At 42.6% G+C, this 120950-nt stretch overlaps 2 protein-coding genes across 2 annotated transcripts in view; both read left to right on the top strand.

Moving 5' to 3' along the window:
- Window positions 1–47253: 47253 nt before the first annotated feature.
- Window positions 47254–92101, top strand: GUCY2F (guanylate cyclase 2F, retinal; the record flags this gene model as incomplete). The annotated part of the gene is made up of 19 exons (XM_079546476.1): window positions 47254–47320; window positions 48286–48873; window positions 50787–51088; window positions 52329–52683; window positions 55376–55460; window positions 58683–58779; window positions 59463–59594; window positions 60205–60285; window positions 61462–61638; window positions 62569–62725; window positions 64047–64196; window positions 66140–66288; window positions 68054–68217; window positions 68545–68737; window positions 68859–69033; window positions 74381–74479; window positions 77241–77335; window positions 79457–79542; window positions 91963–92101. 19 exons carry the CDS (start codon window positions 47254–47256, stop codon window positions 92099–92101), a joined length of 3291 nt encoding a protein of 1096 aa, XP_079402602.1.
- A 27459-nt stretch (window positions 92102–119560) lies between these two features.
- LRRC32 (leucine rich repeat containing 32) overlaps window positions 119561–120950 on the top strand; it is a gene marked incomplete at both ends in the record, with an annotated part of 4611 nt that continues 3221 nt past the window's right edge. The window contains one exon of the mRNA XM_079549846.1: window positions 119561–119647. Coding sequence (XP_079405972.1) covers window positions 119561–119647 — 87 coding nt within the window. The remainder of the gene's footprint in view (window positions 119648–120950) is intronic.

The raw sequence follows: 120950 nt of genomic DNA, 5'->3' as shown, positions 1-120950 counted from the left end.
ACTTTCCCTCCTCCCATCTGCTGTTCCTGCTTGCCTTGGCTTTTGGCATTCACAAGCGGAAGGGGACATGGGGGCTAACTTCCCCTTCCCTCTGAACCTCTCCTTTCCTGCAATTTTGTTATTTAATCAATGAGTCCATGGAGCCTGTGTGATTACTCTGGATTTTCTCTATCCCTCTGCTCAACCCCTCCACAGAGACAGTTTCCAGCTTTAAGTTACCAATAAGATTTTTCTTTGGGAAAAACTGTCCAAAAACCTGCAGTTCACAGATAGGGGCTGTTGGCAAGTTGGACAGCAAATTGGAGCAATTCCTGGGCTGGAAATAGCTTTTCCATCAGTTAGTGCATCACTTGGGCTTTGCAGAACTGGCTCTGAGAGTCAGCATCAGTAAGTGCAAAAAAAGCCATTGTGTTTTGGACCTTTTTATGTTGAACACAGAGCAGGAAGCAATTGGCCTGAATTTTGTACAGTCAGTTTCTCCATTTCCTTTTTTACCCCATACGGAAACCTTTGTCTCGCTTATGGGAAGGAGAAGGAGGAAGAGGGTAAATTGCACCTGTAAAGTTGAGCAGAGAATGCTTTGTCCCAGTGGGAACACCTTTCATTAGTCTTTTTCTTCTTTTTGCTTGACTAGTATGAAATGCCTTCACCTAGGAACATCCATTGATACTGACAACTACCGAGGATACCATTTAAGAGCCCTTGATGTTCCCTGGAACCCAAGAGAACCCTACCTGATCTCGATTGTTTTGGGTTTCAAGCACTTGGCAAAGGCTTTCTAGTAGGAAGAACACAATTTGATTGACTGCAGACTTCTCAGAAGATATAAACATTGCTCAATCCAGTGATTGTTCAGAAAGTTGTTGCTGGTGATGGAAATCCTTGGCCTACCTAGTTTTCCAGGATCTTTGGAGCAATGCAGGCAGCAGTACCTGCAGGTACCCAGTGCTGAAGCAACCTTTTTGCAGCTCATGCAATCCTTCCTGCTTGACTATTATTTTTTGCAGAAACACATTCAAGTCAATCAACAGGAGGGGAATTTTTGACTTACCCTGAGTCCTACCCATAACATTTAAAAGCCACACTCAATTAGGCCCTACATTCACAGTTTTAATTATGAAAACCATGTTGTAATGGCATTCAGATCTGCCCTCTAGAATTCAGTTCAGCCTTTATGAGTAAGTGCAAACGTGGAAACTGATATAAATGGTCTCCAGGGGATTTTGGGTTGATTTTGTCTTTAGATGCCTTGTGGATCTCATTCCTCTCAAAAGGACACAGAAAGCAGCCGTTGTGGATATCCCACATTTCCAGCATGCTGCAGTGCACTGCACAGTTGATGCAGTCAAATTGCTCTAATGGTCACTTTGCTGCTCCTGTGCCCATTTCTGTGACTTCTGGGCTCCACAGTAGAGATGAATCGCTTTCCAAGTGAAAAATTTAGCATGTTGCATACACTTGCAATAAGCATCTCCCAGAAATGGGAAAGCCATCAAGTTGTACTGGCAATAGAAATATTCCCTTGTAAATGGGCTTTCAGGGAAAGTGTAGCATTAGAGGAGCTCTTTCTTGCTTTCTCTCTCTCTCTCTCTCTTTTAATTAGGGCTGTGAGCTGGCTCTCAGCTCCCTATGAAAAAATAACACACACACGCACACATACACAAAGAAGAATCAGAATTACTGTTGCTGAGCTGCAGCCACTGCTTCTGAACGCATGCTACAATGTACACATTGATTGCCTGAATAAACTCCAGGGGAAATATAAATAAACAAATATATATATGCACATACACATATAGATTCAACACATGTATGTTGTGTTGTTTGGGGAGCAAAGAATCTGGGAAGTGTGGGACGAGCAACGCTTTTCCAGCAGTAATTCATTGCACTGTTGGCATATGGAACCAGACTGATGCATAATCCAAAGGACTGAGCAAGAGATTTGGGAACAAATGAAGTCCTGGCTTAGTCGTGTCCAATGGTAATGCCCTCAGGTGCTTTGCAGCCAGACCTGAAACACCTCAAATGTAGATTTATCCATTTTGTGTTCCCACTGCACTACTGGGCTGTAAAGCGAAAGGAGCCATAGGAGCCCACGCAGGGACTTTGGTTTTGTTAGGGATGCATCATTTATCTCTTTCAGCTATTTAATTTTATGCTTCTCTTGCTGGTATTGAGAGGGATCCGGAATGGAGGTGTCTTTGACAGTCTGCACGCATTTGCTTGAATTCTGTTTTCCCATTTCATTTGATTAATTCCATTTGTGTTTATTTTATTTGGTTGGTGATGGAGTGTAGACTGTGCGTGTCAGAAAGACTCCGTAATTGCATAGCCTGTCCTCTGATAGTACAATTAATCAGGCATATTAATCATCACTGCTTTCCAATTATTGCCTCACATACAGATATATAGCCATGAAAATTCAAGCATAGACTTAAATCTTTACAGACTTACTTCTATTAATAGCAGTTATAGACTCAGTGACTTCCTCCATAACCTTTAGGCAATCAGTGCCCTTTTGTGATGAGTTATTTCTGCTGGTTTGATTTGATTAGAGGACTTCGGTCATTTATGATTACTTAATTGATGGACTTATTTCCCTGAAGCTTGAAGTCTTTGATTTATTTGCTGAAAATAATAATCTGTTTGGAGATGCTCAGGATGTGCAGTGTGGGTGATAATTCTGTCAATGCTTGGCTTCTTAATAGTCTGCAAAATGCTATTAAGATCTTTTAGTCGCTTATTAAGAGCAGTCTTGAGTAATGCATGGCCTGACTACTATATGACCTACATGGATGGTAATACATAGGTGGATTATAAACCTGTCAGAGGGCACTTTGGCTTTTAGTTATGTTCTTTGACAGGAAATAAATGCCTTTCCTCTATGAACTCTATTATCTTAAGCACATCCATACCTCATTTGAAAGGAATTATGAAGATTTATTGCTCAACATCTGGCCACTATTATACTTGAAGTAATCTCCTGCTGCTGCATCTGAGTTAGGTGGGAGAAGGCATTCCTGAGATGAGCAATATCTATGGAGTAAGTAACTCACTGGGAAGTTAGCCCTAGGAGGCTGAGATTTTGCCAAATATTGTTTTTTTTTGAGAGAGATTCGGGTTTCTGTGGCACCCTGAGGTCCTCTGCAGTGTTATTTTGAAACACAACACAGTTGTAACTGTAACAACAGACCCAAAATTCATTCTTACAATGGTGCCAATATTTTATGATCCCGAAAAGATTTTTCTTAGTATATGGCTGGGGACCATCTGTGTGAGCCTTAGTGTGAAAGTCATTTTTCTGCCTCTGGATGAAGCATTAGAAGAGCAGGAGTGGACTTAGTGAATGCTGGACTTGGCCACTAAATTCCCTTGGTGTGATTTTGTAAGCAGGTGGTTTGGAACAGAAAACTTTTCAACCCAGGGAATTTCTGAAGTACTGAGCAACTGTCTCCTGCTAGATGCATGTGGAAGTGATTGCTAATAGCTCATTGCATGAATTAGGAAAATGATCCTATTTAAACTGATGGAACCCAGGGAGCCCACTCAGCTTCATCTGGATTCATGCAGGTGCAACTGGAGAGCAAAGCCTCGTCCATCAGAGATCTTGATTCAGGACTTCTTCAGATGCACAATAACCCATGGATAGCCACAAGTCATGCAGTAAAATCCTGCCCTCAAGTAGAGAAAATTTGGAATGTATAAGGGTACGGGGAGGCAGGGTCACAGAAAGCCCTATATTAAAGTTGTCACTAGAGTACAGAAGCTTTTTCCCTCCTTGCTATCCATTTTATTACTAACAGTTCTCATTTCCCTAATTTAATTAGCTATCAAAAGACCATTTACATCCATTAAATAAATCAGCATTCTGGTTCATTGTGAAGCTAATGATCCAGTCTCTAATTCATGCGGTTACAAGGAACTGGATAAACAAAATCCTTGCCAGCAAAATCCTGCCCTGGTAAAACCCAACTTTGCCAGCCCCTTGCAGGCAAAGATGACTACATGGAGAGCCTGGTGCTCCCTGCCCTTCATACCTGGATGCTGAAAAATTCTGGAGGATTCAATGGAAGATGTGTTTGACCCCCATTCTTCCCCTGGTGGACATGGTAAATCTTTACTCTGCCTGCTTATCCATAAATGTTGAGTGTTGAGCAGGGGTCTGGCTACAGAGACTTAATGTTTAGCTCAGGAGTAATCATTTGTTTTTTATTTTATTTATTTTATTTTACTTTTGCAGCTTTGGAGGCCACTAGGTTAATCTTGGATATGGTGTAAATGAAAGGCCTTAGACCATTTCCAGGAATTGAGAGATACGTACAGTTCTGAATCCCACAGATGGCTGAAATGAAGAGAAAAGGGATGCCTGAATTCCTATCATATGGGATTATAATATGGGATCCAGAGTGGAGGCCCAGGGGAGAGAAAAAGGGCACAACTGCCCCTGTGGTATATGCTGCATTCTGTGGACTTAAGCTCTACTTGAAGAGGAGAATTAAGTGACTGTGATCCCAGTGTTGAATTCATATTTAACTTAGAGGTCATGCTGGATGGAGACTCTCTTAAGCACATGGTTCTCATTTTCTCACGACCATGGTCATGAATCAGGACTTCCTCATTCAGAGGGTGGTGACACACCGGAACAAGCCCAGAGAGGTTGTGGATGCCCCATCCCTAGTGGCATTCAAGGCCAGGCTGGATGTGGCTCTGGGCAGTCTGGTCTGGAGGTTGGTGACACTGCAAATAGCAGGGGGGTTGAAACTAGATGATCATTGTGGTCCTTTTCAACCCGGGCCATTCTATGATTCTATGATTCTATGATTCAGTGGTATTGAAAATGATTCCTCGCAGCTCCTTGTGAGGATCTGACCTGAGTCTTGAGTCTTTTACGCTAGTAATGTTGGTATCACTGGTGTCACTCCAAATTCAGATGAGAATAATCCAGGAAAACAGAGGATTCTGCTTCCATCTTCTTCAGGCTAGATATCCAGAGATAGATCAGTCTAAATGAATCCTAAATGAATAACTTCATGCTCTTTTATTCTATTTTTCTTTTTATTCAAGCATTGGAGAGTCATGCTTTGAAGTCTGAACTCCCAGCTTCATTCATCTGAGATGAACTCCCTCCAGGAGTACCAACATAATAGGTCAGAATTTGGCTCTTCTGACACTGTGGGGATATTCTTCTGACAGCACTTTGACTGCACTGACCACTCCACAGATCTGTCAGTCATTTATTTCAGTTCTAGGGACTAAAGGCATCACTCTGTACACCAAACTCAGACACATTTCTTTGCAGCTTCTTCTCATAGACTTGTGTCAAACACTTTTCAGACAATCTAGCCATCTGGGTCTAAGTCTGTCCTCCTAGGAATGGATTTATAACTGATGTATCTGAGCTAGGACCTTTTTCATACTAAAAACTTCTTCAACCTTCAGAGAAAGTATAGCTCCCCATGTATATATATGGGGAACAGGCTCCCCAGGGAGGTGGTTGAGTCGCCATCCCTGAATGTGTTTAAAAACCGTTTGGATGTGGTGCTCAGGGACATGATTTAGCAGAGGGTTGTTAGAGTTAGGGTAGTGGTTAGGTTGTAGTTGGACTTGATGATCTTCAATGTCTTTTCCAACCTGAGCAATTCTATGATGCCGTGATTCTATGATGCCGTGATTCTATGAGAGCTTGAATGTACGTATAACTCAGGAACAACCTTGGACCTTACTGTAAATTGCTCTGATGTAGGTTGGCCACTCTCTCTCTAAAGGCAAATAATTTCTCAGTGAATTTCAAATGACAAAGTACACAATAAAAAGCTGAAAAAGTTGCAGCGTTGTTCCAAGCCAAGAAAATCTATTACCTTTTTCATATTTTTAAGACAATACCCCGCTGTTTCCTGAAAGACTTTCTCTTTTATTTGGTCCATCGTTTAAAACAAAGCCTATCCACATTTGTGAAGGGAATAATTGGAAAGGAGAATTAGACTGCAAGATAATGTAATAACTTGTTAAGCCCTGAAAGGAAACAAGTCTCTGGAAATGGAAAGTACTGGAATAGAAAATATATTTGTCTTTGGAAAGTAGTAGCTGAAATACCCAGGGCTGCTTGTCTAAAGTGTGGAAAGAGAAAGAAGTTTGTGCAGATTGACTGGAATCACTTTAATGTTCAGTGTCCCAAGCAGATCAGCTGAATTACCTATTGTTAGTCTCTGTCCTTTGCCTACAAAGAAAATACTCGGACTAAATGCTGATCTTTTTGAAATGTGTAGAATTAGGTGGTGCAAATTGTACTATGACATCTATTATAAAATCCACCAGAGATTGCAGGAAACAAAGACAAATCTCCAGGTTCGTTGTCCAAAGAACTACCTCTGAGTTTTTTGGGTGAAAAAAGTCAAGGCTATCCCTGGGAGCCTTTGTGCTGCCTGCTTCAGGACCTTACTTTGTAAGCTGAGGTCACAAGCAGAGTCACCTAAGCCAGTGGAGAGAAAAAGAGAGAGACAACTTAAGGGGACAATTCTGAGCAGGAACATGAGCTGGCACGATAATAGATGTGCTGAATAGGGTTGTCATGATAGGCATTAATCTTAGCTTGTTAGATGGGAGCAGTGTCTTCCTTCATGTCCGCCCACTATCAAGAGCATCAGAGCTGCTGCCAAAACCAGGAATCCAGCAACAGCGTTCCTCAAGTGAACGTTTAATCACCTTTCAGAATTAAAACCCACTTAGCAATTTTTAATTTTTAATTTTTTTTTTTTTTTTTTTGCAGCTTTGGCTTCAGAATCAAATAGGGTTGAAAACAGAAGGCAAAGGAATACTGTGGTGCCAAAACAGACTGAAAATTATGAAAGCATTTTTGAGTTCCAAGAAGTTAAAAAAAAAAGAACCCTGAAATGAAATTTGGTATGTTTTTGCCCAGTATGTCTTTGTTTTCTCTCCCCATGATACTGAGTCACAGCTAAGTACGCTCATTGGAACTTTAATGGGAACAATGTGTTTCTTCTTCTGAGGTGGTAAGGAGTAACATGATTCTTAGCTATTTGGATAAGTACTTGTGTTTTATGCAAGTCCTCCTGGTAAATGCATGGGTATTGCTGTTGCTTAGTATGCTGAACTGGATTTCAAAGAATCACTGAACTGTAGGGGTTGGAAGGAACCTCTGGGATTGTAAGCAACAATGCTTTGGGTTTGAAATAGAGGAGGTGTTGCATCTGAACAGAAGTGTCAGAAATAAATGACTGCTGTTGATGCAGTGTGGTAAAGGCTAGAGGAGCTTTTTCTCTTCCTGATAGAGGCCTTGCAAAAAGGTTGCATTTCTTCGCTGAAGTGTCTGTTGCATATTATCCCATCTCAGGCACGAATCCTGTACTGACATCCTTAGTGATGCTTGAATATGCAAGACAGATGAAGCAGCCAGTGCGTGACCAGCTTGTCTGGGTAATCTCCAAGGAAAAGTGGAAGGGCATTGTGTATTTTTCTCTATTCTGTAGTCCTGAGTATTGATTAGTGAACTTTTAACCTCAAAATTCTGATGGTTTCTGATGGTACTATCATAAGAAACACATCCCTGAGCAATCCGATCTATCTGCAGATGTCTCAGTTCATTACAAAGTAGCTGGATAGATAACCATCAAACACACCTTCCAACTCAAATGATTCCATGATTCTACGATTCTTGCCATATTAACTCAACCTCCCTTATAAGCCTGTTGCTATAATTTATATACAATAAAAATATAAAAATTCAAGCACATCTTGAGCTTGAATTTAAGAAACTTCGGAAGCTTCCTGCAGTGTGTGACTGTAAAATCTACATTGCTTGGCAGTCTTTGGGACAGTCATCCATCTCCCACTCACAAACTGGGAGACCTGTTCATGAGTGATGCACACTTATCTGCTGAGACCATACCTCAAGTACTGGGTATAACTTTGGGCTTCTCACTACAAGAAAGACATTGAGACTCTGGAGCATGACCAAGGAGGGGCAAATGAACCTGTGAAGGGTCTGGAGCACATATCTTAGGGAGCAGTTGAGGGAACTAAGATGGTTCAGTCTGGAGAAGAGGAGGATCAGGGGAGACCTGACTGCTTTCTACAACTACCTTTGAGTTTTAGCAAGGTGAGGGTTGGTCTCTTCTCCCAGGTAACAATGATAGAATGAGAGGGAATGGCTTTAAATTGCACCAGAGGAGGTTCAGATTGGATATTAGGAAAAATTTCTTCTCCAGTAGAGTGGTAGTGCATTGGTACTGGCTGCCCAGGGTTGTGGTGGAGTCACCATCCCTGGAGGTGTTCAAGTACCATGGAGATGTGGCTCTGAGGGACTTGGTCAGTGGGCATGGTAAGGGATGGTTTGGGATTGGACTTGGGGCTCTTGGAGGTCTTTTCCAATCTTAGAGTTAATATCATTAACTTTTATTCATCCTGGTGTAGGGAACCTGCTTTGGAACCTGCTTTGGAACCTGCTTTGGCAGGGGGGTTGGACTCGATGATCTCTGGAGGTCCCTTCCAACCCCTACAATTCTGTGATTCTGTGATCATTCCATGATCTCACCACCTTCTTTCAGAAGCTGCCCTTCACAAACTATGGCCACATGCATTCAAGCCCAGTCCTTGCTTCCAAAGTTAATTACCTTTCTTCTCTGAAAGAGAATTCCTGCACCACTGACATTCATCATCTGCATGGCTGTCTTGTGGTGGTAAGATGTATGGTGCTGTGTAGTCCTTGCAGAGCCTGGAGTGTCCCAGTGGTGCTTTCTGAAAGTCATTTTGAGTAATCATCCCTGGAGGGTCCCTTGAGCACATTCAGCTCTACACAAAGTGGCCTCCTAACCTCCTCATTTGCACTCTGCAAAGCCCTGCTCCCTTCCCCCTCCTGACCTCTGCTCTTTACAGAAAGGCAGACAGAAAGAATCATCAGGGAATTACAGAAAATACCAAGTTGGAAGGAACCCACAGGATCATCGAGGTCAACCCCTGACCCCGCACAGCACTGCCCAAACCCAATGTCTGAGAGGTGCCCCAATGCTCCCTGAGCTCCTGCCCTGGGCAGCCTATTCCATGCCCACCGCCCTCTGGGGCACAGCCTTTTCCTCACACTCTGGTCGTCCCCTGATACAGCTCCATGCCATACTCTCAGGTCGTGTCTCTGTCACCAGAGAGCAGAGATCTGTGTTGCCCATCCGCTCCCTGTGAGGAGCTGCAGGTCACCAAGCTGGAGCTGCAGGCCACCGTGAAGAGCTGCAGACTGCCACGAGTAGATGCAGGCTGCCATGCTGGAGCTGCAGGCTTTCATGGGTTTTCCTCTCAGCCTCCTTTTTTGTAGGCTGAACAAACCAATGGGTTTCAGAGTACACAGACACAGCTGAAGTGCTGTGAAGCTGAACCTTCCCAAACTTTTTTTTTACGTAGCTCTCAGAGCACTCCTGTCCTCACTACCTCCTGATTTTTCAAGTAACTGACAGGATGAGAGATCATGTGCAGGGGATGTTCAGATTGGACATTAGGAAAATCTTCTCAGAAGGAGCCATAATGCATTGGCACAGCTGCCCAGGAAGGTGGTGAAATCACCATCCCTGGAGGTGTTCCAGAACTGTGGGGATGTGGCACTGAGGGACATGGTCAGTGGGCATGGTGGGATGGGTTGGATGTGGAGATCTTAGATTCCAACCTTAATGATTCTATGGTTCCAACCTTAATGATTCTCTGTTGGGTCCCTGAGGTGAGAAGGGTTCTTCATGCTCCAGGCATAGCTATGTGCTTGCAGGATGCAGGACCTGTAACTCAAGATCTTTTTCTCATGGAACAGCTTCATACAAAAGCATCAATTAAATCTGTAGCATTGAGGTTGATGGCTTTTCTGCTCTCTCTCCTCCACTTCTCATTCATGCCATCACGCTGCTATTTGCTATCCTTTTTTTCCCTGCCAGCACAGGTGCTCTGATGAGAATTTTGAGGAATGGATCCAACTTAGAAACAACATAGCCAAAACAGATGATTGTTTTCTAATTATTTGCTTCCCTGATTCCATTTTTCCTACTGTACTCAGCCACAGCTTTGCAGTACTACACCCTGATGTGGCAGGAATGACATCTAGGGAAGAGCAGGAGACAAGGACTGGGAGGCTACTGTTTAATCTGATAGTGCTGCAAAGGAAAATGTATTAAGAAACCACAGCCTGAAGTGCAAGACCTCTAACTGAAATAACAGAGGGTTAATGTCACATTCCTTTAAATACCTTAAGGAATTGGATTTATTGGACGGGGGCCTTCTCCACAAGAAAAGCAAACCAAAACAACGACAACAAAACACAAACACATGCACTAAAACAAAAGCAACAGAAAAAACCCACTCCTTCATAAATCAGGAAATTATTATTATCTCATTCATCCTCTGCTCCTTTCTGTGCCTCTTCCTTTCAAAGGTAGAGCCTCGAGAATACGCAGAGATGTGCAATAAAGCAGTAAATAAATAAGTGCCCTGGAGCTGAATTATGATTGCAAGTATTTGGGGACTGCATAGATTTGTGAAGACACTGTAAGTTGCGTGATAGAATGAAAGCCTGGCTCCAGCCTCCTGCTGAGAGCTGTTCAAACACATCTTTAACGAAAATCATGACAAAAGCTGGAAACAGCAAGCCTTTCCACCCTCTCACTCCTCATTTCTCAGTTCAACAAGTCCCAGTGAAGTTTCCTCAGTCATTAGGACACCTGCAAGAATCACCTTGTTCCTTCTTGTTGTTTGGCTCCTTATCTGCATCACCTGAAAAGAGAAAGTAAATGAAAAAAAAAAGAAAAAGAAAAAGAAAGAAGAGAAAGAAAAAGAGAAGGAAAAAGAAAAATTAGAAAATAAAAATAAAAATGAAAATGAAAATGAAAATGAAAAAGAAAAAGAAAAAGAAAAAGAAAAAGAAAAAGAAAAAAGAAAAGGAAAAAGAAGGAAAAGAAATAGAAACAACAACAACAAAAAAGGAAAAAATAAAAGAAAAAAGAAAAATTAGAAAATAAAAATAAAAGAAAAAGGAAAAAGAAAAAGGAAAAAAAAGAAATAAGAAACAAAGATACTCTTTTAACCTACAAAATGACATACAAAACATACATATATACATACATACATTTAACATACAAAATGCAGCCTATGGCATGTTGGGAAGAAAGAGGCAAAGGTGGTTTTAGTAAATGGCAGTCTGCTCTTCACATTAGTTTCTGAGGCAGCAGAGATATTTAGCAATGAGGTTTTGTGGAAAACATCTTAACTTTTTCACTGGTGTGGTGCTTCCTGTGCTATTTATTCTGCCACTAAAAACAATTTGAATTCCTGAGGTATGTGGGTTGGGATGCTGTGCATGCTTGATTCTGTAGTTAGACAAAAAAATGCCTACATACAAAAACAGATTTGGGGCTACCCAAATCATATCACCTTCCAGAGATGCCTTTGAGATGCCCCAAGACCAGAGCAGTGCTTTGAGCCATTTGGTTCCTTATGCAAGAACTTGTGTATGGTGCCAATGGAAACATAGAATCATTCAGGTTGGAAAAGACCTCTAGGATCATCTAGTCCAGCCATCAACCTATCCCCACCATGCCCTCTGTACCATGTACCTCAATGCCACATCTACATGGTTATCAAACACCTCCAGGGATGGTGACTCCACCACCTTCCCAGGCAGCTTGTTCCAATGGGCTGTCCAGATCTATTGATACGACATTTTGGAGGCTGGGCTAAGAAAGCACAAGCATTTCAGGTGAGGATTAACAACTCATGAAGAACTCAGTGTGTGTGTGTGCCAATTCTACCTGCTTTCTTCATCCCCCACTGTCTGGGTGCCCCATGGTCCCTTGCACATCCAGTTCCTTACTAGCTCCTGTCCCAGATGCACTCCCACTGAGCACTGAAAAGGGAAGTTCCTGAGGAGCATCCAGGTGATGTGGCCACAGAGCTCCTGGTGTTTGAGCCACATAACCTAGTGCTAATTCAGGTGGTAACCACAGCTGCAACTTCTGACTATAGCACACACTCTTGGCTCCCAGGCAGGATATAGGATTCAATGTCACTTTATTAAAAAGCTTAATGTGGAAGAGCAACCAAGGAAAGGGACATTGGATATCAGGCTCTACACGACCTCAGAAAATCTCTGGAAATATAACACAAATGAAGCAGATGTATACTTCCTAAATGTGAGAAGGGCCAACATGACAGGAATGTGTTCAGATATCAAGCAAAGTGGTGACACTCCTACTGCCCTTGCAGCTAGGACACATGGTTTGATCACAAGCAGAAGGATCCTCAAGTGACAGAACACTGAAAGGCCAAATCTTCTTCCACCCCAGCTCACTAATTTGGGGCTGCAGAAACACAAACACAGCAACTGTCTGTGTCTATTTTGGTCTTTGGGTTTCAGGGCAAGCTTAATCCAGCATCAGTCTAATTGTGTAGAACCCTGTGGTTTAGTGAACCAGCCTGATCTTGTTCCCTGTGGTTAGTACTTCCTGCGAGGATGTTGTGCCTTTAATTCTTCTGTTGACATCTCTTCTTGGCATAGCTTAGGCTAGAAGACTTAGTTTCTGAAGCATGCCACCTGGGGACCTCTAAAACATTTTAGGACCTAAAAAAATGATATATAAGTACAATCATTTCAGTGCACTCATTTAGTCTTCTCATTGCCATTAGGGCTACTAGCAGGCTTTCTATTCTGTATCTCTATTCTATTCTGTATTCTGCATCTTACTCAGGGAGGTCTTAGCTCACAGTTGGGATTCCTGTGTATTGTTAAAGAGGTTCACAGCTTGCTAGTCCTTTCTTTTTTATGTTCCTTTAGCCAGCACTCCTCTGTTTTCCTGAGAAGACCCTTCATGGAATGGTCAGAAGCTCCCTTAACCATATTTACTTGGTGTCTCTAAACCAAGATATGGGCCGACTGCAGCAAATTACATTAGAAAACTGTCTTTAAGAAAAGGTAAATGCGTGTCACTGCTCTGCTGGGAGAACTAACAGTCTTCTCTTGTCAATCTTAGAACTTAGAACTAAGTCTTCTCACTGGGACTTCCATGGGAATGATAGCAACTGTGCCTCCCAGCATGTCTGGAGGTGAGTGGAGGGATTGTGAACTCTTGTGGCTTCTGATGCTATCTGCATGATGGCCAAAACCTTTCCTTGTGGCACCTCCTCAACATCTGCAGCACTTAGCACAAAACCTTCCCTGTGGGACAGAGCATGGGGGCAGGGAGCTCCCTTTCCCCTAAGCCCTTCCACTTAATTTGTGTCATTTTGTTCAGATGCAGCTGGAAAGAATTAAAATGTCAGCCAGGCACAATTGCCTCCTTTGAGATGAAAAGCTGCTGGAAGAAACAATGCTAACAAGCGTGGCAAAAAGAAAAAGGAAAAGCCTGGTGCTGTTTAGCTGGTAATAATTAGCCCCAGAAATGGAAAGAGGCAAGATCCAGCATGTCTCCCATTCAGTTCAGGGGAGGTCCAGTTAGGATCAGATTAATAAGCTCTGCTAAATCATAGAATCACAGAATGGCCTGTGTTGAAAAGGACCTCAAAGATCATCTAGTTTCAATCCCTCCCAGCCATGGGTAGGGTCACCAACCACTAGAACAGGCTGCTCAGAAACACATCCAGCCTGTTAATTACTTAATTGCTACTAATTAATTACTGGATGAAGGGCTTTGGTCTCCAGGATGAGCCCTTCATGCAAAAGCATGTGGCCAACTGCTCGCAGAGGAGGACAGGTAGAGATGCTCTTGGGATTTGGGTGGGAAGTGACCTTCCTGGATAGAGTTACTTGATGACCAGTGGTTGTGGTGTTTGCAGTGTTTGGAAGATCCTTCCCTGTTATTATCACAAGTAGGGTGATGGAAGTAGTTTTCTGTTTAAGCTAAACAATTTAGTGAAGTCTTTCTCCTCCAAAGCCCAAAGAACCATGGATGAAGAATAATAAACACAAAGAAATCACTGATGCTCCAAATACCTGTACTAGAAGAACAGACCTGACCTGGGAATTGTGGGTCCTGAGATGCAACAATTCTGCCAAAAATCTCAGTACTTTAGCCTACTGGCTAGTTTTGGAGAACCAGAAAATGAGACTGGAAGGGCCCTCCGGGGATTTGACTTCTAGAACACCTTACTAGGGCTGAATTTCTGTGAGCAATATGGTTCCAACAGTCCTTCTTTTTCCATTATCCTCTTTCTAAATCTTCTTTTCTTTCTGGACAGCGTGAGGATGATCCAGATAATCCTGTGCCCATTGTGCACCCAGTCTCAGTTTTCAGCTGTATTTGTACCCAACTGCAGTATCTCTGTCATACTTCATGTCTTCCCAGAGCACTTTCAGCACAACACACACTTTTATAAAGCAAACTCCTTGAATCAGTGCTTGGGGTCAGGGCTACTTCTGAGCTGTGTGAATGGCTTCATTTATACCAGGAGTGCATTGGGAAATAAAGGATTAGAGAGTACTTGGAAGGCCATGACATCTGAATCATAACAGAGGTATTTGCAAGCTAGAGATTGGCTGACTCCAGTCCACCAAGCTCTTAAAATCTGTGACAATTATATGTGACTTTCCAGGTTTTGTTTTTTTTTCTTCTGTTTTTTGTTTTTGCTTACATGCCCTGGAGTGAGTCAGCTTTTGCCTCTGTCACTGTAATGAGATGCTAGTGACTCAGTCTGCATCCACCATCATTTGGCTCAAATGTTTGATGTGCCCGGGAGCTCCTTTTTTTTTTCCCAGTTAAAGTAGTTGGCCTAATAAAAGATATGTTTCCTCTCTACAAATGTTGCTTAAGCTCAGCAATGAAATCCTTGAGGAAATATTTATCTCTGTTACAAAGAAAAAAAGAGCAAGATGAGAACTGGACAGGACATGTCCAATACAAGTTAATGGAGGTGACAGAACACCCTGGAAATGGCTATATATGAAACTGAGGGCAAAGAAAGGAAAGCATCTTAAAGAAAGATGCAAACCATACGTACGTGATTGAGATCAAGAATTCTTAGAACACAATTAAATGTTTCCCATGCCTGACATACAGGATCTGCTCCATGGAACAAGGTAAAAAACTGCTGCTGGGCAAAGGAATATGGCTATGCCAGATGCACTCTGAAATCTAAAACTTTTCTAAAAGCCTGGGCTTGTGCAAATGGGAGGCTGAGTTCATTTGCAGTATCAACATATGGGTACCTTTCTTTGTTTTTTTGAGATAAGGGCTGCTCTTCTATCTGCTTCAGTAGCTGTGCTAAGTGTTACAACATTTTTACAACATTGCAAACTTCCAGCTCAAGCAAAGTCCATCACTTCTGACTTCTGCTTGCACATGCCTACCTCTCAATGCAAACAGCAGAGCATTTCCCAATTTGGTGGGACAGAGAGCTGTGATCTGTTTTGATAAGTGTTTTCAAGGGGGAGGAAAGGGAAAAGAATTAGTACTCAGACAAAGCCAATTTTTACAGCCCAGTGGTCCTGCCAGACCTTTGTTCCTGTTAATCCCATCTTCTCAGATAGCAACTGCTCATTGGGAAGATGAGAACCTTCCCAGTATGCAGCTGGTGAGCTGTACAATACCCTCAACCGTGTGAAAAATGGCTTTCTCACCCTTTCATGTAAACTTCTTATGCTCTCCGAAGCATAATGACAGATTACCTGAATAATATTGTCTTTCACTAAGCCCTCCCTTTGGGATGAGATTTCTTCAGTGATGCAATGAAATGAAAATCTCTTCTTGCTGGCCTCATTCTAGTGACTTTCACAACATACACCCTTTGTCCTTCCCGTCTCTTGAGTTGTAAGGGATATTTAAGTCATCAAGTCCAACTCCCCAGCAACGAACAGAGCCCTGTCCAGCTTGACCTTGAATGTCTCCATATATCTACCACCTCTCTGGCCTTGGATGCAAGCATCGCGTCTACCACCAGCAGCATGAAGTTCCACTATGTTCCTCTTCTCTCCAGGAAGGGAGTGGAGTCCTCAAACACCAACAGAATGCTGCAGCTGTCAATACATAACTGATTAAAGGCAGCAATAACCTCCTGACCTGTGCTGCAGACTTGGTTAGGAAAGATTTGTTTTGGTATAGTGGCATCACTTTTATTAATGAAGCACCTGGAGAACCTCTGTGTCAGGTCTATGACTCCAGTTGAAGAAGTCAGGCTTGCTTACTGATAAGTTTAGCTTAAACACTGGTTTCTGAGGACCAGTGGTGTCATTGAAATTGGCTTAATGATAAACCAAGCTCTGAGAAACCTGATCTATTTGTAGATATCCATGTTCATTGCAGGGGAGTCGGAATAGATGACTTATAAGGGTCCCTTCCAACTCAAATGATTCTACGATAAACAGTACTTTATTCCAGTAGTTACAAACCCTTATATGGAGACACTTGGCCCTTAGATAGAATTTAGATGCTCAATTTCCAATTTAGTTCCATTTGCATATTAGAAAAACTCTCCTATTTTAAGTGGCAAAGTTCTGACACCCAGATTTGCTACATCCCAGTGAAGCTTTACTTGCCTCAATATTCTCAGCAGTAGCTGTGCCTTGACAACCTCACCAGTGATAAGTGTATTGACACCCCTGAATGCAGTTTTTTCCCAGTTGCAGGTGGACTTTAATACCATCAGCATGCACCATAATCCAAACACAGCAGGTTTTTGCACAGAGGATCAAAGAAGTTGCACCTATACCATGCCCAGCACAAGAAACAGAAGCAACTCCTGTTTCACACTTAGCACCCCCAAATGACCACTACATTTCATCCTCTGTCATCTCAAATCCTCTTGCATCCTCTTGTATCATGTAGTACTGAGAGAATGCTGCTGCGTAAAGTTTGCACCTCGCTGTACAGTTGTGATCTTTTAGAGGACCACTTTCTTCTCAGTGCTCCTTTCAACCCTTGAGAATCCCCATGGAGTCCCCTGGAAGCTGGAGGAGGAATTTCCCCTCCATTAGCAGCACTCTGTCTCATAGGGTCCCACCAGGAGGCCAGACAAGGAAGGCTTTGCCATCAAGGAGGTCTCTCTCCCGTTCTGCCAAATGGCCCCAGGGTGCCTCATTAGTCCCGCTGCTCCCTCACTGTGATGGAGCTCATTTCCTTTTTAATGCACAGGCTGACAGGCCTGGAAATATCAAACCCGGCAGCTCTGCATCCCGCTCAGATCTGAAGCACCGTGCGTCAGAGCTAATTAGCTGTATTTCAAATCAGAAGGGCAAGTGGCTGCCTCCTCTGACAGCCTTGTTTCTTCGGGACCTCCCAGGAAGACTGTTTTAAAGTTTTCCCTTCTCATGCTTGAAACAAAATCACAGGAAGCTTCTTTTTTGGGGGGAGTGTGAGGAGAAGGGGGAAGGCGTAACTTGAGTTGTGTTTGCTTTGTCTCACCCAACACACTCAGTACTGTCAACAGGACGAGTAAAGATCAATTCATATTCACCAGTCATCTTTGTTTCCTGATGCACCACGATGAGAGATGTAAATTTTCCTCCCTACACCACCATCAAATCCTGCCCCATCTGTAAAACTACTTTGGAAGAAGGTAGCTTTCTTCTGCATAATATGGGGTGATCACCTCCAATATCTTTCCTGGGACTTCTCTTCCTTCTCTGCCTGCTGCTCTCCCTCTGAGAAACCACCAACACACACAAACACTCACAGCGATTCAGATTTTAGGACTAGAAGAGGTGAGCATCCAACTGGATACCTCAAATTGCATTTGTTGTCTCCCACCCTGTTCCCCATCTTAAACTTCCATCAGAGCCAGGCCATAGCCGAAGTCAAGAGCAGCACTCAGGTTTTGGATTCTTATGTATTGGCCAATGTGAGATAAGTGGTGATTTTGTGCTGATCAACTTTACACCATCGGAACAGATGTTGGTTTTAGGGCAGGTGCTTTGTGCTTTCTGCAGATTAAGTGTTCATAAACATTTAATTGCTGATAACCCATCACCTCCTAGCCAGTGAGGGACTCAAAACTTCTACTGCTCTATAGGCCTCTGTGGTGTGCAACAGAATTCGCCTAAAAGCTTCTTGTATGAATTGAAGCCCACCTGGAGTTGCCATTCCCTCCCCAAACCATTCAACCACTTTTCTGCCTTTATCTCTGGACCTTTCATCACTTCTGCAGTGGATGCTGGGTTCCCACACAATATGTTGCTATGGGCAATTGGCAGGCTTGGGAACAACTACAATAAATTCCCACCTGAGCTCTCAGGCACCAATTCATCCAGGCAATTTCTTCTTCCTCCCCTCCTTCCGTATCCCCAATTAAAAGCAATATTTCATTAAATTGCCTTTATGTTTTTGTTATTGGGCACATCAAATGCCTTCACAATACCTGCTCTTACAAAACCTAAGACAAAGAGTCCCACACAACTGGCTGCCCTCCATCACTTCACTACAAAACCCTTCATTGTACATAAAGCCTTAATAAAGAAAACCTAATGAGATGTTGGAGGGCCCCCAGCATTGGAGACCTGGGGAGGGGGAAGGCAAGTGCTCAGATCTCTGCAGTTTTAGGTAGCAGGAGTTATTTAACACAGGGAAGGCTCAGCTGAGCTGAAGCAGTGTTGCTGGTGCTCTCCTCCAGGAAAAGCTTTCTGAGCCGTTAGAAGAAACACTTCTAGTGCTGGGGGCTTGATATTGTCATTTCTGCTGAGTGATGTTTTTCTCCACCATTTGTCTGCAGTAAATGGGATAGAGCTCCTCAGGAGCAAAGGAGTCAGAACGTAACTGTGGAAGAAGGCTTTCAGCTGAAGGCTTTGACGTGTCCTACATGTGATGTCTTATTAATTCCTTTCAGTCCTCCATTAGAAAAAGAAAAGATTTATTCCCCCTTGGACCAAAATGACACCAAAGCATGAAAAGGTTGTGGCAAGCTGGGTGCTTCTATAGCATTAGGACAGGATGTAATGGCCTCAAGTTGTGTCAGGGGAGGTTCAGATAGGATATTATGAAAAATTTCTTCTCCAGAAGAGAGGTCAGGCTCTGTAATGGGCTGCCCAGGAAGGTGGTTGAGTCACCGTCCCTGGAGGTGCTTAAAAACATTTAGATGTTGTATGAAGTGACATGGCATAGTGTGGTAGATGAACAGCTGGATTAGATGATCTTGGAGATCTTTTCCAACCTCTGCGATTCTGTGATTCTATTCCATGATTCTAAGAGATGAAAGGGTACCAAAAGAAAACTTCTATCCTCAGTTAGACCATAATTAGTGAGACTGGATTTATCTACAGTGTGTGTATAGAGAGAGATGAAGTCACTCCCTTCACAAGTTATCCAGACACAAGTAGGCATAGATCAGAGGCAAGGATCAGATGTCACACTTTTGTCATACCCCTGAGATTTAGAATCACAGAATCACAGAATCATTAGGATTGAAAAAGACTTCTAAGATCATCCAGTACAGTCATCAGCCCATCACCACCATGCCCACTAAACCACATCCCTAAATGCTGTGGCTTAAAAGTGGAGGCTACCCAAAGGTGTTTGATCACAGCAGAGCAGCTTTGTCCTACCTGTCCCCAGCTATGCCAACGTGCTCAGTGAGGCTCTGCACATCTGATGTTGAGTTAGGGAGCATCTGTGTCAACCCCATGACTGCAGTCTAGGTGGAGATGACAGGCTGAGCACATCTACTGTGGGATCAGGATTCAGGGACTCTTATTGGATTTGTGTTGACATCTGTCCCTGTAGAGCTCTCTAGTTTTGCAGAGTTTGGGGTAAGAGCTGATAGCGCTGAGAGTGAACTGTGGCTCCTTATGGGCCAATAATTGTGAAAAACTCTTGTGCTTTAGCCAGATTAGACTATATCCAGGATGAATCGAAACTCTTCTGTTAAACACACCCCTCTCTAACCCTGCTGTGCACATGTGTAACCTGATCAGTTCAGCCTTTGCCAGAGGCACTGCAGTCTCTGAAAGGACTGTAGTATGGGCTGCCTGATGCCACATATGTTGTCAGTGGCTGTGTCAGTCATTACACTTTTTTTTCACTATGGTGGCAGAACTCAGACAGCAAAACTCCCCTATCGGGGTATCAACAACAGCAATGCAGTTTGCTTGAGCAATAGCACAAAGCATAAAAACTTAAGTTATGCAGTAAAACTGTCCCGGCTTCAACCTGCAGGAACTGGCTATAGGAGCTTTAATCATCCCACTTGCACACAGCAGAGGAAAGAACGGCTTTGTATTGTGGGGTTTGATAGCTTTGTAACCCTCTTTTCTCCACATTGAGACCACCCTGAAAAGAAGGTGATGTGAATGCTTTCCTGTATCTGTTCACTTGAAGGAAATAAAGACTAAAACCTCTAAAGTCCCTAAACAGAAGTGAAGGGAAATCCTGGTCTTGTTACGTGGCATATGTGTGAGGAACAGGAAAATTCTGGATGAGACTGTGTGGACTTGCTTGGTTTTCATTGCTGGAATTTCTCACACAATCCTTAGAAGTGTCCCTACAGGGGAGATGGGCCAAGGTGCAGTTGGTTGTATAGAGTTACGTGGTATGATGCTATCAAGCATCTCTGCCAGAAGCCAAGAATTTCAGGACTTCTCGTACCATCCCTGTTTTATGAATTAATCGAGGACTGCATTGGCTTAGCTATCATGTTAAAAATACGTGCTTGCCCCACCCTAGTGTGGAGACTCGAGTTACTTCACCGGATTGATGAGCTCTTCCTTCTGAACCATGTCTGGAAGAACCAGACTGTTATATCAGCTCTGCAGGGCCACTGCCAAGACAAACCAAACAGCCAGCCCTGCGGTCTGTGGATATTGTTCCAGCCCAAATCCTACTTCTAGCAATGGTCAAGGCCAGTTGTGTCAAGGAAAGATGCGTCAGTGAGTGCCGCACCCTGCTCAGTGTACTCCAGACTTGAAGGAGTACAGGAGCTGAGCGAGCTGTAATTCTGGACAGCATCACACATCGTAATGCTTGCTATGAGGCCAGTCAGCATCAAGCTCTGCCCAGAAAAACCCGATCCTCCTTCCCTCAGCATGCAGAACTGCTGATGTTTTTAGCAGCTGAAGCATTTTGCAGGTTTTAAAACCAACACAGAATCATAGAATTGTCTGGGTTGAAAAGGACCATAATTATGATCTAGTTTCAACCCCCCTGCTATGTTCAGGGTTGCCAACCACTAGACCAGGCTGCCCAAAGCAACATCCAGCCTAGCCTTGAATGCTTCCAGGGATGGGGCATCCACAGCCTCCTTGGTTGTGGATCCACCATTTCTCTCATCTCCTGCATCAGTTGGTAATCCAGTTAGCAAAGATAACTCAGGAAAAAAGACCGAGTTATCTTTTTGTTTCAAATCCATCTTCACTGGCTGAGCAGGACACTGGAAAATGCTCACAGGATAAGGGAGGTATATCCCAGGACTCAGGAATGGAGCCTGGCAGAAAAGCTGTTTTGGTTTCAAGAAATTGTTGGTCCTTGTGTGATAGTTACAGAATCTGACTACTAGGAAAGAAACTCAGGCCTGGTCTGTTTAATAAGCTCAGTTTTGATACAGGTGTGATCTGATCTGGTATAAATTCTTGCTGGCAGAGGCATGGAAGTTTTGGTTCAGGGTAAGCTTTAGTTATAACTGGGTGGAAGCTGCTGGAGAACTGGATGTTCCTCATCTGAACTGTAAAACACCACAAACACTATAATCCAATGTATGTGTTTGAAGCAAGGAGGTGAGCTCTGCACAGCTTTACTTCCCATTTGTTGCTCATTGCCTCCAGCCAGATGCTGGCCTATCCCTCCTTCCATAGCTTCGTTGCCAAATGCTCCATACAAGGACACATTTCACTCAAATGATGCTCATTCCAGAATCATAGAATGGCTTGGTTTAGAAGAGATCCCAAGACCATCAAGCTCCAATCTCCTTGCTGCATGCAGGGCCACCAACCTCCATGTCTAACACTAGGCCAGGCTGCCCAGGTCCCCATCCTGGGGACCTTGAACACCTGGCCTTGAACACCTCCAGGGATGGGGCATCCACAACTTCTCTGGGCAGCTGTTCCAGCAAAAATTTGGAATTTCCAGAAATTTGGAAGAACTTTGTAATCCAGTTACTTAAAGAAGAACAAAGCCATGCACCAAATAATCCAGGTACAGTACATCCCGAGTGTCTTGGTTTTGATCCAGCCAGTTCCTAGGACTAAGGCTATAAAGAGAGACCAGGCTCTGCCCCAGGGAGCTCATTTTATGGCAGTCTAGACTTAGTCTGGAGCCCACAGTTCATCAGTTAGTTTTATTTGAAAACTAACATCTGAAGTCACGGCTATTTAAAAGCTGCATCTATTTAAAACACACACGCGTGAAAGGGAGATAGAAATAGCAGGGGCTGTGAGGAAGGGGGGGGCTGAGCTCAAATTCTTCCTTGTCTGAACACATGGAGACTTGGACGCCTTCCATGGACAGCTCACAGCCGCTGTTCCTGGACTGCCAGTGGCAGAGAAAGCAGCATCTCCTGCACATGATGACAGCTCTCTGCCATCACAGCTGGGTCCTTCTGTGTGTTTTCAGGTTGTGGTCACACTATTTATAGCTGACACCTAGCTCTAAGCCATCAGATGTACTTGCGCATGAGAGGGGTATTGCCACAGCCAGAGTCCAAGGCTCCAGGGATGCTTGCAGTGTGACATCTTTGAGGACAAGGGAACAGAGTGAAGAGAAAGCTGGACATATAAAATTGATGGGGAGGCAGGCAGGACACAAGGTATCTCAGGACCACAACTGGCCTAAACAACATCTCCTTCCATATGATACCTACAGTTGTTCCTGTCTACTTTACAGCCCCATGGTGATGGGAGAGGTACCAAGCAGTGCAGTATAGCCACCTTTTATTCTACAATATTCTTCCTTTTGTCTCCTGACTTCTTGCTTAAGGCTATTTTATTTTTATTCTTACCACTCTGCAGCTTCTGGAGACATTGGTATTGGCTGCTTTCCCCATGGGAAAAACCACTCTGCACCAAGTGGAGACCTGGCAGTCGGCATCCAGCATGCCATGAAAACTCTGGCTTCTGTCTGAGCTTTTCTCTGCCTGTTATAGCACAGCAGCTGTGAAATGCATTACTCACAGATGTCTATAATTAGGGTCCAGCGCTGCCTTCCCATGGCATCTGAACCAAAAAGGCCAATGAAAATTGAACATTCTCGTCTGAGCCAGTAAACCAAAGATTTATGCTCAGTGCAATTCTGTTTGAACTATTTAGCATCATCCCAACTGTGAGAACAAATGGCAGGAATCCTGACTCCAAAGGGATTGTATCTGAGCTGTTTCCAACAAGAAGTTCCCATGTGGCCAAGAGAGTTTACATCCCGGAATTGCATAGGATCCTAAATGACAGAAGTAGGTCTCTACTGCTACATTTTGAGATGATTATTTGTGCCTTCCTGTCTACCATGGAAAACTAATTTGCATCCTGACTCACACCAGCTGTTTGCTACTGTTGATGAGCTTCAGTCATCTGTAAGCTGTGTCAACAACACTACATTTTGCATATAGTGCATTTTCCAACAAGAGCCTACACCAAGAACCTTTCCAGCAGCCACAATATCATAAAATCTTCTATAGAAAGAGACAGCACCAAAAACAATAAACATATTCAGAGTTTCCCTACATAAAACCTACTTAAAATTTTGTTGTCTGTGCAGCTTGTTGAAGATGTCCACTGAAGTTTGATATCTTTCTGCTGTGGATCCACACATTTTCAGGAGACTGCGAGGAACAGGAGAGAGTGAAACATACATAAAGAATGAGCAATGAGGAAGAAGAGGTAGGAAAGTGCCAGTGCAAAATAGAGATGGTTAAAATGAGCTCTCTCCAAGATTGAAGATCAGCAACCAGCAGAACTGAAACCAGACTTTTTCTGTTTCCTGTTCTGATCATCTGGATGCTTCTTTCCCCTCCTTTACTGCCATTGTCCCTTTATTGCTGCAGTTCAGCAGAAGCAAAGAGTAACAGTGTTGGTTTATCATTATCATAATATTTATTAATTTACATATTCATCTTTCATTAGTGTGCTGTGTTAACTTCATACTTGTAGATACTCCCCATTCTTAGTTGTGCTCTTTCCAGAGATGGGAATATTCATCATTCCTTGATGATGGATGTCAGTGCTTGCTGACATTCTCTCTTTGAACAAAATATAATTAGATGTGCACACACCAAGCACAAGATTACCAAAAAGAAAACAAAAAACAACATTGCATGAACAGGGATATACATCTGGGAGACACATCGATCCATCTAGGGACCAGTAGATAGAAAATCTGAATACTAGATAGACTAACATTATGCTGTCAGGGCCAGTGTCCTGTCTGCTTAAATCTACTTCATCAAACATCATCAAGGACAAAATGTCCTTTGCCCATCGCTGGATGATTGATGATGAAGAAGAAAAACAAATTGTGACTTGTTGCACCTGGCTGAGTTAATCTAAGTCCTTGGTATTTTGATTTCAGTGGGCACAGTGCATCTTTGTGATCTGGACATCAAACTGGTTTGCAAGTACTCCAGTTTTAGAGCAACTGCTATGTCAGATAGCACCTCAAACTGGAAAAATTGTAGGCAAGCTCTCCTTTCTTTCCAGTCTGCTGCACTGCCTGCGAGTGAATTGAAGGTAGAATAAGTGCTGAGAGAGCGTAATCCCCACATGACATGCATCCTTGAAGCCATGCACTCACATTTACCTTTATGTTTTTATGTTTAGTGTTTGTACAGACACTAAATTTGGTGTCCATGAAAGCATGAATCTGTGACCACTGATATTGTACTGCACGGTCCCAGCCTCAGCTGAGAGATGTGTTGTTTTGAGGTCACCTCTGACCATAGGCAAAAAAAAAAAAGTCAAACTCATTCTGATACCAGAGAAAGGGAGTTATAAAATCCATTGGCAGCTGAAGGAAGACTTTGCCCGTTTATTTTAGCTGAACTGGCAGCAAAAGAGAGCACCTGTACTCTCTGCCTGCTACCTGGTGACTGTTGGAAACTCTGCCTGCATTTGGCACATCCTGGGCAAGACAAACTGGCAGGTAAATTGGAAGTAGTGGGTGAGACAATAATTTGATTTCTCTCATAAAATGACTTTCAGTTAGAAGGCTCGTGGATGGATAATTTTTCTCCATTAAGGTGCCACAGGTAGGCACAGACAGATGGTACACCAGTTTTCCCAAGGTGCTCCAGTAAAACCATGTAGTTGGAGACAAATCCCCTAGCTTGGATGTCGAAGGACATGTCAAGCACATGAAGAAAAGTCTGAGAAAGCCTCAGGAGGTGGCCCTGATGAATTCTGATCCTGGTGGGCTTGCAGGAGGCCTGCAGGGTGTACAGGCTGAAGGGTGGGCACATCCTGCAATATGGTACTGGACAGAAATTCAATCCAGAGTCTCTGCCCTTCCACTGCAGATGACTGTGCATGGCTGCAGGGAACAGGATAGCCCTCTTTGTGTGTTGGTACCATCTGCTCTCCTGCTGTGCCATGCGAGACAGTCAGGAGTCATTTAGTCCACCTGGGTGCCTAAGATAACCTCAGAAAATGAGAAGCTCTACTGATGACCGTCCCTGATGCCTCTTAAGCCAGCAGTGTCTCAATGGAGAAGGCAAAAAATCTGAGTTCCACACTCTTTCTACTACAAGGTGACCTTGAAGAAATCACTTCTGCTTTGCATGACGGATGGGAGAAGCAGCACGGGCAAATCTGCTCCTCTGCCTCAACATTTTGGAGAAGTCCTGAGGCTAGTTATCTTATGAGTCAGCTCGATACAGAAAAAGAGTAGCAGCTTCAGCTTCTGTGTCTGTTCCCTTGGCTCCTTCCTGCAGTTCTCTCCTGTAACCCAAGGCAGTACAGGTTGTGTCACGGAGGACTTAAGCACTATACATAAACATTTTGCTGGAAAAGACCTCTTTTGGATACCAGAAAAGCTTTATCCAAGCATTTCAAAACTGTCAGAAAAAGAAATTAAGTAAGGCACGTGTCATATTCTCATCGTCACTATGAGAAAGGCTTCTTGGATGTGAATGTTGTGTTCTCTTTAACTTTTTTTCTGCATTGTTTTGGCCCATCCTACTGGGTCAGTAAAACTGCATCAAGCACTTCTCAACAGCCTCTCTTTTTTCAGATGAAGTCCTGCTGTCTCCTGCATGCTACTTGTTGTTGCCAAGCTATCCTGGAGCACGGAAATGTCAAGGAGCTCCAGACAGCCTTGTAGGGGTGTGTCGGAGGGGGTTATATCAACAGACTAAATAATGGATGTCTTGTGTGGGCAGGCAAAGCCAGTGCCGGGGATTCGCTGAGCTTGATCAAGGAGAGTTCATGCTGATGTCACAGCTGGAAGCACTAGAATGGGCCACTTGAGATGTCTCATAACCATTTGTGGCCCTGCTTGGAGGGGTTTGACAAAGAGCTCTTGGACAAAGCTGTGTGGACACAAGGAAGGGACTATCGGAGGAGCTGAACTAGGTTGTAGGGTCACAGAGCATGGGAAAGCTATGACAGAAGGATTTCTTATGCAGGATGTGCTCACACGAGGCTTAAAGGATTGCTGTTAGAAATAATGCTCCCTTCTGCCTCATGTCCCCCATTTCTTCAAACTGATGCAAGGAGTAAGGAGAGCAGCAAGGTGATAGAAAGGGATGCAACAGCAGTATACATTTTTTGAGGGTCACATGGGCCCCACAAATGCTCACTGAGATTGAAACTCAGCACCATCCCCAAAGGTTGGATTCAGTCTCTGTGTCACATACTGGAACCAGCAGACAGGAAGTTGTTGCTGTCTTGGAGGTAGAAGGCAGGCACCATCTCTCTCTATAAAAGTCAAACCGAAAACTCAAAGAACGTTACTTGACAGAAGTTTTGATCTACTCATTTATTACCATCTGGGTCAGCTCCAAGGTACTATCTTTCTTCCCTGTATACTCACCTCTTGCCTTTTGCCTAAAGTCCTGTTTTAAATTTCTTTCAGGATGGCAAGGATTTGAAGTACTACCACAGCACTGTCAATGAGTAATGAGTAAAAGCTCTTCCACAGACCTCTGACTTCAGCTTTGCGTCCTTTGTAATGCCTTACCCATCAGCAAAAAAAATGGCCCTTAGTCAAAATGGGGAACCGTGTCTGCAAACTGTGCTGAATTTTGTCTAAAGTTAACCTGAATTAATAACACCCTTTTCCCAATGGACACATGTCCTATCAGCATGGACCTGGCTTAAAGACTGTGAGGTTGTTTTACTTTTAACTTGCAAGTTACATTAGAAGAACACTACAGACAATGCAAACTCAAATGAGGTTCTTTATCTTCTATGTAAAAAAAAAAAAAGAAAAAAAAAAGCCAAGAGGTAGACTAGAAATTTTTAAGGTGATATTTAACATTCAAAAGCAAATGAGCACTTTAGAAGATGTGTTACCATAGCCAATTTTAGTAGTACTTCTTGGTATCTCTGTATTTCCACCCCTCACCCGTGTTCACTAGAGTAATGTGGTGCTATGAAGGGTTGCTCTGAGTTACTGAAATCTGCCTTCCCATGGGTCTCTGTGCTTAATCCTCTAATGTCTAATAAAACTTCTTGTAACCTTTCCCTCTGGAATATCAGTAAAGATTTTCTCTGCTATTAACAGAAAATCTTTAACTGGAGAACGCCATCAAGGCTTCTACTTCTCTGTCAGAAGTGATTGAAATTGGGCAGCACGTCCAAAAATTACTGGGTAAAAAAGAACATTAAATGGCTAGGTAGGCAAAAACACTTACCAGAGAGGAAATCACAAAGGTAGGACGACTGCATTGTACTCATTTCCCTAGGAAAGTAGGGCAAACAATATTTTTGCTGCTTTTGATTGTGCCCTGCTGTGCATTGCCATCTTCAGTCTGCAAACATCAAAAAGCTGCTGCTGTAGTAACCACACATGACATCAGATGTTGAACAGGAGGAGATGAAATGACAAGTAACAGGGGACCTATTTATATCTAAACTTCCCAGGCAATAACATTAGAAAAAATGTTTTATAACATTCATAAGGTAACTGGCAGCTCTCTAACAATTGCCCACCATATTGTGAAATTTTATTCTCATTTCAGTGAGAAGCAAAAGAAGCTTTAAACAAAGTCCTGGATATGGCTTGAATGAATATGAAGGTGTTCAAGTTCAGACCTCTCCCTGCGTTGTTTGGAGCAACAGAGTTATAGCCTAAAAAATGAGACCAGGTGAGTGATGTCACCAACAGAAGGTGACATTTCACAATGCTGTCCCCAGACGGCCCCACATCCATTCCAGGAATCACTACAAAACCTGGCAGACAGCAAGATGCTGAGCAGCAATGTGGAGGGCAGTGGTTGAAAGGGATTTCAAGGTGGCAGAAATGATGTGATGAGGAATCTTTCCCTGGAAAGAAGGAATGATAGAGAGGGATATAACTAGTCTGATTACATGTGAATTGGCTTGTCATAAAAATTTATGCTCCCAGGTACTTTTATAACTTCCTTAACCAGGAAATAAATCATTCCTTATGACAGAAATGCAGAAACAGTGCCACATTAATGGGAAGAATCAGCAGGGAGTCTCTGAAAAAACCTGGTTTGGTGGTTGGTGACCCTGCACATAGCAGGGGGCTTGAAACTAAATGACCATTGTGGTCCTTTTCAACCCAGCCCATTCTATGATTCTATGATTGTAGAGAGAGACATTCAAGTCCTCTCTTCTTCCCAAACTCTTTCACCTTTAATTTGTTAGTAGCAGGACTCCCCATTCCTGTCCTGACTCAGATTTCTTCTTAGCCCAGGAGATGCTCAGCAAAATGTTGAAGAGTTAGCCATCTCTTTAGATGAAAGATTACTTGCCTGGGCACAAGGTTTCCATCAGATAGAATGGGACAGATGACTGTGCAGCAGTAAACACACCAGTGAAAACCCCAGAGCTGGAACAGAGAGAAACTTTGTGGCAGTCCCATGAATCATGACTAGTTATAGGACCAGGGATGTATGAGACCAATAGCAGGGGATGAGTAACTTCCAGACAGTGGGTTGAATACACAAATGTGCACAGCTTCTGGATCCACTCTACAGTGATGCTACACTGAGCCAGGCAGGGCATGGATTTAGCAGGTCTTTGGTAATTTGAAGGTGTCTCCAGACTGTGATGTTATCATGGTCTAATAGCCAGAGGATTAAACACAAGGTTTAATATCCTTTCCCACATCTGCTGGCATTAATTATGATAACTACAAATGTCCCTGACAGCCATGTGAATATCAAATTATTTTGGAAGGCTGTTTATTTCCTGTCTCATGAAAAGCACATTCTCCTCCCTTATGAAGAAATTAAACTAAAGTCTTCTCCCTTTGGAAACCCAAGAGGCTACTTGAGGACAGAGACACTTGGCTCTTTCATTTCTGAGATGCTGAAAAACACTGTGTTACTCCCAGAGGATTACATATCTCATACTGGTCACTTTCCTACAACAGTGTCTCTCATTGGGTCAAAATCTCTGCACATTTAGAGCAGCCAGATGTATTTCTAACAAAGACCATGAATTTTCCCAGCCGATTTGGCCGCAATGTCTTCAGCATTATTTGAATGCACCAAATGATATTTGGTGGCCGAGGCAGCACTCTTTGGTGAATCGGGTGAGATATCGAAAGCTCAGCCCACCCCAAAGTTAGGAGTTTGTGTATTCTGAAAATTTTATGAGTTGTTTGGCCTTGAGAAATCAGCTCATAATGTACCTGTCGTTGCCAGCCACCCATGCTGGCTGTCATTGGTTTTAGTTCAATCAACTCTGACCTTTCTATGTTCAGATACTTGGACTACTCTCCTAAAAGAAGAACATGTGTGAAAATCCTTCTTCCAAATCTGAGGCCATTGCAGGTGAGGTAAGAGCATCTGAAATAGCTATAACCTTTGTTGATACTTTGGAAACTATACATGGAATCTTCAGGAAGCATATAGGTTCTGTCACAGCAAGAAGTCATAATAGATTCACCTAGCTAGGGCTGAAAGAGTTCAGTTTAGAAACAGGCTGGGACAAGTAGCCCACACCCATCTCATACAAACAAAGACATTGGAGACAGCAGTGAAGCTATAAAGCAGTTAAAGCAATATCTAAAATTGACAAGCAAAGGATCAGGCCCAGCCAGCAAGGAATCATGAAAGGCAGGTCCTGCCTGACCAACCTCATCTTCTTCTATAACTAAGTGATCCACCTGATGGATAAGAGAAAGGCCGTTGATGGAGTACATCTTCAGCAAAAGGTCCTGACTTCAACAATGCTTTTGACACTGTCTCCCATAGAATTCTCCTGAAGAAGTTGGCAACCCATGGTTTGACTCTGCTGGGTAAAAAATGACTCCCCACCAGGGAGGTGGTGGAATCACTGTCCCTGGAGATGTTCATGAAACGTGTAAATGTGGTACTAAGGAACATGGTTTAGTGGGCAATATTGGTGGGGAATGGACAGTTGGACTAGATGGTCTTAGAAGTCTGTTCCAACCTTAATGATTATATGATTCTATGATAAATATCACCTAGAAGTATGCTGAAGTTGTACCTTGACAACTGGTTGACTGCCCGCTGCTGCACATAGGATCATTTGGGGACAGAAGTGTGAAAGATATTAACAGCCACCATTGTCCTGTAGGTGCTGTGAGTTACAGGGAATGCCTCACACTAGTCCCATACACAGCTGATAGGCCCAAGAGGCTCAGAAAACTCTGGGGCTGTTTTATTTCCTGCTTTCGTGCTGTAAACATATGGCCATAATTCATAATAATCACTGATTACAACATTCTCTAATTGAACAGGAGACACTTCGGTGCACAAAATTGGATAAGAATACATTGCCTGGCAATACAAAAAGACAAAAGTGAGGATTATCTCTGTTCATCCAGGGATATGATGATCTGGAAGAGTGGTGATTCTCTATATTGGTCACAGAATGACAGAATGTTTGAGGTTTCTTTGGTTTGTTTGGCTGAGAGGAGGCTGGGGGGAGACCTCACAGGAGCACCCCCAGAGGGTGGTGGGCATGGAACAGTCTGCCCAGGGCAGTGGGCACAGACCTGAGCTGCCAGAGCTCAGGGGGTGTTGGGACACCTCTCTCAGATGCCAGGTTTGGATTTTGGGTGGTCCTGCATGGATCTAGGGGTTGAGCTCAGTGATCTTTGTGAGTCCCTTCCAACTTGGGATATTCTGTGATTCTATGATTTCCTGCACATCTACTATGGGCATATTTTTTATGGATGCCATCTGGAAGCAAATTTCCAAGTGAATAAGAACCATGCTGTTCCTTGAAACCTTGAAACTTCTTCAGAATTTCCTTCAGCACGAAACAGCAAATAATCCTCCATTCCTCCACAGTGCTCGTGGCTGTACAGGTCATTTGAACGGACGTCGAGGTGGCTAATTTCACCTGCAGATTACCTAACCAGGATGATGGTAATCCTTTTTCCCTCCAAACGGCTGTTGTTATTTACATTTTGATTTTGGTTTCAAATCAGCTTCTTCATCTGAGTTGGCAACAGCTTCTGTTGTGCTTTGTTTCTAAGGAAATATTTGGGTCAAACATAGCAACCAGAAGCTGCTGTTATTATTGTTTAGCAAATAACCCAAACCTTTGCTCTCCATCCAAGCATCCCTCTGACTTTGAAGAGTTTGGAAATCTAATCCCACACTGGGGCTTTACAAACAATCCCTCTTTTTATAATGGGCCAAGACACAAAGCCAAATCCAATCATGCTGAACCCTCATTGCTCAATGCTTGATGGGAGCTCCAATTGCTGCAGTGTGTTTCCAACTCTGTTATTTGTTACTGCTGTTTCATCATGACTCCTTCTCTCTTTATCTATAGGAAAATGCAACAGACCAAAACTAATGGCACACCAAAAGTGTCAACAAAGACTTCAGTGATTTCACCCTTTTCCTATCAGACAAGACTCTTAAGTTTCTTTTGTGTAAACAGACCTAAAAACACCTGTGTTTCATTTGTAGTCAGACTATCTCATACGAGATAAACATACCCCATTTATATTCAGTCTTTCACTGCTTGCTGTCTTGTTTCGTTGTGAATTTTTGTGTTGTATTTCTTTTCCTCCAGAATAGCACAATAAAAATTTAATGACTCTCTGCATATATAATAGACACATATGGAAATCTATGCTGCTTAAAAGTTAAGTATTAAGTGTTCTCCTCGTAACTAATTGCTGCAGAGGTTTGCACTACCCATAAAAGAAGACTCAGCATGGGGTGGCAGTAGCTAGGACTAGCACTTATCCTTTGCTGTCTGGGGATGTGACCCACTTTAACAAATCTTAAATACAAATCCAACCACTGATATAGGCAAGGGAGTGGAATCAAAAACATAATCAGTACCTAATTCCTACATAAGTGCTTGTTCTGGATTCTTCCAGCCATCTTGTTATGTGACTTGCAAGTCCTTGTGGCTTTCAAGCTTTTCTGCTGAAGGCTTTTGGTTTCTTACAGACTTCTGGGAAGCCATGATATTTCTTTAATGTATTTTTACAAATCTGTCTGGACTCTATAGCCTCATCCTGTTCTACTAACAAATATTCTCCAGCCTTGGAGCCAAATAATGCTATTCAGGCTGTGTCCATATAGCTTGGTTCTCTTGCACTAGAACAGAGTTGTCTCCTTCATGCTGCCTTCAGGCATTGTCATCAGTTTGAGCTCTTCTCTAGACAGCTTGAGCATTTTCTCATCTGATAACTGGACTGGACAAGTTAGATCCATGCTAGAGTCCAAGCCCTGGGACATGTTATTCTCCTGGGTCAGATTCAGACCACACCTGCTGTAGCCACATGAGCTGAATGAACACAGTGGTCCTTCTAGTCAAGTGCTCCTCTGATTTTCCCTAAAGAAATTCAGAGACTAATGAACAGATGATCCTGAAAAAGTCAATGCCAGATTCTGATATCTATTACATTGCAGGAAATGTTGAAATAAGCTCCCCTGGACAATTAGCTGAGAGCAGAGCTTGCCATCAGCAGAGATCAAACAACTAAAACTGAGGTACACTGTATGATTTATTGCTCTACAGCTGAATTCAGAGCTGGCATTTCCTCCCACAAGATGCTGACAGCAAACACAGAGCTGCTCTGGGAAGAAGGGAACACTGTGCTGTGTAAGTGAATGCTGGAGTGAATCTTGCTGCTCTTGGTGTCACTCCCTACATCCACAGCAGATTTTGGTACTTCACTCTATAGTGTGACTAGCAGCAATACAAAGCATGAAGGAGATTTATGAAGATATCACTTGGAAGCTTGGAAGAGTGATGGTCAACAGAAAATGGCTTGTCCTCTTGCACCCAGCACATTGTGCTGTATGTCATTGGCTCAGAATAATTCAGGATGGTAAGTAAACTGCAGTTATAAGACCAATTGTTGAAGTCAAGTTCTCCAAGCATACAGCCAGTTGTCTATGGCAGCAGATTGTCAAGGATCAGCAACGGCAGGAGAGCCCTTTCTCCAGCTCTTCCTGTCTTTCCTCATTCCCAACATCAGTCTAAGCTGTGTTCTAGCTCTTAATCAATCCTCAATTTTGCTGGGAAGCTTGAGCCACATCCTGTCTTTGATTCCTCCAGCACTGATGACAGAGGACCCCAAGACCTTGGTCTGACCTGTTCCACTTCATGCATAGAAGTCTGTGCAACATTACTGAGCTCAGAGCCCTGAACTTTGTGAAGACATTTCCTTGTGTTCATGATACAACAGAATAATCACTCTTCCTTTTCTCCTGAATTAAACGAGCAATGCCTCTAAGCTAAGTGTGCTTAAATACACAGCTTTTTGGCACCATGACAGCAAAAACTGGAATTTGGCTAGCAATAAACTTTATTCTCCTTTGCAACAATACCTCATCCCTGCTTAGTCACTGTTTGAACTGGTGTCAGGGGTTCATTCCCTGGAACAATATGTCTTCTGCCCTGGAACAAGGCTTCGTTGTGAAGAGATGGGTGCTGTGAGGGGAGATGTCTGTCTGGAGGGGCGTCCATCTGGGGGTGAGGGCAGAAGAGATGCTTTGATACTGTCCTCTCTCTTACTGCAAAAGCTCATTCTATGTAAAATTTGTCTTTTTCTATAGATACATATATTTTCTCAGACCACCATTAGAATTGGCACAGATGTCCACTCAAGAGAATTGCTTGCTTTTCTTCTATTATTTATCTATTTTTTCTGACAGACAATGAAATAATAGGAGTTAACATCCTCATCTGGATGTTTATAACAAGCCATTTCCAGATAAACAAACTCTGGAGGAGGCTTGTGTATTTTACAAGGCCTCAGAAATAAAGAGTGCTGATAAAGTTAAATAAAACCCTTGCTGGAAACCATGCCCCATGGACAGGGAGTGGTGACTACGTTTTGTGTTCAGATCCTAGGTGGATGCACAACAGGAACACTGGAGAATAAACACCTATGTATAAGCAACCAGTGAATGAAGACTTACATATAAGTGTTGAGCAGGAGGCACAAATGCAATTCCCCTATCATTTCAACTTGACTCCTTCCACCCCTCTGTGATAATGCAATGAGTCCTGTTTCCATAGCAATGAAGGGCCTCAATGTTTTCATGCAGTTGTCTTCAGAACACCCTTGTGAGGTGAGGAGGTATTGTCTGCAGGCTGTAGCTGGGGAAATGAGGCACAGCACAGTGTGTTTTAATCCCCCTGTTTTAGCGCCTGACTGGAGTGATGGGTTCATTTCAACACCCACAGGTGCAAGCAAGGAGAGAGCCCAACACTATCATCCCAAAACCATGCCATGCTCTGATGTCTCTCTGTTTTGGAGGGGGAAAATTGCAGTTGTAAGGTGTTTTATCCAGTAAACAATCCAAATATGTTCCTTAGAAACAGTAAGACTTCGCAAGGGAATGCCAGAAGGCCTCTGGACAATCACAGAGTTGAACAGAGATACAAGATGGCCCTTCTTACCACATTTCTTATTGCGTGGATATGATGACACTTGCACTCCTGTTGGCCTGGAGGTACTTTATCAAAGATATTAACATAGAAGCATTGTACCAGGGGGATTAAGTAGTAATGTCAACCCTCCCATTAGCCCACCCACTCAAGCTGGGGTGCCTTGGGAGCCTCTTTATAAACCTTCCCTTTCTGGACAGTTGTCCTTGTCTCAGCCTCTTGCTGAAGATTAAACCACTGATCACTGTGCATACACACAAACCGCAGCTTTCAAAGGACAAGATATTGCTTTGCATGCCCAGGAAGTTGGAAGGAAACTTTAAAGGTCACGTAGTCCAACTCCCTGCAATAAACAGGGACATATACAGCTCAATCAGGTTACTCAGAGCCTGGTCTAGCCTGACCTCGAATGTTCAAACATAGCCTGGAAGAGGAGGAGAACGTCTAGGTTCAGTCCACACACCCATACTGGAGTACCCTATGGCATCTGAGATGCCATGGAGCACCTGAGACATCTGCCTGGGGCTAATTGATATGCCATAGCCAGGTTGGATGGGGCCCTGGGCAGCCTTATCTACTGCTTGATCATAGAATGAAAGAATGGTTTGGGTTGGAAGGGACCTTTAAGATCATCTAGTGCCAATCCCCTGCTATTGGCAGGAAAACCTCCCTCTAGATCAAGTTGCTCACAGCCCCATTCAGCCTGGTTTCGAGTACGTCCAGGGAGGAGGCATCCACAAGATCTCTGGGCAACCTGTGCCAGTGTCTCCTCACCCTCACAGTAAAGAATTTCTTCCCAGTACCTAGTCTAAACTTACCTTCTACTAGTTTAAAATTTTTTTCCCTCATCCTCTCACTGCCTGCCCTTATGAAAATACCGTCTCCAACTTTCCTATAGGTACTGGAAAGCTGCTATAAGGTCTCCTTGGAACCTTCTCTTCTCCAGGCTGAAAAGCCCCATCTCTCTCAGCCTGTCCTCATAAGGGAGGTGCTTCAGCCTTCTGATCATCTTTGTGGCCTTCCTCTGGAGCTGTTCCAAGAACTCCAAATCCAGTAGTTAGCTACGTGCAGCAGGAGGGTTGGAATGTGATGATCCTTGAGTTCCCTTCCAACCCAAGCCATTCTGTGATTCTAAGAAACGTCACTAAATACATGGGGGTGCCATTAAATAGAGCTATTCAGCTGCCCAGATATTTTGGGGGAGATGAGTTACCTCTACAGGCTCCCTGAGGGATCCAATGACTGCCGCAGGAGATTGGGTACCCGTGGACAGGGAACGCATCCTGGCTACAGCTGAAGGGCTCCAACCAACACCAGAGCAAATGCAGGGGAGGTGCCTGCTGCCCACCACAGCTGGGAGGGGGTTCCCTACAGCTGAAGGAGTGCAGGGAAGGAAAGATAGTTTTGAAGGTTGTCAGGAAAGGAGACCCACCACCTTCCCCCTCCTGGGTCTAAGCATCACTTTAATCACAGCTGAGGGCATTCCTGTTCCCTGGAGGAACAAGCTGGGTGTTTTGCAAGCATTACACTTCATTAAGTGTTTTTACAGCATTACTTTGCAGCTGCAGGGCGTGGTGAGCGGGGGGCTGCATCTCTGACTTGCTCAGCACAAGGACTCTTAGGCACTCAGCTTGATGAGACCCAGCAATCGTCTGAGCAGGAAAAAACTCAGACTGGCATAAAATGAAGAGTGGTTGCAATAAGTCTGGCATGTGGGGAGTCCTCTGAACTGCCTGTCATCCTCAGACACTCACCACAAGGGAAACTTAATTAAAGTGATGTGTTGTGAGAGACTCACTACTCTTCTCTCCAGAGCAGCTCATCACTTAATCAGAGAAACACACCATGCTCAGTTTTTTCCTGGAATAAGCGAGGCTTTTAGACAGGAGATCTCCAAGTACAAAAAGAAAGGCTGAGAGCAATGAAATATATTTTACCAGCACTGTTTTCAGCTTGTTGTAAGGATGAGAATTCTGCTGGTGACGGTTCAGTCGGGATGATGTAGTGTGAAATCACACTTGCACTTGGTAAAATGTGTGGCTGGGAGAACAGAAAACCCCTCCCTCATCATGCCCTCCTGCCTTGTAGGCGAGTGCCCAAGTCCTGCAGAAATATCTTTCCTAAAACAGCCTTGCAATGACTCTGACAGAGCTGATGCTAATGCAGAGTGTCTGATTCCCAGGGAGCTGACTTTGTTGGGATTTGGGGGTGAGCAGGGGATTGGAGAGCAGCCCAGGGTCCGAGCCACCCCAGCTGTGTTGTTTTCCAGTTTAACCAGTTGGAAAATTGTACTGACTACCAGCGAGGGAGCGCTCTCTCGTGGGCTTTGTGGGGCATGAGTTCGTGTCTGCTGTTGACTCAGGGGCGATTAATAAGGAAAAGAAAGGCTGTGGAAGAACGACATGACAAACCAGCATGGCAGTGAAGTGCAACCAGATGTCAGCTTGTTTTGATCTTCTCCTTCAAAAAGCAAAGAATAGAGAAGAGAAATAAGCCCCCCAGCATCAGAACCACTTTTGGCATCACTGTACTGCTTGAGGCCAGCTGAGATAAAAGGGAAGGTCCAAGGCTGGCAGCTGTGAACTGCAGGATCGTGTAGGACATCCTGTTGCAAGGCAAAATTGCACTGGGTTTACTCTATCTTGCTATTCATGTCATGGCTTTGGTGAAGCCACCACCACGTGAGGGTGGTAGCAGAGCCAGCAAATTTTGGATATGTGTTATTCTGCCTGTGGTGGTGAGAAAGGGGTAAACACAAAAAGAAAGAAGGATGAGAAGAAGTGGTGCGTGTTTCTTGGCTCAAGACATATGTCTCCTTATAGTTTCATGCTTCTTTATCTCCCCTTACAATGTGATGCAGCCATGCTTCTTATTGTTGTATAGATGAAATGATGTGGCCTATCATCTTTAAAACCTTTAAAATCTTTTTAAACCTAACCATCTTTAAAGCAAGGAACCTTGAACCCACTTCTCCCACCTCTTGCATCACAGTCACCTCTTTGAACCTACCTTGGTATCCAGTGAAGAAGATTCAAGTTACTGTTCTCCTCTTGTACCCACATACCCACCTCTGCAGTCAGCCAGGCAGAAATCCTTTGGTAGACCCTCCTCTATACGCTCTAATGCTCAGGAAGAGCAGCGTAACTTGCCCAACATGGGGCAAAAAGTGGCTTTCACATGTGTTTATAGTCTCAGGAAAGAAGTGACAGCTTTCTGCCACACCTGCTGCATTATCTGCTTAGTATTTCAGTCACTCTCACTGATGCTGATCCAGATGCAGGCTTGGAAGTGTTTCATGCTTGGAAGTGTTTCATTCAACACAGAAAAGTATCCCAGCTCCAATGTTGTGTATTGTGTAATGCAGCACGTCTGTCTCTAGCAACAGCTCCTTTAGAAGAAAAGAGGGAACTGTGTCTCTTTTTCACAGCATTAAACCTGTAGTGCTATTAGCAAAACGTAGGCTGCCTTCCCTGCATTTTTACCCTTAATAAGCCCACCTGAGAAAGAGGCAGCCCAAGGACCTGGGGGAAGGATCTGTCACCAGACCTCTCTCTTTTGTCTGACCAATTCCTGATTAGTTTTCCTGAAGCTCTCTGTTTATAGAAACCTGCAGACATCCATATGCCCTGGCAAGCCAGGTAAGGTTGTTCCTAAGACAGCAGATCCTTCAGTGAGATGTCACAAAACCCAATGGCCAGAGGGAACAGCCCCTTCCACTTCTCAGCAATGTTCTGCCTACGTAGCCCAGGAATACCAGAGCTCAGGTATTAGAATGTGATCCTGAATGCACCACCAGCAAATCTAAACACAGAGAATAGATGGTCACAATCAATGAAAAACCTTCCATCCTGGAGGACCTTGTGTTAGTTGAGGTTTGGCCAATGGAATCCTTGTGCTTTTCAACAAGGAGAAGTGCAAATTTCTGCTCTTGGGGCAGAGTAAATCCAGAACAATAGTGCAGGTCTGGAGGCCTTTGACTAATAGGGCTGATGGAGGCCTGTTTAGATACAAGCCCACACCGTGATTAAAGCGAACGGTTGTATTGGGATACACATGACCAGAAGCTACAGTGAAGTTCTGATGCATTTCTGCTCTGCATTGGAAATGCAGCTTCTGGAATAATTGTTCTGAGCCCCCAGCTGAGTGAGGGATGCAATGAAAGTGGGGGCTATGTGTGGAAGGCCATCCCCTACAATCCGTGGAGGGTGATATATGGAGAATCAGTCATGTTATGGGGAAACACTGTATCAGACAGGTTCATTTAGACCAGCAAGGAAGAGACCTCAATTCAACAGCAACCAGCACCTTAGGGATGACTGAAAAAATAACAGGACCCAGTTCTTCAAAGTGCCACATAATATCACAAGGGGAATGAGGCACATCATGATTGGAAGCTGCAGGTTCAGGTTGCTCAGTAGGAGAAAGCTTTCCCTCTAAGATTGTAGTCAGCCCTGGTGAGGTCATCAGAGTGGAGCTGGAATCTCTGCTCATGGGGTATATGGAGGCTCTTTGATAGGAGTGTGAGCTAGGGATGGATGACATAGCTCTAAAAATCATATCTGGACTCCACCCAAAATATCCAAGTTCTTGAAATCCCATAAAATCTGCCAGCCCCAGATCAGTGGATCTGTCTCCTCAGGAATGTGCTCTTTCACCAGATCTGTCTGTTTCTCTTCCTTTTTCTCTCTGTAGGCCCAAGCATCTGAGATTTCCATTCTGTCTTGCAGAGCTCTGTGAAATAGCACAAACATCTTGTGTCTGCTGCCCATCCACAGCACTGCTGGAGGCAGTGGAACAACACGAAGCCAGTCTGAGAGGCTTACCATTATCAGCTTAGGAGATGTAGGTCTCCAGGGAATTTTAATCAGCAAAGACACTTTCACATCCAGAGTGACAAAGATATTATCAATTCCCTTAAATGGGCACCAGAAGAGGTGAGCTGCAGGACTCTCCCACCATTCATCCCATCATATCAATTGCTCCAAGGAGCACCACAGTGTCGTGCAAATGCTCTGGCTTTTCAGCCACAGATGTTCTTTGCAAAGTTCACTTCCTCTGCCACTGAAGGATTTCCTTATCTACGTAAAATACTGTACTTGTTTCTCTTAAATGAGCCCTATGTGATGGTCACTTTAAAGTTGTGCTGTGCAACAGCAGGCTGTTGCTATTGACCAGTGCCTCGCTGTGTATTTTCAGTGCCTATTTTCACAAGTGGTTTTGATTTGTTTTTTTCTCTCCCCCTCTCTGAGGTCACTTGGCCTGCTGTAGTGTACCATGCTGTGCAGCAACAGATAATAGGGACTTAGCGAGGTGTTAGCTTGGATGAGTGTGTTTCAGATGGAGGGATTAATACCTGGGGGCTTGTACAGGGCTGACTCCTGAAGAACTGGGGTTTCAAGTACAGCAACAGGGGAGATTTAGACTGGATATAAGGAAAAAGTACTTTATAATTAGAGTGGTGAGGCACTGGCACAGATTGCCCAGAGAGGTGGATGCCATGTCCCTGGGGAAACACAATGTCAGGCTGGATGGGCTCTGAGCACCTGATGGAGCTGTGGGTGTCCCTGTTCATTGCGGAGGAGTTGAACCGGATGGTCTTTAAGGGTCCCTTCCAGCTCAAATGATTTGATGATGCTACGAATATTTGCACTGGCATTAATCTTTTGACTTGCATCTGGCAACAGTCTTCATTAGACTCTCCTTGAAAAACCAAATTACATGGTTGACATCACCATAGATGAAAGCAATTTATCTTTGCTTTCTATTCTTTCTTACTTCTTATTTTTTCCTTCCATGGCTAAGTGAGCTGTAGGTATTGCTGGTTATTTGATGTCTGGTCCCAGTTAGGACTGTTTGTATCTATACCATGTAGGAGACAAAGAGAAGGAGACATTGGGGTGTTTTGCTTTGTTATCTCAGATATTCCCTTTACTGAAGAGTTGAAGTAGTGATTAGCAGATGAGCTACTCTAGTTGGATTAACTGAGTTTGAGCAGTGCTGTGAAGTAACCATCTGCAACTGTCCATGTGATTTGAATCATGGAATCATTTTAGTTGGAAGGGACCTTTAAAGGCCATCTAGTTCAGCTTTCCTGCAGTGAACAGGGAGTTCAATCAGGGTTCTCAGGATGGCCTTCAGAAGCAGACCTCTCAAGCGTTATCTTTATGAGTGACAAATAAAAGGCTTTAAAAATAGGCGTGCTCTGAAACAGTGGATATTGGCCCTCATTAGAGTTCTGTGCAGGCTCTGGAAAAGAAGTGAAACCAGAACAAGGCTGCTTTCCTTCAGAGAGAGTCCTCAGAAAGGCTTTAATAAAAATTCCTTCTGATTATCTCTTCCGCCAGTTTAAATAGGGCTAGTTAATTGCCAGTTACTTCAGCAGGTACTTGCCCAACCCTATGAATAGAGTGGCAGGGGGAAAGTTTGGACAGACCCCTTTTTTTTCATGGGAGAAGGCTTTGCAGGGAGTCAGGAGAGACAGAGCTACAAGACACTGTCACAGCAGCCCAAAGAACGTGGACCGTAGAAAATGAGGATGTAAGAAATCATTGTGTATGCTGCTGGTAAATTAATAATGTGCACTGTGACAGGAGAGCTCTGATGAAGCAGAGGTTGGGTGGCGGGGAGCCCGGATGATGGTAGAGAAGGGGGTTGGGGCTGAGTCTACACTTAAAATAGGGGATATGTACCCCTTGAGTCTTGTTTTATCCCACAGCAAGAAGAACAGAAAACTATGAAAGAAATGTACACTTTTCTTAAGCAGCCTAAACAAGGTAGCCAAATTGTGTGTATTCTCAGTTTCTAAACCTTTGAGTGATGATGATGGTCCTGTTCTATGACCAAACAGCTTGACAACAAGGTACAAAGGTGAGTGTAATTCTGTGTAGGTTGGAGGTGGAGGAAGTAATAGCACCAGTAGTGTGTGGTCTATGCTGTAGTTCAATATCCAAGTTAATGCTTCTCCAGGAAACATTTTAAAGTTCAGATGTATAGATAAAGTTGTAAAACAGGCTATTTTCTTCAAGCTGCCAAAATTGCCAGAGGGTAGCAGGGACCTACCGGGACAAAAGATGCTCTGGGATTGTTTTCTCCATGGAATCTGTGAGCCTGAAAGTAAACAAAATGCAAGTTAGTGTTGCGTTCAAACTTTATTTTAGGGAGAAATTCAATTTATCAGATCTGTCAGAATCTTATAAACGCTCCAGTGAGGTTATGCAGTTGCGGGGAAGTTTGCAACACAGCATGGAGTAAGTCATCATACACAACGTCAGCCAGCCATTCACGAGTCGGTTGACGCATTTGGAAGTCGTGTTACCATTCACCGTGAACAGAGCTGGCCAAAACCCATCATTCTTTGTCTGCCAGAAGATTTAGTTTGGGTTTTATTTATTTATTTACTTATTTTTGCCATACTGCACTGAAACCATTTGTTTCTAAAATATCCAATGAGCTTCCTGAAACTCCAGAAGTGCCGGGTGGGTTTGTTGTTCTCCTCAGGTTTTCTGTTAAAGCCATCCATGAAACTTTCATTGTCACTGACCTGGTATGGCTGCCTTCCAGGCTCCTTTGTGAGGGCTGGACTTGCAGAGTATATATCAGACGTTCATCTGCTTTCAGCTTCACTACCTTGATGATCCTTGGGATCCCTTCCAACCCAAGCCATTCTACCTATGAGACAGGCCTGCCTGATATCTCTGTTCACAGATAAAACTCCTGGCAGCTTCTAAGGCCTCCAGACACAGACATTGCAAAAAAAAAAAACAACTTACAGACTCACTGGGCAAGTGTTTTTCATGAGATATGCTTATCTCCTACTGCATGTAATTTTAAATTGCTGAAATGGTCCTGCTTCATTAAGCCTCGTGTAGAGAAAATGGTGAACAGTAGTCACTTCTTAGTTCAAATCAGAGAGCAATTCTAAGAAGTTGGAAATGTTCCCCGAAAGAGGTTTGTCTGTTTATTGCTAAACAATGAGGTTCTAGAGATGAGGTTGTCAACACTTGGATTTTGGTGCCTAAATAAATATATATATTAAGACCTCATTTGGTGTTATAAGGCTGTTCTCTGCCAGCTTTAGTATTGACAGTGCTAACTACCTGCATTGTCACATATTCCACTAACGTCAGTGCCAGAGACTTCAGATCTCACAAGATACGAAAGCAGAGTACAAGAAAGCCAATTAAGTTGAACCATTTTCAGAAAGAAGTTATTTGAGCCTGATTCTCCAGAACTTTTCAGTGCTGGAGCAAAACCAGACAAAATGGAGGGATAAAAAAAGAAGAAAAGGGATTCCACATACTGGATTACAACTTGAATGCGGGGTAATATGGCACAGCAGAACATTTCCTCTCAAAAATACACAGCATTGCCAAAAAAAATGGGATGTCAAACCCTTCTGTACCACCCTGCCAAGAAGCTGATGTCAGATTGAGTCGATGTCAAGCTTACTCAAAGTCAAGGAAAGGACAAAATGGAGAGGAATTGGTAATGAATTACAAGATGAAAGTTAACACCAATCAGGGAGGTTGGCAAGGTAATAAATCTTATCAGCTTGATTTTACATAACTTTTTATTGAGTCACAAGTCTGAAATGTAACACCAAGTGCTGATGTTGTCTTCTTAAATACTGCAAGGCATCGTCTGAATGAAAGGTGATATTTGAGGGAGGTAATTTGTGCTTCACAGACATTGTGTCCACATCACAAGGAAATAAAAATGATTAATTGATATCTTGAAATAAAACAATGGATGAGGATGCCTCATTTGGTAGGGGAGCCTCAGGGGGATCTCATTTTTTTCCCCAGTGCTGTTCAATAGCTGTTTCACATTATCTCAGACAAAACAGAAAAATCATTATTGATAAAACTTGCAAATCAGTCCGGAGCTCTCATTAAACAGACACATTTAGGAAGTGTCCTTTAAACCGAAATGAGGTTACACGGAATCACAGAATCGTAGAGGATAGAAGAGACCTCTGGTGATCATCAAGTCCAGCTCCCTGTTGGGCAGATTCCCTACAGCAAGTTTGTATACATTGAAACAAAGATTCACATCGTACTTCCAAGGCAGGCATTTGTATTAAGGAAAGCAGAGCTGAGCTTGCAAACAGTGCTGCTGCAACTGTGCTCATGTGAACTACAGAATTTTAGAGGTCATGGTGAAGATGGGTGGGTGGTTGGACAAGATGACCTTAGTGGTCTTTTCCAACCTTGATGATTCTATGGTTCTATAAGAGGAGAAAAACAGGTGGCAAAAGATGCCATCGGCTCTATACTTACCCATGAAAAAATGACACTCATGGATACTATTTCTAATTTATCCAATACAAAGGGATAAGGAAAATTTAAAAAGATGAGTGTCCAAAGTGTTATGAGGATGAAATCCTGGAAGCATGCTCTACGGCAAAAGCCTCAAGGAGACATTTCTTTATTTTGTGCAGAGGATGACTAGCATGTGAGCTAATTATGGTGTGCAAATGCCTATGGGGAGGTGATATTTATTGTGCTTCCTGGCTTTTTGTTTCTCAGGCAAAAGCAGGGTGAGATCCCATTGCAGGAAGCTGAAGCCAGACACACTAGACATGAGGTGGATATTTTTAATGTTGACGGTAATTAACAGTTGGAATAACAGACATGGGAACCTGACAGATCCTCCAAGGCTGGGGCTTTTAATTAAGGCTCGGAGGACATGAAAAAAAAAAAGCTAACGCATTGCTATGCTGCTCTCCCTCAGTTTTCTCTATAATCAGTGGAGGTGGAGATTTTTCTGCAGGGAGTGTGGTAACAGAAGCCAAGCATTCCCTATTTCTGTTTGCTGGCTGCAGAGGGTTCCAGTGAGATCAGCTTTATTTGTCAGGACCCTCTGGGATAAGTGGTTACAAAATGCATTTTATTTCCAGCATGCTTGGCCAGGCTGCTTCCTGGAGAGCAGAGCGAGAGATTAGAGCACCCTCTTCTGCTCTAAACATTTAAAGCAAAGTGAGACAGCTGCAGCTCAACCTTCCCATGGGAAGTGCTATGGATGCATAAATACATACAGCTCCCACTCACTTCAGTGAACAAAGAAGCACTGGGAATCTGATGGTATACAAACAGCAGCACGGCAGAGAAACACTGCATGATGTGTTTGCAGCAATGATGAGTTTAAGATGTGGGAAAAAAGCAAGGTTTGGAGGCATAGGTAGGATCTTTTAACAATAATTCCAGACAGACAAATTGACTTATTAACATTTTTTAATTATTCTTTTTTTTTAGCTTCAGCTGTGTCATTATTGGTACAGGTTGCCCAGGGTGGTGGTGGGGTCACCGTACCTGGAGGAGTTCAAGAACTGTGGGGATGTGGGATCTTTCACTGGCAAAAAGCAGAAGGGAGAAAGGGATAGAGGTTTCAGCCCACTTGGCTATGGAAAAATATTGTTAACAGGGTAGGTATACAAATAAAAAGACCTCCATGTCAACTACTTTTTAATCTTTCATTGTTAGATGCCTAACTCAAAACATTTTCTGTTTCAACATAGGATATTCTAATACTATAAACATCACAGAATCACAGAATTGTAGGGGTTGGAAGGGACCTCCAGAGATCATCGAGTCCAACCCCCTGCCAAAGCAGGTTCCCTAAACCAGGTAGCACAGGTCGGCATCCAGGCAGGTCTTGAACATCTCCAGAGAAGGAGACTCCACCACCTCCCTGGGCAGCCTGTTCCAGTGCTCCGTCACCTCACTGTAAAGAAGTTCTTGCGCATATTTGTGTGGAACTTCCTGTGCTGCATCCCCTAGAAGTGAGCCTGTGATGGTACAGCAGGAGACTTTGAAACTGCTGACACTGAATTGAATTCACTGTTGCAATGCCACTGTCAGTACAAAAGTAGAGACAACACTGAATATGTTATATATCATAGAATCATAGAATGGCTAGGGTTGGAATGGACTTCAAGGATCATCAAGCTCCAACCCCCCTGCCACAGGCAGGGCTGCCAATCTCCGTATCTAATATTAGACCAGGCTGCTCAGGGCCCCATCCAACCTGGCCTTGAACACCTCTTTTGAGTTGGAAGGTACCATTAAAGGTCATCTCAAAATAGGTATACTTGTATATACATATACATGTAAATTAAACTTTTATTTTCACACTCCTAGATGCACAAACTTGGTATAATTTCATTCTTTGATCAAAATCTGGTGTGCAAGCTTAATTTGCTGGTTGCATACTAAGCAGCATCCTGAATACAGGCTTGAAGTTTGCATGCCTTTTGAGCACTTTCCAAATATGAAGCTCTTTGGTAATTCCTGATAACTGTATCAATCATCACTGAAGCAACTTTTTTAGAACCTTCCTGAATCATTGCAAGGAAGTGAATGAGCAGAAGGAAATGAATGGAGAAAGATGCACTGCCCACTGCAGCTGAGTGATTTTGTGGCTTCCTATAATCATTAGTCATAAAGGGAGACCTACTACTGAACACATACCAAGGAGATGTATGTAATTTATACGGCTTACTTGAAGTACTGCTGAAGGGTTGAGTTAAAAATGGCTCCTTTTAGACAAAGTGCTGGTCTTATAACCTCAGCTAAATTATTGTAAGGAGCTCTGTACTGTAGCTCCATCATCAGTAGTATGGTGGAGCCCAAAAGCAAATATTCCACTTAACCCAGACCTGAAATAGCTCTTAGCTCTGCTGCTTTCGGAGCACAGGCAGAGCTGTCACTGCTGTGGTGCACAGAGGCTCAGCTGTTCTGCAATGGGCAGATCTCAGGAGATAATCCCACTAATCCAAGGGCAGAGCTTTAAGATGCCATCCCTACAATTGCTGAGTTAGATATGAGTAAGTCTTTGCACAGAGACTGTTTTGAGGGAGACAGCTTGGGAGTTCTCTTCACTGAGGGACCAAGATCTTGGGATGATGCATCTGAAGTCATGAAACCATGGAGGAGAAGCATGTTCCTGACCAAAGGGGGCACAGGAAACTATTGACACCACATGGAGCATCCAAGCAGAAGTGTCCCATGAAAACCACGAGCTGAAGGAGGTGAGCACCCAAGCACATTTACAGGGAAAACTGGCCACACATTGCCTCTGTCTGGGGAAGGAATCATGCCCAAGGAGAGCCATCACCATCAGTAAGAAGCTACTCTGCTGCTTGGTGGCTCTTTCTGGAGACCTGTCCCCATAGGGGACCTCTGGATGTATTTATAGCATCTTCTGCACTGCGGAGCTCTGCATAGCATCTCTTGGAAGCTGGGGATCCAGGATAAAAATACTTCTCCAGTAATGAACAGGTAGGGTGGTAAGGAACAAGCTACTTTTAGAGTACAAAGCTGTTTGGCTCAGCAAATTTTCTAAGCCCTGGGATGGCACTGTCAGTGGTCAATGGAGAGACTGTTGTGGGTTTCAGATTTCTGTGCCTGGATGTGAAAGGTAAGATTTTTACTCCCAACAAACATCCAGCTCTGGGTCTTTAACCAAGAGTATTTTATGCCAAGAGTGAGCACAAGGCTTTTGCCCTGGCAGTTGTTCAGCATTTTTATCTGCATCAAGTCATAACCCTACTTTTCCCTTGTTTTGTGATTACCTGTTGATGCCTCTTTCATTTTGCCAAGACTCTGGCAAGTGAGACAAGTTTGTCCTTGAAAATCTTTTTCAGAAAGTTTTAATATCTCATGCATTTATATATACATCTGTAAGTACATGCATATATGGATCAGTACATGTGTGTATGTATTTATGTATAGTGGTCCCTAGCATATGTTCAAAACTCACTGAGGATTTGGGATTGGCAAAAGGTGCTGGCTCAGTGCATTTCACCTTCTTGTCTTCTTACCTGTGTGTTTATCTGTGTGATTTGAGACATCCTTCCAAATGGGAAGGATACCTGGGTTGTGTTTTCTGCTGCAAGCAGAGTCTCTCTTCACTGGCTCATTTCAAAATATATACCGAAATATTTTAGAACATTTTTATTAAGTGTGCAGTTCAGGACTATGGGAAGTTAAATTGATAATTTGTATGGTTGTCTGTGTGGTACACTGGCTTTTTGGGTGTTTGTCCATGAGTTTATGCAGGTTCTTGGCACCTCACACTCTTGCACCTTGAGAATTGTTGAGTAATTTGGACTGATTCAGCTGTATCTACATGCACTGAAGAAATTTGTATGCAGGAAAGCAAATGTAATCTGCTTTTCTTCCAGCAGCTGGTATTGCTTTGCTTGGCTTCCTGAAGAACCCAGTTTAAAGCAATGCCCTTTCTCCTACTGCGTTCCAACAGCTTGCTCTGGGGGCTGTCACAGCACACTGAATTGCATCACATCAATAATGAGAATCAAAGGAAGCCATTTTTCCATGCTGTCTGGGGGGTACTGTTGGGAATAACCATACTTACCTCCTCAGCACATTGCTTTGTTTTTAAAATTGGACTGCTTGGACCCTGGAACTGTGATCCCTTCTTTTCCAAAGCCTTCCCCCATGCTGCTGCCAGGTTAGCAGTAGAACGAATAAGCAAAGACCCTTCAATAGATCTTGGCCAGAGGTTGGATTATGTGGTCCTGCAAGAAGAGTGTGAGACATCAAGAGCTTTGGTTAGATTCATTGACTTTGGAAAGACTTTCTCAGCTTTCATAGGACCTTTGAACCCTGGCTTCTGTGAAGAGGCTACATATTTAGTGGAAAACTGGAATAAAGCCATCTTCTCATGGATGTGCATCAACTACAAACTGGATTCTACCACCCACCACCCTGCGTTTGCCAGAACCCTGCCTTCTCCAACCCGAGTTTTGTTTACAATAATGAAATATTTTCAGTTGGCCCATGTTGGCATCATTGCTTCCAATCAGGCAGTTTGGATGGACACATCCAACAAGTTAGCGAGCGCACTCAGGAACCAGGGGCTGCCTGTAGGCATTGTTACATCCATGGGTAAGGGAGAAAAAGGCATCGAAGACACTTGGAACAGGATCAAAAAAGTTAGTGGCATTAAAAGTAAGTATTTCGAGTCTAACTCCTTTTTTTTATTTATTGTTATACTTCTTTCACCATTGTTATCCAGTGGGCATAGCCTAGAGAATGAAATTTTGAGGCCAAGTAGAATTTTATCTAAACTTCACAGAGGCAGAGCTTCAGGTGAAAGAATGCTGGGCATCTTGTGTTTGATGGGGATAGAGTAAAATGGTCCTCTACACCATCAAATTATGGGTAGTACTTAATATAGATGGATATCTGTACATGACCCTATCAAGTGTAAAGAAGGGTTTGTAGGAAAGTTTTATATTGTTAATGTTTTTGACAATGATTATCAGAAATCTCATGCTTTGGAAATGCTGTGTCCTTAGTACCAGTGTTCAGTGAGGTATCAGAGGTGAAATCCAGTGTTATACTCACTAGCAGCAATAAAAGTCTTTGGTATAACACCAGTATGGTAGAATCATCTGTTTTCTCTTGAGGAAAGTGAGTAAAAGTTTTCCTGGCTCAAAGCCTCTTTAGGAGGTCTGTAATGCAGCTCCAGTCCTGGTTGTATACCTTTGTAACTAGCTCTGCAAATCCAGATGATGTTGCATTTTAGCTGTTTCAGCTAAGAAGGGCAGCAAGGTGCTGTCTAACTTGAAGTGTTATCAGAGTTCAAATCTGTGCTGGAAACCAAATCCACCTTGGATGAGTTAATCTCATCACCCTCACAACACTCTATGTGAGTTAGAGATGATGGATTGCTTTCATAACCATTGGAAGAAGTAAGTTCCACTTCAAAGATGATTCATCTGACCAGTTTATACTCCCTGAAATAGTACGTGATAAATCTCTGCCTAGACATATCTATTTATTTCCTGTAATTCAGACACCAGGGGGGAATAGAAGTCTCCTCTTCGGTGATCTCCAGAAGTCCCTGGTTGTGGTGCTGGGCACTGCACTCTGGGTGGCCCTGCTGGAAATGTCCCTGGGCACAGGTTAGACCAGAAGGACCCAGAGGTTCTTCCAGCCTCAGCCTCTCTGTGAGTCTGTGCTAGAGCCAGTGAGTACTTTGGAAATCCCATTACACAGATAGGTATTTCACCAGACATTGGGACATTGGCACCATGTCACAGAATCATAGAATCATAGAATGGCCTGGGTTGAAAAGGACTACAATGATCATCCAGTTCCAACCCCCTGCTATGTGCAGGGTCGCCAACCAGCAGACCAGGCTGCCCAGAGCCACATCCAGCCTGGCCTTGAATGCCTGCAGGGATGGGGCATCCTCAACCTCCTTGGGCAACCTGTTCCAGTGCCTCACCACCCTCTGGGTGAAAAACTTCCTCCTAATATCTAACGTAAACCTCCCCTGTCTCAGTTTAAGATCATCTCCCCTTGTCCTATCACTGTCCACCCTCATAAACAGCCATTACCCCTTCTGTTTATATGCTCCCTGTCATTTTGTGCAGATAAAAATGTAGACTCCGGTATGGTCTGCCATGAACCAGTTGTAAAACAAGGCAGTATCCAATCGAAAAGCCATATAGATAGTAGCAGGATCAATGGATAGAGCCTGGGCACTGCTAATGACTGTGTGGACTGTGTCACCTCAGGGCACATAAAGAGAAAGATCAGGTCTCAGTCAATGACAGCAGAGGGCCATCATTACACTGCATGTTATCCCATGGCTCATGTCTGTCAAAATTTCTCTGCAGTCATCCTTCTGTATGACTCCAGGAATGGGTAATGCTCACAGCCTCGTTTGCTAGATGTTGCAGACATGCAGAGATCAAACAAGATGAGCATAATTCCCAACTTCTTTGGCTGATTATGTGGGCAGGGGACCATTAGGATACAGAAGTTCAGACAGCTCTTTCACTGGAGGGAGCTATTTAATTTTGAAAAGCCCAAATGGATTAACAACAATGTCTGTGATCCTTATGTTTCAGTTATCCTTCTGTGCATGCATTCTGTGCTCATTGGAGGGGAGGAACAGGCTGCCTTACTCAGAAAAGCACAGGAAATGGGACTAACGGATGGAAGATACATCTTCATTCCATATGACACTTTACTTTACAGCCTTCCTTACCCAAACAACTCATTCTATGTCCTCGACAATGACAGAAAGCTCCAGGAAGCTTATGATGCTGTGCTGACCATCACACTGGAGTCTGGAAACTGGACATTTTATGATGCGTTCAGGGAAGCTAAAGAAAATGGTGAAATAGCCAGTGAGATAGAAGATACACAGGTAAACATTCTTTTTATTGGACTTCAATAGGATGTGGTAATAGAACATATGGGATAGGCAGTAGTTACATAGAAATGATAGTTGGGAGACAGCCCAGATTGTACGAGCTTGTATTTTGAGAAAAATATGGTGAAGGTTGGATGTAACCTGCGTTTGCTTTGAAAATATAATCCTATTCATTGACTGGCAGTCAGTTAGTTCAACTGTAGCACCATGACGGGAATTTAAGAGAAAGGATTGTCTCTGAGGCTCTCAGATTAGTTTTGCTACATGCTGACTGAAGTTAACTCAAGGTGAAGCAATCTCTCTTGAAGTAGATGAAGTCTGTGGATATTTTAAGGCACCAGAAAAGAAGCCCACATGCCTGATAATTTGTGTGAACGCAACAACATGATGCATTTAGATGGAAATGATTCATATCATGGAAATCAATTAATATCATTGCTGCCTTGTTCTTCTTAGCCTTTGTAAGATGACAGGCAATGGCCTTAAGTTGCACCAGGGAAGTTTCAGGTTGGATATTAGGAAAAATTTCTTCTCAGAAAGAGTGGTAACAGATTGGCACAGGCTGCCCAGGAAGGTGGTGGAGTCACCATTCCTGGAGGTGTTCCAGAACTGTGCAGATGCGGCACTGAGGGGCGTACTCAGTGGGCATGGTGGGGATGGGTTGGGGTTGGTCTAGGTGATATCACAGGTCTTTACCAACCTAAGTGATTCTATGAATCTAAGGTAAAAGTTACGTTTCTTAACATTTTAGGACAATTATTTCAAAGTCAAACTAAGAAAAGACAGTCAGATTCTACCTTGTAGACTTCAGAAGGACAATTGGAGAATCTGTCATGCTGATGAGATGCAGGATTCAGCTGTGCTCATCTTCAAATCTATGATCTTTAAAAAACTGTAAGCAATTTTAAGGCACAGTTTATCAGATCTGCATGGATGTCTACTTCAGAAGGAGATGGTTCATGCCTCGAAAGCATCCATTTCTTTTCCTTCTTTGTAATAGGAGCCCAGGTTAACCATACTGAGTGTAGGATTCTTCACTGTAGGTGAAATACGCAAGTCCTCTAATATATCCTCCTAGCTATCAGTCTGAGATTTCATATGTCAAATCTGGAGAACAAAACCAGGTGTCAATCCTTGAGTTTACAGCTAAGGCAGTGTGACATCTTTTGATGCAGATGTCAAACTAGAGGATGACAGCACTGTATTGTGACCTTAATTTCTCCTCTAACTTCAGGTTTCTCCACTCTTTGGGACAATCTATGATGCCATTTACTTCATGGCTCTGGCAATAAACAGTGCTCGGAGGAATGGAGTGTGGGTCTCAGGAGCTAATATAACAGAGCACACAAGAAACGTCAGTTTCCATGGATTTAGCCACTTTGTAGAGACAGACAGCTGTGGGAAGTGGCTGTGGAACTATGTGGTACTAGACACAGATGGTCATGGGAGCCAGCTCTCCCCAACTCACTTGCTGGACATGTCTTCAGAGTCTGTCAAACCCCTAGGCAAGGACATTCACTTTCCAAGTGGAACCCCACCAAAGAAGGACTGCAGCTGTTGGTTTGATCCAGATGTTCTCTGCTCTGGAGGTAAGAAAAACAAAGTAGTATGGTCAAATGGCTCATACCTCTTATTTATTTCATCTTCTCTCTTGCTCAGAGTGATTGCCATGTAAATTAGATCTCCTCAAAGAGGAAACTCTAAATCCAAGAAATTCACATGAATCTGACTGGTTATCATGCTAACTGGCAATCCTATGCAGAGATCCTACTATTGATCTACAAGACTCCCTTATTGTTTTTAAGTCAATAATGTTGTTGCCATTCTTGTGTGCTTGGGAGAGTTTTCCAGATTTAACAGTCAACATCTATCAATTTGACAGCAAGTAATGTATGTCAGAATAGCAATCAATATATAGCAGCGGCTCAACCCAGCACTCTGTCCTTGTCCTTCTGAGGGACAAAGTACTAAAAAAATTTGTGTTACGACATCCGTCTTAGGCTGCACATCTGCAGATGCTCTCATCATTACCCCTGGCTAACCCCAGCTTCTTTATGCAGTTTGGTAAGTGGTTGGAAGAGCTCACCTTATCAAAAAAAGAAAATAGTCATTACTCAAAATAAATTGATTTAAAGTAGGCAACAGAAATGATCACTGAAGACAAGAGCAGAAAAATCTTTCCAGGTTTGTTGGACTGGGTACTGGCTTTATTTATTGTTTTTAATTTGAGGCATTTTTTAATTAACGGGGAAATAACTCTCAGGGGAGGATACTTAGCCTCCACTTAACATATTTATTTATAATAACATGCATTTACTCCTGCTCTTCTGGGATATGACTTAGACAAACTCAACCACTTCTGCAGAATATTTCATTCAGCAGCTGAGAAAAATGTTCCTCTTGGTTCAGCCATAACTGGTTTAAATCACAGAATCATAGTCATAGGACATCCTGAGTTGGAAGGGACTCATAAGGATCACTGAGTCCAGCTCCTACCAGTGTGACTTCATCGGAATTGGAGATCTACTGATCTTACAGCTGCTGATAACCTACAAAAGAGGCAAATCCAGTGCTACCATATATCTCTCATTGTCTCTTGGAACAGTATAGCAATTCAGATTCTCTCTGCAGTCCACAGAAAAATCCCATTGATTTTTAGAGAGATCAAATTCCACATTCGCACCTTTACAAAAGTATAAACCTCTATGCATTGTCAGTGAAGTGGTGATTTATTATTATGCCTAATGTTTCAGAGAGCAAATTTTGTGACTGGAATTGAACCCAGGCCCCAGTCTGTCTTCTGTATAGTTTTAGGGCTGGAGGAGGTGTGGATATGAAGCTGCCAGTGTGATAAGAGAGGGAGAGGAGGTCTGGATCATTCCCAGGTAGCTTCTGAAGATTGGATATTTGGAGAAAAATTCTTCTCAGAAAGAGTAGTAATGCATTGAAACAGGCTGCCCGGGGAAGTCATGGAATCACTGTCCTTGGAGGTATTCAAGTAATGTGGAGATATGGCACCCAAGGACACGGTTTTGTGGGCATGATGGGAATGGGATGGAGTTGGACTTGATCTTGGTCTTTTCCAACCTTAATGATTCTTTGATTCACACATCCCAATCCTTCCGGATCAGAGGCATGTCTATGGCAGCCCCTTTGTCTCCCAGGATAAATACTTCCTTTCAGGCCTGCCTGGTGGGATCTTCCTCAGTCTCATACTCAAGGTTGGAGAAAGCTTTCCTGGAGAAAGCTGGCCTGGTTTTTACTGCATGTTGGCGAATGAAATTTTGGTCTACACCTGTATACAGTCTGTAAGGTCCTGAAATGGTTATGTAGCATTCACTTTCTATAGCACCTGTATTTCTTCTCAGAGGGAGGTGCATTGGTACAGTTCCAGGCTGGAAGATGGAAGCAAAGTGACTTTTTTGCATGATTACAATCAGGGACTGGAGCCATGGGCTGAAGCAGAAAATGAGTCCAAATCTGGAAGGAAAATTATACCAGTTTTCATGCAGCTTTCACTGGGAAGCTCTGTCTCAGTGCTCCCAAAGTGGGCTGTAATTTAGATGCAAGAGAGACTTAGAGTCATGAACTTTTTATCAACCCAAACTTGTGCATGCTTGTTTGTGTTGAAGGATCTCTGAACACAGACAGGATAAAATAAAAACAAATAGAAGGCAGAAGAGGGAAAGACAGCAAACACTTCCCACTGGAATTGAGCTCATCCGTTCATGTCAGCTTCCCTTAGCACTCTAGCAAAGCAACTCACGAGCAAACTGTCTCCAGTACTTTCTGTCAATGAGCCCATTGAGGAAGAATTCAGCCTTCTCTCCCTTCTCTCTTCTCTCTGAAAAATCCCAGATGGACTGATGGCTCACACTGGAGGTCAGTTTGGTACCACATGATAAAGCTTTTTCAGTGGTTCAGTTCCTGAAGAGAAAAGGGTCAAATGTTCAAAAGTTATGAACTTTGCAGAAGCTGTCTCTAAAGCATATCTCTTCCTTGTGAGTCTGTATTTAATCAATGGAAAACTGGGGCTCTGGATCTGGTATAGAAAAAAAAGTGCATGTAAGTATATAACTAAAATAGTTTCATGCAGATAAAATCAGCATTTGTATATCCATAAATTAACAACAAATAAGGATTATTTTCTAACATTCCTCTAGGTGAATATTTGACTTTGCAGTCTAATGGTCTAATGTTGGCAATTTTAATGCTATTAACTAAATCAAAGAGGTTTTCTAATCCACTGATTTATTCTTTTTTTCACATCTCTTTGCGCAGGGATTGAGCCTACAATCATGATCTTGGGAGCAATGCTGGTATTTGCCCTGGTGCTGTGTGCTGTGGGCCTGGCTTATCTCATCAGGTGAGAACTGCAGAACATCGTTGATTCAGTGCCAGTTTCACTTTCTGTGGGAGGCTTACACCAGCACTTTGGAGCATGTGTTGAAGGTTTGGTTGTGGTCTTTGCTCTCCAGAGAAACATCTCTTCAGTTTATTGATTGTGGCTTGAACAGAGTGGGCATTGGTTCTCCAGTCTCAGGAGGAGCCATTTCACACTTAGTCCAGTCCAGATTGCTGTCAGCTGCTAGAAGGATTAACTGGATGATAGCTTTGATGCATAAGGAAGATTACAAATACTTTGGAAGTGCAAAGTATGCCGTAGGAAAACAATACAATATAATACAATAAGAATCTGCCTTGAGAACATCAGGGTGGTGATGGAGTGTGCTGCCATATTAAATGCTTTTTTTCATGCTCCAGATCATTCTTCCCTTCTTTTCTGCCCCTAATATGATTAATTGATTATGATTATGTACAAAACACAGGTTGATTGATTCTTTGTCCTTTGTGTTAAAGAGAGGCTCCCTCTAGAGAGGATTTGGACCAATTAATTAGAATACATTTTTATTATCCATCCAATTCATTTCCTATTATGAGATGAAGCCCTGTTTCCTGGTCACTCACATTTCATACATATTGGTTGGAGCATGAGATTTGCTCTGAAGCAAAAAAAACAGTAATCAGTTCCACCGGTTGCATAAATCACACTTGTGTCCCAGCTTTATGTCCAAGGTGGAAGTGAGCCAGCGTGGAATTGGTGGGTTGCCCCTTGGCAAGGACAGTGTAGCCATAAACCAATGTAGTCCTCCATTCCAAATCCTCCCATGGGGGAATCTGTCTGTCTGTCGGACAGATTGGTGACATTTACGTGGCACAAGACTGAAATTAGAAGGCGTATACTCAGCAGCAATGTGTTTAACAGAGCAAGGCTCCCATATTATCCCATCCAGCCCTGCCTGGCAGATAATCCCCAGAGACATTTTCTCTTCACTCCTGAATCATTCCTCCAAACCTAGATGATTATAAGGCCACCCAACAAGCACCACCCCAACAGCTCCACTGCCTATGACGCACAGCTGCTTCTGGTTTGTTGGCCACCAGCCTCTGCAATTACACAAATAAAAGGCAATTTTTCTGCCTACTCTATGTCTAAGCTGTTCTGCAAGTACCAGACTGTGCCTGGGAAGGCTTAGTCGTGAGTAAAGATGTATGACCATCTGCAGAGGGAAATAAAATGTCTAGCATGACTCAGACAGTGATTTATGTCAGAGAAGGGCATGTCTGGGACTAAATTTAAACCACAGCATGGACTGAGTTCATAAGGGGGAGCACTGGTCTAAGCTCTGCCAGGGATCTGCTGCATGACCCTACATGAGTCACTCCGCTCTCTGTGCTTTGCTGTGGGAAGCAGAGTGCTTTCCTCCATGCTTGGGGGAGAGGATGTGAATGATGGAGCAGGGTTTTCAGGAGGACAGCTGAAGGGTACATGAATGATGAGCCTTTTGTGTGGAGCTGACTTGGGTGGCTTGGAACAAAGCACTTAGAGAAAGGTGATAATAAACAAGCCAAAGTGATGTAGATATATGGGCGAACTCTGAACTCCAAAAAGCTGTGCTATTCTAAAATGTCCAGAGTGATGCATGCAATGAGAAAGTAAATCGTTGCGATCTGTGGATATTTTACAAAATGAATCCTTCCACAATATGGTTAGTAAGAGGAATCCTGCTGCCAAGAGGATCAAATATGCTCTTTGGGAATAGTTTTAGTTGTCTTAGCAGATGATCAAATATTTGCTGGAGCATTAACAGAGTTCTCTGAACAAAAAAAATGTGATAACGGGAGCAATGGGATGCTTTCCTTTTCTTTCTCTGAAGGTGCTTGATGAATTTTTTACTGTCTTATAGATAGTATGTTTTGTGCTCAGTGTTAGACCAGGCCTTCAATGAAAGCCTGGGTTCAAAAAAACAGTGTGTGATTTCAGTCTCTTTCCTGGGTCTTTAAAATGTCCGTGTGGTGGGTATTTGCATCAAATGAATCCCAGTGAAACTCTGAAATATTTAATATTGCTTTGTGCAAGCCTATCTGAACTAGCCCATGATCATAAAGTCCTTGCCAATGTGTCCTTCCTTGCTGTGATCTTTTCTGCCTTGTCAATTCTAGAGAACCGAGTAGCAGATAGTACCTGATAAGTGCATTGAATTTTCTGACTTCTCTGTGGCAATTTTGCAAATCTAGAAGTCTATAAAGGAGTCCAGAGTCATCTCTTGGAAAACAGCAGCATCCTGGGGATGTGCCAAAAGCACATTTGTCCTGTGCTGCACAGTAGGCATCCTGTCTGGCTCAGATCCTGCAAGTAGATCTGAATCAGCAGTCTTCTGCTTTATCTAATCACTAATGATGGAGAAGAAAAGCACTGTCTCAGCAATGCTACTTCCAAGACCTTCACGCTGCATTGTCATGCACAGCAAACTGCTCATCCCTTCTAGCCTTTCCTTCTGTATGTTTCTTTACAGGGCAGATAGACTGGTCCATTAAAACCTAATATTCTCTCCTGATGGACAATGAAAATGAAAATTAAGCAAAACAAATTATGCACTGCGTATACATCCAGTTTACACTTGAATCACAGAATGGCTTGGGTTGGAAGAGATCTCAAAGCCCACCCAGTTCCAACCCCCACATTCCTGGCACAGACTACTCCTTCCCACAGCTGCTCCTTGACATGGGCTCCCCTCTCAGGCAATTCCTTGTTTCACCTTGGAATGCATCCACCCCAGAGCCAAGCACCTCACAGAAAAGGCCATTAGTGGCACTATTACTTGTAAGTGGTAATGGCTACCACCTGTAAGCAGGCTGTACACTTGTGAGCAGATTGACTCAAACTGTCTATTTGTGATGAGATTCTTTGGGATTACAGCTTTGACTGCCTGTGATTTGGGCAGCCCTTGTTGCATTAGCAGAAGGATTTCAGCCAAGTCAGGTCATCATGCACACACGCATGTCCAGCCCTGAGCCACTATGCTGCATATTCCCTGTACTACAATGAGGCCAGATATCCCTGCAGGCATTGAAGACCAGGTTGGATGGGGCCCTGGGAAGCCTAATTTAGCAGTTGGCAACTCTGTTCATGGAGGGGGAGTTGAAACTTGATGTTCTCTGAGGTTCTTTCTTTGATTCTATGATTCAGCATTGTACATTACTTACCTAGCTAGAAGTCATAACTGTGGCTCTCCAAATATCCCAGGCATAGCATCCTGAACAGCCAGTTATTCAGGGGTCCTAACAAGATAATACTGACACTGGAGGACCTCATCTTCATTAACCCAGAGCTGCATAAAAAGGTAAGTCTGTCCACACATGCAATTGATCTAGAAGGATATTCAAAGATAGCTTTGCTTGTAGTACTTTCATACCCATTTCTCTATGCTTCATTTCCCCCTTCCCACCAAAAGAAACAAAATCAAAATCAAAGCCATTATGTTGTAAAATAGTACCCTTGATTATGTTCATTCTAGTAGCTGGGGCTTATTATTTGTTCCTAGGGTTGGAAAGTATAACACTGCTTATATCCACATAGATAAACCACCTCACTACTTAAAATGTTTGCAACCAAACTACTTACTGGGAATGCCTCCTGGATTGTATTGGCTGGCTCCTTTCAGCTCTGAGTATTGTTAGGGGGAGTGCTATTTGGCACAGGCCAGACCTATGCCAGTCATTTGGACTGCTGTGAGGCCATCTCACTCCTTGGGCTGATGGCACAGTTACAGGCCTCTTGTCAATGCCAAAGGAGAAATTATCCAGAGGCCAGCTCAGAATGAAACCTCTCTCCTCACTTCCATCACCTAAAGCACTGCTGTAGTGTTTCCAGATGCTACTTACGAGTATTTCAGAGGTGATATGGAGAGTTTGTGAGTGCAGGAAACCTTACTAGCATGGTGACATGAATGTCCTGGGCAGAGCTGGAGTGGAGGTTTACCTCTAGAGGTGTTAACTGTCTTCCACCTGCCTTCCTTGCATCCAGAGACTAACACTGGACAGTCTGACTGATGCAAACAGTGTAGCTGAAATCAGAAGCCAGAAATCCACAGTCCGCTCTGGTTCTTTGAAAAGCACCGCTGCCACCCATGAAACCTCCAATGTGGCTTTGTATGAGGTAGGTATGGACACAGTCAACAATTGACCACTTTGGTTTACTGGGCTATTTAAGTGGGGAAAGTCTTCAGCCACAGTACTGTAGATGCCAGGGTATGGGTGCTGCTGATGGCCCAAGAGGGTGATGAAATGTCTTCATCTCTGGAGACATTCAAGATCAGTCTAACTGGGGCTCTGAGCATCTGCTTGAGCTGTAGACATCCCTGTCACTGCAGGGAAGTTAGACCAGATGGCTTTAAAGGTCCTTTACAACTCAAATAATTCTATGATTCTACAATAAGCTTCTCCCAAGCATGGAGCTACCAGTGTTTGAGGTGACACACTGACTCTTGTAGTTATGTGTGGTTGAAGTATTCAACAGGCAGCATCTCTGTTAATACATAGCGTTGCCAAGTCTTGTCTTTATTGAGATGTCACCACCTAAAGGCACTGTGAAGAAGCTTTCTTAGAAGACAAGTGGCGACATCTCTGATAAGGACCTTTCTTGCAAGACACAATCCAAATACTTTATCCACTTTTCAAGTCAAGGATCTGGAATTCAAGCCTAGGTGTCAATGTTAACTGTTGCTCAGAGACTTGCTCTGTCATTCACCCACCTGTATTGTGGACAGGGAGACTGGGTATGGCTGAAAAAATTTGAGACGGGAGCAATTCACCACCTGCGACAAAGCTCTACCAGCATCCTGAGGAAGGTAGGGACAGGGGCTGCCTGGGCGTGTGGAGAGAAGGTTGTCTGGGGCAGGGGGGGTGGGCTTTGTAATGGAAGGGAGATTTTATTCTCTTTGTTTCCCTTTTATATCTGTTGAATCATATTGCATGACTGTCAATAACTCTCGCTTCGTTAAACCTATTGGAATGGAGAGTGTAGGATTGCATCTCACAAACATGACCATGGCCAGTGAGTGGCAAACCCCACCCTGGGCCTGATACTTCAGAGCTGGTGCAACATTAAGGGTATAAAAAGTCCTCTAAGTAAAGTTGTCTGCAAAGGCAGAGTGGTCTGGGGGAAATCATCCCTCTCTGTATCAGGGCAGGGTAATTTACTGGTAGCTATTTTATGTGTTGTTTGTTGACTACCTAACAGTGCACAGATACAGTGGGATTTGCTATGTATTTCCAGCTAAGATTCTCTTTAGAAGTTCAGTCTTGCAACTTATTGACTAACAAGCAAACACATTTGTTTTCCATATTCAAGGCCATTAGCTGTTGGCAACTACTGTTAACACAGGAGTAGCATTATAGAAATATAGCAAATTTACCAGGGCATGTAGCTGATGTCGCCATTGATGGATGACTTTGGGTATTCCAGGCATTGCTTTCCAGATCAAACCTGAGCTGAAGCAAGTCCCCATATGCTGAACTCAATTTATCACAGCTAAGTCATTCTGTCCTGGTGAAAGGCCCAGGTTGACTAGAGAAAAATGAGTTACTGTTCAGCTTACTTTCGCCATCTTGCTTTCTTTGTCTTAGTGGTTAGATTAGAATGAGCAAAGATTTAAATAGACAAAAGCAAGTGGCAAAATGTTTGCGCCAGAGGAGGTTCAGGTTGGATGTTTGGAAAAATTTATCCTATGAAACAGTGGCAGTGCATTGGCACAGGCGGCTCAGGGAGGTGGTGGAGTCACCACCCTGGAGGTGTTCATGAACCATGGAGATGTGGGACTAAGGGATGTGGTCAGTGGGCATGGTGGGGATGGGTTGGGGTTGGACTTGGTCATCACAGAGGTCTTTCCAACCTTAATGATTCTATGATTCTATGATCCTGGTGTGAAAGGCTGTTTGGAAGAATAGGAATGGTAAGAGCTCGTGGTAATTCTAAGCAGATGTCTAGCTGGCTTGGTCTCCTGTGATTCACTGTTTTGTTTCAGATGAAAGATCTACGTCATGAAAATGTGAATCTGTTCCTGGGATTTTTCTCTGACTGTGGCATCTTTGCCATAGTGACAGAGTACTGTTCCCGAGGAAGCCTGGAAGACTTGCTGAAAAATGAAGATATGAAACTGGATTGGATGTTCAAGTCCTCCCTCCTGATGGATCTAATTAAAGTAAATCCATTGCTCCTGCTGAACCCTGATCTGCATGTATTTTTTGTATTACCATAGCTATTTAATCCAGGACTGTGGGATTCTCAGACTAATGTAATGCAGGGAAAGCCAATATGAATATAATTATATTGTATACGCTGGCCTTTAATGGAAACCTCTTATTCTTATTTTGTTACATCCACTCAACAGGATGAGAGGTTAAAACTACCCATCAAGCTGGAACTGATCGCCTGGAACCATTAATCTGATGACATAATCCTCCTTCCTGAAGTCCCTCTCTTGACATAAATCAGAAATGCTTCCAGCATGGAACCAAACCATAGAAATCTCCTGTCATATGATGGCTACATGCATAGTCACTTTGCAGGAGTGCTCGCTCATTTCCAGATACATCCCATGTGTTTACATCCCATTAAAGTGAGCTGGGGTCATGGGAAGGTGGTTTGCAGAGGGTTTACTTGCAGAACCATGCATGAACAATGTGATCTTCCTCCTTGAGGATCCTGGGTCGTGGCATCCATCTCTCATTGCCTCTATTGCTTCTCTTGACCTAATAATCATTGAGTATCACTTGTGTTTACCTTCTTAACTTCATCCAAGAGTACAGCTCCTGGGCACAATTGCTCCTAAGGCTACAAAGAAGGAGGCAGCTAACTCATAAAGGTGCTAGTGCTTTCCAGTATTACAGCTAACTCAAATTCTTATTTCTAATCGATGTCTAAACCTTTTCCATTGTTTCTTGGGCTGATTAATGCTGGTTGTGTGGTTTGGATCATTCCAGAGTGTGGTACCTGAACCAACTTTTGCTTTTGCCCTAAAGCCAATGCTGTATTTGATGCCCTCCAAGGTGACTGGTTGACTCAGTGTCTCTGAATCCTAATTGCTAATACAATCTCAAGGAACTGCCTCAGTCTCTTCTATATTTCATAGGGAATCAGGTATCTGCACCATCGAGATTTTGCCCACGGACGTCTGAAGTCTCGTAACTGTGTTGTGGATGGACGGTTTGTGCTGAAGATCACTGACTATGGTTATAATGAGCTCTTAGAAGCCCAGAAATGCCCTTATGTTCACCCACCCCCAGAAGGTAGGTGGCATCAGGAAAGATTTGGGGGAAATATTTGCCTATTGATTTAGTAGATGTTTGTGCTCGTGCAATTGCAAGCCAGTAGCCATGTGAGATCTTTGTGCTCAATCTCACAGCATCCAGGAACCTGTATGCAGTGTACTGTTGTAGGAAAGAATATGAACAGTTATTTCAGACTTCCTAAAAGCTAATAGCAGAGATTTTATTGTAAGCAATGATGGAGCATAAGCTTGTTGTAGTTGGGGAAGGATTTAAGTGCATCTCAAATCTGAAACAATCCTGAATTGCTGTGACAGGTGGAATTGGCTCCAATCGTGTCTTTGAAGTTTTAAGTTAAGCGATATGCAAAGAGCTTTTTTTCTTCTTCTATCTGAAACATAGGATGATACTGTGCTCTTTGAAATAGACCCTCTATATTCCAGTCACCAAAGGTTGCTACATGACATTCCCAACACTCGGGGCTGCATCTCATGGGGTCAGATTTGGAGATTTTGATTAAATTTCCTTCCATGTGAGAAGAAATTGGCAGTTGTTGCCTTGGGATCATATGACAGCCTTGCAAGCTGGTTTCATGTGACATGCAGTGCTTCAATCCCTCTCTCATTGGATTTGTTTCCCACATTTCCAGTGTCTCAGTTATAGCAGTTGTCAGAAGACCACTCTTCTCCTCCCTTAGAGATGTTAAAAATATCACAGTACTTGAAATGTTCTTTATTCTCATTACCCACAGTTGCCAGGTTAACAATACCCCAGATTGAAGAAGATGAGGCTGATGAGGCTGGCTATGTTATAACTCTGCTTTTTTCCACTTGAAGTAAAGAATTATGAAGATTTATTGTATTTCATACTTCTGTTACTAAAACTGCTTTCATCTGAGAATAGTTACTTAAAGTATTTAATAAGCTGTTATTTTATTAAAGAGCAACACCTGTAACAAGACATCCACGCTTTAGCACCAACATTTTGTCTGAGTGATGCTTTTCATACAGAAAATGAGTTAAAACTTGACACTGGTGAGATGACTTCTTACGTAGAAGTTCAAGACTGGTGTTACAGAATGTAAGTTGTTGATACAGCAAAATTAAAAAAAAAATAAAGACAGTGAAATTTGGAAAATTCACATTGTTTGACTGTATGTAAGCATAGTATTTTGGGAGCATTGCAAGAAATAGAAAGACCTGATCTACTAATCAATGATGTATGTTCCATCCCCTCATCAAACAACTGAAATGAAGGACGCAGTTCATCATTGGGAATATCGCTGACATTAACAGCAGTATGGGCCCAAATATAAAGAATCTGATGCTCTTGATTTGTTTAGAATTGCTCTGGACAGCCCCTGAATTACTGAGGGACCCAGACATGCGCAGAAAAGGCACATTCAAAGGAGACATTTACAGCTTTGCAATTATCCTACAAGAAGTTGTTGTTCGGGGCCCACCGTACTGCACTTCAGACCTCTCAGCTGAAGGTAAGCAACAGTTTCTGTTTGTTTTTTAAGGCTTTACACAGAGAACTCACAAAAGGTCTAGTCAAGCCCCTTGGATCAAGTGTTGATGTGGAAATGATGTCTCATTCTCATGACCATTCTTGGTGGAGGGGGAAAAAGAAAAGGCTGTTTTTGTCAAAACATCCATAATGAACATCAAAATGCATACTTCTGACCTCAAACTCTTACACTCCTATCACTAATCACTAATCACTCCTGACCTCTAATCACCCCTATCAGGGGTGTTGGGACAGTGGGTCACCTCCCCAGATGCTTCAAAGCTGTCCAGCTCTGCTGTAGCACGTCCAGTGCCCTTTCTCTCTTGACTTTTCGTCATGGTGCAGTGAAATCTGTCAGCAGAATTTTTCACAGCTTGGAAATTCCCTTGCTTCCCATCCATCGTTCCTTCTCTGTCTGTCATAAGAAGGGTGAGGTTTTTGAGCTTTCTGGCTTTTTCGTATTTTGTTCATCTACCCGTCTATTTTTCCTTAATTGTTTCCCCATTTAAAGAGTTTCTCTCCTCTCATCAGAGATCAAAGTGATGCATCATGACTCTGATGACTTATGCTGAAGTCTGCTAGTATCAGAGCTAGCATATAGGTAAATTTGTTAGAAATTGCTCGTGGTGTAACTCTCACTGGTTCAAATCTTGTTGAGAATGCATGGGAAGAGCAAATACACTCAATCAAGTTGACATAAGTACTTGGCTATAGAGGGGGTGCAAGCAGTCAAAAAAGAGCTGATTTCAATGAATGCCCATTTTAAAGCAAATTTTAGGTTGGACAGTCACCAGGTGGGGTACAGCCATCAATATCTGCCAGTTCAGTGCATGGAAAATTGGCAGTGGCCCAGGCTGCTGCAGCAACACTATGACAGTGGTAACCATGGTGCAACCTGCTCTGTAATTCGTACCTGGACCGTGATGTGATGGATGATGTAAATTGCAGGTGTTCTCCCAACTAGCTTCACTGGGCAATCTCCAGCAGATGCTGAAACACATTCTAGTTTCCTGACTTGATAAAATGATGAATTTCTACTCATTTCTTCCTAATCCTCAAGGAGCTTTCACTCATGGTGTGAACTTTAAAACTGTCTGAGGAAGGCATTTCCCCTTGGCTGCCCCTGGAAATGTTAGGGCCAAGTGCTTTGTTTAGTTCATTTGGTGGAGACTGGTGGGATGGCCTAAAGGGCTTTAAAGTAAACTGTCAACATTGGAAAGCTTTGGGTGCTCACGGTAACAGCTGTGGAAATGCAGGGTCCCTGCCAGAAAGAGAGTGGTTTTCACTTCAGATGGCTGTTCAGAATTTCACAAAATGAAACCTTCGGAAACAATCACAGTTGTTGTATTTTAAGCAAGAAGATAGAGTTCTACCTTTCACTTTTTTCAAGGCACAGTTAGCTCCCTGAAGGTTACTCTCAGTCTAAATAGCAGAGAGTCAGGCTAAAAAGCAATAACAAAACCCCACTGCCTCTCTGAAATCCTCCTACATACTATTTCCCAGTTAAAGATGAAGTGTCAACGGCTGGTATCCTTCCTGTCTGGACTTGGCTGTAACCCTCTGCTGTCTTAGAGGACCACAAATCCTGATGGAGAGAGTCAGAGGCAATTTCATTAAATATAAGCCTGTAGACTCACACATACCCATCTGTCACACAAGCTTCCCTCATCCAGCCACTTTATTGCTTGTAACCTGGCTCTCCAGGGACAGGAAGGCAATTGAATTGCTTGTCTTGTAAATCCTCCAAGAGACTCCTGACACAGGAAAGCAGAAATCCCCAGGCTCGTTTGACACAGCCATAGAAGCGTGAAGAATAATAGCATCGATGAAGGAATGAGCAAGAAACAGATGAAAAATCTCGTGTCTTTCACCCTCACCAAGTGCCTCCATCTCTAATTGTGCTTTGGATCCTTCTCTTTGCCACAGAAATTATAAAGAAGGTGAAGAAACCACCTCCCCTGTGCCGCCCAAACATAGCTCCTGAGATGGCCCCCCTGGTGTGCATCCAGGTAATGAAGCAATGCTGGGTTGAAGCTCCTGAACGACGTCCCACCTTTGAGGAGGTATTTCATAAGGTCAGTGTACAGGGTGCAATTCTTTATTAATATTTAGCAGAAAAGTGTTTTTTGTAAGCAAGCCCTCAGGAAATGATTGAGAGAACACCAGAGCCTTGTCTTTGCTGTTGGGTTATTTTATAGATTGTGGCATCTAGATGCTTGTTTTCATCAACTGTGCCATATCTACACCATATTCTGAACTTGGACTCAAGTAGGACTATAATATGGGCTGTAACACGGGAAAGATATGGGCCTAGTGTATTCACATTTGTGATATGCCTATCCTGATGGTCTCACAGAGATAAAAAAAAAAAGCTATGAATTATCATGTAGCTTTCAGATCAATATGTTGTTTCATCTTCTGAAGTCTTGAAGAAAACTTCTGTATTTTTTCTTGGTTATAAGAGTTCCAAAACTGAGTGATCTTCAGTGCTAAAGCTCTTTGGCCTGGAGAAGAATCAACTGAAAGCAGATATGAAAACCTTGCATGATGTTATGACTGCTATATAAAAGGTGATTAGGGGATAATTGTTTTCCATTTCTATTGCATAGTGCAAGAACTGGAGGCATCAAATAAAATGATCCAGACTCCAAGCAAAAAAAAAGAAGTGCTTCTTCACAAGTTACATATCATCTAGGGCTATTAAACACAAAAATACAATATTTGACATCAGAAATCTCTGCGTTGCAAAATGGTGGATTTTGGGAACATATTCTGGAGAAGTATGATTGTACACAAGTTCTGTTTGAACATCTTTTCTGGACATCTGTTACTGGCCACTGGCAAAATAAGCCTTTTGTCTGATCCAGTAATACTGTTCCTATGTTGTTTTAAGATCAAACTAGATAATCCAATATCCATAATTTGCACCTTCCAATTCTATGATGCTATGATTGATTTCACACTCACGTTATTCCATTCTTGATCCTAATGAAATATTTGAAACCACAGATGCTCCAAATTGTCCCGGAGCTCATTTTCAGGTCAAGAGGAGCAAGCATAACTCAGTGTGGTGGCACGCAACAGTGCACATACATGCCTGTGTACAAAGGCAATTTAAGACCAGTAAGACAAAAGTAAGTATTGCCAATGCCCTAGCAACACTGACATCATCACTTCTTACAACTACCTGTCTCAGGTGACAAGTGGTAAGACATAAGGAAATAGTCTTGAGTTGACCAGAGGATGTTTAAATTGGAAATAAGGAAACATTTCTTAATGGAGAGGGTGGTCAAGCATTGGAACAGGATATCCAGGGACGCTCAGGATGTCTGTGGAGTCTTCATCCTTGGAGATATTCGGGAGACATGTGAACATGGCACTAAAGAGCATGGGTTAGTGGTGGGACTTGGTAGGTCAAGACGGTGCTAGGACTTGACGATCTTGAAGGTCTCTTCCAGTCTAGATTATGCTATGACTCTGATTTTATGATTCTACAGCCTGGTCAGAAAGAATTCATTATGGGACAAATGAGGGTGCAAACCTACAGCATTCTAAGACTCCAAAAAATCTCACATACCTGCTTATCATCCCAAGGGAGGTGGTGCTTCACTTAACCTTCACAAAAAGACTGCAGAGGAACAGCTTGTCCAGACAACTTCCATAGCTAGTGATACAAATTCATCATCCATTTTGCTTCTTTCTCTGTTGCAGAAGTTTTGCCATTGAGGAGGTTAGTCTTTAGAACTGTGACTTAAAAATAAAGTGCTTGCTTTTTGTTCTTTTCCAGTGCTACAGTGAGGTAATGAGATAGGGAAGTAACTCTCCACTTTGATTTTCCAGTTCAAAACCATCAACAAAGGCAAAAAGACCAATATAATTGACTCAATGCTGAGAATGCTTGAACAGTATTCAAGCAACTTGGAAGATTTAATCAGAGAGCGGACAGAAGAGCTAGAGATTGAAAAACAGAAAACAGAGAAACTCTTATCACAAATGCTTCCTCCGTAAGTACTGGTATTTTAGATGGCAAAAAGCCCTTGGTGTTATATAGCTAGACTGGACAAAATGTTTCTCCAAAACTGAGTAAATTTGCAGGGCAGACCTCCAGTTTTGACAAGCATCTTTCAAACAAAGCAAGAAACTTCCATCACTGCTTATTACAGCAATGTAAGTCCTTCTATTTACTGGAAGATCTTTTAGGTACGCCAAGGCAAGAGTGCCTGAGTTCTTGGGCTTGCCACAACAAGGGCATTTGCTCTGTCACCCTTCCTTCTGTTATCATTTTGAATCAGCGTTTTGTCCTGTCACCTCTTCTTGTGTTACCATTCCAGATCAGTAGCAGAAGCCCTCAAGACTGGTGGCACTGTGGAGCCTGAGTATTTTGACCAAGTCACCATCTACTTCAGTGACATCGTGGGCTTCACAACCATTTCAGCCCTCAGCGAACCCATTGAAGTAGTTGACCTCCTGAATGACCTTTACACTCTGTTTGATGCTGTTATTGGAAATCATGATGTTTACAAGGTGAGGGGTACCCAGGAGGGAGGACCAAACCATCTCTGAGTCAAATCTTCCTACAGTTTGGTTCTACTGCTCTTTCCCATCTTCTGTTTCTTTGCTTTTTTGATGCTGTGGCATTTGCTAGGTAGAGACCATTGGAGATGCCTACATGGTTGCCTCAGGGCTTCCGAAACGGAATGGAAACAAGCATGCAGCTGAGATAGCCAACATGTCCCTAGACATCCTCAGCTCAGTGGGAACGTTCAAGATGAGACACATGCCAGACATCCCCCTCAGGATAAGAATCGGCCTGCACACAGGTAGGCACCTAAAAATCAAAGAGCTCCTGCAATTGTATTTCCAGCATTGAATGCCTTCTCTTTGCTCACCCCAAAGCATCTTCCCTTAGAAGATGCTTAACAACCTTCCATAGCAACAAGGTCATTAAAAAGGAAGTGCAAACCCAAAGTAGAAAAATGGCTCGGTGTCGAGTAGAGAAATTTTGTATTCTGTCGCTGTCAGGAGCTACATCAGAAATGTTAGTCCCAAAGGCTGCATTGTTAAGTGTGGATTTTTATGTGCTTCAGAATCTTTGCTGGCATGATGTGGAGACATCCAAGTCTTTGTAACTGTTCTGAAATGGAAAAAAAATAAATAGAAAAATCATTATATAGAATCAGAGAACCGTTAAGTTTGGAAAAGACCTCTGAGATCACCTGGTCCAACTGTCTACCTATCATCACCATACAAATTGAAGGAAAAGACTGGGGGTGCTTATTATAGATAGGATGTAACTGAAGGAACACGATACAGATACTCAAAAAGTTATGCTATAAAGTAAATGTCTTCTAGTGCAGAAGTCATGATCTATTCAATGAACAAAAAAGAAGCTTGTTTAAAAAGAAAAGGAATTGGCATGGTGTTTAATTTTTCTAAAAAAACAGAAACAGCAACAACAAAAACAGCAAGATTGCAGTCGTCATATATCTGAAAGTATGGCTTGGATTTTAAATTGAGGAAAAGACATCCACTGTTGTAAAAGTCAGTAGTTTCAGAAGAAATATTAACCTTCAGAATTTTATATCATGGTCATCCGCTAATGAATTTTTGCCAGTTCTTCATCACTGGACTTCCTGCATCTTCCTCTCATGTACAAGATACCAGCCACTGGTAGAAGAAGAAGAAGAAGAAGATTGTCAAGGAGTTTGATCTAGCATTATTGAATAATATCCACATTTTTGCAGCTCTGGCACCACAATTACAGAATTCCTTGTTGTACACACAGGGAAACAAGAACAAAGGAAGCATTTCACACAGAATACCCTAAGAACAGAGCTGTGACTTAAGCATAGATGAAATCAATACTTCATATCTCCCTAGACTGTGTATTTTCTTGTTTTGGAGTTGTCTCTGACAATTCATTGTCCCCATTGTTTTCATTGCAATTTGGGGTTCTTAGCTGGCTCTTTACAGAAGTCTAAAGTGTTAAGGATTGATTGCAGACACTGTGGGTTTCATACTGTGGGTTTTATAGCATGGTTGGAATCAGATGTGTCTGTGACCCAGAGCAAGAGTCTCTGGAGCAGCAGCATTTTCAACACAAGAAGTGAGGAATACAGCATGCAACATCTGCTGCTGCCTGTTGGCCACAGTTCTGCAGCACGCCTTCCACGCATCAGCCAAAAATCTATCCCTAGGTGACTGGGAGGGGGGAGTGTTATTTGTGGTTATTTTTTCTTCTTTTTCTGAACTCTGGGTATCTGGAAATAAGTGCTGCTATAAGGGTGTGAGAAGAGGGAAAGGATCATTTTCTTTTTGAAGAAGCAGAAGCTAGATCTTATTTTGCACAGACTTGAACCTCAGGGTGGGGATTCAGGGGAACAGAATCCTCCCTTATTGTAAGTGTGGAGAAAGTCAGAGGCTGCTTCATGAGCCTGAAGATGTACAAGTCTATGGGGCTAGGCAGCATGTATCCCAAGTCCTGAAGGAATGTGATGTGGTTTCTAAGACACTCTTCATCATACCAGAAAAGTCATGGCTTTCAGGCGAAGTCCCTGGTGACCAGAAAAAGGGAAACATCACTTCCACTTGTAAGAAAGGGAGAAAGGAAGACCCAGGGAACTACAGGCTAGTGAGCTTCACCTGTGCCTGTGGAGATCATGGAACAGATCAGTTCTCTGAATCACTAAGGTGAAAGCAGAGTTTGAATAGCCCTAGATCCCATTTCTCATAAGGAAAGAAACATGAAGAGGAAATCAGTAACATCATGAAGCAGGAAGGCTTTTGGAGAAGAGGGCTTGGCTATCACACCTTCCTGGAAAGGAAAAGCAGCACCAGCAGGAAAGAGCACCAGCTTTGTTGACCAACTGCTCTCTGAAAACTAGTGCCAAGAGGAGCACGTGGTTCCACCTCTGAAAAAGAAGGAAATACCTTTATGATTGTCCATGTCCCTCCTGGCTGCTTTGTCTTCTCTGACCACAGTAGAGAGCCACAGTTCTGGGAACATCTGATGGACCATGCATGTGACCATGCGTGGGTAAGTCTGGGAGCACAAAAAGACCAGTATTTGATTTGAGTTCCTCCCCTGCTTTAACTGCACCCTGGATTCTTGGCTCTCCTTTCTCAACTCAACTGCCTGTACAAAAGAACTTAGCTGAATCAGCTGTTTCTGTGCTGGCTGTATCTGGGTTGGGGCTGGATGGCTGGGGAGAGTGAGAAGGCAAGCATGTCCATGGAGGCTTAAGGAGGTCTGTTTATTGGTCAGACTCTCTGGCATGCAGACCTTCATTTCCATTGAGCTTGTTAACCTCCAAGGCACCACCAACAGTTGCTGCAGAAGCTCAGCCAGCATGACTTATTAACTGACCCTCCAAAGCCCTGGAAAAGTGCCATTTCAAAACAAACTGGAGAACCTGTGTAATTAAACAACCAGGCCAATGCATTCTCATCACAGAGTCTCCAATTTCCTTTAAAGTTGTTACTGTCAGAGATTTATCTCTGGATGTTTCTGTTATCCCTTTGCTGAGGCAGTCTAGACATAGGGGAACTCACACACAGGCAGTGAAGGCAGCAAATGAATTAACTCTTGGGTGCTTTCAACACTGAGAAATCGTTTTGTCATGCTAACATTTTAACATTGGATTTGAATTAATCCCTTTATGATGGCAATGCTCTAGAAAGATATTCTTACCCTAAACATCTTTCATAGAATTGTAGAATCATTAAGTTTGAAAAAGACCTCCAAGATCATCTAGTCCAATCATCCACCTCCCATCAATATTGCCCATTAAAAACATGTCCCTTGGAACCACATCTCCATGTTTTTGAACTCTTTCAGAGATGGTGACTCCACCACCTCCCAAGACACCCTGTTTTAATGCCTGACTACTCTTTCAGAGAAGAAATTTTTCCTCATATGCAACCTGAACCTCCCCTGGTGGAACTTAAAGCTGCTCCCTCTCCTTCTATTGCTGTTACCCAGAGAAGACGACAATCCTTTCCTCACCACAAGGAGGCAAAGAGAAAGGGTGCCTCCCCTTCTCAAGACTGAACCATCCCAGTTCCCTCAGCTACTCTCCACAGAACTCATGCTCCAGACCCCTTACAGCTTCATTGCCCTTCTCTGGACACACTCTGGGGCCTCAGTGTCTTTCTCACAATGAGGGACCAAAAATTGAACACACCACTTGAGATGCAGAGCTTTGTGAGCTTTGTGCAAGTGATTGGGTGACTGTATTGACTGATAAGGAACTTAAATTTAGACATCCATGTGGAGGTGTTTCCAAGAGTGTTAGGAGGTCAACTCTTGCCCTGTGGTCAGTGGAGATCTGGTGAACATGATAGGTCCAACTCCTCTGATTCTCTCCTGAAGAGCTTGAACCCAACTAACCTCAAAAAATTTTGTATTATGAAAAACTTCATATTTAATGTATCTTTAAATATTGCTGATGATGTTCTGTGTTGACAATTCTTATAAACTTGCATGGCAAAATATTTCAGAATCGCAGATCACAAATATTTCCTTGAAGTTTTGAGACATCTTAACCCAGAAAAATAATGAAAATTAAAAGGCAGGCAGAGCCTCATGAAAACATGTGCCATAAATGCATTCAATGGAGAATGCACAGATGCTTGTCTTTTCTCTGCAGAATGTTCCATATCTACTGAGACTGCTGAGACTTTAGTTTTTTAAACTTTTTATTTTTTAACTTTTTAAAAAATATTTATTTTGCAACCTTGATATTTTAGTACGTGGGTGATGAAATTTAGCAACCCATCCTTCAGAGCCCAGTCCAAACACTAGCTGATCCAAGTGCCCCATATGACATACATCCGTGCTGCTTGGCTGTCACATTTTAGCTCTGTGTGTATGCGTGTTCAAGTGAATCCTACATGCATATTTCTCCCCGAGAACTTGGCACCAGCTCTTTAGGAGCTACTTTGGAAGGGAGTGGATCTTGTCTTTGGGATGAGACTGAGGAAAAATAAACAGCTTTTGGCTAGACAGGAAAGCTAATGATGTCTTCCTTTCCAAGGAGGGGACACAGGGTGGTCCAGTGTGCTGCCAGCATCTTTTGACTTCTAAAGCTGATTCTCAGTCTTGCTTCACTCGGATGTGTCCCAGAGAGCTAACTCTGGTCAGTTTGGAGAAGAAGAGGCTCCACAGAAACCTCAGAAAAGACTTTTGTTATCTAAAAAGGGCCGAAAAGAAAGAAGGGGACAGTTTCTTTAGCAGCATCTGTTGTGATAGAACAAGGGGAAAGGGTTTCATACTAAAGGAGAGGTGGTTTAGACTGGATATAAGGAAAAAGGTTTTCTCCGTAAGGATGGTGAAGCACTAGAACAGATTGCACAGAGAGATGGTGGATGTCCTGTCCTTGGAGACATTGAAGGAGAGGCTGGACCAGGCTTTGAGCACCTGATGGAGCTGTGGGCGTTCCTGTTCACTGGGGGGGAGTTGGACCAGATGGCTATAAAGGTCCCTTCCAACTCAAAAAATAGTATGATTCTATTCTATGATTCTATGACACAGGATCTCAACTTCAGCTTTTTTAGAGGGAAAAGTAGGTCGAAGAAAACTTTTTAAAATGAGATTTCAGTAGTCCTTGAGCTTCAGTGAACTCTGAATTTCTCCCAGATGACAGTGAACTGGGACACCAAAGACCTTTTTTGGCCAATGCCTAATTTAGAGAAATGTGTGAATTTTGACTACTTCTACCAAGCATGAAGGCCAGAGACATATTTAAAAATCCTTCTCTTGCATTCCCAAGTAGTTTCTGGATACCAGATGAGAAGATGAAATTTGCTTGTCTGTGAGCCTCGTGGTTTGTATAGACAGTGGTTGGGTTGTACAGGTGATGTGTTTTCAAAGCCTTGTCCTGGGAGATGTAGTAGGCCTGACCATAGAATTGTTAAGGCTGGAAGGACCACTGAAATCATCTAGTCCAATCATCAGCCCATCACCACCATACCTCTAAACCATGTCACTCACTGTGACATCCACCCTTGTCTTGAACACCTCCAGAGATGATGATTCCACTACCTGAACACATGTTAAACACCTGTGTTCCCATTTGGCTTTTGGATGTCAAAGATGAGATTTGTTTATCAGAGAACTTTGTGAATATACGGATATATAACTTTGGCTTATACAGATGTGTTTTTCAGGGCCCTGTGTGGCAGGTGTGGTTGGCCTGACCATGCCCCGGTACTGCCTCTTTGGAGACACAGTGAACACAGCATCACGAATGGAGTCCACGGGTCTGCGTGAGTACTTGAAGCAGTTCCTGGAATGGATTACTGACAGATTTAGAATCATAGAATAACTAAGGTTGGAAAGGACCACCAAGATCAAGTCCAACCCCAACCCATCCCCACCAAGCCCACTAAACCACGTCCCTCAGTGCCACGTCTTCAAGGCTCTGGAACACCTCCAGAAACAGTAACTCTAATACTTCCCTGGGCAGCCTGTTCCAATGCCTGACCACTCTTTCTTAGAATAGATTTCTCCTAATGTCCAAGCTGAACCTTCTCTGATGCAACTTGAGGCCATTATCTCTTGCCCTGTCACTACTTATCTGTGAGAAGAGGCAGATCCCCACTTTATTACAACCTCCTTCTCAAACGATATGAAGAAATGTTCATCTTAATTATAGGCATTGTAACTGAATCAGCTCTCAAGAAAAGGGCAAGTCCAAAGACAAAATTAAAAGCAGCCTGAAGCCTTCAGAGGCCAATATTTAAGACAAAGAGATCATTTAGTTTTGCTCTTCTTTTCCCTGCAAAATCTCGAAAGAATGTTTAGCCTGGTCCAGTAACCAATGTGATTCACATTCTGCATTGTAGCTGTCAGCTGAAGTGAATATGAGTCTTGCTTTAGATTTCTCCTGCATGGAGTTGTATCTTGCTTTCAGACTGCGGAGGACTCTTAATTCAGAGCTGTTCTTGTACAGTATAATAATGCACCTACCTGCCATGGCTAGTGTAAGGCAAATGGCGAAGAAAATGTGAGCACTGCTTTCCCCAAGGCAGTGGTCATGGCACCAAGTTGTTTGAGTTCAAGAAGCAGTTGGACAGTGCTGTCAGAAATAAGATTTGAGTTTTGGATGATCCTACATGGAGCCAAGAGTTGGGCTCGATTATCCTTGTAAGTCCCTTCCAGCTTGGGATATCCTATGAATCTACGATTCTATCATGATAGAGAGAACAATAGACCACAGATAATGCTGCCCTGAAACTTGGGGGGTTTACTGGTGTGTTTTGTGAGAGCTTCATTTTATCAGCAGTAGAAACTCTGTGAACAATCCTTAAGATTCCCTTCTCCTTTGAGTATTCTTGATGTCTTTCTTGATGAGTTGATATTAATGCTATTTTCCCTTTAAGTTCTTACCTTAGTTTTCCAATGGCTTCAAGTTATAGAAGCCAAGTCTTCACTCCTAGAGCCAATGGCTGCAGCCAATAATGCAATGCTACATGACAGCTGTTTCTTATTGTCCCATAGATGAAGGCTTTTAGACATGGAAAAGGGGTGATGGGAGAGGAGCATTTATCTGCATTTCAGTCGTATGCATAAATAGATTTGCTCTCTGCTGGGTCTTTGACTGAAGCATGGATCTGTAAGCCATGGTGAGCTGTGGATGATACAGTGGAGAGCATGCTCAGAGCCCAGGAACAGTTTCGAATTCACTTTTGATTTTCAGTCCATCAGTACAAGTTGATTTCCAAAGGCAAAATATCATGTGTATTTTTAACCTTTGCTCTTCTCTGGTCTCTCTCTTGGTATTTTCAACAGTTCTAATAGATTGGCTAATATATCTACTTCACAAACAACAGGGAATCTGTGATATTTAATACTGAAATCTTGAGGAACTGTCATGATGAAATTATTTTGTAATATGCATGTAACATTACAAATTTTCTTCTTCTGTCATATAACCATCGCATTTCTAATTCCAGTGACGGCAACTACACTAATCAAGACTAACAATTAAATTAAACTTAAACATGAAGATTTTCAAGGTTTAGAACCTTAGAAATGTGAAGTCCCAGTAAGACAGGAAACTGCGAACACTGGAGATACAAGATGACCTTTGTACACTAATAGAAACCTATACAGATACACACTAATTTGTAGACTGTAGCTTACTGCTGCACTAATTGAAGCAAGAAGCAGTGCAGTGTTCCTCTGCATCAGTTCCTTTAAACTGATATTCCTTTTTTCTAATAGTTCTGAAAAAAAATAATTAACTAGTTTGCCCCCACATTTTTTATAGGGGAAACAGAATGGGATTGAGACACTGGAAAAAAAAAAATAAAATCTTAAAAACATCAACAGCAATTAAACTGTTTTGGGGAAAGTAGTTTTGAAATATTTCCTGGCTTGTTAACATCAATAGCACAGCAACAAATTTCAGTGAGTTCCAGCAATGGCTGCAAAACAAACTGGGGAGATGGGAATTTGATAAAGAGCTCTGCCTTTGCCATTTTCGTTTTTAAAATGTTAACAGCAGCTCTGGGTGGAATCAATTACTGAAAAATGCAGATGGATCTACGTGTACAGCCGCATTATCGCTCTGTCTCATTGCAAACCCCACCTCTCTGCTCCTAATCCCAACACCTGTTTTTCAAATGATGCTGGCTGCCTGGAACAGAACTTCAGTCAATTATTTTTCTTTTCTTTCTTGCTGCCTAGTTTTGCATTGTGGCAAAAGATATTAATAATGACATTTTTCATTCCAGCCAGCAATTTTGCTGTAATGGCACTTCTCATCTTTATGAGGAGCAAGGCTTCCCATGCCTACTGTGTTTGTTATCCTTCTCAAAGAAGTCCCCAGTCTAGGTCTCCTCTCACCCTGTACTTGTTACAGCCTTACCTGGAAGGATCCAATCCATCACCATTGTACTCTACCCCACAAAACTACAGCACACCAATAAGCCCTGGAGAAGTTTTCCTTGCCAATACAAAGTAGTGGGGATTCACAGTGTGTATGCAGTGTAGTGAGCCAGCTGTTTTGCTTTCCATTCTCAGCTTACAGAATTCATGTCAGCCAAAGTACGGTGGATACACTTCGGTCTCTAAATGAAGGCTACGAAATCGTTCCTAGGGGAAAAACAGAACTGAAGGTAAGAAGGCCTGGTCTGTGTGAAATGCTTCATGAGGGAATTTTCTTGCTTAAGGAATTTTCATATTATGTTCTTCTTTGGCCTTCATCCATCACTCTTCCACACAATCCTTCCTAAACGATCCCCATCAGTTGGTTCAATACATGAGGTCATTCTTGAAGGACTGTGGAAAAATTCAAGCAAACAGATGAATGATCTGTATCTATTTATGCTATAAATCAGGAGAGAAAGTTGTTGAAACATTTAGCAACAAAAAGGAAAGCACTGAACAATGCCATTGCCATCTGAAATCCTCTACCATGAGTGGATTCCTGGAGTAGAGGGTGAATGGAAAGGCAAAAGGTTTTTCCAAAGCTATTTTTTTTCCTTTTTTTTTTTTTTTTTTTTTTTTTTTGTTTGTTTGTTTGTTTCTGAAGTTTATAATGAGTTTATTTAAACCATATATCAAATACCAAAATTCATACCCCTTCCAGCTACTGCCATACAGAGCCTCTGCATGACATCAAACTCTGAATATTCAGTCAAGTGCAGTCACCCTCTTTCCCTCTTTCTCACCTTAACATTGTCCTTGAGTCATAACATACACATAACAAAGACCCACTCTCTGCAACAGGATTGCTCTTGCTCAGGGAGGATACCACAGGAGAATAAAGTCCTGAGTTGAATTTAGCAGTCTTCCAGTGGTTGTCAGAAGAGTGTAAAATAGTGACAGAAAGAAGGAAGAATGCACATGGTATGAGGCCACTGCATTCCTTATTCAGAAAGAGCTTAGCTTGATAAATGTCGTGGGGAAGAGAAGAGGGAAATGTGTATTAAAACAATCCATGATTCAAAAACTGAATTTTATTTTTTGGGGAGGGGGGAAGGCAATATATAATGACAAGAGACTCACAAAATTGTAAGGAATTTGTGGAAAAGACTCATTTGTTCTAAAGTCAATGTCTGTATGTGCCTTCACTTCAGCTCTCTTTCATCAACAAGAACTGTAGACACCAGTGCAGCACCCTTCCAAGGTGGACATGCAGAACAACTCAGGACATTTAAATCTAGAAGTGCTGTCATCTTTCTCATGATGACTAAAGGTTACCTGGTGACTTGCATCCATGCTATGCAGGTTTACAAACATTTGTATGAATTTGTATACTCAGCTTACCCATATGGGACAAAGTGCATACCTTACTCCATTGATCAGCCACTTACCGTATGAAATGAGGATTTTGATATCACAATAATATCTTTTATCATTCAAAATTTAACTTTTCAGCCAGAAATTCTCCCAGTTTCTAGGACTCTATTTAATTCAGCCTTGACAGAAGCTGCTGATTTTCACAGTGCCTAAACCAAACAAAATAATGCATCACAAAATACCACACAACTAAATAAAACATCACTTATCTTCTTATAAAATAACTAGAAAGAAGCAGTTCTGCTTACCTTAAACATCTGCAGCAGGACGTATGATTACGTTCCCAGGTCTCCCAACAATCTTTTACATCAAAGAAGTATTTTTTACCCAAGTTCATATGGCTGCAGTGAGATATCTGAGGTAATCACTCCAGGTTTAGTTAATAGAAAGAAGGCTTTGTATAGTCAGTGATGATAAAATGGCACTTCAGGAAATTATCAACCTGACTTAGTTTCAGTGTCCAGTTTTTGTGAAGATAAATATCACCCTAGAAGTGTTTGTTTTCCAGCACTGGCTCCAGACAGGGATGGTTGGCTCTGGTATATGTGGCTGGATTATATCAGATGCATCTCACTTTAAAAGCTAAATTATTGATGTAGGAAAAGGAATTGATTGTTCTGATATTCAGCCCACAAGCAGTTGTAAAATCTTTCTATTATTGATGCCAGTGCTGCAAAATAAGATGATCAGAGATCCTCATTTCTATTAAACTGTGTAGTTTCAATGACCCTGATTAGAGAAGGTCATTTGTACATGGCAGTTTGAACAAGGTCTGTTTTTTTAAAGGCAGTGAAACTAAAATTCTCTCTGAGTCATTGCAAAAGAGAGCAAAAGACTTCCAGCCATTCTCTGTCTCTGGATATATCCCTCAGAGTGTATTGAACAGAGGGTGGTCCAAAAAATGTTCTTTATCCGGACTTTTGTTTTTATTTTAGGGTAAAGGAGTAGAAGACACATATTGGCTGGTTGGGAAAAGAGGATTTCTGAAGCCCTTACCTAAACCTCCTGAAATAAAGCCAGGGTGAGTGTGACTTAATCACTATTCAATATATTTGTGACAAGGTCACTGTTGGAGCTCACTGGTGGAATAAATGTCTTTGGTATCTGTTTGCAAAGTTTTTGCATCCTTTGTCCTTGGCGATGTACACGTTCTCAGGCATAGCACTGGGATTCAGGAGTGGTGCAGGTGCTTCAACACTTCTCCTGAATCACAGTTCCCAGAAAGTCTCATGAGAACTTGTTACTTTTACCCTGTAGACCGTTAGAAGTGGATAACCAGGCAATTCCTTCCCAAATATCCCTCCTACCCAGTGTCTATGTGTGTGACACTCAGATTTTTCTCATTCCATCAAACTCCTCCAGAAAACACTAGCTTCATTACAAACACATTTATTCCCTGCAGCACTGCTCATTTCAACCAAACCATAAGAAGATACTTTGTTTTAGAGGTATATCAGCGTTATGCAATTAAAGACTTAATGATGTTGCCTCCATACAAGAGAGGATGAGTATAACTCATTCAGCCATTTTGATGTTCTACAATACCTGACTTTGCAGATTGAGTGTCCCTGCTCAGCTGTCATATGCTGAATGCCTGGAAATGATGTTGTGGAAGGCCGTGAAAACTGGGAATATGATTTATTTGACTAGAACAGCATAATCACCCACACTGGAGTTACTCAAGCTTGATTCTCTTTAATACATGCTAACAGGGTGTAAGTAGACTGGCCTGCTTGAACATCTACATTGGAATATGGTAAATTGTATTTGAAAGATGGTCATTGTCTGTAAGGAGGTCCTGCAGTGTCTGACACCAAGCAGTGTATGTTTTTATTTCAATTCTAACATCTCTTGAGTAATCTTTTTCTAAGTTTTGCCTCCTTTCCTCTTAGTAAAATTGAAAGGGTATTTATCTCACTTTTCAGATAACGTTTAGCTGCTGGACAGTTGCATTCAGGACAGCCCATGTGTACAAAGTGCTCGCAGAGTTTTCTAGAGATAACATGAAATTAATCGTATTTTGGGTCATATCTTTTAAGGTATTTGAGTATCAGGTTGGAAGACAGTAGGTGACTGGAAGCTAAGTGTGAGAGATGCACGTTTCTTATACTTGGAAGCATTTTATTGCTAATATTTGATGGAAATGGGCTGTTGATTAATGTGTGCTGATATCCTTGATGCATTTTTCATGAGAAATACAAAACTTGGAGGAGATTAGCCAGATTGCTAAAGTGAATTGTCTCTCCACGCTACCAAGGGAGTACTAAATCTTCTCATCTGGGTTTTACCATCTCAAAGTCAATTGTCAGGCCTCTGTTGACTGTTGACAGCCCTCTAAAAGTCATCTGGTAATATCTGCCTGTATTTGGTCAGATTTATGCAGATTAGAACTGTTTTTAAGTACAGATTTTAAATGAGAAATACATCAGGTCTGGGTGGTTGAGGATGGGGGCAATATGATGAGGAAAAAAAATTGTCCTACACGCCCAAGATCAAGGGAGCTTGAGCATCCTTGTGCTCTGATCTTCGCTGTTCTTTTGCACTATTTCTGTCTCCACAGTAGTTGAATGAATGTAAAAGTAATCAGAGGGAAAATCAAAGTTAAATGAAACCGAACCTGTCCTTAAATGAATTTAAGGGTTCAAAATGAAAGCTGGGTCCTGCAGAAGAAAAGCAAGTACACTAGAACTGCCTCGTGCACAGGCAGTGCTATTATCAGCCAAGGTTCAGACACGGTGTCCTGTTTTTCCAGCCTTGTCTTGAGGTTCAATTTTTATGCCGATTTATTAGAGGCTGATTGTTATTCTTCTGTTACAGCTATGTCTTGGTCAGTATGGTGGTTTCAAGTCACCGCTTGAATATTTTCCTGAATTTCCTCATCTGTAGGCTTTTGAGATAAGGAATCTTCTTCTTCCTCTTCAATTCATCTTTACACTTATCCTGAAGTAACTCCTCTTCTGTTTAGATCTTTCCTTTCCATGAGGTCTTGTACAACCTCATAACTACTGGGATCAGCAGGTTTTCTCCTTCTGTTCATAAGAGTGAGGAATGCATTCTTCATCACTTCATTCATCACAATGGCTCACAAAAGCAAGGAACGCTCCTTTGAGAGGTGCCTTGCAGACTTTCAACTCATAGTTTTGGCCTTCTGTCTGAACTCTTGACTTAGACCACCACAGGTCATGAAATACTGAACAACAAGGAAAGGGGCTTTGCGCCAGTGTAAATCTTCAGCCCCTGGTCTAGGAAAATCCCTTTACCCAAATGAGCCTGTAATGTCTTTTTTAATGTAATCTGCTTGGCACCCTGGAGAGATATTTTGCTTGAACTTGTCCTTAATTCCTGGTGTCTACTGCTCTGAAAACTAATGAGTGCCCACAAGGCTGGATGAGGGTATTTCACGCATTGTATGCTCTGAGGAATTTCACAAAACAAAATTAAATTGAGCTATATGGCTTCACACTTTCCCATATGTCAACTGGATTATCTTTACTGATGATGTGTGCTTTCCCCAGTCAGTTAAGAGATAAAAATGTCAACTGCCTGTGGCTCATGCTTTATTTTACAACTTGAGTGGCCCAAACTTTGTCAGACAGACAATTTTGGGGTTCTTGCTGAGAGTTTGTACTTCCTAAGAGAAGGTAAATAAATTAGGTTTGGTCTCATATCTACACTATGGAAGGACAAGTCTGGGGGGCATGGATTTAAGATTCAAATCCTTGGGATGGAAGTGCTGTGTGGAGAAAAGGCTCAAAGTAATCCTAGGAAGATTGATTTTGTCTTTATAAAAATGGGTGGATCTGTGTCTGACCCCATGAATTATCATATGAAGCTGGGCAGCTTGAGCAACTTGGTTTCGCTCATGGTATCTTAGTGCTTCTTTCTGACATAAGTCCGTGATTTTTGTCCATTAAAATACTGTGTGAAATGCAGACTATTTCAAGCCTACGCTGCAGTGTAACATCAAGAAAGTGCTGACTATATATCCTATGATATAAAACTCATCAACCAAATAGAGCTGAAAGCCCAGTCCTTGGCAGGAGGATTTCTTGATATATGTGAAGCCAATTTTCTAGCTCTGGTGGGCAGTCATGAGCAGATCTACGGTCAGGTAGCTCATGTGCTGTTCATAGATCTCTAGGCATCAATCAAGCTTCATTATTCTACTTCAAACTATCAGTGTGATTGTAATCTTGGCATGCCTAGGTCTGGAAAATGATCCTGTGCTTGCATAGGTGAGCCTGCATATAGCACAGATTAGAAGCCAAACTTCAACACATGTAAAAATGTGGGAGGAGATTTAATTACGTGACTTGTTTAATACTAATAGTCCCATAAAATACTGTGAAAACAATTCCTTCTGGTATTGTTGAAATCACTGAGAGAATATATCTGTCTGTCTAGCAATAAACCTCAGGCCATAGCCAAATGATTAACAAAGGAACCATTACTGCATCTACATAATTTGAATTTAATTGATATCCACCAACCTCTCTGTTTAATCCCAATTACAGTCTTGTGGAGGCATTAATTGGAACATCATCACTGAATTCCATTGTCAGCACTAGGCCTTAATATATTTGCAGTTGTGTAAAGAGGTTCAGATAAACACACATAACTCTTAAAAGCCAGGTGTTGCAGGTGATATTGCTCATATTGGGTACAATGCATTTTAATTATGAAGAAAGTCAGTTCCACTAAAGTTCCTAATATGCTTCCACCCATGCACAAAATCAAATGAACTAAAAGGCAATTCGTAAAATCAACCTTATATCGAGCTACAGAGGGTCTGTATATCTGTTTTCAGATAAAAAGCTTACTGGAAGTTAAGTAAGAAATCCATTCACAGACTGTTTGTATGGGAAATGGGTTGATGTTCATCAACCTGATGATGTTCATCAGTGTCTCAGGACACAGGGACATAGGGAAAATGAAGGTTTAATATCCAGACTGTAGAGCTGCCTCCTACTCCAGAGAGTTTTCTATTTGAGGTTTAACCTCCCTCAGAAAACAGTGCAGGCAGTGAAATAGGCTCCTTGGTCCTTTCCCAAATTCCTACAGCTTCCCTGATAGATGTACCTTGTGATGGATGTTATTTCCCCTGTTTCCTGGCAGCTCATTAGGATTTGTATTGCTTCGTCTCAGGATCTTGTAGGTTGGGGCTCCATTGTGCGAGACCAAGAAAAAGGCTCTCTGCAGAAATCTTATACCTTACTGCAGGAAACAATAGTAGATTGGGTTGGGCATAGAGAAAGTGTACAAAGACAGCGAGATAGACAAAACAAGCATGCTGAAAAATTAAGCAGCAGTCTAACTGTGCCCTTGATATTTTTTGGAGATTTCAGTTAGGCTTGAAGGAAAGCTGGGAGGTTTCTTTGAGGGTACACCAGGAGGTAAATCTCAGGGCTAAAGAGCAGCCAAAGAAAAAGCACGCAGATGGTGAGATACTGGAAGCTGACATGCTGTGATGCTCTGGAACAGACAGACGTTTATCGGCACTGGTGAGGCACTCCTCTTGCCCCCAACAGCAGAAAGGAGGTTATAGAAATCTACCAAATGTAAGCCTGTGCCTGCTGCATTTTCAAAGCACTGAAAACTATCTACTACCTGAAAATATTCAGTAACATTGGAAATTCAGAAAAAAAAAAAAAAAAAAACAAACAAGCAAACAAACCACAGTCAACAACGAGACAGGATCACATCCATCTGCAGCTTCGGGGAGTTGAGTGACACGATGGCTCTTCTAACTTTCCAACTTCTACAGTCCAATTTCAGAAATTATGTGCTTTGGTACTGAACACAGTGCTTTCAAGCAGCTGGAAACTTCTATCTCAGGAGGCAGTTTTGTTTGGGGACTTTCCTTTTCTAATCCTATCTTAAATTAAATAGTGCCAACAGGAGAAAAATAAATAGATATATGATTCAGTTTTTGGATATAGACCATAAATCCTCTCAAGGGTTTTTAACCATCAACACACTGCCTAGGGAAAGACATACAAGAGTTTTGCATCACGGTCATCAAACACAGAGCCCTGTTCTTGTATGAAATCATGTAGAAGTTCTTAAGAGTGGAAGATTCCATAGAGTAATCAGTCCAACATCATCATAAATGCTAGGCACAATGTGAAGTGAGAAATCACTAAAAAATGAATAGAATCATAGAATTGCTCAGGTTGGAAAAGACCTTCAAGATCATCAAGTCTTCATGAAGATGCAGCCAGGAATTGGAGACAGCTTCAGGACTTTCCCATATGTGAGGATCAGCCTTGGAGGAAACACCAATAATTTAATTGAAAATGAAATGAGTGAGAAACAGTGGAGGATGTTCAAAGAATCCAGTTCCAAATACCAAATGAGAAACAGGTTTTTGTGAGGAAAAGGATATCCCTGAGGACGACATTGCTTCTTACTCTACCCAAGAGAAAGCTCTCTCATTCCGTGTCTGTAAGGAGGCAGTCTGATAGGAGAGGATCACTGGGGAATCTTTCTTGTTGCTGCTAATGTAACTCTTTGAGGGGCAAGTGGAATCCCAAGGATACCACTTGAAGTTTTTTACCCAATACACATTTAAACTTGAAATAAAGAGCCTGTAGAGCAAGCAGCAGCAGCAAAAACAAAAACAAAAAAACAAAACAAAACACAAAACAAAAAAAAACCCAAAAACCTGTCCTTACATGGCTGGACTTATACAACAGTATCACAGGATTTCATAAACAAACTTTATATAGAATATAAGATATTTGGGGAAATCAAAGCACACTCTGGCTCAGAGTCTTGAGCACCTCCATGTCAGGACAGATTTTTATTTTTATTTTTTTTGCTTCGCAGTCAATGTTTACTTTTAAGATTATTTCTAAACCGCCAATAATACAACAGCAAAATGAAGAAAAAGGAATGTTCTGGCCACAGCTAAGCCATAAACAGGTGAGAAAGAAGAATTTCTATCCGAATTCTGATTGTTTTAAAGAGGGAAAGGTAAAGAAAGCTAGTGACTCACTCATCTCCCTTTGAACAAGGCTCTGTAACTTGGAATGTAGTTGCTTCAGCTGATTTATTTAAACAGGCTCTTTAGGAGCAAGCTGAGGCTTCTGGAATATTGGAGAATTGCTGTAAGAAACTCAAAGTGTTCAGAAATGAAGAAAATTTAGGTAGCAGCCTTTGATTGTGATTCAGTGCATTGCCCTTTCCTTTGCAGGTATTTGTATGGATTGACAGGAGGGCTACTTACATGGCTTTGTCCACCACATTCTAGCTTGCAGCACTGGCCCTAGGGTTGACGTTGCTGAAATGTGCCTGGTAGTTTCTCCTTCTCCCTTAGGCAGGCTGGAAGGATGCTTTTGCAGAACTGATTTCTTTTATGAATGACATTGCTGAGAGATAACAAGAGGAATAAGTACTGAGAGCACTCAGATGAGTGAACACTCATATTACCAGATGAGGTTTAACAAAAGCAAGTGTAGAGTCTTGCATCTGGGGAGGAATAATTGCATGCACCAGTACAGGTTGGGGGATGACCTGCTGGAGGGGAGGTCTGCGGAAAGGGACCTGGGTGTCCTGGTGGATGACAGGTTGGCCATGAGCCAGCAGTGTGCCCTTGTGGCCAAGAGGGCCAATGGCATTCTGGGATGCATTAAAAAGAGCGTGTCCAGCAGGTCGAGGGAGGTGATCCTCCCTCTCTGCTCTGCCCTGGTAAGGCCTCATCTGGAGCACTGCGTCCAGTTCTGGGCTCCCCGGTACAAAACAGACAGGGATCTCTTGGAAAGAGTCCAGTGGAGGGCCACCAAGATGGCGAGGGGCCTGGAGCATCTCTGCTATGAGGAAAGGCTGAGTGAACTGGGTCTGTTCAGCCTTGAGAAAAGAAGACTGAGAGGGGACCTGATCCAGGTCTGTCAGTATCTGAGGTGTGGGGGGCAGAATGGCGAGGATGGACTCTTTTCAGTGGTGAGTGGAGACAGGACGAGGGGAAAGGGCTGGAAACTGCAGCATAGGAAGTTCTGCACAAATGTGCGCAAGAACTTCTTTACAGTGAGGTGACGGAGCACTGGAACAGGCTGCCCAGGGAGGTGGTGGAGTCTCCTTCTCTGGAGATGTTCCAGACCTGCCTGGATGCCTGTGTGACCTGCTGTAGGGAACCTGCTTTGGCAGGGGGGTTGGACTCAATGATCTCTGGAGGTCCCTTTCAACCCCTACAGTTCTGTGATTCTGTGATTCTGTGAATCACGTTATAGGCCCCGGGGTTAGTTGGAGCAGGACCACAGAGCTGAGATGTAATGAGTTGCCCAAGATACCTGGCAGTAGATCATGTTTTGCTCCAGTACAAGAGTTTGTATGAGATGGGAATAAGAAAAGAAGACAGATAAGATGTCTTCACTCATGACTGAGGTCTTGAGGCTATTTGAGCATAGTTGTTGTTAGTGAAGGGTAGAATGGCCAAGTCAGAGTGATGCTCTGTCTATGAACATCATGCAGTTGTAGAATCATTTGAGTTAGAAGAGACCTCTAAAGGCCATCTGGTTCAACTCCCTTGCAACAAACAGGGACACCTACAGCTCAATCAGGATGCTCAGAGACTCATCCAGTCTGACCTTGAATGTTTCTAGGGATGGAGCATCTAACACCTTTCTGGGCAACCTGTGCCAGTGTTTCAGGAAGATCCTGTCCAGGGAGTTGGAGTGTAGAACCTCACACGATCTTTTCTCCTGCTAGCTTCAGAAACAAGATGGAGGGAAGAAAAGGTCTTGGAAAAAATAACAGATTATTTCAGACAGGGTGAATTGGAAAAGATTAGGATGGAGGATGCAGAATCAGCAGTTTTCAGTTGCTCAGACACTAATAAGTTCAGGAGATGTATCAGTGTTGTTTGTACTGGATCTTTCTTATTATTGTTCTGTGGGTGAAGTCCAATTCATAAGCAAAAGTTTATTTGATATATATATAAACAGTATTTAGAGTTAGAGATTAGAAAATCTGATATTGGGCTTGAACCACAAAGACCCTGGTCAGGTCTTGGCCTGCTGGTAGGTCACAACCTGCTGCACTGTTGTGCAGAGACAGGCAACAACATCCTCCATCACCCTGTGGATGATATTCAGTGGGGTTATCTCAGGGATAAGTTCCTCACACTTATCTCTGTGTGACTGAATTTTGCCACTGCTTGCATAAAGGAGCTGGAGTCCAAGTGTTCCTCCTCTTGGACCAGCTGGTAGTACTTTAGCTATTGTAAATTATCCAGCTCTGGCATAGCCATGTCCTTCTGAGCTTTGCAAGTTACACAGCTTTTAGAATCAAGTAGAGATTTGGGCACTTCCAGGTGCCACTCTTCTTTCCTGTGCAAGACATCTTTGAGATAAATACACTCTCTCATTCAGTAATTTCTATCTCCCTACACTGGCTCAGAAGAGAGCCCCAGATTTTTTGTTCCAGTGGAAATATTTCTGTTGCAGGTACTGGGATGATTCCCACCTGAGTTGTATATTCCCAGAAGAATCTATTCCTCATTCAATTCATATGAATTAAATGTCCTTTGGTCTTCCTTTGGTCTTCAGCACTCATCCCTGAAGGCTCTGGCACTCACAGGAAGGTTTATAAATAGGAGTCAATGTTTCTATGAGAAGGAAAAGTATTGTAGGAGTTGAGAATTTAGGTAAGACATGGAAGAACAACGTGGTTGTACATATGGTTTAGTGGGCATGTTGGTGATGGGTTGGTGATTGTTGGACTTGATGATCTTAGTGGTCTTTCCAACCTTAACGATTCTATGATTCAAAGACAATAATTTATAAGACAGAACTGGTGAAAGAGTTGAAAACTGATTCGTTTTTCCCTCCAGGAAGTCTGTTAAAATCTGTGCTAAGCTGTCAGATAAAACTGGCAGTTTCAAGGGACAGTTATATAGAAATTCCAATTGGAAATAGGTCCATAGCTTTGAGAGATAAGAATTGTTGAAACCAACACCCCATGTAAGAGAAAAAGGCACTTAGAGAGGAACTACACTAAACAAATTAAAGATCACAGAATCATAGAATATCCTGAGTTGGAAGGGACCCTTAAGGATCATCCAGTCCAGCTCCTGGCTCCACATGGAACCACCCAAAAACCAGACCACAAGATCTTCATTGAAGTTTGGTTTTGTTCTTCCTTTTGAAGAACTAAGGGAGGATCAGAGGAATAAAAGAATAATTACCACAGGGTTCACATTGTCTATAAGATCCATCTAGTCAAAATCTAATTTGAGATCCTTGATCAACAAAGTCATTCATCTCAGCCTGGGAGAGGTGTCTAGGATGTGTCAAGAGCAATTTGGAAGTGCCTGGCTATAGAGATTACAAAATGTGCTGTCTCAGCAACTTCAGGACAGTTAAAATTAAATTAGTTAACTTCACTCTTTGCAATATGTCAAGTTGAAGGCCCAACAATTTTTTCCTCTCTTCACACTAGAGGGCACATTTTCACATAGTCACCAGTATGGTCTGTTCTTTATTGCACATGAAACTGAACTGATTCTTTCTCTAATGGCCTACCTGTTCACTGCAGGTGTAAAGCTCATGGGTTACCCTCGGAAGAAATTGCAGAGTTCAAAAGGAGGAAAGCTGCAAAACAACTTGGCAAAAAGGCCTAGATCCGAGGTAGTAGCTGTAGGACAGCCCTCACGTAGCTCTGCTGTTTAGTGTCCGCTTGTGTGTCATTTGTCTGCACATTGCTGGTTTTAGTTTTATGCTTTTTTTGGTTGGTTTTTTTTTTTTTTTTTTTTTTTTTTTTGGTCAAAACGATGTATTATACTTTTAAACCATCTCATTCAAAAGATGCTGGGAACTGCACCAGAGGCACCAGAGCTGTCTAGAGACAGTAGCAGCCTTATTGGGTCTCATAGCAAGTTTATGACTTGCTTTCCCATTCATTCCTACAAGACACATGGTACTACTGCATCTACTTGCAGCGTATTATTGATCCACTTGATGGCAATTCAGTGTGCAAGGAAAAGCCCAGCTCATGGTAAACTCAGATGAAACTGGAATTCAAGCCTGGAAGAACCCACGTGGCCTATTATTGCTTTCTTTTAGCACACCTCATGAGATCAGATCTGTTATTCATTGTTATGGTACCAAGATGAGAAATAAATGTGTAGTTAGGATGATCTGGTTGGAAATCAGAAGTTATGTGGTGTATAATATGGCCTATAGTTATTTATTTATTTTTAACTTATCCCTCTGTTTTGAAGTCTTTGTCCATGAACTCTGCTCAGTAAGAATAGACCCCTCAAGATCCTTTCATGCTTGAAAAAATACCAGTTTGCTTTTTGCTGTAGTTGCTTCTTGCTGGCCAAACCATAAACTAGCAAGGTGTGGTTGACCAGAAGTTCAAATTTGAATTTGAGGTCTGAAAGCTGATTCAGCACAGTTTTTGACAAAGATTCACACTGTACTTGAAAGTGAAACCCGCTTTACACAGAAGCCCAATAAAATTACAGCTTACTATTTCTCCTTCAGCCCCACTGTTGGAAAAATATTAGATGATTGCATGATCTGCATGATCTCTCTAAATAATAAAAATATAACTTCTGAGACCAAGCACTCACTTCTGTTGATTTCTCTCCCATCCACATCTTTCTTCTCTTCCATCTGCTGCTCTGCATCATTTGCTTCCATCTTGGAATGCAGAGGCATCTCTCAGCAATACAGTAGGAGACAAATCTCTCACTGGCACCAGAAAGGTTTAAAAAAGACACATAGGGAAATTTATTTTTCTTGACTCCTTACTGGCTGCACAAGAGTTCTGATCATTTTTTACAAAGTCATTAGCTCTTTCTCATAATGTTGAATAAATGAACTGTTGGGATGAATCCTAAATCACATGGACTCGGTACATTAGCAGTTTCTTAAGATTCAGGAATACGCCTTAAAATTTCTTACTGTTTTCTTGCACTTGTCCTTGGTCTCCCACCAAATGTGAGAGTGAAGAGACCATAGAATCATGGAATTATTAAGGTTGGAAAAGACCACTAAGATCACCAAGTCCAACCATCAACTCATCACCATCATGACCACTAAACCAAGTGCCACATCTATGCTGTTCTTGAACGCTTCCAGGGATGGTGACTCCACCACCTCCCTGGGCAGCCTGTTTCAATGTCTGACCACACTGAGAAGAAATTTTTCCTAGTATCCATTCCTCGATCTCCCTTGAAGCAACTTGAGGCCATTACCTCTCATCCTATGTGCGGAGAGTAGGGAGTCCTGGATGTTTTGTTACTTCCAAATTGAATGACCTGTCCTTAGGGGCAGGTAACCAGACCTTCAAAAACCTTACATCAAACAACAAAAAGTAACTCCCTTAAATGATAACACAGAAGCAGTAGTTGGTGTCAGAGTGGTCAATACAGTTCTGATTCCAGTGTTATTAGTATTTGTATATGCTTTGTTTATGTTGTATATCCTTTGAAAATGGCTTATCCTGTGCTGTCATTGAGGAGAGTTTCATTGGGCTGCTAAACAATTCTATACTATTGATTGGTCATCAATATGAATAATTTTTTGGCCTAATACCCTTCTGTTCCTCTACTTTCAAGGCCCCTTGTCTTATATTCTTGGGATCCCTGCTTTATATAGTCAGTTTTACATATATTTTTCTTCTAAATTACTTGTTCATTGTTACAGCAGTGATGTTTACAGTTTGAAACCTTACATATCTGTGTATGTGCAAAACAGTTTCTCAAATAATTCTCTTTAATGCTTACATAGTGATAACTGATATTGAAATGTGTTAGAGTTTGTTCTTTTCAGCTTACAGCCTGAAAATTTTCTTTTACTGTACAGAGTGAAATTGATTTCATGTGATGCGTGATGCAGAGCAAGTTGTAGACAGACTTGAGAACTAACTGAAGCTCAGCTTCTGGCCTTCTATAACTCCTTTATATTTGGTTTGTTTCTGAACTCCCACTATAGTACAATAACTCTGTGCCTATCAGATCTTCCTGTGTCATTGTGCCTCCTGTGTCAGACATGGAGGGACTGTGGGGCTGTCAAAGCATCTGGGCCTTCACATTTCCCATAAGTGTCAGTGAATGACCTCAAACCCAAAGAAACCCATCTGATTAACAAAGAATCTCTGCTATTAGCAGACAGAGGACTTGTCATGCTTGTGGTGTACAGTTAGAAATGTTCTTCATGAGCAGCTGAAACGCTTTGGTATTTTTATGGAAATAAGGTTTACCTTTATGAAGTGGATATCCTTGGTTGAAAGCTCTGCATTTCTCATTAACCCATGTGACTCCTACAGTGCTTTGTGGGGACCACAGCATCTCTGTATTTCTGTACCAAAAGACCTCCCTGCTTGGTCCTTGATGGCTTTGAGAAAATCTAATGTTTCTGCTTGGTCTGATGCAAAATGATATAAAATGAATAGCGAGCAGGGCTGCTGACTCCTCCTGTCTTCTGTTTTACAGCCAAAACTGGTCAGGCATGTTGACCAGGAAACTTAAATTTGTCCTAAGGAACACAAAGAGGACACTGACAAAAACAGCCTTTAAAGAAATGGGGAGCGTAAAGGAAGCTGAGATAAGTATTGAAGAGGAAGATATCTGAGAACAATAAAGAACTAGTGAGACTGGGATGGATATTCTGAAGTCAACCCCAGCAGAGAAGCCCGCACCCTACAATTAGTTTCCTTACAGATAAGAGAAGTAGAATTACTACAGCCTCATAGCTTTTGCAGGTGGATTAATCCTGACCATCATTTTTGGTTGAAACCGGGCCCTGATTCATCGTGATATCACTTGTGCAATTTTGGAAAGAGAGTACAGTTGGTGGGTAGTACCACTTCTTCATCAGTATTCCAGTCAGTCAGAAATTGTAGAACAGGCTAAACACTTTGCAATAAATAGATTTGTTGTTGTTGTAGGAAACTCTGGTTTCATGAAGATCAGTACAATTCACAAGGAAGTGTTTTTCACAACAACAAAAAAAGATTTTTTTTCCTCCCCCACAAATGCAAATTCTGAATCAAAATATTTTGGTTGCTGTATGTCAATTGAAGCTGGAACAGTTTATTGTAAATTGACATTTCAGTGGCAAATGCTGTTTTAATGTTATCTTCAGACTGAAATGACAGTTTTGAAACTAAGCAGTTTGGTATGAATCAATATTTGTTTCCAAATGCCAAAATGTGATTCTGATCAAAAATGTCAAAATATGTCATCTTTGCAATTCCAGTTCTAAACTGAAAGACCCTTTTTTTTTTTCTTGCTTTATACACACACCTATGTACTACATCTGAAGCATTTCATGCCCATCATCCCGAAGAAGGATGAAGAGAGAATGTCAAGGCATTGGAAAACTGAGATGCAGAGAATGATGTTCTGCATTCCTTTAGCTGGGTGATAACAAGAGATCAATTTTCTTAACTTAAAAAGTGAGGCTGAGAGAAGGAAAAGTCCATCATTTAATCAATAAAAAAAGCCTGAAGCATCACACTCTTTTTGCTCCCCATTCTCTAAGTAGTTTCAAAGCCAATGGTGTTCAAAGTAAAATATCAGTGAGCAAAAGCAGGTTTTTGCCAAGGGCCAGCACTTAGCCTGTAGGCACTGCCAACAGAGCACTCTTCATCAGTGTCAAATGCTTTTGTTGTTGGCCACTTCTCTGTCCATTTTTTTTACTTTCTTTCAGTATCTGGCTTCTAACAAACTTTATTAATGTCTCTCCTGCCAGTCTGCAGAGAACTGCAGATAGGGTAATTTAATCAATATTGCCCACAGAAGTTGCTCATTGAAAACACCAAGACCTCCCTCAAGCCCAAGTTAAACTCTTCTCAACAGAAGACCCAGGACTTCTACCAGTTAAATAGTTTCTAGCAGTTTCTAGCAGTTAAATGATGATGATTTAAATGAAAATGATAAATAACAACCAATAACCCTCTTACATTGTTGAAGATATATTTACGAAAGGAAGCTAGCCAGACAGAAAAAGCTAAGCAAGTTATTGTCAGAGCAGCTAATTCACCATATTAAGTATAACACATGCATTGTCAAAGTCATTCATGTTATAACTATTAGTGAAATAGGAGGAAACTTTATTCATGCTCTTCAAAATCCAGATTTTACTCTGTGGCATTGGTCTTTTTGGCAGTAACTGTTGGCTGTTTTGGTTGAAAGCTGGTATTCCAGGTGGGACACTGAAGTGTCATAGCAGCCCTTTGACAGCTGTCTTCTAACTTCAATTGTCCAGAAGGGCTGAGGTGAGCTTTCACCTTCTTCAGTCTACTTGCCCATCCAGTCACAAATTCATAGAATCATAGAATCATAGAATTATAGAATGGCTTGGATTGAAAAGGACCACAATGCTGATCCAGTTCCAACCCCCTGCTATGTGCAGGGTCGCCAACCAGCAGACCAGGCTGCCCAGAGCCACATCCAGCCTGGCCTTGAATGCCTCCAGGGATGGGGCATCTACAACCTCCTTGGGCAATCTGTTCCAGTGTGTCATGACCCTCTGTGAAAATTCATCCAGGAATAACATGCTGTGGAAGAGATGTAGGCCAAGCATTATTTCAGTATACCTCAATACATACTTCCAGGGAAGGATATTATCTAGGTTGCTCAGTGCAAATTTGAGTTTAAAATCGGCTTATGTATTTTTTCCATAATTTTCCCATGTTAAAAACATTCAGCAGAGCTGTTCTGTTACAGAAGCTGTTACAGAACAGTGTTGTGGCTTACAACAACTTTCATCTTGTCTAAAAACGCTTCTCAGATGTCACAGGCAGAAATGCATGTTTTCTATGGGAATCTGATGATCACCTCCACCTTTCCTTTTGACATAGCATTTCCTCCTAAGTAAGACTTGGATCATTGGGTTTGCCTTGAGTATGACTGTATATTCAAATCTGGCCTCCAAATGAAGAAAAACACCCACAGGAACATGATGAATAGGGTGGCAACCCTGCCCACAGTAGGTTGAAACTAGTATCTTTGATGTTCCTTCCAACCCAAGCCATTCTCTGAAAGGAAAATTATCTAAGTATAGCTCTGTAAGGTGCAGTCAGAGACTCAATATCTGGCAGCTGCAGGAATATTCCATCATCCCTCCCAAATGACTTCCCATTGCTCCATTTATATGGCAGTGTAACAGTGAGCATGCAGGAGAACAGCCTTCTGTTTCTGATATATGTTAAGTTAAAGATTGTAAATGCATGAGGAAAGAAAAAAAACAACAATGCAGTAACAACTATAAAACAATTCTTCAGTTGGCCATGATGTATATATTCCACCTTCAAATATTTATATATAAGCATGGATACATAGATATGTTTCAGTCTTGGTGTATCCTGTTTTGATTTCATACTTACACACTAAAAATAATCTTTTAGTAAGTTTTTTTCATATTGCAAAAAGAGATATTTTAAAGAAAATATTCAATAGCTGTAAACTTTTTCCAGCTGAAGAGCATTTGTACAAGGAGATTTCAATCTGCCCTTCTGCACACAATTTTTGAATTATTTCTTCAGTCTGTAGTCTTCAAAAATAAACAGCATTCTTCGAATTTATTAAAAAAAATAACAAAGCAGTCAATCTGTGGGAAAAGGGAGCAGAAAAGCAAAGTTCTGATCACTGATGACTTGAGTAATCCCAAGATAATTCTGAATTCACTTTGAAGCCACTTTGTTTTTTTAACTCTTACTTCCAACAAGAAGAGGCCGAGGACTCATCCCAAAGCATGATAACCTCTGCTGTTAGAAGGCTATAAAACATACGTATAATTTCCTGGCATTGTTCTGTTCAGACAGGTTTAGGTTTATGCATGAGATTTCTTAACATACTAAATATAATTATTGTATCACACTCTTTTCTCGTTATTTTGCTCCTAAAATAGTGTTAGGATGTTGTAAGAGGAAGACATTTGCTGAAAGTAGCAAATGTAAGTTTTCTAGCTCTGCAGGCAGCATCTCAGGTGACTATGAATAGATCTCTTGGTAGATTTCTTGGACAGTTAGGCATGCGCTCAGAAAACCACTATCAACCAGTGACTACAGGAATGTTTACTGCTCATTTTATAGGATAAATTGTCACGTAATCATGCAAATCTGCTGACAGCTTTAGGAGGTGCACTTATGTCCAATTCACACTACCCAAAAATAGTTTATATTTCCGATAGGATCTACAGTATTTTTAACAGTGAATTAAATCCAAATGACAATAAAGATCTTTGGAGACTTGTTCCTCTGTGTGAAAGCCTTGTTCTTTGTATCTGTGTCTTTTTCAGATTATCTCTCAGCACTCACTGCTGATAAATCCATATAGAGAACCCCACATACTCACTCAATTACTCAGTTATTTAGAGACAGATCTCAATAAAATCTCAAAATGCCCAAACCAGCAGCCATACAGTGGGGTAGTGGGGGTGATATGCAGAAGAGCATGGATGAGTGACAGAAGAGCTACAAGGAGAAGGCAGATTTAGATTGGATGTTAGGGAGATGATCGTCGTTATGAGGTTTGTAAGGCACTGGCACAGCTGCCCAGAAAGCTATGGGTGCCCCATCCCTGGAGGTGCACAAGGCCTGGATGGATGTGGGCCTGGGAAGCCTGAGCTGGTGGGTGGCTACCAGCCCATGGCAGGGGATTGGAACTGAATGGGCTTCAAGGTCACTTCCAACTCAACCATTCTATGATTCTGTGATTCTATGATTCTATGACTGATTCTATGATTTAGGATAGTTTCCCACACTAGAGGATGCTAACATGCAGGGAATCATGCCACTCTCTGCAGTACATTGGAAAATATTGAGATTCTACCATGGGATTTGGATGAAGGCAGGAATGGGTCTGAGAGCACTTCAGTATTATTACCCCTCTTTGAATTCATGAAACTGTGCTGTCTCTGACATCCTCATGCAACAACATCCGCCTTCCCTGAAGCTCTGGTTGTTTACATTGGCATGATAGGGATTTGCCCTTCAGTGGTGAGGTCAGGGACAGCACGGTCACTGCAGCAGGAGCCCTCCCTTCTCTACAACCTTCTGTCCTCACATCAGCAATGGATTTTCCCCCGTTATGAGTGCACGGAGTTCATCAGGTCAACCTGCCTCCTTCTAGTTGTGCAAGGTCATATGCATAATATTAAAGCCCCCTCTCCCATCTGCTCACACTCAGTAACAGTGGTCATCAACTGGATGAAAGTCCATGAGCATCACAGGTGAAGCTGGGCTCAGGATTTCTTTCATCTCTAGTCACACATACAATCATAGAATCATAGAATCACTTGAGTTGGAAAGGACCCTTAGAGGTCATCTAGTCCAATTCTCCAACATCCTTGTATTTCCCTTCAGTCATGCTAGAAAATCCTAGCATGACTCTCACCACTGGCCTCATCAATATAAGTGTAGGTGGGAGAAGGCAGAGGACCTCTCATTTTCCATGCTCACACTGAGGTCCTGCGGAATGATGTCCTTAGATCTGTTACTGCAGGCATAGGCATAGAGTTATAGGATTGCTAGGTCAACTTGTGAGGGCAGTGATGTAGGTTACAGAAAATTTGATGTAAGGGGAGACCAGGAATGTACTATGAAGGTCATTCTTATGATGACCAACTCCATATTCTGTGCAGTGGAAGAAACATCTGACACTTCTCCTATGGTGGTCATTACTTTACAGCTGTTGGTATTTTCATTCATCATCCTATTCTTCATTCATATACATTTTCACAGCCCTCCTGCAAGCCTGGCTTCATGATATCTGCAGTCTCAGTCTCCCTTGGTCCTCCTTCCTTCTCTAATGAGTGGTTTTAATTAGATAATCTTAGTAGTCTTTTCCAACCTTAATGATTCTATTCATCCATGACTTTTGTCACATATTGTCATTACATGACACAACATAGTCTCCCTTCCTGCACAGAATCCATTAAACACCTGAAAGTCGGTTAAAAAAAATGACCTCCTTGTTCTCTTAGAAGATTATAATGATTCTATTCAAAGGAATTAAGCCCCTCTTTTGCCTGGACTTAACTCATGAGTCAAACTAGGTAGTGCAGGCTGCAGGCACTTTCGAAGACCTGTACAGCAGACTGTGAAAATAAATGCATTCAATTTCAAAAAGCTAAATGTCTGAAATGTTTTTCATTAACATATGTGGAGAAGCTCAAGGAAAGTGAATACTGGGCCAAGGACAAAATCTGAAGTACAGAGTCACAGAATGATAAAATATTCCTAGTTGAAGGAGACCCATAAGGATCATCAAGTCCAATTCCTGTATGTTATATCTATTTAGGCTTGATGTCCAAACAAAGATCATGATTCAATGCATGAAATTCCAGTTGGTCTTAAACAGAAAACGTTTATTAATGTTGAAGTTTTTTTTTGTTACTGTTGCTAGAATTGGCCCAGTTGTGAATGTTCTGCAGTTTCCAAATGGAAAATGGTCTGGGTTTCTAACAGTTTGCCTGCCAGATACCTCAGCTGCCCGTCTGTTGGGCCTTCTCTCCAATCCCAGCCCCACTGCAAAGCAGCCCTGGAGGCAGATGTCTCAGCTCCGACCTCCGCATCCAATTTCCTTCTTTATTTATTTTCTTTGTTCAGAAGCTGGAACTGAAATAGTATTTCAAAATCCTGAAATCCTACAGGAAACCAACTGACCTTTCTCCACAGCAGTCAGAAAGTTGTAGGCAGGAAGAGAAGACAGCAAACAGAGTGTGTGCCTTGAACTCTGGTCTTGAACCTTTTGCTCACCAGAAAGACTGCATTGTCGGAACGTTGCATAGCAGAGAATAACATCTCATGGTAGATGGTACTACAATTAACCGCTTTAGCAATCAGACCAGATTTCATTATTTGTTCACTATTTCTTATGTAGTGGAACCAGAGAGCTTTACTCGTGAATCAAGAGTGTACCTGCAGTCTCTGAATGTGGTAGTGGCAATGTCGGTGGTGGGTGAACACTTGGACTAAATGGTCTTAGAAGTCTTTTCCAACCTTAATGGTTCTATGACTCTTCGATCTTTGTTCTGACACATCATTGCTTTAAAACACAAACCTGAAATTTGTTAACCTGAACAATTCTAAGTTTAAAGGAAGTTCAGACTTGGATCTGAGCACACATTTGTGACTCAGGGCTGTTTGTAATGAGAAAGCATCACAGGAGCAGGGTGTTCCTTGCCAATCCTTGTTCTGAACCGTCTGTGAAGTCTTGGCACCGTGTCCCAAGAACACTGTGGAAATAAAGCTTTTGTTTAACCTACTTGTGTGGGCTCCCTGCAAAGGTGATTGCCTGCCTGGCCAGATCTGTAACTCTAGCTCCCCAGACACCATCATAACTCAGAAAACTCCAGAGAGAATAATCACAGGTTGTTATCCAAGTAAAGTGTCAAAGTGTATTCACAGAGAGATGTCATCGAGGTTGCTCTGCTTGGCTGCACCTGTCAGGGCTGCAGCACAGCTGGGACAAAGAGCTATGACATGTTACTCATGGTGGGTCCATGCCTAGACTCAGTATACAGAATGACCAAATGAATGCTGCTTTGAGGGCTATGGAGAGCAGGAATCAGCTTGAAAAGGGTAACTTAGGTGGAATGAAACTGCCATCATTTCATGTTCAGGCACTGCTGTCCATATGTGCCCAGCCAGCAGAAGATGGTAAGGTGGAAATGTACTAAATGAAGAACCTCCTCAGCTGCTGAGCCTTCCGGCTGTGGTGAGATGGCAGGTTTCACATCCTGAAAGATCTTCAGCAAATCATTCACTGTATCTGAAATTTCAATTTTCTTCTGCTGTTGAACACCCAGAATACTTGGTAGGAATATTCCTGCCCCCCAGGGATAGAATCAGAAAATCATATTAGAGAATGGCTTGAGTTGGAAGGGACTTCAAAGATCATCTAATTCCAACTCCTCTGCTGCAGGCAGTGTTGTAGACCACTAGATCAATCACTACATGAGGATAGAGATAACCTCGGACTGTTTGGGCCTAAAGACCATCAGTGGCAGCAATTTAACAGCTGAATCCAGAGCATAGGGACTGATCAGTGGTTCAGATGGAGCTACCATGATGCTTACAAAAGCAGAGAGGTGTATTGCCACAGTCAGTATACCATGTACACTAATGGGTTTGGTCACTATGGATATTATATCCATGTTGCCTAAGCTAAATGAGTGCGGTGGCATGGTGTACTCCTCCCTGTGCATGGCTTTGAAATGTGATCCAGGGCAAACACAAAATCATGAACATAGTCTACAAAAGAACTTGCAAACTCAATGACTCCAAGGGCTGGAGGTTGTTTTCCCAAATGGGAAACCCAGCTCAAGTCAAGTGAAGATGTTAAATGAGTTTTTCTGGCTCACATCCCAGTAGACTTAGAACCTGGAACGAGTTATCCCATCCCTGCAGGCATTCAATGCCAGGCTGGATGTGGCTCTGGGCAGCCTGGTCTACTGTTTGGTGACCCTGCATATAGCAGGGGGTTGAAACTAGATGATCATTGTGGTCCTTTTCAACCCAGGCCATTCTGTGAATCTGTGATTCTGTGAGACTTAACATATGTACCAAGAGCTGTTTCTGTCTCATTTGCTAGAGGAGTGTCTTGTTGCAGATCCTCCTTTCTCTCAATCATGTAACCAAAGGAAAGCCAAATTGGTGAGAAAATAAGAGACAGATTCTGCATGCACCTCAACAGGGACACCATTGTGTCTGTGAACTCTATTGCTTTTGCTCAATAAACATGCCAGCAGGAGACTCCCTTTTCCCAGTATGCAAGTGCCAAAAGGCATGAAGTAAATCCCTCTGCTCTTTGCAGCTACGAGAGGGAAAAGAGTAAGCAAATGATGCTGAGCCCTCACTGAACTGATAATAAAACCCACACAGATGCTAAAGGAATATATCTCCTCCCAGCAATCATGGTCACTCTGCTTTCAGTCCAAAGCTACCTTTCTCCCTGCACCCCCTTGGTCATCCAGACTGGCATTGCATAAGGAAAAGCATATCCATGCAGTTATTTTTATACAGTCCTTCATTTGCTGCAAAAAAAGGCCCTGCAGAAATTTTTTGCTTTTAATTTTGTGCAGCTGATTCAGTTGCAGCAAGGTTTATTTATAGAGAAGGAAAGGACAGATGAAGAGCTCACAGGTCTCTCCAAGCTGGTAAATATATATATTAAATATACTTCTGTTATTTTCATGCTGATGTTTTAATGGAGCTAAATGTTAATACATTCTCAGCCAAGTGGAAAATCTTCAGCATAAAATGTCTGGTGACAGCCCATGACAACCACTGCTACTCACATCTGCAGAATTCAGACTGAAGGTGCAATTTGGATGACAGCATTCTTTGCCACACGTCAATACATATGCATATTCAGAAGTATGTGTACAGAAAAATGCATCTGCATGAAAAAAAAACTAATCAGCAGCCATTCACCACCAGAGGGCAGACGAAGTATATGTAAATCAGCTGTCCTATGTGTTCCCTGTGCATCAACGAGCCAAATGTTCAGTGGTCAGAAAGATATTGCCAATGTTTACTTTGACGTCTCCAAGAAAGTCATAATCAATGACCTTCTTATTGTGAGCCTTGAGCTTTACAGCAGCCTCACGTTGCACAACGTGCTGGCTGTTTTATTACTTTTTTTTTTTTAGAAACTGTCTGCATTTTTCAAGGATGAAAGCTGGGAGTGGTATAACATGGAGTAACCACAGGGAGCACTTGCCCAAGAAAGTGTTGGAGTCATCATCCCTTGAGGTGTTCAAGAATCATGGAGATGTGGCTTTGAGGGACATGATTAGTGGTATGGTGGGACTGGGGCTGGGGTAGGACTTGGTGATCTTAGAGGTCTTTTTAAACCTTATTGATTCTATGATTCTGTGGTGATGTGAATGGTGAGAAGACCCAGTGCCATGGCTAAAAGAGGAGTGGACATTGGCCTACATGTGTCTGGAGAAAGAGGTAGGTCACTTTTCAGCAAAGGTAACCTGAAATTACTCTTTTGCAGTCAGTGGGTATTCACTGATGTACAGTAGAATTGGTCCCTTCTGAGGTGCATTATACATTGATCAATAGTGTATTCCTTGACAAGAGAAAAGAAATGAAGTCTTGATCCAGCAAGGATAATATGAAACAATGAGCAATATGGCCATACCTGCAGGCCTCAATGCTAGAAGCATCCTATTTCCAATACAGACATCTGATGTAGAATACTCAACTGAAAGAGAGTCCCACCCCTGGCTCCACACAGCACCACCCAAACTCACACCCTATGCCTGATAGCAGTGCCCAAATGTCCTCCAAGCTCCAGCAGCTTAGGGCCATGCCCACTGCCCTGGAGAGCCTGTTCCTTACCTTATCAATATAAATAATATAACCCATATCAAGTGCAAGGCATCACACAAGTTCAAGAGAACCTCTCTGATTCAGAAAAAAGCCAGTAGGAAGGGGAAAAAATGGACAAAAAATGAAGAAGAAGCATGTAGATACAATGTGTAGAAGGTATACCAACTGTCTGAATAGCAGAAAGAAGTTTATAACCTTTGCACTCACAATACGCGGAAAATAAAAATACAGTGGTCTAGTCATGACAATGTAAATTCTGAAAGTAAAATTACAAATAGGAAATGATTATGATATGTCATTAACAGTCAATGAATTTCTAGTTCTGATGGACCACGAGCTCTATAAAGACAAGAAGTAATAGCGTTAGGTTGCATCAGGGGAGGTTCAGGTTGGACATTAGGAACAATTACTTCTTTAAAAGAGTAGTAGTTCACTGGAACAGGCTTCCCAGAGAGGTGGTGGAGTTGCCATCCCTGGAGGTCTTCAAGAACCATGGAGATGTAGCACTGAGGGACATGGTCAGTGGGCATGGTGGGGGTATGTTGGGGTTGGACTTGATGAATTTAGTGGCCTTTCCAACATTAATGATTCTATGATTCTATCACCACTGTCTAAAATTCAACATCTCTCTATGACCCAAGGAGAAGGGATGTGCAATGTAACCCTGGAAGCTGCATTTCAATTTGCTAACCAAGATCTTTGCACTTGTTAACAAGATGATGCTTTATGAAGACACAAAGAAGTTCTTTGGGGCAGGAATCCTACTTAGGGCACCATTCAATAGGATGATGGATGTCAGAGCCTCAACGTGACAGCTGAATGGCAGAATCACTTACAACATTTACAACACATTCAGAAAAATCGATCCCTATGTGGCTTCTCACAAGTAAATATGGGCAGTATTTTAAATGATCAGTATTCCAATCTGGGCTGGAAAGCCAGGATTTACATCAGCAGCAGCTATACCCAAAACCAGCAACAAATGTATGTGTACAGAAAGTGTGGTTCTCTTTGTCCTCCTGTGAGAAGGATTCATTTCCTTTGATTTTGAATCTGTTTCTGTTTTTTTAGTCACTTTCCACTCCTGTTGTGTTTACAGGAGAAAGTAGGAGCTCCCTGCAGGTGATTCATAACAGATGTCTTTGATATCTGCTGGAGAATTAAATGAATCATTATCAAGAAGAGCTTCCATTTCCCTCCATGAGCTGTGGAATGCATTGAGATGAGTTTGGTAGATGTCAGCTTTGCAGATGTCTACATTTAATCAGTGATATTTCACCTCTGGTATATGTGGCAATCCTTCCATAACAAGGGCGTGGAACTGGATGGCCTTTGAAGTCCCTTTCCACCCAAACCATTCCATGATATGAGTCTATAATATCATTCTGAGGTGAGGTTACTGATTTGTATAAGGAAAAGAAGATCAGGAGTTTACTCAGCTCTTCTTATAGGATCTACTAAATGTGCTTGTGTGGGGAGGGATGATACATGTTTAAGAAAAATTGTATGTGCTTCTGTATTCTCCATATTTCACGTCCTGCTGGAAATGCAGCCACAGTGGTTCTAAAGTTTTTGCTGGGAAGGGTACATGCTATTACTCAGAAAAGGCCAACATTTTGCACAGAAAACACAGACATGTTGGAGATAATCCAGAATCCAGTTGTGGGTTATAAAATAAGAAGAAAGAATTCAATCAGTGATGACGTAGGGATGGATCAAGGGGCTATGGGAAGGATCAAAGGGTTTAAGGAACACGACAAAAATAGAGTATTTCTAAGTCGTTTCTTCTCTCCCTAGGATTATGACTGTAAAATTCTTTTTCAGGGTTTGCCTGAAAAGTCAGCAAAGGACAGGTCAGATAGTTAGAGCAAAGGACTGATCTGATCACACTCTTGATCAGCAAGAGTTTAAAGATTTTCATGATCACCTTCAAGACCTGGCAGATACAATGCTGACAATTCAACAGTGTTTGATAAGTTGAGGATATTTTAGAAATATCTGAGTCAACAGTGGGGACCAGAAACAACAGGAGAGAGACCAGCTTTCCTCTTCTTTTCCCTGCTCAAAGCAAAAGGAAAAGAAGGAAGAAGATCTGTTCTATGCTTTGTTTGGCACCACTCAATTCATTGATCCTTCTGTTATTGCAGTGGTATGAGAAATATCCGCAAGAGAAACCACATCAGTCCCCTCAGGGGGAGACATTTCAAGATAAACCAGATCTGTCCCATGGAGCACGATTTCCTAACCAATTACTAGAGCGGACATTGCAAACCTCTTCCTGACAAGACACATCTGGGTGCATGGATGAGTTTGGAATGTCCCAGGAGAATTGGTCATGCATTTTTTACTTTGACTTTCAGATTTACTTTGCAGCTACTTGGGCTTCTAGGGAATTGGTAACTGGTTTATAGCTAGATAAGGTGTAATAAGGTATAACTGCGCTACAGTTGCAAGTTGAGCTGTCAGTGTCTTGCAGTGAGAGTGTTTTCATGGTCCAGGGTGAAGTGGACTTGAAGGAAGTTATGGTTGATTAGAGGAGTCTTAGAGGAGACTAAGCCAATATGTCCAAGGAGCTGGCAAGAGTACTATCTTCCTCTAAAGTAACCAACGACAATGTCTGAAACCTGCAGGTACCACACAATGAAGCCAAAGACAGGAACTACAGCTAGCTTGGTAGTGAGGTCAACCCTCCTACCCTGCTTTTTACCAATGTTGACACCAAGGCAAGCCAAAATCCCAGCATGTAAAGCATTGTCATCCTCCCAGTGGCAAAATTCCCTACAGAGCTGGAGAAACAGAAAAAGAGAATCTCTCTTTCTTAGTGCATTTTTTTTTTAAAGAACAGGCTATAATCAAAGCTGAAGGAAATGAAGCAGAAATATCAAACTTTGTTTAGTCTGGGGAAATATCATTTATAATTAGAGATGGGCATCCTGTTGACATGATACAACCTATTTTAAGAGCGAGGTGAGCACATGGTCAACTGTTAATCTTTTGCAAGTGATTTATACTGCCAGTTCATCTCTGACTGGCTGGTTTCCATTATTTTCTTTTTAATCTGTAGTCCCTGAAAAGCAACTGGGCTAATGCTATCTCAAGATGGTGATGCTTATACTGGCAGTGATGCCTTGGATCATCTCAGTAGCGGGAAGTTTTGGTTTCTGTTTATTCATGGCTGTTCGTCTCCATGCCAGCTCCACCAGCCAAGCTTGCTGTTTTCTCCCATGGAAGAGTGGGAATCCCATGAGATCTGGAGGGGCTGAGCCTGTGGCAGGAGATGGCTCATGGTTGACCTCATATGACCATGCACGAACTAGTGGTCCTTTTTTCTGAAGTGAAATTTGCTCGTTGACATATCCTGATGCCTGAGTGTGAGGAGGGCCAGGTCTGTGCAAATGGGGCCAGGGTTCTCTCCCTGGGACAGACATTATTGGCTCAAGAGGTATAACCAGAGAAACATCCATCCATCAGGTGTCACCTGGAATCAGCCATAGGTTGACCCATGTCTTCTGAGACCCACACAACAGAGCTGGAGGTACAACAATAGTAGAGTCTGTGGGAATCATTTCTTCTGTTACCATATGAGGATTAAATTTATTTTTGGAAGACTTCTTCCCCTTTCAGTGATGGATCACTTTCCTATTCATGCTCCACTTGGAATATACAACAGGACTCACTTCTCTAAGTAGCAGGCCCACATGGCTGCCATGACATCAAATTGGCCATCAGGTCTGCCTGGCAATGTGACAGGAGGTGAAACAACGTACCCTTGTGCTTTGGTGAACTTTCTCTGTGGGTAATTCCTAGCTGACTAAAATAGCATGGAATTAGAGAAGAGTTTCAGCTTGGGTGGCAGGTATACCTCAAGAAAACAATGTTGAGCTCGTGCCAAACCAAACTGTGTAGCTGTTCACTAGAGATGATGTCACAGGATGAAGCAATAATGGATAGTAAGTTCAGGCATTTCACAAAATGTCCAGGGCCGTGCTGCTTTCAGATCCTAAACTCACTTCTTGATATGTCATGCTGTCTTTCTTAAGGAGGCAACATTCATTAGACATAAATAAATACTGTGATGTGAATCACAATGCTGTAGGATGCTCTTAGAAGATTTAAAGTTTCTACAAGGGCACAGGGACATGCCCATCTTTATATTTGCCACCCAGGGTAATGTTTCTTAGGGATAAGGCTGAGAGAGTTGCGGTTGTTTAACTTGGGGATGAGGAGGCTCTTGGAAGTCCTTATTGTAACCATTCAATATATAAAGAGTGGCACTTGAGAAAGATGGAGAAAGACTTTTTACCAGGATCTATAATCACAGGACAAGGACAAATGGTTTTAAACCGAGAAAGGGTAGATTTAGGTTGGCTATAAGTGATGGTGATGAGATACTGGAACAGTTGTCCAGAGAAGTTGTGGATGAGCATCACTGGAGGTGTTTGAAGTTGGGTTGGACAGGACTTTGATCTAGTGAAAGATGTCCCTGCCCCTTGGTAGGGGGTTGGATTAGATGATCAAGTTCCCTTCCAACACAACCATTCTATGATTTGGTGATTTATGAAGGGGGCGGATTGATTGTTTGCAAATCATGAGTTCCAGGAGTTGGATCTGTACAAATAATTGACATCCATCTCTGTACTGAGGAAGAACTAGAGGGATGACCACCTGTGACATTCTGAGAATATCACTAAGCTTTTGGGGCTGCCGCACACAATCAAGCTCTCTGTAAGATCTGCTTCTACTTCTAAGAAAAATCAGTGATTTCTAAGTGTTCACTGTTACTAATAGTTAAGTGGCTTTGACCTTTATTAAATATAAACATCGATATCCATATACACAGGCAATTGCTACTGCAATAATAAAACCATTGTTGTATGTTTTTTTTCTATTTATACTCATCATTATTATCTTTGTTACACACTTGCAACAGCAACATGTGCAAGATGTATTTACTGTGCTATTTAACAAACCTCATCTCACACATCTGCTGATGCTTTCATCTAGAGCCTGCCACTACACTGCAGATATGGAAAACCTGACTCACAAAAGTTGGTGTGCTACAAGAAACCCATCAGCAACCTGTTGTGGAGGGGCAAAGGCTGCATGCTGGCATGTGTTGAACAGAATCCCCAAAGCCTTTTGGCATATGGTATGAAAGGATATGCCTTTTATCTGATTTTACCAAGGGACATGGTTTAGTAGTATGGTGATGACAGGTTGATGGTTGTTCTCAGTGACCTTTCCAACCTTAATGATTCTATGATTTATCAAATGGATCCAGGCAAGCAGGGCAGAATTGATGCTATCTAGGAGAAAAGTTAGCACTGCATTTTTTTTTTTTTTAATTATTATTTCCAGTGGAAATAAATTCTAATAATGGCCTAAAGGTGGGAAATGCCCAGGGCTGAAACCAAACTTCTCCAAAGGCTTTGCTCAGCACAGGCATGTCCTTGGCACTCAACTCTGGCACTTCGGGGTGTCTTCTTCATGCAGGGGAAGGAAGGTGACTAACATCTGCCAGCATTTGTGATGTCCTTCAAAAGAGCACTGCACACTGTCTCATAGGAGAAGGTCTGTGCCATCACAGACACACATGCAGCACTTCAGGTCATTGCCAGCAGTGGCAACGGTGGAGATGCTCCCCATATGCACAGGGTGTGAGGTTGCCTTGTCAAAATGTCAATGCCATTTTGGATTCCATGATGGGGTGTACTAGTCCAGGGGAGGTAACAAAGCCAAGACTTAGCTTGCCCCTAAGACATCTTATCTTAGGGGCTCCTAAGGATCATATAATCATAGAATAGCTTGGGTTGGAAGGGTCATCCAGTCTAGAGCTGGCACAACCCTATCAGAATTGGTATTTCTGGAAACTGGTGCATGGAGCCAGTAGACACCAGCCCAGTGACCAGGGCACTTCTGAGCAGAAGACAACATGAGCAATTCTCAGCTATCCAACCCATCCACATGGCAGCAAGGAAAGAAATCAGACCAATGATCAAGGAAACACTAAGGAGAAAATTATCAAAGGAAAAGAAATCATAGTCTGTCTCATCACCCTTTTCAGAAAGTATTTCTGTTATTACCCATTCAAGCATGAAATTGAGTTTATCCTTTCCCCCAGGGGTACATTTGGTCATCTCACTGTTGTGCCATAGAGAGACACTGGAGGGCAAAGTGCTGTGCTCACCCCACTCAAAATTACCCTCTCCCCTCACACTCCATCCTGCACAGAAGTGATGGATTTGCACTTTTTTGGGGGGCATGTGGGTCTATGACCCCTGGACGGTCCCATGTTGCTTTTGAGTCCATAGGGCCATCCACCTCTGCTTTGTCCCCACAATTTGCCCCAGCCTGTGTCACCGTGCTCTGCAGAGGGGATTTTTGTGGTGCTCACAGCCTGTTCTGTGTGTCAATACGAGAGAAGCGTAATCACCAGCTGAGAAACTGCAGGAAATAAGCCAAGGTTGAATGAACGAAATGGAAAATAAAGAGTAGCACAAGAGGACACACACATTTTAAAACTATTACGGAGGTATGCGTTCACGTGCTCATGGGAGCCTGGGAATATATAAGAGCTCATGACTGCGAAGGAATGAATTCAAGGACCGGTCTATGGGGAGCGTGTTTTGTTTTTTTTTTTTTTCCCTGTGACTTCAAACTTCTCTCCGAGCTCACAGAGTTTTAGTCAGCTGGCATGCAACAGAGGTACGACTTCCCCAAGGAAACTCTTCCCCGGCTCGCGCTGGGACGGCTGCTGGGAGCGTCCGGGAGGCAGAAAACTGCAGGCAGAGGCGAATCCTCCTCCTCCGACCCCACATCAGGTACGTGGAGCAGCGCTAGGAAGTTGAGCTGTGAGCTTTTCAGCTGTGGGGACGCAAGGCTGCTGCCTTTAGAAATAGCGCAGATGGGGAAGGTGCTGTATAAATAAGATAGCTGTGTTTATGTGCTGGTTAAACACTCGATGTAAATGTCTCTATCTGCACAGCTGTACATTCAAGTCATCGGGACTTGAGCTGCAGAGAGTTGCACTCTCTAAGTTCATTTGTAGCAATACGAGCATTAACTCTGTGTTAGTGGCCACAAAAGATGAGGGGGTATGTTTTTTCCTTTCTTCACAGCTCTTTATTCTATTTATGGTGTTACTGCATTGTAGTGCCCTGAACCAGGAGTGCCGCAGAGATCGGCACCGTGTGCACTGATTAATGCTGCTCTCCCAGCACTCTGACACTGCGTCCTCACACAGCCTTGGGCAAATCACAGTGTCCTGGGCTGAAATGAAATGAAATGCTGCTTAGCTTGCTGCTCTCCTCACTATCAGTGCTGTCACTGGGCTCTCCCTGTTGGAGCATGAGGTGTGGGTTAGCAGCATTGGTCTATTTCTCTTATCCTCACAGCTTGAATGTCACCTTGGGTGAACAGTGTCTTATTGGTAGTGGCTGTTGTGTTGCATCCAAACTCATGAGGAATTGATGTTTAGAGGATATTTGGAAATAACAAAATTCTACAAAGCCCTGGTCCATATAAAAGCCACAGAAAATATTTTAAAGCCAAGCTCTGTTGTATTTTTGATCAAAGTACACCTATGTTTTATACAGAATCCAAAGTTTGGCTTTCCACTAAAAAAAAAAAAAAAAAAAAAAAATCTGTTTTTTTTTAACCAAGATGTATTTTTTTCCAGATTTAAAATAAAATAATCTTGTTGGTGATTTTTTTTTTTTTTTTTTTTTTTTTTTTATTTCAACAGCAAAAATTTATGATCAGTCTTCTCTTTCTAAAGCAGATCAGTGACTGGATCAGTGCTTGGCCTTTATAGATCAGTGACTGGATCAGTGCTTGGCCTTTATTAATACAGTGATGAATGAATTCACATGAGGGTATCAGTGTTGTGCAAGTCAAATGTACGAGTAATAATTTTCCTCACTTCATTTTATCTCCCGTTGTATTGAGTATCCCCTATCGTATCATATAAATTGAGTACATCTATTCTCAAAAATCGACTCCACTGTCAGAAAAATTACTGAAATAAAAACTGATTCCTCTCTCAATTTTAACTGTGCATAGATTATAGCTGGTCAGAAAACATTATAGTTTGGTTTGTGGGTTTGAGTTTCTCCAAGAATTTTGTTCTCTGCAGAGAGAATTTCGTGTTCAGATAGTTTCATCTTCAAGTGCCAGCTCATCCATCTTTGGGTAGATAGAACTTTTTGCATTTTCACGTTTTGCCATCCCTTTGCTCAGCCCCTCTCTTCCAAACTATTGTGGCTGATGGTTTCATGCAATTCTCATTCATTTTATATTTTTTCTATTTTTATGAAAACAGAGGTGAATGAAATAGGGGAACTGGTTAAATCCTGTATATATTTGATGTCCAAGTGGACTGGAAAGCTGATGTATCCCAGATAATCTTTGGTGGGGAAATGTTGTTGTCTGCTTGGCCTGGTAGAGATACCTAAAGAAAGAGGGCTGTGTGGGAGAGAAAGAAGGAAGGCAACAGGCAGGGAAAAAGCCTGATTCAAGCCATGCAGGTGTTGTGGGATTCATTGGTTTGTGGACTTGATGCTGGAGATACACGAGTTTGAACCTGTTTGTGGTGCCTGTCATCACAGAGTGGAATGGCTTGGGTTGGAAGGATCTTCAAGGGTCATCAAGTTCCAAACCCTCTGCCACAGGCAGAATTGCCAGCAGCTGGATCAAGAGCCAGATCAGGCTGCCCAAAACCCCATCTTCTTGTTTAACATTACCAGGTACAGGGCATCTAGTTTCTCTGGAAAGCCTGTGCAATGCTTCGCCATTTTCTCAGTGAAAAATTTCCCCCTGACACCTAACTGAACTGAAGCAGGAGAGATGCCATAGGTCTCAGGAACTAGAGCTGTGTGTCCTTCTGAAAGTCTGTGCCTGAGGATGGCCTGGGATATTTAGTTTTTGTTAGGATTAATATTACTGTTGCACCCAGCTCCCTGGTGGGATGAATCACCGGGGAGCTATTCTGGCCTAAGGGAGCAAGACGTGTCCCACTCCTGCCCTTGCAGTTCAGACCCACTTTCTAAGGCGGGAGTTTGTTTTGTTTACTTCTCTGGAGAGTTTGATTCATGCAGCTTGACACAGGACTCAACCCAAAAGCAGAGCCTTAGAAAGCAGCAGCGTTATGGATGGACAGACTCCAAAAGGGCTGAAAGTTCAAGACATATAATCGTCAAGACATGTTCTTGTTTATCAGAAACCCTTGGGAACCTGCAGCAAATTGTGGGCAGGCTCGTGAGAGCCAAAGGCTGGGATTTGCTTTTCCTACTGTGGGCTATGCTGGGAAGAGGTTTTGGAGTGGTCTCAAGAGACACCCATCTCTGTGTTGTGTTGGATCCCTAATTCATAGAATCATAGAATCATAGAATCATAGAATCACAGAATCATAGAATCATAGAATCATAGAACCATAGATTGGCTTAGGTTGGAAGTGATCTCAAAGCACACCCAATTCCAACCCCTGCCACGGGCTGGTTGCCCCCCACCAGCTCAGACTGCCCAAGGCCCCATCCAACCTGGTCTTGAGCACCTCCCAATCCATCTGATGGATACTGCATTGAATCATTGAGATTGGAAAGATCAACAAGTCCAACGTACCATGAGCATTAAACATGTCCCTCAGTGCTATATCTACCCTTTTCTGGACCTTTCCTGGGCCCTACACCTCTGGGGACAGCGACTGCAGATGCCAAGTACACATGGTTCAAAAGCCTTTTAAGGTGTAATCTGCTGGGTAGAAAACAGCATGAAAGTATTGACAATAGGAAGTCATCCAAAGGCTCCAGGGTCTGAAGCTTTTGTTTTCTGATCCTTTTCATGAAAGAGGGCAAAGATAGTAAGGATATCTCTATGGCTGATCATTCCCAGGGTGATTGCTGTGCCCGTAAGGCAGTGGTTTTAATGATGTAAAGTCCTGAGCAGCAGAATCAGTGCATGCCCTTCCCTCCTGCTTTGCCATTTGTTTCTGTCCAGGCTCATCTTCACAGTTGAGATGACACAACTGTGTGGCCACTCAATAAATCAGCCTAGGGTAAAGAAATGCAATGTAACCCTGTTATTTTACCAGCAAATTCAAGCTTGGCAAAGTGCTCTGAAAAGTCAGGCATCAGAGAATGTGAGGCTGCAGTCATTCAAGGCACTCACCACTCTTTGTTGTAGGTAGATTTGTATTCCATCTCCAAATACAAGTCAGATTTAATCATAGAATCATTGAGGTTGGAAACAACCATAAAGAGCATCAAGTCCAACCCCAACTCATCCCCACCATGCCCACTGACCACGTCCTTTAGTGCTACACCCCCATGGTTCTTGAATGTCTCCAAGGATGGTGACTCCATCACCTCCCTGGCAGCCTGGGCCAGTGCATTACCACTCTTCTGGAGAATAATTTTTCACAGAATCACAGAATGGCCAGGGTTAGAAAGGACTTCAAGGATCATCAAACTCCAACCCCTCTGCTGCATGCAAGGCCACCAACCTCCACATTCAATACTAGACCAGGCTGTCCAGGGCCCCATCCAATCTGGCCTTGAGCACTTCCAGGGATGGAGCATCAACAGCCTCTCTGGGCAGCTGTTCCAGCACCTCACCACTCCCTCTGTAAAGAATTTCTGCCTGACATCCAGCCTAAATCTCCCCTCCCTCAACTTCAGACCATTTTCCCTTGTCCTGCAGTCATCAACCCTTTCAAAGAGTTGATTCCCCTCCTGTTTGTAGGTTCCCTTTAGGTACTGAAAGGCTGCAATGAGGTCACCCTGCAGCCTTCTTTTCTGAATAAGTCCAGCTCCCTCAGCCTGAACTCACTGGGGAGATGTTCCAGCCCTCTGATCATCTTCGTTGCCCTCCTCTGGACCCTCTCCAACAGCTCCCTGTCTTTCTTGTACTTTTTTCCTGATACCGAACCTGAATGTGCTCTTTCCGAAGGAAAAATATTTGACATTTTTGATCTTTTTTTTTTTTTTTTTTTTTGGATATTTGATACATGATGTTTTCTTTGCGAAAGTATTTGCAAGTTTCAAGCAGTATTGCATGATGCTGATGATGCAACCCAGAGCATCCAAAAGGCATTGTAACCTTCAGACACCACAATGGTCCTCAGGTCCAGGTTAGTGACATTCTCACTGGCAAGCATTTCTGTTGAGAGTTAAGCCTGTGCTTTTCTATCTTCTGTACCTAACTGTACCCCTTCCCAGCTACACACATACTGACACATCTTCATAGCATTTAATCTCTCATTTTGGGATGCACTGCAAACAAACAGTTTGATAAGAGCCCAGTTCTGATGTATCCCAACCACAGGAAAAGCGTGTTGCAACACTTCCGGCTCCTGAGCCTGGGGGACAAGAGTGGTGAAATCAGTGTAAAGGAGTGTTTTCCAAAATCAGTCCAAAATTAGAAAAAGGAAGTGAGGAAACCAGCAATTAGACTGCTGCTCCAGCCCTAGAGGGCAGCAGAAAATAATAAATAAAAAGCAGAGCCCGCAAACATCACAGCAAAAGCATCCCTTTTGCAATAGGATTTTCTACTAATAGGTTGGGCACACTGAGCAGTACGATGTACAGAAGCTTGGACCACTCGACTCTATCAATCTCCTGAAGCCTTGCTTTATGCCTGGAAAACCCCAATAAATCTTCAGTTCAGGTGCACTGTAGCTGACTAGGCGATGGACTGGATGATCATGGGTGGGCTTTGCCAACTCTGATGATTCTAGACACAGAACGCCCATCCTGCCATCAGATCATAGGACGCTGTAGGCAGCAAAAACAAGAGGGAGAGTTCAGATTTGAAGATTACGGGCTTTCTGTTTATCAGCCTTGATATTTAAACCTTTAACCCCCAAGCAGCTGTTTTCCTACATGTGTTTTAGGTGCAGGGGTCAGAGGCTGCAACCCTTCAGGAATGAAACACACAGACACAAAACCCTAAAATAAACATTCCGCCCACCCTGCGTGTGCAGCCAAACAATGGCATTGGTGACAATAAGTCACTCATTCCCCACGCCTCAATCCCAGAAGCTTCCCTGTAAAAAAATCCTTGTTTCCTCCCCTGCCTGGCGTGAGGACCTCAGGATGCCGCGCGGGGAATGACGCTGCTCTGAACTCACAGTGGTGGCTGTAGGACACAGCAAAAGGCAGCAGGAAGACCAGCGACTTAACTAAAAGCAGACACTGACCCACATGAGGTTGTTTCCCTGAGAATGTCTTCAATCTGAAGTTGTCTCTTGGTGTCTCAAACGGGTGAAGGTGAATCTGAAGATTAATTTCTTTCTATCAAGGCTGAATCTTTGTTGGAGGGCTGGATATGCTTTTTAAAGTGATGACAAGCAGTGTATGGGGATGTGAGAAGCCATTGGAACCAGGTAAATGTGGAATATTCACTCTTTTTAAACCTGAGGACTCTTTTTAACTGTGAGGGCTCAGGCTGGATATTAGGAAAAGTTTATTCTTAGGAAGAATGGTTATGTATTGTCACAGGAGCCCAGGGAGGTGGTGGAGTCATCGTCCCTGGAGGTGTTCAAGAGCCATGGAGATGTGGCACTGAAGGACATGGTCAGTGGGCATGGTGGGAGTGTGTTGGGATTGATCTTACTGATCTTTGTGGTGTGGTGTGACCAACCTTAACTATTAAAAGATTTCATGATTCTAACAGAGCAGCAAATCTTCTTGTGTAAATAAGTACCAGACCTGGGGAGTTTGGTTTGTACTTGGTGTCTTCTCTAGAAAGAGCTAAACTTGACAACCCTTGTGGGTCCCTTCCACTGCAGGGTATTCTATGATTCTGTGATTCTAGGATTCTGCAGTTCAAATATAATCCTTCTTCTGCACAGGAGAACATCACTGTTAATTGCCTAAGCAGCAACAAGAATTACTTTTAGGGAAAATTTGGAAGGTGCTGGTATTGTTAACTGCAAATAGCATATGTGAATGGTCTCAGGTTTAATGCTGTAAAAGAGATGGAAGTAAGTGTTGTTCTGCAGTGGGAACTGAATGAACTGTGTTTAAATCTGACCTCTTCCTTGGTTTTCAGATATGTTTTGGGGGGCAAATCACTGCCTATGCCCTTCCATCTCTGAACATGCTGACATGGCACGAATACTGTGCTTTTTCTATACACTTTTTCTATTGACCTACTTGATAAGAATCCTCGGGAGAATCACCCATTTAATCCACTTCAGTTTTACAACTGTAGATGAGACTGAGTAATTCTGAAACATGGAAAATTGCGTGAGCAAACTGGCAATGTGTATGGAGCTGCTTCATGCAGTAGGATTGGGTTTTGATGTCCTACAGCAGAACAATGGGGCTTTTGTAAGCCTTCAGCGGACAGCTGTGACCTGCCAAGAGGGAAGAGACATTGGGACACAGCACTGTGTCATACTGAATATTGCTATAGTAGGTCTAGAGATTGTTTTGAAGCATAAGCAGGAGGAGCTCCTCAGCTGGGCAGCTGAGAACTGAAAAATGCCTCAGGAGGAGAATTTCTGTGAGTGTTGGGACCCATCCTATTTAATATCTTTATTGATTATCTGGAGATGGGGATTGAGTATACCCACAGTAAGTTTGTAGATGACACCAAGCTGGGAGGAAGTGTTCATTTGCCTGGGGTTAGGAAGGCCTTATAGAGAGATCTGGACAGGATGCACCAATAGGTGGAGGACAATTATATAAGTTTCAACAAGATCAAGAGCCAGGTCTTGCATTTACATCACTACAGGTACATCACAACAACGCTACAGGTTTGGGACAGGGTGCCTGAGAGTCTGTGTGGAAGAAATGGGCCTGGGGGTGTTGGCTGATGTTCAGCTGAACATAAGCCAGCAGTGTGCCCAGGTGGCCAAGAAAGCCAACATTATCCTGCCTTGTGTCAGCAATAGCATAGCTGGTAGTACTAGGGAAGTGATTGTCCCTCAGTGCTCAGCTCTGGTGAAGCTGCACCCCACTACAGGAAAGACATTGGGGCCAGGAGTATGACAAGAGAAGGGTAACAGAGCTGTGAAAGGTCTGGAGCACAGCTCCTGTTGGGAGCAGCTGAAGGAACTGGAATGATTCAGTCTGTAGAAGAGGAAGCTCAGGGGAGACCCTAAGGCTCTCTACAATAACATGAGATTGTGGTAAGGTGGGGTGGGCCTCTGCCCCCAGTCAACGGTGATAGGATGAGAGAGCATGGCCTTAAACTGCACCATGGGAGGGCTCAGGTTGGAAAAAATTAGGAAAAAATTTCTTCTCAGAAAGAGTGGCAACACATTGGCACAGGCTGCCCAGGGAGGTGGTGGAGTCAGCATCCCTGGACGTGTTCAAGAACTGTGAGGATGTGGCACTGAGGAATATGGTTGGTGAGCATGGTGGGGATGGGTTGGGGTTGGACTTGGTGATCTTAGAGGTCTTTCCAACCTTAATGATTCTATGCCTCATCCCTGGAGGCATTCAAGGCCAGGCTGGATGTGGCTCTGGGCAGCCTGAGCTGGCGGTTGGCGACCCTGCACATAGCAGGGGGTTGAAATTCAATGATCATTGTGGTCCTTTTCAACCCAGGCCATTCTATGATTCTATGATTCTATGATTCTATGATTCTATGATTCTATGACTCTATGATTCTACGACTCATATTTGTAGGGAAAACATCATGTCCTGCAGCTTCAGGGCTCCAAGGTGACAGCTAACGCAGAAACACTTTGAGGGGCAGAGTCCTTGATACTACAGATCTATTTTATGTAGTAAGACATTAAGTCATGTTCTTGCGTTCAGATTCTTCAATTTCCAAATTGCTTTGTAAATGTGTAATTTATGAAGTTTAAGAACACGTTAAGACAAGGATTTTGCTAAGGTTATCATTTAAAATGAAAAGGGATCATTTTTATATCGTGACAAGAGAGGACAAAGCAAACTGCATGAGTTGCACAATGTCCATCAGGATGGTGCCTTTTGTGGGTGACATCCATGGAGATTTCATCATCTTAATTTGTTGGATTTAGACAGAAATAATTTCCGTTTGAAGGCTCTGAGTAAAGCCTTATAATTCACACATCATCAGCGTGTTTGTCTTTTCTCTCAGTTTCAGCAAACCCAAACAACAAACATCATTTTCTCCTCTCACTCCCACGCAATCCCTCTTGCACAGCATCCCCAGGCGAATACCCCCTGTAGTCTGAGCAATGGAGAATGGAGCAAGAGCAGCAGAGACATCATAGATGGTGGTACAAGCAATTCCTTCTTCCATGGGATGATTGTGGAGCATTTTGCAAACATTAATTAAAAGAAATGAGAATGAACATCCTTGGTCTAATTTTAGAAAGAGGAATAGGCTTCTTATCCTGCTGCTGAGCTCCAAAGACAAGTTCCAAGCTCTTTCATCTCTGGATCCCGGATCATTTTTCATCATTAGTTATCCCTCTAAACTGCAAGGGATATGCAATCTGAAAAACAAAGAATTCTGAAAAAAATGAATTAAAGATCTAGACTCCTCTAGTTCCCCTTTTCCCAGTACATACCTCTTTCTCTGGTTGGGAAGAGATGTGCATTGCTTCACTCAGAAGTTTATACAAATACGCCCAGCTAGGACACGGTGTGCTAAGACACAGAACCCACTTGTAAGGTCTTGGTGTGCATCTCCTGAGCAGAATTTACTGCCATGTTGAGCACTGACCTGATGGAACCCTCAGGAGATTAATCCCTTAGTCAACCAATTGTTATCACTGTTGAACAACTGCCATTGCTGCATGGAAGCACGGCTCTCAGCTGTATCTCTCAAGCAGTGACTAAGTGGAGGGATCTCCACCAGCTGGGAACGATCCTATCTCCTCTCTTTTGTTTCCAGCCTCATGACATTTTGTGGGTGGAAGCCAGTAACAGGACGTTTGCTATCTTTTGGAGGCAAGTGAGAATGGGATTGGTGTACAGTTGGAGCTTGCAGGATGCAGGCTCACTCCTTATGAGCCATGCTAGCTAAGCACTGCTGTGTGGCTTCCACTTGGGAGCTGGCATGTGTCTGTGTGGCTTGGGATATGGACAGGATCAGCTTATATTTGTCTGTAAGGGGTTGAATGAAGAAGTTGTATTAATGCAGACACATTCAGCATGTTTGCTATAGAGAGTGTCATGAAGAGGTGTTATCTGGAGCTCACATCAGTGGTGACCACAGCTTTGATAAAACCAGGGTTCCATCCAACCTGGCCTTGAGCAACTCCAGAGATCCTCAGTGAAAAACTTTCCCCTTACATCCAATCAAAATCTTCCCTCTTTTAGTTTAAAACCCTTTGTCCTGTCACCATCTATCATGTAAAAAATTGACTTCTTTCTTGTTAACAAGTTCTTTTTAAATACTGGAAAGTGATCCTAACACTATGTTGATACTTTTTTCCCCTCTCTGACATCATTTGCTAGAAGCTAAATGACTCTTTGGGATCCCAAAGATCAAACTACTTGTGGCTAGTGTACACCCTGAGAGATACAGGCTCTCATCTCTTCCTGAAAAACTCTTTCATTTAGCATTTCTAAGGGAGCAGTTGAAGTGATGTAGGGGCCATTGACCTTTCATGCTGGAGCTCATAGAATTGGTTGTCCATTTAGAAACATAGAATAATAGAATCATGGAATCACACAGGTTGGAAAAGACCTTAAAGATCATCGAGTCCAACCATGACCTAACCAAACTGCCCTAACAACCCTCCACTAAATCATGTCCCTGAGCACCACATCCAAACGGTTTTTAAATATATCTAGGGATGGTGATTCAACCACTTCCCTTTTCCCTCAATGCCCACTGGCAGGTCTTCCAGATCTCATTATTCTTTTTGCAGTTATTTCTGCGCTGTTTTCTGGAGTGCTTTTCAAATTTTTCTAATGAATTCTTTGTTCTGATCTGTTCCATTTCATGTCTGACTCTTTTTAAGTCATCAGCTTTCAAATGTCTTTTAAAGCTTGCCCATACTTGGGATGTGTAAAATGGAAAACTAACATTTGGACAAAAGGTTCTCAGTCCATTATTAATTTAAGCTGTTTATATTAACAAAACTAGATGCGTGGTGGTGACTAATGTGTGTAAAAGCTCTCTGACACTGTGGGATGAGAGAAGTGGAAATTATTGTTATTGAAATGGAAATGGCTCCCAACTCTTGTTTCTGAATGACAGTTCTTGACTTCCATCAGGACTTGGCACCTATAACTCCAGAGCAGTTGAAGTACTGAGTTGCCTCTGTGGGAGCTCTAAGAGGTCCCTTAATCTAGAGTAGTTGTCTTTCTCTGTGACACCAGAGATAATATCCAGCTTGGGCATCTGGACTTCAGGGAGTGACTGGGGTGTCACCTAGGTAGCAGCTGAAATAAATCATACCAGGGCAACTTCACAAAATGCCCTGAACCTTTCTTTCAAGTCTTTATGTAGATCTCTCTATTTCCCGCTTGTCTCTAAGAGACATGGATACACATAGTTGGATGCATTAGTTTTAGGAACATGGTTGTGATATGTCAGTGGTTAATGGCCTTTCCCCACCTTAATGATTCTGTGATTCTATGAGTGGACATGATGGTGATGTTGATAACAGGACTAGATGATTTTATTGGCCTTTTCCAACCTTAATTATTTTGTGATTCTAACTTATTGTACTGCAAATGTGCTTTTCTGTGATAGGTGATTTTCTGATGCCAGCTTTCTCATGCATGCATGAACTGACTGTGGTGCCATGTTTGACATCTAACAATAACCAATTTCCCTGCAGAACCATGAAACTATACATTGTCTTCCTCCTGTCAGTGGTGAATGGAGGGATGTCCAATCATCAGCCTGCTGAGGGGATGCCATGTGAAATGGTAAGGCCACCTCGAGATCTTGGTTGGGGTTGCAACTCTCCATTACAGGTGCTGCCCAAATAATGATGCTCTCTGTAAAGAGAGTTCTGTGAAAAGGTTTTCCCTGTTGGCAGAGATGGGCTTTGCTGTGTTAGTAGATGTTCTGAAGACTGCTCTTGGGTTATGACCATTTCTCATTGCAGCCACAGCACATTCAAGGGGAAAAAAAGGGAAGGACATCGTCTTTGTTTTTTCTAAGGGTAGTTGGTTAGAAGAAATTTGACCTGATTTCCCCAAGACTGAACAGGCATCCTGTGACTGAGGCAGAGAGGGAGCTTAGGCCTGAAATCCACATCTTTATATCAGGCTTAAATTCTCTGTGCTTTAAATAAAGCTTCTTCTGTGAAATACATCTACAGCAGCCTTTGTAATATCATCGTGACTGACCTCTGCCCTGACAAAGCATTGCTGTCAGGGAGTCACACCTGACTTCTAAAAAAAGTGACAAAGCCTTTGGCTCCTGTACAAAATTTTCTCCTTGGATTTTTGCAGGCACCTGGTACAATATTATAAATATTATTCATAGCTGAACTTTCTCCTATACAAGTGCTGCTGACAGTAGCATGCCATTTAAAAATACTTTTTTTTTTTTTTTTTTTTTTTTTTTTAATGTTGAAGCTGTTCAGCACAAATCCTTGAGAATTTCCAAAATAGGGAAAAAAAATAATTTGCTAGCTGTACACATCTCCCTTATGGGACTCATTCCATTCCTGCCCACCCTGCTGCATTGCTCTGCTTCCTGAATTCCAGAGAAATTAAGACCTAGTATATATAAAAAGATCTTGGGAAGGTGGCTGGATATCTCAGCTCATTGGCTGCCAAGGGAAGACTGATGAACCCACTGTAAACATGACAGCTTGGGTCCCATGTATCATAGTCACATGAATGCCAGGCGAGACATGCAATAATCTGAGCAGATTTACTCTGTCCCATTTCTTGATGGGTCACAGATCAGGCTGATTGCTGAGAAGTAAACACATGCTTGTTTCCACCACTCCACTGTAAACTGCTTCCAACAGGCCAATTGCACGGGCCAAAAATCCAAGGCTGTACGCAATGAGTCTGGGATAAATTCAGGTCTGGCCACAGCTGGGGGTTGGGATGCTCATCTGGTATAAATTAACAGCTCAGCACTGTTAAAGTCAGTGCAGCTTTGCCACTCTTCATTTGCTGAGCATTTCATCCAATGGAAGGAGGAGGGTGTAAATCTAAACACATTTCCATGCAGCATAAAGAGGTTCCTGGGCTTGCTGATGTGCCCACT

The sequence above is a fragment of the Tetrao urogallus genome (assembly GCF_951394365.1).
Source record: "Tetrao urogallus genome assembly, chromosome: 1".
NCBI lineage: Eukaryota > Metazoa > Chordata > Aves > Galliformes > Phasianidae > Tetrao > Tetrao urogallus.
This window is presented reverse-complemented; position numbering and strand designations above follow the sequence as displayed.